Source organism: Pristiophorus japonicus, chromosome 2 (assembly GCF_044704955.1).
Source record: "Pristiophorus japonicus isolate sPriJap1 chromosome 2, sPriJap1.hap1, whole genome shotgun sequence".
NCBI lineage: Eukaryota > Metazoa > Chordata > Chondrichthyes > Pristiophoridae > Pristiophorus > Pristiophorus japonicus.
Genome location: NC_091978.1, coordinates 194,124,773 through 194,268,951, shown reverse-complemented (window position 1 = coordinate 194,268,951; position 144,179 = coordinate 194,124,773).

Genomic DNA, 144,179 nt, shown 5'->3' with positions numbered 1-144,179 from the left:
GTACTGATTTTGCATGCAGCAGTGATTTTTTTCCAAACACAGCACTCCTTCTGGCATGCAGACACAAGTAGCTCTTTAAAAATGTCCGATTGCCAACTCGGAGCGCTACTGCGCATGCGCAGCCATGACTTTTCTCCACCGCGCATGTGCAGAGGTCTCGGCACATTTTCCAGTGCAGAATGCAGGCTCCACCCCCGAGGCGACTGGCTATGTTGTGCGGCTGCAGAGAAGAGGCCAGACAGCGGCGAAAGTGGGAACATTTTTTTCTGGAGCATCTCCGGACGTACTGAAGTGGCGCAACTCGGGTAAATACGCTAAAAAACGGGCTCAGTCAAAATTGAGCCTTATATGTTGAAGGGTGGAAGATGCCTGTGTGTGGATTTTTTTAATATGTGGTGGCTATTACACACCAGCCACCACATGGGTTTGAAAGAACAGGTCTTGATCCAGTAGCAAGGATTAACCAAGACAACTGGAGAACAGCTCTGCTACATGGACCTAGTGTGTGTATATATCGCAGCGTGGACTGCCCCAGGGCCCTTGCCTCAGCTGGACCCCGAACTCAGTGTAAAGGTATATCGGGTGCAGAATTCTCAAATGCATTCAGGAAAATGTTTTTAGCCAGTACGTAGCATGTCCAACAAGAGAGGGCAATTCTGGAATAAGTTTTAGAGAATGAAGGTGAGCAGGTGGAAGGGGTATCATTGGGAGAGCATTTTAATGGTAGTGCACACAATTCAGTCAGATTTAGCGTATTTATGGAAAAGGAGTAAAAGTTCTCAATTGGGGAAAGGCCAATTTTATGAAGCCAAGATGCGATGTCGCAAAAGTGGACTGGAAACAACTACTTGAAGGTCAGTGTCAGAACAGTGGAAGGAATTCAAGGAGGAGATGGTGAGGATTCAGAGCAAATATGTTCCCACAAAGAAAAAGGGAGGGACTCCCAAATCTGGAGCCCCCTGGATGTCAAGGGGCACACAGGATAAGATAAGGCAAAAAAGGGAAGCTTATGTCACATACCAAGAGCTGAATACTGCAGAATGCCGAGAGGAATGTAAAAAGTGCAGGGGTGGATTAAAAAGGAAATTAGGAAAGTAAAGAGAGAACATGAAAAAATATTGGCAAGTAAAATAAAGGAAAATATAATGGGCCCGAAATTCAGTACCGCTAGAAATCTGGTGTTTCCCCCACCTTTTTGTGGCCATTAGCGCTGAATTTTTTCGTGACATGGCCACCCCATATTCAGCTCCAAAAATGAGCAATTGGGTTCCAGTGCTAATGAACCTTTCCAAAGTGGATTTTTCAGTGGTGTGGCTGTCTTAATTTGAGCGTTATCACCACTGAGAAATTCAGCATGCAGGTAAGGGTTTCCAACAAGCCAGCTGCTCCCTGGCCTTTTCAAAAGGCCAGGTTTTGCAGCAAGGCCCTGAGGGGGGAAGGAGTTTGGAAGGATGGCTGGTGTAAGAGGTGCAAGGAGAGCCAACAGATTCACTGATATGGAGCTGGAGACTCTGATGGACAGTGTGGAGGACAGAAGAAGAATACTGTTTCCTGACGTGGGGAGACCTGGCAGACAGGCAGCACATAATGCATGGAGAGAGATTGCAGAGGAGGTATCAGGCACCTCCATATATGTGAGGACGCACCCTCCCAGGAAGGTGCTGGTCAGTCTGCACCCGATCCTTCCAGGGTGGCGATGGGGCGACCGGGATCCTCCTCCTTCTCCTCCTCCTCAGGTCGTACTGCTGGCTCGACCTCCAGCGGCTATCCCCTCATGATGGCCAGGTTGTACAGCATGCAGCAGACCATGACAATTATGGAGAGTACTGCAAGGTGCCACCAGAGAGGGCCAGGCACTGGAATCTCTGCTTAAGGATGCCTATGCACTGCTCGATGATGCACCTGGTGGCACAGTGAGCATCATTGTATGCATGCTCTGGCACTGTCCTGGGGTTCCACAGTGGAGTGAGCAGCCAAGTGGACAGAGGATATCCCTTGTCCCCTAGCAGCAAACCACAATCCTGATTCAGGCCAATGAAGACGGCGGCACACTGTCTGATGCAGAATGAACGCATCATGGCTGCTGCCTCCTTTGCCCGCTGCCTTCTGCACGGTGCTGACAGCGACGCCTTCTCCTGCGTGCCGCCCTGCTTCTGAGTAACCTTCCCATGTGTAACCTTCCCAACACTCCTCCCATCCTCTGGGTGAACCCTGCCAAGCAGGTCTCTGCAGCCCACAGGCCTCCACTAAAGAGTCAGACCTGAACGTTGTACAAAAGTATGTGCAAACCTCTGAGCAGCACTCAGCAGGTTGAATCGAGCCAAAACAATTAATAAAACTATTAAAAGATAAATACAGTGGATACTGTAATCTTAAATAAAAATATCTAAAATTAATAAAACTATTTCCCTACAAAAGGGCCCCAATCGCAGCAACACTCCAGCAGTATCCCATTCGAGCACTGACTCGAATACTTCGCGGGGGCACTGCCTGAAGAACTCCTACCTTTTTGGAGCTGAAAATCCCTATCCTGGCCGCTTTCCAACAGTCCGCACGCTGCAGAGCTCTCTGCTGGAATGTCTCCTTTACAGTGGTTTCACCGCGCCGTTTCCGACGGAAGTGCACACCGCTCAAATCCCCCCCGAACTGAATATGGCTCGGGGAGGGAAAATCATCCGACCCTAGTGGCCGATCGATTTTTTCGTTGACCGCCAAACTCCGGGGACGGTGAATTTCGGCCCCAATGTTTTATAAATAGCTGAACAGCAAGATGGTTACTAAAAAAAGAGGAGGGCTTATTAGAGATCAAAATGGTAATCTGTATTTGGAATTAATACTTTGCATCTGTTTTCAAAAAAGAGAGAGACGATGCAGCCATTGTAGTCAAGGAGGTGTGTGAAATATTAGATGAGGAGGTTAGAGAGGAAATATTAAGTGGTTTAGCATCTTTGAAAGTGGATAAATTGCCTGACCCGAATGAAATGTATCCCAGGAGGTTAAGAGAATCAAGGGAGGAAGTAAAGGAGGCTCTGACAATCATTTTCCAATCCTCTCTGGCTATCGGTATGGTGCTGGACGACTGGAGATTTCTAATGTTGTACCATTGTTTAAAAAGGGATAAAGGGATACACTGAGTAATTATAGGCCAGTCAACCTAACCTCGGTGGTGGGCAAAGTGTTGTGTCTGCAATAACTGAAGAGACTGAATACTGTAAACTCGAACAGGTACAAATCTGGCTCTACTTTATTAGGGCCCAAAGTGATTACATTACAAGGTGGCTGGCCTTTTATACCTGGGCCACACACACATGCGCACAGCCCAATGACCTCGGACAGTGGCGCCACCTGGTGGCTAGTAAACCCAAGCATACATACATGACAATATCCCCCTTTAAGATATAACGGTCTTTTTACAAACTGAGACGGTCTGGAGCTTTCCGCTCCCGAGTTGAACATCTCAGTTCAACTCCAGCCTTGAGCGAGTGTTCTGAGTCTGTTATGCCTGGGGGCTGGGTAGCCGATCTGATGGGAGTGGTAATGACCATGTCAGGGATTGAAAGTTCAGATTCATTGATGACACCGGAGTCCTCTGATGACTGAGGGTAGGTTGGTTGGTTACTGATTGTGTCTTCCTCAGACAGTTCCAGTTCATCCGTGTGCCACAGCTTTATCTGATCGTCATGTTTCCTGCATGATTGTACACTCTATCCACTTGGAATAAGAATTCACCACAACTAAGAACATATTTCGCAGGAAGGGACTTGCAACGTTGATGTGGATCCTGGACCATGATTTAGATGGCCACGACCTCAGACTCAGCGGCGATTCTGCTGGTGCTTTACTTAGCTGCATGCAAGTGTTGCACTGATGCACACATGATTCCAGATCAGAGTCAATTCCAGGCCACCATACATGAGCCCTGGCAATGGCTTTCATCATGACGATACTGGGATGCATTCTATGTAAATCATGCACAAATTTCTCTCTGCCTTTCTTGGGCATAACAGCACGATTACCCCACAGTATACAATCTGATTGAATGGATAGTTCGTCTTTGCGACAGATGTAAGATTTGGTCTCCTCACACATTTGCTTGGGTATGGCAGACCAATCACCACTAAGGATACAACATTTCACAACCGATAATATCGGGTCCTGGCTGATCCAGGTCTTATCTTGTTGGGCCGTGACAGGGGTTCCTTCAATTTCAAAAGCATCCATGACTAACAGTAGGTCTGCCGGTTGTGGCGTTACCACCTCCGGTGTGGGTAACGGCAGAGAGCTCAATGCATCAGCACAATTCTCTGTGCCAGGTCTATGGCGAATGACACAATCATAGGCAGATAATGTCAGGACCCACCTGTGGATGTGGGACGATGCATTGGTGTTGATATCTTTGTTTTCCGAAAAAAATGACATGAGTGGCTTTTGATCTGTTTCCAGTTCAAATCGAAGACCAAACAGGTACTGATGCATCTTTTTAACCCACACAGGCTAGTGCTTCTTTCTCTACCACGCTGTAGGCTCTTTCCAACTTTGACAAACGTTTTGAAGCATTTGCAACAGGTTGTAATATGCACAACTCATTAGCTTTTTGGAGCACGCAACCAACTACATATGACAAAGCATCACAGGCCAATATTAGACACTTACACGGATCATAATGTACCAGAAGCTTGTTAGAGCAAAGCAGATTAGTAGCTTTCTCAAAAGCTCTATCTTGAGATGCACCCCAAACCCAGCTGTCGCCTTTTCTTAACAGCATGCGCGGAGGCTCTAATAAAGTGCTCAATCTAGGTAAGGAATTACCGAGGCAGTTGTGCAGGCAAGGAACGAACGCAGATCCGTCACATTCTGAGGCTTGGGTGCATTTTTGATGGCCTTGGTTTTCAAGTTCGTAGGCCTGATACTGTCAGTAGCAATTTTACTCCCCAGGAAATCGACTTCCGTGCCATGAAGATGCACTTCGAGCATTTCAGTCTCAGTCCCATTTCGTCCAGACGATGTAGAACTTCTTCAGGTTGTTCAGATGTTTGGCAGAGTCACAATCTGTGACCAGTATGTCATTTTGGACCACGACAGTTCTGGGGATGGACTTCAGTAGACTCCCAATGTTCCTCTGAAATATGGCTGCAGCTGAGCGAATTCCGCCTGTTGTAGATAAACAGTCCTTTATGAGTGTTGATGCACGTAAGTTTCTTCGACGTGTCGACAAGCTCCTGTATCATGTAGGCTGATGTCAGATCCAATTTTGTGAACAACTTGCCCCCGGCTAGCGTTGCAAACAGGTCATCAGCCTTTGGTAACAGGTATTGATCCTGTTTCGAAACTCGTTTGACTGTAACCTTGTAATCTCCACAAATCCTGACAGTGTCATCACTTTTCAACATGGGAACAATGGGGCTGGCCCATTTGTTAAATTTGACCGGTGAAATGATCCCTTCATGCTAGTGTCTGTCCAGTTCGATTTAGACCTTCTCCCTCATCATGTACGGAAGTGCCCGAGTTTTCTAATGGACGGGTTTTGCATCCGAGTCCACGTGGATCTGCACCTTGGTTCCCGTGAAATTGTCGATGCCTGGTTCAAACTGTGAGGGGAACTTGCTCAGCATTTGAGACATGGAGTATCCTCCTCTGACGACAACACTTTGATATTGTTCCAATTCCATTTGATTTTTTCCAACCAGGTCATGCCGAACAGCGTTGGACCATTGCCTGGAACAATCCATAAAGGTAAATTGTGAATCGCACCATCGTACGACACCTTGATTACTGCACTGCCAATCACCGTTATGAGTTCTTTAGTGTACGTACGCAACTTGGCATTGACTGGACTCAGCTTAGGCCTCACAGCCTTAGTATCCCACAGCTTGTCGAATGTCCTCTGGCTCATTATTGATTGACTCGCATCCGTGTTCCTTTCCATTGATACTGGCACACCATTAAGTTTTACATTAATCATTATCGGTTGGCTCTTTGTTAGGAACGAATACAGTCCATACACTTCCTCCTCTGGTATCTTAGATTGCATATCCGGATCCGCGCTAGACTGGTCATCATCCACCACATGGTGTGTCGCAGCACGCTTGCACAGTTGCGGGCACATGCACTGGAGATGCCCCAGTCTCGAACAGCCTTTACAAATGTACTGTTTAAACCAACACTGATGAGGCCGATGATTTCCCCCACAATGCCAATACGGTGATATCGGATTCATTCCCGTTGACAGACTTTGAGCAGCCACAGGTTTTGCGTACGCAGTTGAGTAGGCCCTGCCATATGCAGCTCTGCCAAACGACAATACTATCTTGTTTACAGTACTTGCTGAGTTCCGATTTTTCAATGATATCTGCTTTAAACTTTTGTCCATCGTCATGCATGATTGGGCAATCGTGATGGCCTTGCTCAAGTCCAGTGTCTCGGCCACCAGTAAGCTTATGCAGGATCACCTCGTGGTTGATGTCGATTACAAAAAAGAGTCACAGCATGTCTACCAATGCAGTTTCAAAATTACACAATCCAGCTAGATGTCTTAGATCGGCAACAAATTCCGATACATCCTGGCCTTCAGATCGAACATGCGTATAGAATCGATATCTTGAGATGATGATGCCTTCATCTGGTTTGAGATGGTCACGTACCAGAGCACACAATGTTTCATAATCCTTGTCCATTGGACTTAAGGGCGAGAGGAGATTCTTTATAAGTTCATAGATTTTCAGACTGCAAACTGTGAGGAGGACCGCCCGGCGCCGAACTGCGTCTGCCTCGTTCTCCATTTTGTTGGCCACGAAGTACTGGTTCAAATGGGCTACGAAGTCCGCCCAATCTTCTCCCTCCATGAATCGCTCCAGAATTACAATTGTGATCATTTTTGCATGTGATAGTTCTTGTTACTTTGTCGCCAAATGTTGTGTATGCAATTACTCAATAGGATGAATATTGTAAACTCCGAACAGGTACAAACCTGGCTCTACTTTATTAGGGCCCAAAGTGATTACATTACAAGATGGTTGGCCTTTTATACCTGGGCTGCACACATGTGCACACAGCCCAATGACCTCCAAAGTGGCGCCACCTGGTGGCTAGTAAACCCAAGCATCCATACATGATACAAAGTATTGGAAAAAATTCTGAGGGACGGTATTAATCAGCATTCAGAAAGGCATGGATTAATCAAGGATACTCAGCATGGACTTGTTAAGGGAAGGTCGTGTCTGACTTACTTGATTGAATTTTTTGAGGAAATAACAAGGAGGGTCTAAGAGGGTAGCATGTTTGCTGTAGTTTACATGGATTTTAGAAAGGCTTTTGACAAAGTCCCACATGGCAGACTGATCAGAAAAGTAAAAGCCCATTGGATCCAACTGAAGGTGTCAAGTTAGATCCAAAATTGGCTTAGAAACAGGAAGCAAAGGGTAATGGTCGCCAGGTGTTTTTGTGACTGGAAGGCTGTTTTCAGTGGGGTTCCACAGGACTCAGTACGAGGTCCCTTGCTTTTTGTAGTATATATCAATGGTTTAGACTTCAATGCAAGGGGCATGATTAAAAAGTTCACAGATGATACAAAAATTAACCGTGTGGTTGATAGTGAGAAAAAAAGCTGCAGACTACAGGAAGATATCAATGGACTGGTCAGGTGAGCAGAAAGTGGGAAATGGAATTTAATCCAGTGAAGTGCATTTGGGAAGGGCTAATAAGGCAAAGAAATGCACAATAAATGTTGGATCCTGAGAACTGTAGAGGATTAGAGTGACAATGGCGTGCATCTGCACAAATTCCTGAAGGTAGCAAGACAGGTAGATACGATGGTTGAGAAGATGTATGGATACTTTCCTTTATTAGCCGAGGCATAGAGTACAAGAGCACGCAGGTTATGCTTGAACTGTATGAAACACTAGTTATGCCATAGCTAGAGTACTGCTTACAGTTCTGCTCACAACGTTACAGGAAAGATGTGATTGCACTATAGAGGGTACAGATGAGATTTACGAGGATGTTGCCTGGACTAGAGGAATTTAGCTATCGTGAAAGATTGGATAAGCTGGGGTTGCTTTCTTTGGAACAGAGGAGGCTGAGGGGAGACCTAACTGAGATGTATAAAATTATGAGGGGCCTAGATAGAGTGGTCAGGAAATATCTATTTCCCTTAGCAGAGAGGTCAATAAGCAGAGGCCATAGATTTAAAGTAATTGGTTGAAGATTTAGAGGGGAGTTGAGGATAACTTTCTTCACTCAGAGGGTGATGGGTGTTTGAAACTCACTGCCCGAAAGGTGGTAGAGGTAGAAACCATCACATTTAAAAAGTAGTTGGATATGCACTTAAAGTGCCATAATCTGCAAGGCTATGGACCAAGAGCTGGAAATTGAGATTAGGATGCAAAGCTCTTTATCGGCCAGCACAAACACGATGGGCCGAATGGTCTCCTTCTGTGGCGTAAATTTCTATGATTCTATTATTCATCAACCACAAGGGGTTCTACTCCATCAATGTGCAGCTGGTGTGCAACCACAAAAATATATTTATGCAGGTGTGCACAAGATTCCCAGGCAGCTACCATGATGCTTTTGTCCTGTGCAGTCCACCTTCACGATATCTTAGCACCTCGAGCAAACGTACCGGCTTGCTGCTTGGAGACAAGGGATACCCACTTAAATCATGGCTGATGACACCCATGAGGAACCCAAGCAATGAGTGCCAATGAAAGCCATATAACAACCAGATGTGTCATTGAGCAAGCAATCAGCATGCTGGAGAGCCGCTTCAGGTGCCTGGACAGATCTGGAGGTGTCCTTCAATATGCACCAGCCAAGGTCTACAGAGCTGTGCTGCACTCTTTACAGCAATACACAGCAGCAAGGTTTGCACCTACAGTGGAACAAAAGGCTGAGCACAGAGCCTCTTGATGCGGCCAGTGCACCTGCAGCAGCGCACATTGCTGCCCAGGATGCCCGGAATCGCCACGTTATTACGAGATTCTGTTAGGTTCCACTCAGAGAGTTGTTAACCTGTGGAATTCTCGACTGCAGAGAGTTGTTGATGCCAGTTCGTTGAATATATTCAAGAGAGAGTTAGATATGGCCCTTACGGCTAAAGGGATCAAGGGGTATGGAGAGAAACCAGGAAAGGGGTACTGAGGTGAATGATCAGCCATGATCTTATTGAATGATGATGCAGGCTCGAAGGGCCGAATGGCCTACTCCTGCACCTATTTTCTATGTTTCTATGTTTCTAATCCATCCATCTAGCAGCTACATGCAAACAACCACTTCCCTCTCCCCCACTTCCCCCAACACAAAGCAGTCCTGCAAACAACCAAACATCCCTTTTACAGCCCCCCCCACTCCTCGGTGTTAATTCTTGTGTTACCATTCATCAGAAGTGAAAAGGCCACTTGCCTGGCAGCCACCAAAAATGGGCAACACAGGAAAGTGGTGGAAGCAAATAATATTTAAGTGGCTCAAAAATAAAAAACAGAAATTTAATAATCTAACATTGTGTAACACATCTATGTTCATACCCTTATGCAACTACAAATGTTCCTCTTCCTCTTCCTAGCACTTCTACGTACTGCAACTCCTGTGGCTTTAGCAGAGGTAGACCTCCTCTGGATTTTGGAGCCCATGAGGACACCGTCAAAGACTGCGCCTCCTGCACAAGTGCAGTGCAGACTCGGCTATCGGGACATGAGGTAGCATGTGGGGTACTGACTGGTTGAGGGCGGGTTGGGCAATGGCTGAGAACTGGAAATTCTTTGAACTGAGTCCTCACTTCCATGTCCCCTTTCACTACCATCCCGCTCATGACCAACCCGAACTTCCCTGCTAGCAATGAGCTGGAGAGCACTTCAGTGCAGATCAGCTGGGTGATGAATGGCCAAGGCTACAGTTTCATGAATCCTATTTAAGGTGGCATTTATAGTGTGGAAGTCATTGATGAGGGCCTGCATGCACTCGTTTGATTTCCGCGTTTGATGCTCCATGCAGATGGCCACTCTTTCCATGGACGAATACATCATCACAAAGGCCTGCAACATCAATGCCACCACTCATGCTTGAGATGGACTCCTCCAATCTCTCTGCCTGCATGCACAATGTGGCTGCAAAGCATGCCAATACTTCGCACATCTTCGCTGTTGCTCCAGAAGTATCCTATTCGTCGACTGCCCTCAAGGTTTAACATCTGCATCCAGCAGTGCAGAGCTTGGAGTGTTCGACACAGACTCACTACTGCTGTCCCTGTCTCCATCATCTACTCTTGCTCACTTGTAATGTATTCATCACTAGGTGAAAATCCAACTATCTTCTTTACTGGTCCCATCGAAGCATAAGTATCTGATGTGGTGCCTGGTCTGCTTGAGTCCTGTGATGGTGCACTCTAGAGGGAGTGAGCTCCTCTGAGGAGTCACTGTTGTCCTCCTGCACCATCTCCTGCACCAAGGCCTTGTGGAAGATTAAAGACATGAATTAGAACCGTCAAGGTAACAATGTTTTAAGTGATGATTTTGCACATGACCATATTTTACTCACTGTTGACATCAAGTCAACAAAAATGAGTGTTGTATGCCATGTGGCTGTCTGATATTTCATTCTGTCACCAGTTGCTGGGAGGCCCCCATCACCCCACCTCTGATGGCCAGGCACGCTGAGACTCCTCTGATGTCAAACTCCTCCTCCTCTGCAGCTGTCAATTGCGAAATAGTTGGAGGGTCCCCTTCAGTTCTCTGCATATCGCTGGTGTTCTCTGCTCTCTTCTCTTGCAAGGAGGCAAAGAAATGATCTATGAGTGAGAGTAATGGCATGTGATGAGCAGATGGATCAACAACAACAACAACAAAAACTTGTATTTATATAGCGACTTTAACGTAGTGAAACATCCCAAGGCACCTCACAGGAGCATTATGAGATCAAAATTTGTCACCGAGCCGCATAAGTAGAAATTAGCACAGGTGGAGATATGTTTTAAGGAGCATTTTGAAGGAGGAAAGAGAGGTAGAAAGGCGGCGAGGTTTAGGCAGGGAGTTCTGGAGCTTGGGGAGTTTGGGGAGCGATTTACAATATACATTAATGATTTAGATGAAGGAATTGAATGTAATATCTCCAAGTTTGCAGATGACACTAAGCTGGGTGGCAGTGAGCTGTGAGGAGGATGCTAAGAGGCTGCCGGGTGACTTGGACAGGTTAGGTGAGTGGGCAAATGCATGGCAGATGCAGTATAATGTAGATAAATGTGAGGTTATCCACTTTGGTGGCAAAAATAGGAAAGCAGAATAGTATCTGAATGGTGGCAGATTAGGAAAAGGGGAGGTGCAATGAGACCTGGGTGTCATGGTACATCAGTCATTGAATGTTGGCATACAGGTACAGCAGGCAGTGAAGAAGGCAAAGGTCATGTTGGCCTTCATAGCGAGAGGATTTGAGTATAGGAGCAGGGAGGTCTTACTACAGTTCTACAGGGCCTTGGTGAGGCCACACCTTGAATATTGTGTGCAGTTTTGGTCTCCTAATCTGAGGAAGGACATTTTTGCTATTGAGGGAGTGCAGCGAAGGTTCACCAGACTAATTCCCGGGATGCAAGGACTGACATATGAAGAAAGACTGGATCGACTAGGCTTATATTCACTGGAGCTTAGAAGAATGAGAGGGAATCTCATGGAAACATATAAAATTCTGACGGGATTGGACAGGTTAAATGCAGGAAGAATGTTCCCGATGTTGGGGAAGTCCAGAACCAGGGGTCGCAGTCTAAGGGTAAGGGGTAAGCCATTTAGGACTGAGATGAGGAGAAACTTCTTCATTCAGAGAATTGTGAACCTGTGGAATTCTCTACCACAGAAAGTTGTTGAGTTCAGTTCATTAGATATATTCAAAAGGGAGTTAGATGTGGCCCTTACTGCTAAAGGGATCAAGGTGTATGGAGAGAAGGCAGGAATGTGGTACTAAAGTTGCAAAAATGAACAGCCATGATGATATTGAATGGTGGTGCAGGCTCGAAGGGCCGAATGGCCTACTCCTGCACCTATTTTCTATGTTTATTGGCAACAGAAGGCACGGCCACTAAAGGTTGAGCGATTATAATCAGGGATGCTCAAGAGGGCTGAATTTGAGGAGCATAGACATCTCGGGGGGTTGTGGGGCTGGTGGAGATTGCAGAGATAGGGAGGGGTGAGGCCATGGCGGGATTTGAAAAAAAGGATGAGAATTTTGAAATGAGGCATTGCTTAACAGGGAGCCAATGTAGGTGACGGGTGAGAGGGACTTGGTGCAAGTTAGGACATGGGCAGCAGAGTTTTGGTCACCTCTAGTTTATGTGGGGTAGAATGTGGGAGACCAGCCAGGAGTGCATTGGAATAGTCAAGTCTGGAGGAAAAAAAAGCATAGACGAGGGCTTTAGCAGCAGATGTGCTGAGGCAAATGCGGAAACGAGCAATGTTACAGAATGCTATGCTGCGGAAATATGGTCGAGAGCTCAGTTCAGGGTCAAGTATGATATCAGGGTTGCGAACAGTCTGGTTGAGCCTCAGACAGAAGTTGGGGAGAGGGATGGAGTCAATGGCAGGGGAACAGAGTTTGTGGCGGGGACCAAAAACAATGGTTTCAGTCTTCCCGATATTCAATTGGAGAAAATTTCTGCTCATCCAGAACTGGATGTCGGACAAGCAGTCTGACAATTTAGAGACCATGCAGATGTCGAGAGAAATGGTAGTGAGGTAGAGCTGGGTGTCATGAGCGTACATGTGGAAAATTACGCTGTGTTTCCAGATGTTGTCGCCAAGGGGCAACATATAGATGAGAAATAGAAGGGGACCAAGGATAGATCCTAGGGGGACACCAGAGGTAACAATGTGGGGGCGGGAAGACAAGCCATTGCAGGAGATTCTCTGGCTATGGTTAGATTGATAAGAGTGGAAGCAGGTGAGTGTAGTCCCACCAGCTGGACGATGGTGGAGAGGCATTGGAGAAGAATGGGGTGTTCAACCATGTCAAAGGCCACAGACAAGTCAAGAAGGATGAAAATGGATAATTTGCCTTTGTCACATTCACAAAGGGTGTCATTTGTGACTTTGATGAGAGTCGTTTCGGTACTGTGGCAGGCACGGAGTCTGGATCGGAGGGATTCAAACATGGAGTTGCAGGAAAGATGGACAGGTATTTGGGAGATGACAAGACATGAAGAGTCTTTGTTGAGGGTGACATTGAAGGAGGGATATGACATTGCATAAAGATTTCGGTGAGTGTCAGTGGTGGGTGGACAGATGGGAATGTGAGGAAGTGCATAGACAGAGAGGGTTGGGTGCACCTGCAAGATAAGTTGATGTGAGAAGTGATATGCCGGAGTAGGCTTGAGAAGACCGACTGAAGGGGTTCGTGTAATGCACAGAGTTGGATGCAGTTGAATGTGCCACAGTACTCACCTTTCCTGCCCTGCTTAGGTCTTTAAACTGCTTATGGCATTGAATCTAGGAGCGTAACACCACACTCCTGCTGCTAACCTCATGGGCAACCTCCAGCCACACCTTCCTGGTTTCACTGGCAGGCTTCTTCCTCCCTTCAGTAGTGAACAGTTTCTCCCTGTGGGCCCTTAGAGATCCCAGCAGCACATCCAGGGAGGTGTCACTAAAACGTGGCACAAACTTTGAACATTTGGACTCCATTCTGTTAATTCTTTGTGTTATACTACCATCTCCAGAATCCATCAAATGTCATCTTTGCAGTATCCCTTTAAATACTGGAGTTGAAATCAAATCATGTGGGTCATAATCATGCCCACTCAACCTATCCTGGAGTCATATGCCAATGCAGTGGCTGTGTTAAAAAGCCATTGTCTGATGCGCTGCACTGACTTCCTGGTTTCCCACACCATACTCCGCGGAACCCCCTGCTCCCTGGCTCATAGTGCGTCAGCATGTTAAAATTCCCCGAAGTATAGATACAGATACAAAGAAAGAACATTTTATCGTTGAGTTTAAAATACAGATCAGTTAGCTCGCCAATAAACCAGATTGATAGAGGCCACAATCGAAGATTATTCTGGAATAATTAAAAAGTATTTATATCTCTGCTTTCTCTTCAATAACAGAGATAGCAACATTTTATATTAGTGATCATCCTTTCTCATTTATACTTTCAAAGTCTGTTTAGAAGCTCATTCATATCAATTGCAGCCTTTGCATAATTTCACACCATTTTGCACTGTGTAATAAATGCAATCTATGTTGCAAAGCTCACATTGGACATGCTTTTGGAATGAAACAGGAATACTAAATAGATGAGTCAAAGTGCAGCATTGCTTTGGCTTTCAACCGTTTGATTGTGTGCTAGTACCAGTGTACATTGAATTACAAATGTTCGAGTCTCAACGCAAAGAGCATAAAGAGGTCAAGTACAGGCAATGGAAGGAGCGTGCGGCAAACCAGCCCCACCGACCCCTTCCCTTGACGAATGTCTGCCCCATCTCTAACAGGATCAGTGGTTCTCGTATCGGACTGTTCAGCCATCAAAGAATTCACTTTGGGAGTGGAAGCAAGTGCTCCTCGATTCCAAGGGACTGCCTATGATGATGATGATGATGATGAGTACCAGTGTACATTGAATTACAAATGTTCTACAGTGTAATGTTTTCTTAAACATATGCATGAGTAATAGACTTCTGAACTGCAAACAAAACCAAACAATTGCAATCTGCGGAAGAAGTTTCATGATATGATCCTAATGGAATCCGGATTGGATTTCAGTACTCTAATTTACTGACTGAAACAATCATGATGCCCTTTCTATGCTGCATGCTGGGGATAAGTCTGGTATTACTGTTCTGTCTTATGGGAAAGGCAGGATTACTTTTGTGGGAAACTCAAGAGCATTTCTCCAATCAAGTGATTCTCAAACAAAGGAGAACAGATGAGAATGCATGATGATCTTTTTTTGTCAATTACTGCAGTGAGTTGAAGAGGTGGAGTAAGAGGAGATAAGGTTTCCATCTCGTCAACTACTTGGCTGTGGTTAAAAGTTTGTCAAGGCTGCCTATTATAGATATTCAAGAGAGGAAAGTGATAATGTGATAATCCGCTATCATTACCAGATGTAGTCAGACCTTCAGGAAGAACGCATTTAACTTAAAGTAAGCCGACAGTTAAAGGGTTACCAGGCTGTACTGTGCAGACAGTTTTGTAAATTGACCAGCCTCGTATGAACTTGATGACCACGGCCCCACCAAGTCTGGAATGGTTCCCTCACCCTTTTGAAATGCTAATGTCAACCTTGTTGCAGGAGTAAAAAACTCAGAACTCCCCATCAAAAACACTTTGCGTGATAATGGTTGATCATCAAAAAGCTGGAGACCCGGAAGGCCCCATCAAAAACACTTTGTGTGATAGTGGACATCAAAGGGTGGGGGCGGGGGGGGGTGCGGGGGCAGGGGGCTGTTGTGTCATTCATTGTCACAGGTAGGACCTTTTGTATTATAAAAGGGGTGTGTTTCGGGAAGAACTTTGGCAAGTTTCAAGGCAAATGCGACCAACCTTGTTCAGCTGCCCACATGGAAATTTACTTCCCTGACTGACCGCTGGGGTGAGTAGATTTTGAAGGTAAAGAGAGTTACTGTTTGAAGTTAACGGGAACAGTATAGTGATGTTTGTTATCCATAGTGTAATAAGCAGTTAAAAGAATATTGATATGTGAGCCTCGACCATTTTGATCCCACCCAGACGGGTTCAGGTTGGATTCTGGAAATAGAGGAAAGAGAACGGTGCTGGTTCACCTACCTGTCTATACAGGCTTTATGCCTCATAAAACAGCAATTAGAAAGTTTAGTGCAGTGGATTAAAGAATTTAGGACAGAAATATTGGGGGGGAAATTGCTCTCTGCCGCATTTCGGGCAGATAATTCGAATTATTTGAATTATTACTGCAGCTCGTGATTTGGAGGGAAGAGGCGGAAAATTCGGCTCTTTAATTGTGACACCGTCTCCCAGTGCTTTGGGGTTATGAGCAAGGTGGTGATGACATCAGCGCAACACAGATGTGCCACGTCTTTAACATAAGGGGAGGGACACTGCAACGCAGAGTGAGGCCTCTGTGGCACCCACTGGGCTACCAGGGGGAAGGGTCCAGCCAGGCCAATGACCCGGCACCCAAGAGGGGTTGCCGTGCTGCCACCCCGGCCGCCATTGTTGGGCCGACTGCAGAGTCGGCCGACAATTAAAAGAAAATGCCGGCCGTGGCGGTGTGCCCTCTGCTTTAAGGGAAGCCGCACCACTCTGCAATGGACCAAAGATTTTCCATGGTAAATGTCACCGTCAGGGGGATTAGATCAGCGGTGCGCACGGTGCTGACGCGCTTAAGACGGATCGGCAGCAGTGGAGCGGTAAGGGGTGATCGGGGCACCGCCAGGGAAAACACAGGACGGCAATTGGGCTAGCAGTGGCCATTCCACCAAAAGTTGGCTGCCGATTTGCGGTGGTAACAGGCCTTAAGGAAAGGGGCAATTTTGGCCCCAAATTTCCATTCTGACAAACAAAACACTTACCAAAGCTTATGGGTCAGATTGCCTCTCGACTATGATCAAATATAAATCATAACTCAATTTATATTTAGTGTGAATTTGGATCTGATGAAATTTCTGCTGAGATAATTCCTTAGAAACCGTAGGAGCCGAAATTCACCCCCGCCGAAAACGGGTCGCTCATATCGTTTTTGGATGTGGTGGTCCATCCTGCGAAATTTAGATCTTTGTCATTTTTTTTCAAGTGGAGCAGAAGTTGGTCATAATGGGGATGGAAGTGGAGGCGGGACAGAGTCTCATCCGCTGTCAGTCATCAGCGCCGGGCTGGTGACATCATCGCGCTGGCGCGTCACAACGTCTCTCCCCTTCAATTAAAGGGGAGAGCCGCTGAAGCCTCTGAATGTTTTTAAGTTAGGCCCACTGGGCCACCAGGGAGGGTTTCGACCGGCCCAACAGCCTGGCACCCAAGAGGTGCCTGCCTGCCTGCTGGCGGCCCGGACGAACCTGGGGGCATAATTGTCGGTCCGACCTAGCAGTCGGCCGACAAAAAAAATAAAATGGCTTCGCCAGCAGCGCCACCTCCCCTTAATGGCAGCTAAACCGCCGACCAACAAGAAGTGCACCGACAAAAAAATCTGTCGGGGCACCGATCAGTGGCCGGAAGACTTTTGGAGGCGAATTTCCCTCCCGGGGCGGCTCTGTTGCGGTGCGTGCTCTGATGATGTCTTTAATGACGCATCAGCAGGAGCGGGGCAGAAGTAGGGGGAGCAGGGCGGAAGTGGAGCGAGTGGGGTGGATCTCCATACCCAACCAAAATGCCCTGAGCTGAATTTCACTAATGACGGCTATTCCGCTGCAAGTTGGTTGCCATTCTGCACCACCCAGTGCTCACTGCTTTCTGGTGGCCAGAGGCCGTATCGGGATGCCGAATTTCAGCCCCCTAATATCTGATTCATTATCCACATTCATATCTAATAAGATTAACTCATTATTGAGATCAACTCCAAGGCAACACTGAAATCATCAGATTGGACATCGAGGCTTCGGTATCAGATAATCATTTATTTTACAGATGTTTGTACATTTGTTACAATATATGAGCCCAGAACATACTGTTGGCGGTATCCGCAATTGAATACTTGACTGTGATATTACTATGACTTTCTTCTATCTGATACTTTAGCACAGGAATTGACCCATTTAAAATATCTGAGTTAATGCCTATATTAAAATACTAAACTAAGGAATGTCATGGGAACATCACAGGAACGATTCGAACATTGATCTGCTAACATTGTCAACAGTAACTTCTGGGTTGTGTTTAATTTATCTCATTGTAACAATGTACTGACTTGTGTTTTTAATTTTGAATCAAGTTCAAAAATAATGCAGCATTATTTTACATTTGATCAACAATAACTTGCAAATGCATAGGGGACAAAATTCAGTGCCGTTGGAAACCTGGAGCTCCTCCTGACTTTTTGGGGCCATTACCGCCAACATTTATTCACCGGTGGCTCAATCTATATCCAAAAGTGAAAAAATGGGTTCCAGCGCTAAGGAACCCTCACAAAGTGCATTTTTCAGCAATGTGGCTGTCCTAATTGGAGCATAATTACCACGGAGAAATTGAACATGCAGGTAAGGGTTCCTAATGAGCCAGCTACTCCCTGGCCTTTTTAAAGGCCAGGGTTTGCAGCTAGGCCCTGAGGGGGGAAGGAGTTGGATTGAAGGATGGCTGGCGTGAGACGACGAAGGAGGGCAAACAGGTTTACCGATGTGGAGCTCGAGACCCTGATGGAAGATGTGGAGGGAAGAAGGCGAGTCATGTTTCCAGACGTGGAGAGACCAACCAGACAGGTATTAAACAATGCAAGGAATGAGATAGCACAGGAGGTGTCAGGCACCTCCATATATAAGAGGATGCCAGTGCTGTGCAGGAAGAGATTCCATGACGTCATCCGGATTATGAAAGTGAGTAACTCTTCCACCAACTGCTGATCTTCCATCTGTGAGACTCTCCTTCAACATGCTCTTATTTCCCATACTCACTGTTTAGTCACTCAATTAGCATTTCATTGTTCACGCCTCTATACATATATGTATGTGTTCTCGCAATGGAGGCTCCCTTTCGCCTCACACTTACAGCATATCACGGACAAACACTTGTGCGCTCATTTGTCATGTGTCATCACAGTGGTACTCACCAACCATGCTTTCTTTTGCAGGCTAAACTGGCTCACAATAGAGCCCACCTAATGATGACTAGGGGTGGAGACGCAGACACACAGGTGCTGACACCTTTAGAGAAGAGGGCTCATGAGTTGGTTGGTGGCCATGATGCAATCCCTGTGGCCGACAGCAGTGCTGACACTGATGTGGGTAAGTGAAGACCCTTCTTGAATGCACTCTCTCCTTCAATGCACCAGCATCTACTGTTCCTTATCTGCATAGAAGTCTGCTAGTTGCATCCTCCATACCTTCATCTCCCACCTCCCCCTCATGGCAGCCCTTCTCCTATTTATGCTTCCAGGTGACATGCCCCCTGTGGGCAGCGGAACTGGCGACACCGATGAGGGCAGAATTGGTAAGTGAGGCAGTCATTGAATGTGCTCGCTACTTGCATGCGCATATTGTTCTTTTCTGTCCAAAGGTGTGCTACTTGCAGGCTCCATGTGTTAATCCCCCACCTCCCCCTCAGGCAACCCTTGTCCCATTTATGCTTGCAGATGAAGCAGCAGACCACAAACAGAGACACCACCTGTGAGACCAGCTGCAGGCCTGAAGTGCAGGCTTGTAGACATGTCTACAAGACGTGATGGTGACATTGAGCTGTTGAGCAATGAAGGCACTATTGTCAGCACTCCCCGGCTCATCCACATAACTGATGAGGAAGAGAAGGAGGAGGCGGCATGTCACTGCTTCCACCCACATGTGCCAGCTCAGATACTGATGGGGGTGCACAGTGTGATATAGTTGACGTGGTAGGGGCGACACTGGATATTGCACCGGGGCCTAGCAGGCTGCAGCATGGTCACAAGGCTACGGAACCTCAGGTGCCACCTCTCTGGAGGGCGAGTCCGCACCGGAATTCTGCCGACGAGGACTCAGATGATGCCATGCAAGTAGCGGCTTATGAGAAAAGGGTGGAGGCCATGTATTCCCAGATGTTGGGGCCACTGACAAGGGTGCCAGAGAGGCTGTCGGAAGTGGAAAGGAGTGTGGAGGTGTCCATCTCCCGAATACTCGACAGCTCTGCGCACACCATGGAGCCCATCATTGCAAATGTGCAGGCGATGATTGACTCCCAGGTTGTCCTTGCGAATCCACCTCTAATGCAACCTGCAGGTGATGTGGCAGCTGCCATTTTGGCACAGGGGTGAGTGAACGAGCATATCAGTGCTGCACTGAGGAGGATGGCCGCGGCCCTGGAAGCTCAGAATGCTCTCTAGGCAACAGGCAACGGAGCGTCTTAGTGCTGCCATGGAGCATCAAACCGCTGTCATCACTGGTGGATTTGAGACTCTGGCTGCTCTCATGCAGTCTAAACTCGAAGCCAACAGACACCTCAGTGTTGCGTTCGCAGCTGGGTCCAACACGGGCCATGGGGGACCTTCCGGTGTGGCGCCATCGCATCGACCTGACCTCCCTCAGCTTGGTGGTGGTGGTAATGTGCCGCCCCCGGGGAGTAACGCAGGCTCCTCTGACCAGAATCCTGATGATGTGCTCCCTCAGGATCACAACATTCCTGGCCCCAGACCTCCCACTCCACCAGTGCCTCCACGCATGGTTCCACCTGAGCCAAGCCAGACTGCAGCTTCCCAGGAGGGTGATGACCAGACTGCATCCGGCCCTTCCAGGCCCAAAGGTGCTCGAGGGTGTCCTAGAAGGACAGCTGTAGGTACCACAAAACATCCACAGTATCCTTCCCAGACCCATGATTCAGCCACAGGGGACTCACTTAGGCGTAGTGTTAGGGTAGGCACGCGTAAGTGGTGTTCTAAGGAAATGCACAGGGGTAAGAGAGGATTATTTGTGTTAGTTGATGATCATATTGTTGTTTATGTTGTGTTTTTGCACTCAGTTGAATATTTGGATAAATCTTTGTTTTTAGCACTTGTACCTGGCCAGGTGTTTCATTTGGGAGTGTACAATTCTGTGCGAAGGCACTCAGTGTGATGGCCATTAAAAGTGGGAGCTGAAGGGTCATGGGATTATCTGAAGTGAGACGCAGCTGCACCTCCCCTGCAGGGTTGCGATGGGGATGATGTCTCTTAGCTCTGTGGCGACGGGGATCCTCCTCCTCCTCCTCCTCTTCCTGCGCCTCCTCCTCTCCTCATCAGGTGGTGCTGTTGGCTCGACCTCCAGTGGCTGGTCCCTCATGAACGGCAGGTTGTGCAGCATACAGCAGACCACGACAAATATGGAGACCCATTGAGGAGAGTACTGCAAGGCACCAACAGGCCGGTCCAGGCAACGGAACCTCTGCCCGATGCAGTGCTCGATGATTCACCTAGTGTCACAATGAGCATCATTGTACGCATGCTCTGGAGCTGTCCTGGTGTCCACAGTGGAGTGAGCAGCCAAGTGAACAGGGGATATCCCTTGTCCCCAGGCAGCCTGTGAAGCGGGCAGGCACACTGGTCTAGCACAGAATGAAGGAATCATGGCTGCTGCCTGGGTATTTTGCATCAACTGCCAGGATCTGATGCCGGTGGTCACACATAAGCTGCACATTCAGCGAATGGGACCCCTTGCAGTTCACAAAGATCTCGAGGTGATGTTGTGGCGCCCTCAGCCCAATGTGGGTGCAGTCAATGGCACCCTTGCCCGATGCCTGTCTAGACGTTCCTGACGGCGACGCCTTTTCCTGCGTGCCGCCCTGCGTATGCCCAGGTGTACCAGATGTTCCTCTGCCAACACTGATCCCATTCTTTTTCAGGCTGCACCCTGCCAAGCAGGCCTCTGGAGCATAGAATGAGACCCACAGGCCTCCACTAAAAACTGAGAGCAGAAGGTCCTCCAAACTCTCTCAAAACCTCTGAACAGCACTCAGCAGGTTCAATGGAGACAAACAAAAATCCAACCTTTTCTGAATAAATGGAGCCGATCACGGGAATAGTCAAGCGGTGTCACGTTCCATGGCAAAGTGGACTGACACAAAAACATTGCGGGGACACTGCCAAAAAAAAACCTCTCTCTAAAGTGCTGAAAATGGGTGGTGTGGCCGTGTAGCAGCGATGCGTACCCTGATGACGTCACCGCGGCCCGAATCCTTTGACCATGGCTTCACCCCGCCGATTCCGATGGAAATGTGCACCACTGGAACCGCACCCACCCCCCCCCCAACCGAGCTGAACATGCATCGGGGGGGACAATACACCCCAACGCGGCGGCCGATCGATTTTTCCGATCGGCCATTGAAACCCCGCGTTAGCAGTCCCTTCAGAGAAACTGAATTATGGCCCCATAGTGTCTTTAACGTAGAAAAGAAAAAATGAGGACCATTATTTTTATAATGGTGAGAGACTAGGAGCTGTGGAAGAGCAAAGGCATTTGGTTGTCCATGTACACAAATCACTAAAATCACATTTTGGTGTGGAAGCAAGTCATCCTCGATGTGAGGGACCACCTAAGATGAAGAAGAATATGTTGATGATATCCAGCTTTACTACTTAACCATCTCTCTCGATCCCTCCGCTGCCTCTGTGTTGTCAGACTGCTTGACTAACATCCAGCCTTTGATAAGCCATAATTTTGTCGAAGTAAATATTGATAAGCCCAAAGCCATTGTTGTCGGCGCCCATCAGGAGCTCCATACCCTTGACAGCGATTCCAACCCTCTCCCCAGCCATTGCCTCAGGCTAAACCAGACCATTTGTAACCTCAAGGTGGAGAAAGTGCATCTGGGAGGGCGTTGAGCCCTTCGAGTCTCAACGCAAAGAGCATGAAGAGGCCAAGCACAGGCAGTGGAAGGAGCACGCGGCAAACCAGCCCCACCGATCCCTTCCCTCGACGAATGTCTGTCCCAGGGTCTGTGGCTCTCATATCGGACTGTTCAGCCATCAAAGAACTCACTTAGGGAGTGGAAGCAAGTCTTCCTCAGTTCCAAGGGACTGTCTATGATAATGGTGATAACCTCAATGTCCTACTCGACCAAGAGCTGAGCAACCAACCCCCACATCTTCTCTATTATGAAGCCCGCCTACTTGCACCTCGTAACACCGGCTGCTTCCACCCCTACATTAGTCACCTAGTGCTGGAAACCTTCATCAATACCTTTGTCACTTCCAGGCGTGATTATTCCAATGCTCTCCTGGGCAACCTGCCATTCTCCAACTTCCGTAAACTTCAACTCATATAAATGCAAGCTGTTGTTGTTGGTCTGTATGGCTGAGCACCTCGAGTCTCCACCTCGAGTCTTGTCGCCAAGAGTATGTGGAGGACAACACAGGCAGCGGAAGGAGCGTGTGGCAAACCAGACTCCCCACCTACCCTTTCCTTCAACAACAGTTTGTCCCACCTGTGACAGAGACTGTGGTTCCCATATTGGACTGTGCAGTCACCTGAGAACTCAATTTTGGCATGGAAGCAAGTCTTCCTCGATTTCGAGGGACTGCGTATGGTGATGATGATACATGGCTCAGCTTTAATGATCTTGGAGTAAATGCTTTAAAAAATTAAATCCTTCAGCAGCTTTTATTATCCTGTATGCTAATTAATGATGGTTTATGTCTGTTGTGAGCCACTGCTAGGAGCTACTTTTAAATACAGTGTGACTCCGCTGATTTCACTGCTGTTATGCAACTGATAAGGACAATGTCAAATGATAGTGCATTAGATTGAAACCATGTAAAATACCACGAGACAAACAAAACAGGGAGTGATAACAATGATACAGCATTTGCTCACCTAATGTAACATATGACAGCTGATAAATAGGTGCATCGTCGACATACCTCTTCAGTCTGCAACATCCAAATCACAGCAGACAATACTCATGGAGGATTGCTTCACAAGATGTTGTAATACGCAACATCTGTAGCCTCTCATATATCCAGCAGGCAAGACAGGCTGATATCGTCCAAAAAATAAAGTAATTGCTTTTTAAAATTATTTTTAATACAGAAAGCAATAACAAACAGAATGTTTGCTGGGAAGCAATGGATTATATAAAATAAACAACTTGTGGTGTTGCTGACACAGCTCACCCAGGGTGCCTCATTCTTGTACATTGTCACCCGCATCACTTGCTTTATTTTTCATAAGCCATTGCTCCCTAGTGTTTATATTCTATGTAATTCAGTTACATTTTAAAACACCATACTTTTTGAATTACTTAAAAAAAATATAAAATGTAACACCACTTGCATTTTTGTATGAAAATAAATAATTTTGTTTTCAATGAATACTATGAATATTGCTGTACTGTTCTAAATATTTCTCTCATTCTACTATGAAATTATCAGTATTACAAACTTACTCTTCTGTGACTGAAAACTTTTCATATTTTTAATGTCTGACAGAGAATCTATTGCACATAATATTATTTCAGGGAACCCCTTGAATATCTGAACTGGAGAATGTCATCTATCTATCTATCTATCTATCTATCTATCTATCTATCTATCTATCTATCTATCTATCTATCTATCTCCCCAATATTTAGTCAGTTGAGTGAAAATAAAAAGGTGAAATGAAATGTATTCTAGCAAATGTTAGAATTGTTTGAATTTTATTGTATTAATTCTGCAGAACTAAAAACAAGATTGTATAATTTACAATGAGTTGCTTTTGGTTACTGAAATGATGTTTAAAAATGTATTGCTGTATATAGCATCAAATCATTTGTTTTTATTATATAGTGAATCTCTTGAGTGAAAGCCTGTTCATGTATTTATTTTCCATGCATTGTTTTACACCCCTGGTGGTACTACAGCAAGATTTTCGAGAGGCAGTTGGGAATTGGCGATCTGTCAGTGTGACACATGCTCAGGGAGCCCCACGATGGAAAAGTATTTATCAGTGTGTTAAAACAGCACCACAGAAGGAAAGCCAGGGGTCAGTAGCAGTACACCGAAGACCGAAAAATCCACATCCTCAGCAAATCCTTAGCATTTAGCATATTTGCAAGCATTTTTAAATGCAATAAAGCTGAGACATCTTTTTACAGACAAAGACCCATGCAGTGTTCTGAAGTGTTAAAACTAGGGCAGGTAAACCTTTTATTTGCCGCTGTACCATTACTTTAACTTAAATTATTTTTTAAATAGAAAACAAACATTTTTTTGCACTGCAGGTTATATGAACAAGATTGTAAATGTTCATATAACTTGCTTTTTGCAATACCTGTGCATATAGTTCTGAGAATACTGAATAGAATTAATAGATTGTATTGATGAGCACCACTCAGAATTCCACTGTTGTTCATCGGAACATAAAGAAATAAAGTGTAATTTCTGGACTGATAATTGCAAGTTGCTCTTCTGGTTATTATTTTAATGGCTGAATGGTAGAAATATTTAAATCACATTGCGTTGAGTGAGTGCGCTTAATTTTTGTGCAGTTAATCCTACTTCCATTCTTGATAACTGTATTTGCTGTTTCTATACTTGCTTAATCATCATCTGTTCATTATGGTTGATTATTACCAGTACTGTATGCTCCATGTCTATATCTGTATCTGCAAATGAATGCCACACCCTTCAACTGGGCATATTTTTGTGCATAACCACGAATAATGTCCAGCAATATGCATGTTCCCAATATGTTTAGTCTTGATTTCTTTGCAATTGAATTGTCCTTTGCATTGTGACCAAAACAAATTCTTAAAAGAAAATTGGCAGTCCTCTAATCATCAATCCTCTCACTGTCATTTTTCATCACGTGAAGCCCATACTTTAAATGGAAGAACAAAGATTTAAATGAATCTCTTACTCGCTTCAATTCTGGATGTACATTAATGTTAATTTTGTTTGGAAAATGGCATATGAAAGCGTCACTTATTCCATTACTATAGTAACATATTTCATACTTATGCAGATGTTGCTAAAGGAATTGATTTTCTCTCATAGTAAACATGAAGGCTGCTGTGCCATTACTTCTGACAGTGTGTTCTATAGAAGCAAACTGTTTAAATCCTCTGAGTGCTGAGTTCTACATTCTAAGTAATGGCATATATGGAAGAAATAATTGTTAATTTTCCTGACCATTCCATCCTCATAATCCAATACAGATAAAAATGCTGATCGGTTTTAAAATTGTATTTGAGTATTCATAAAATTAAGAATACCCCAGATGGAGTTCTAGGGATATGCAGTTGATTTATTGTCCATCCTTAGTTGCCCTAAGAAGGTGGAGGTGAGCCGTCTTCTTGACCTATTGCTGTCCATATGGTGAAAGTACTCCCACAGTGCTGTTATGTAAGGAGATCCAAGATTTTGACTCAATGACGACGAAGGGATGGTGATATATGTATAGGCCAAAATAGTGTGTGACTTGGAAGGGAAATTGGAGGTGGTGTTCCCATGCACCTGCTGACCTTGTCCTTCTAGGTTGGAGAGATCACAGATTTCGGAGGTGCTGCTGGAGAAGCCATGGTGAGCTGCTGCAGTGCATCTTGTAAATGGCGCACACTGCAGCCACGGTACGTTAGTGGTGGAGAGGGTTGATATTTAAGCTAGTGGATGAAGTACTAATCAAGCGGACTGCTTTGTCCTGGATAGTGTTGAGCCTCTTGAGTGTTGTTGGAGCTGCACCCATCATGCAAGTGGAGAGTATTCCTTCAAATTCCTGATTTGTACCTTGTAGAGGGTGGAAAGGCTTTGGAGAGTTTGGAGGTCAGCTACTTGTGATATTTTCAGTAACTCACAGAAACACACACGCAGCCTTAAGATGGCAGAACATACCGGAACTCACTGGTCAGGTGACCTGGTCCCTTTATTATAAACAGCACTGGCTGCAGTGTCACAGGAGTCCACAGGTGGAGCTATATATATTACACTTCTCCCTCCTTAATGAAGAAGTAATTATGACAAAATAATCATCATACATAACTTGCAGGGTTATACATAACAAAAGATATGGACTTATTTTGCCATATTTACAAATGAAGCTTATCCACTTGTTTTCTGTTTCGAAGAGGATACCTTTGCTCTCGAACAGAACCTTCCAAACATGGTGTTGAATTTAAACGCATTTGAGGCTGATCCTGAGGAAAGTTTTCCTCCAAGGGATGCCCTTGATTTCTATTTGAACTCTCTCTAACTTCAGACTGTTTGTCTGCCTGACTCGGACTCAGACTTAAATTCTGACTTTCTCTTGGATTTGTTTCCAGTACATTGGATGTAGGATATGCTACTGGTGTATCAAAACTATCTGATGAGTCTGAAATAATTGAATCATTCCCATTCTCAACTACTTTCACATCTGTAGGTAAAATATGATCAATGTGAACAAACCTAACCTGTTATTGATCAAACATCTTGACCAAATATGTGCGAGGACCACATAGCGTCACCACTCTTCCTGGTGACCACTTTAACCATTTATGGTGATGGTTCTTCACTCTCACCTTCTGATTTAATTTCACGTCTTTCTTTTACTCTACCTCTATCATGATTCTCTTTCTGTCTTAATTGTGTCTCTTCTGCGGACTGTGCCAAGTTTGGTTTTAACAATGGGAATCTGGTTCGTGGCTGTTGTTTGAGAAACAACTCTGCTGGTTTTCTACCAATTAGTTGTGTGAGGAGTATTACGATACGTAATTAGAAAATTAGCCAATTTGTGGTCCAATGACAACATCGTTTCTTTGGATTTGGATCCAACATCTGTTTGATGAGGGCACGTTTTACAATTTGTACAGTGCGCTCTGCTGCACCATTTGAAGCAGGGTGGTACGGTGGAACCTTGGTATGTTTCACACCATTTTTGCTTGTGAACTGTGCAAATTCTTCTGAACGAAATTGTGGTCCATTATCAGAAACAATTTCTTCTGGGAGGCCAAATGAAGAAAATAATCTTTGTAATATGTCTAACGTTTTACTTGTTATTTTCCCCATTGGAAACACCTCGACCCACTTTGAATTGCTATCAATCACAATGAACAATTGTCCTCGCTCAGCAAAATTGATATGTAGCCTTTGCCACACCCTGGGAGGCCATTTCCATGGCTGATGGTACTGATGGTGGTTGCTTGCTTATCAATTGCCATGTTGTACACTGACTTACAATGTACTCTATATCTTTATCAAGACCTGGCCACCATAAGTAACTGCGTGCAAAACTCTTTGTCAAGCACATTCCCAGGTACTGGTCATGGAGGTCTCCGAATAATTTGGACCTGAATTTATTGGGTATAACCACTCTTGCACCCCACATGATACAATCTTTATCGACTGATAATTAATTCCTACGAATGGAGACTGGATGAATATCTTTGTCTGTTCCCTGGTTTGGCCAGCCATTTGCAAATATAATGATACACCATTGACATAACTGGATCACGTTTGGTTGCTCTACCAATCTCTTCAGCTGTGACTGGCAGTTCATCAATGTATGAAAAATAGAACACTTCTTCCCTATCGGGTGTAACTTGTGATGGGGAAGGCAATCTAGACATAGCATCAGCATTACTGTGATCAGCTGATCGTCTGTATTCAATATCATATGTATATACTGACAAAATCAAAGCCCATGTCTGCATTCGGGCTGCAGCTGATGTTGGAACTGGGAACTTTGAATAGAGTATTGCTGTCAGGGGCTTATGGTCCACAACGATGGTAAACTTATGACCATACAAGTATTTGTGGAACTTCTTGACCCCAAAAATTAATGCCAAAGCTTACCTTTCGATTTGTGCATAATTATGCTCGCTGGCTCCGATAGTGCTTGAAGCAAAAACAATTGGTCTCTCCTCCCCACTACTTGATACATGAGAGATTACTGCCCCAACTCCATATGGTAGCATGCTAGCTTGATCTCTTTAGATACGTCATGGTGAACTAACATGGTGCTCTCGACCAATGTGCTTTTACACTCCTTGAATGCTGTATCGTATTCTTCTGACCACTTCCAAAGGACCTGTTTTTTTAATAGTTCGTTCAGTGGATGTAATACTGTAGCCAAATTTGGTAGGAACTTCCCATAATAGTTCAAAAGACCCAAAAATGATTGAAGTTCAGTGACATTCTTGGGAGTGGGTGCATTTCTGATTGCATCTTGCTTCCCTTTGGATGGATGTAAACCATTTTTGTCTACTCTGTACGCTAAGTACTCCACTGAGTTTTGAAATAACTCGCACTTGCAAGCAGATACTCGTACTCTGTGCTTCTCTAGCCATTTGAGGACTTCGTTCAATATGTTATTATGAATTTGCCGATTTGGTGCTGAAATTAGTACGTCATCAAAATAACATACTATCCCTTCAATACCTTGCAAAATCTGGGTTCATCACCCTTGGAATATGGCAGGGGTGGAAGACACTCCAAATAGTAGCCTATTAAATTGATATATGCCTCGATGAGTATTTATAGTCAAGCATGACTTGGACTCCTCATCTAGTTCAAGCTGTAAATAGGCATTCGTAAAATCCAACTTTGAGAAGATCTGACCACCTGTCAGTGTTGTGAACAAATTTTCTACATTTGGCAATGTATTTAAACATAGAAACATAGAAAATAGGTGCAGGAGTAGGCCATTCAGCCCTTTAAGCCTGCACCACCATTCAATAAGATCATGGCTGATCATTCACCTCAGTAACCCTTTCCCGCTTTCTCTCCATACCCGTTGATCCCTTTGGCCGTATGGCCATATCTAACTCCCTCTTGAATATATCCAATGAACTGACATCAACAACTCTCTGCAGGAGAGAATTCCACAGGTTAACAACTCTCTGAGTGAAGAAGTTTCTCCTCATCTCAGTCCTAAATGGCCTACCCCTTATCCTTTGACTGTGTCCCCTGGTTCTGGACTTCCCCAGCATCGGGAACATTCTTCCTGCATCTAAACTGTCCAGTCCCATCAGAATTTTATATGTTTCCATGAGATCCACTCTCATCCTTCTAAACTCCAGTGAATACAGGCTCAGTCGATCCAATCTCTCCTCATATGTCAGTCCTGCCATCCCGGGAATCAATCTGGTGAACCTTCGCTGCACTCTCTCAATAGCAAGAGCATCCTTCCTCAGATTAGGAGACCAAAATTGAACACAATATTACAGGTGAGGCCTCACCAAGGCCCCTGTACAACTGCAATATGATTTCCCTGCTCCTATACTCAAATCCCCTAGCTATGAAGGCCAACATACCATTTGCCTTCTTCACCGCCTGCTGTACCTGCATGCCAACTTTCAATGACTGATGTACCATGACACCCAGGTCTTGTTGCACCTCCCCTTTTCCTAATCTGCCACCATTCAGATAATATTCTGCCTTTGAGTTTTTGCCACCAAAGTGGATAACCTCACACTTATCCACATTATACTGCATCTGCCATGCATTTGCCCACTCACCTAACCTGTCCAAATCACCCTGCAGCCTCTTATCATTGTCTTCACAGTTCACACCGCCACCCAGCTTAATTTCATCTGCAAACTTGGAGATATTACACTCAATTCCTTCATCTAAATCATTGATGTATATTGTAAATAACTGGGGTCCCAGCACTGAGCCCTGCGGCACTCCACTAGTCACTGCCTGCCATTCTGAAAAGGACCCGTTTATCCCGACTCTCTGCTTCCTGTCTGCCAACCAGTTCTCTATCCACATCAGTACATTACCCTCAATACCATGGGCTTTAATTTTGCACACCAATCTCTTGTGTGGGACCTTGTCAAAAGCCTTTTGAAAGTCCAAATGCACCACATCCACTGGTTCTCCCTTGTCCACTCTACTAGCTACGTTCTCAAAAAATTCTAGAATATTTGTCAAGCATAATTTCCCTTTCATTGGGGACATTACCCTCTCGAACCTGGTTTACGGTTACTTTATAATCACCACACAAACTTACCCTGCCATCGAAGTTAGGTACAACAACAATGAGTATAGCCCAATTACATAGATCTATCTTAAAAATAATGTTCTCAGTCTCTCGACTTTTGAGTTAGAAACATAGAAACATAGAAAATAGGTGCAGGAATAGGCCATTCAGCCCTTCTAGCCTGTACCGCCATTCAATGAGTTCATGGCTGAACATGCAACTTCAGTACCCCATTCCTGCTTTCTCACCATACCCCTTGATTCCCCTAGTAGTAAGGACTTCATCTAACTCCTTTTTGAATATATTTAGTGAATTGGCCTCAACAACTTTCTGTGGTAGAGAATTCCACAGGCTCACCACTCTCTGGGTGAAGAAATTCCTCCTCATCTCAGTCCTAAATGGCTTCCCCCTTATCCTTAGACTGTGTCCCCTGGTTCTGGACTTCCCCAACATTGGGAACATTCTTCCTGCATCTAACCTGTCTAACCCCGTCAGAATTTTAAACGTTTCTATGAGGTCCCCCCTCATTCTTCTGAACTCCAGTGAATACAATCCCAGTTGATCCAGTCTTTCTTGATAGGTCAGTCCCGCCATCCCGGGAATCAGTCTGGTGAACCTTCGCTGCACTCCCTCAATAGCAAGAATGTCCTTCCTCAGGTTAGGAGACCAAAACTGTACACAATACTCCAGGTGTGGCCTCACCAAGGCCCTGTACAATTGTAGCAACACCTCCCTGCCCCTGTACTCAAATCCCCTCGCTATGAAGGCCAACATGCCATTTGCTTTCTTAACCGCCTGCTGTACCTGCATGCCAACCTTCAATGACTGATGTACCATGACACCCAGGTCTCGTTGCACCTCTCCTTTTCCTAATCTGTCACCATTCAGATAATAGTCTGTCTCTCTGTTTTTACCACCAAAGTGGATAACCTCACATTTATCCACATTATACTTCATCTGCCATGCATTTGCCCACTCACCTAACCTATCCAAGTCGCTCTGCAGCCTCATAGAATCCTCCTTGCAGCTCACACTGCCACCCAACTTAGTGTCATCCGCAAATTTGGAGATACTACATTTAATCCCCTCGTCTAAATCATTAATGTACAGTGTAAACAGCTGGGGCCCCAGCACAGAACCTTGCGGTACCCCACTAGTCACTGCCTGCCATTCTGAAAAGTCCCCATTTACTCCTACTCTTTGCTTCCTGTCTGACAACCAGTTCTCAATCCATGTCAGCACACTACCCCCAATCCCATGTGCTTTAACTTTGCACATTAATCTCTTGTGTGGGACCTTGTCGAAAGCCTTCTGAAAGTCCAAATATACCACATCGACTGGTTCTCCCTTGTCCACTCTACTGGAAACATCCTCAAAGAATTCCAGAAGATTTGTCAAGCATGATTTCCCTTTCACAAATCCATGCTGACTTGGACCTATCATATTACCTCTTTCCAAATGCACTGCGATGACATCCTTAATAATTGATTCCATCATTTTACCCACTACCGATGTCAGGCTGACCGGTCTGTAATTCCCTGTTTTCTCTCTCCCTCCTTTTTTAAAAAGTGGGGTTACATTGGCTACCCTCCACTCCATAGGAACTGATCCAGAGTCAATGGAATGTTGGAAAATGACTGTCAATGCATCCACTATTTCCAAGGCCACCTCCTTAAGTACTCTGGGATGCAGTCCATCAGGCCCTGGGGATTTATCGGCCTTCAATCCCATCAATTTCCCCAACACAATTTCCCGACTAATAAGGATTTCCCTCAGTTCCTCCTCCTTACTAGACCCTCCGACCCCTTTTATATTCTTGCTCAACTGTCTCCTTGAGTGCATATGGTACGAAACGTGGCTTGCAGTAAACCGATCTAGCGTCCTTCTGTACCCTGAAACTCGCCTTGAAGCCTTGGATTGGACTGCCTGTCTCGCAGAACACCTTTAGATAATTCTTGATGACATCATCCTTTGATGCAAATCTCGTTTCAACACGAAAAATTTCACTCCAATCCTGCTTCAGTGATCCCAATCAATTTTTTCCTTGTAAGGCAGGCTTGTCTCCTGTCACTACTAATAGAGGCAAGCTCTGAACTTGATCCTTGAATTTCACCAGTACGGTAATACGACCTACCACAGGAATGTTCTCTCCCGAGTAGTCTCGCAGTTCTATCTTGAGTTTCTCCAATGGGAAATCACGCAATTTGTCAAGGTATAGCGACTCTGGTACTATACTCACGGATGCACCAATGTCGATTTCCATGGGTATCTTGGTTCCTGCAACATCTATGTGGATTGTGATAATTTTCGAATCGCTGTTAGTTAACCTCGTGCTCCTGATGATGTTAAGCTCTAAAATCTCCTCATCCTGTTGTCTTTCTTCCATGCTACGTAGTCTCTGGGATTTCTACTCATAGCTTTGAAAGCTGGTTTACCCTTCAGTCGGCATGCCTTCGCAAGATGCCCAGTTTTCCTGTAGAGGAAACACTCTGCCTTCACATATGGACAACTTTGAGCAATGTGTTGTCCCTGGCACCGATAGCAGGGCGTCAATGCTCTGTTCCGATTGCCAGTTTCTGAGACTTTGGGGCCCAATTGCCTTTTACTTTTAACCTGCAGGCGATTCACCTCGGTTGTCTGCCAACTGAAAATAGTATGAAATTCTCGGGAGTATTGGTCGGCCACGTCCATTGACATAGCTGCCTGACACACTAAATCAAAAGTCAAGTTCGGCGTTGTCAATAACTTTCCTCTGATTACATCATTTTTCATCCCACAAACAAAGCGATTACGCAATGCTCGGTCCTGAAAGTTACCGAAATTACAGTAAATAGATAGCTTTTTTAATGCTACAATGTACTCACTGATATTTTCTTCGGTTAACTGATCTCGTATTCCGAAACAATAACTTTCAGCAATTTCCAGGGGCTCAGGGTTGTAATGCTGTTCAACTTAAGAGTTGTGTCCTTTGGCTTGTCAGGCACAAGCAAATTTTTCAAAGGTTTCATACACCTCTGGCTCTGCTTCAGTTAAGAAAATAGCCCTTTGTCGTTCCAACAACACCTGTTTATGGTTTTCATCATTGGGGATTTTGATGACATTATTTGCAGTGAAAAACATTGAAAGCCACTCCCCATATGCTCTGAAACTTTCACGGTCATGTTGAAACTCCCCCAAAGGCCCTATTATTCCCATAGACACAGCCTGGACAATGGCAATTCAAACAAGTGTGCTTGTAATTTACCTTAGATTTGTAGCTGTTAATCAAAACAGAGAAGCTCTCAAAATCTCTCTGTCGGTTGGCTGAATCCTCCAACAACAAAACTTTCAGCTTTTTCGATAAACGCATCTTCATCGCCATTGTGATATTTTCAGTAACTCATAGAAACACACACACAGTCTTAAGATGGCAGAACGTACCGGAACTCACCAGTCAGGTGACCTGTTCCCTTTATTTTAACAGCACTGGCTGCAGTGCCACAGGAGTCCACAGGTGGAGCTATATATACTATACTACTCAGCATAGAATTTCTAGCCGCTGACCTGCTCTCATAGCTACATCATATATGGGGCTGGTCCAGTTGAATTTCTGGTCAATAATCAATGGTGACCCCTAGGACTGCAGACCCCATGGCCTAGAAATTGGGCAAGGCCCAAAAATAGACATGGTGATTGCGATGCTTGATTAACCTGCATCTATTCCTTCTGATGCAGGCTTTATGCAAACTTTGTGCTGCCTGCTAATTTAAATAATAGTAGCATACAGCCCAGCACTGACCGCGCTGCTGTAAGGCTGCATGCCTCAGCAAGGGGCTCAAGTTCCTTGGAGGCTAACACCACTTAAAGCTAGCCTGCACAACATAAAGACAGCCTGCACCTATTAAATGGGAGGCCCATTCTGGCTGCAGCAGGTGTTGGAAGTGGATCGGGAAGACATTCTGAGCAGGAACAACACAGTAATGGTAGCAACAGGGCAGGGAAGGTGCTCCCCGGTTCTCTGATACAGCACAGGAGTTATTGGTCCAAAAGGTGGGCATGAGGAGAGAGGTTCTGCATCCACAGGGGGCCAGGATAAACAAACTCTGAGATGGAAGTGGGAGCAAATAGCTGTTGCAGTCAATGAAGGCACTGTAGCCTCCAGGACCTGGATGCAGTGCCGAAACAAGTTTAATGACCTCATATGAATAGTCAACGTCAGTGAATTCATCTTCAAATGCCATATCTCATCAACTGCACCACTAGCCTCACATACTGCTCTATTCACCAGACCCCCATGATTCACCTACAGACAATCTCTATCAATCAGGACTCATACCTGAGATTCAGAGCTTCACCTCACCCTCACAAACCTAGCACTGCTGCAAATCTCACTCCCACATCTCACAGCTTGCACAGCTTCCCCAGACATTCAACCGTGACAGGCACATCACCCAAACACATTGCACCACACTCACTCACCCATTTCCCTCTCTCTTGCAGGACAAGGTGGTGCCTAACCGGAGGCAGCAGGGGCTACCCGCAGAAAGACAGGTGCGCCTGCATGACAGAACTCCCATGGAAGAGACATAAGAACATAAGAAATAGGAGCAGGAGTACGTCCTTTGTTCCCTCAAGTCTGCTCTGCCATTTAATAAGATCATGGCTGATCTGATCTTGAGCTCTACTTCCCAGCCCACTCCCCATAACCTTCACTCCCTTATCGTTAAAAAATCTGTCTATCTCCACCTTACAATATATTCAATGACCCAACCTCCACAACTCTCTGGGGCAGAGAATTCCACTGATTTATCATCCACTGAGAAGAAATTCCTCCTCATCTCAGTTCTAAATGGGCGACCCCTTATTCTTAAACTATGTCCCCTAATTCTAGATTCCCCCACGAGCGGAAACATCCTCTCTGCATCTACCTTGTCGAGCCCCTTCATTATCTTATATGTTTCAAAAAGATCACCTCTCATTCTTCTAAACTCCAATGAGTAGATGCCCAACCTGTTCAACCTTTCTTCATAAATCAACCCCCGCTTCTCAGGAATCAACTTAGTGAACCTCTTCTGAGTAGCCTCGAATGCAAATATATCCCTCCTTAAATAAGGAGACCAAAACTGTACGCAGTACTCTAAGTGTGGTCTCACCAATACCCCGTACAGTTGTAGCAGGACTTCTCTGCTTTTATACTCTATTACTTGCTGTACCTGCATACTAACTTTTGTGTTTCATGCTGGAAATCAGGGTCTCTAAGCTCTGCGCAAAGCACTGGGCAAAGTTGGGACCAGACTCCTCCATGCTCCTTGACATTGCACTCAGGCTTTCTGGCAGGCCTGCCAAAGAACCCCGAGCCTTCTTCTGTAGACCGCCCCATTGAAGTCCTCATCAGAGTCACATGCAGCAGAACTGATGTATGACCTCACCCTCCCATCCCACTCTCTCTCCACAGCCGATTCCTGCAAAAGCTGTCGGGGCACCGGCTTGTCGAGGGTACTGGTCTGCGGCGGCCACTCCGTAGGGGCAATTTGTGGAGGGCAATTTCACGAGGGGGTCCCCGCCATACAGTAAGGGATTGGTGTGTGTACAGCGCAGCGGGAAAACGGGTGCAGCGGTCCCGGACAGCACTCCGCTCCTGAGGAAAGGCAATTTCTAAAATGGCGGCCCTTCTATGAACAGTAAGCGGCCATTCCGCACTGCCCTATGGCCACCGCTTTCTGGCAGTCATAGGCCTTATTGAAAGGGGCATGTTCGGCCCCAAGATATCTTACTGCAATTAAGTAGAGCCCTGGTGAGACCGCACCTGGAGTATTGTGTAAAGTTTTGGTCTCCTTACCTAAGAAGGGATATACTTGCCATAGAGGCAGTGCAATGAAGGTTCACCAGACTGATTCTTGGGATAGGAGAATTGTCCTATGAGGTGAGATTGAGTAGACGAGGCCTTTACAGTTTAGAAGAATGAGAGGTGATCTCATTGAAACATACAAAATTCTTACAAAGATTGACTGGGTAAATGCAGGGAGGATGTTTCCCCTAGCTGGGGAGTCTAGAACCAGGGGTCACAGTTGCAGAAAAAGGGGTCGGCATTTCGGACTGAGATGAGGAGAAATTTCTTCAGTCGAATGGCGATGCAGACTCAAAGGGCCGAATGCCTACTACTGCTCCTATTTTCTGTTTCTATGTTTCAGAGGATGGTGAATCTTTAGAATTCTCTACCCCAAAGGGCTGTAGATGCTCAGTCATAGAGTATATTCAAAACAGAGATTGATAGCTTTTTGAATATTAAGGGAATCAAGGAATATGGGGACAGCGCAGGAATGTAGAGTTGAGGTAGAAGATCAGCCATGATCTTATTGAATGGCGGAGCAGGCGCGAAGGGCCAAAAAGCCGACTCCTATTCCTAATTCTTCGTTCTTATGTTCTTATGCCTGCAGAGCAAATAAAATCATAACTACCTGAAATAAGCATAGTCTAGGTAGATGAAATAGTGAATAAATACAAAGCAGCCAAAAATCTCTTCCACCTGCAATTTCCACAGGGTTTCTTCTGATCATCCGACGTAAATTCTACCCTCTCTTTACCAATCCACAAGCACTCATCACAAAACCATCCAACCAAATCTTTTTCATGAGTCTGGAACCAGCAACTCCACAAAATAATCAATCAAATTGTTCAAGACATTTTCCACTGTTTTGGCCACCATTTTACTTCTTCATTCAGGATAGTGTACAACTAATAAAAACAATGGCCCAAAAAAATCCATCGACCATGATCCAGGTGGTTTGGGCTAGGATTGTGCCCTCCAGTGCTGAACCGAGACCCCAGTGTGCCCCCCAGCCCGACCACCTGTGTAAGAAGGGCAATTCCATTCCTTTAAACAAAAAATTCACTTCGCTGTCTCGGGGGTCCAGGCTGCATCCCTCACCTGTACCCATCTGGAAGCTGATACATCTCATCTTACTCGGTGTACTGACCTCCAGTGAAACTCTGAGTCCTAAATGAGCTAGAAAATTAGGAGCTCCCAGCTAACTGTCAATCGTGACTCAGTGGTAGCATTCTTGCTTCTGGGTCAGAAGGTTGTGAGTTCAAGCACCATTCCAGAAACTTGAGCACAAAATGTAGGTTGACACTTCAATGCAATGCTGAGAGAGTGCCTCACACACAAATAGATTTGAGTTGCCGTAAAGCAAAATTTGCATTCAGAGAGGCTGTCGTGTTTTTTTGTATCAAATCACTTAGTTTTGTAGCCGTTAGAGACTATGAAGCATTACATGTCAATATACGAGGTACATTAATCAAAAAGCTTTTCCTCACTCAATATGCATCCGACATGTGAGCACAAACTTAAATTTATGCATGTGAATTCCCAATTTCTTGCAAACACTTCCAGATTTATCCATCCTGTGTTAATTTAACATAGCCAAACTGTTTGAAGGTGATGTTGCATTGGAGAGCGGGTTGCTGAATAATATAGGCTGTATTTTTCAACTGTGGTCAGTGCCGATACTAATCTGGAGAATGCCTTGGTGTTCTCCTTAGAAGGTGGTGTGCAGCATGCTCCAGACAGCGGCACTAATGGAACATCAGCAGACATGAGGCTCAGGATTCTGGGAATACCCAGAAAGCAACAATTCCACATCTGCCGTATGAGTTGACACACTGGCATGCTTACCTGACATTGATCACAATGATAACTGACATATCTGCCTTATCTCTGCAGTGCTGATGGTCACATGTATTTTCCTAGAATGTTTAATGGCAGCCATGTGGTATTGCCTTTAGTGAGATCAAAACCAACACAGGGCGACTGAATCGACAAATTAAAGACATGTTATTTTGTTACAAGTTATATAAATTATTTTACACATACTATCTTGTAAATAAACTTACCTCCCTGCAGATATTTTTCTCCCTGCAGTATGAGTGTAACTAGTTTTATGTGTAATAAGATTGAACAGCTGAAACTAGGCGATTGCATGTCATGTATTCACAGTGTTCATGTAGCCTTCTGATTCCTCAACTATGTCTTGCTATTCCCTGTGATGTCCTAACTTTGCGTGCACCCTTCCCTGAGGATATATCAGGGATAATGGCTGCAAAGAACTTATATGCAGCTCTGGGGATGCTTATGCCCTATGATTTCTATATAACAGCAACTCAGATGGAACAGCTATAGTCAAAGGACTTTCTTACTGTTGTGACACCCCTTCATCCACAGTTTCACAGGAGGGTACCACTGACATTCTTTTTTGTGCTTTGTATTAAGCAGGCCTGTTGCCATCATGAGCATCAAATGAACGCAGACTGTGCATTGGCATAGACACCAGTAAAGGAAGCTACGACATAATGGTGAGCACTGTTTGAGTTTGTAACTGAGACACTTCAGTCAGTTTCTGAAGTCCTACTTCAGAGCTCTCTCTACTCTTTCTCCCAAACAGTTGAAGTCAGCCTTCATAGTTTCCTGTAGTTTACATCCTGAAGCATCAAGTTTTGTAGTGTCAGCAGCCATATTAGTTGACTACAGTGTGTCTGTGGCCTCCATAATACATATGATATTGCAGATGTCATTGACATAGCAATCTACTGATCTTCAAATGGTAGGCAAGAAAAACATGTTTGACATTCGCTACTTGGGCTGTGTTGGTAGACATTTGAGCGCTGCACTGCCATTTTTCAACAAAGCACTCTAAGTAGAGCCAATTGATGTTTTTCATCAACCATGTGCTGTGATATCCTCTATTCCAATAAGCTGCATTCAGTTTTGCAACTGTGGTGGTGATGCCAAGGGGCTGCAGACAGGTTGGGACTCTGCACAGCACATCCTTGCTTCTTTGAAGCTTCCCTGGCTATAGCCCACGACCAGTGGTGTTCATGTGGCTGTGGAGAATCACTGAACAGTGACATTGAAGGTGACAAATATAATTCCTGAGATTAAAAACAGAAAATGCTGGAAAAAGTCAACATGTCAGGCAACATTTGTGGACAATTTCAGAGATCCCTGTGATGCTGTTCATTCCTGACCTATGCTCCTTTCACTTGTATAGAGAGCAGATGGCATGTCAGGAGTACTTATTTCTGTATTGTCATGGAAACACATGTTGCTTTTGTGCATGCATCTCCTGTTTGGGATAGAAGTATTGTTCTGATCACATGTCACAGTATTAGGCATGTATATCTACTCCGAACAGAAATACGGGTAAGTTAAGTCCAACTAGGTCATATTTCTGTTGCCATAACATTTTGAGTTTGAGTTGCCATGGGGGTTCTCCTGATTGTCCACCACAACTGTTTACACCATTACTCCGGGGTTTCCGCAGATCTTCCACTGAAGTTTTGATAGATGATCAGGAAAACACTCACAGAAGTTATTTTCCCCATCTGCATGTTCTTGCCTGTCTGTTGACTGTAGGTTTTGAAGAAACTCTACTAATAAAGGGTTTACGCACAATTATAATACATTTCTGCATGTACGAGTGTTTTTCTTTAAAGTTGCATTTTAAGATGGCATTCGTCTTTATATGCTATTTAATTCATTTGCAGAACCATTCATTGAGTATATGAAAATAAAGGCCCTCTGTATGATTTTTTTTCAAATATTTGTTCATGGAATGTGGGCATCGCGGGCAAGGACAGCATTTATTGCCCATCCTTAATTGCCCTTGAGAATGTGATGGTGCGCTGTCTTCTTGAACCGCTGCAATCCATGTGATGAAGGTACTCCTACAGTGCTGTTACAGAGGGAGTCGCAGGATTTTGACCCAGGGACAATGAAGGAACAGCGATATATTTCCAAGTCAGGATAGTCTGTGACTTGGAGAGGAATTTTCAGGTGATGGCATTCCCATGCACCTGCTGCCCTTGTCCTTCTAGGTGGTAGAGGTTTGGGAGGTGCTGCTGAAGAAGACTTGGCGAGTTGCTGCAGTGCATCTTGTAGATTGTACACACTGCAGCCACAGTACGCCGGTAGTGGAAGGAGTGAATGTTTAAGGTGGTGGATGATCCTAAGACTGTTTTGTCCTGGATGGTGCCGAGCCTCTTGAGTGTTGCTGGAGCTGCATTGATCCAGGCAAGTGGAGAGTATTTCATCACACTCCTGACTTGTGCCTTGTGTTTCCAGGCTTTGAGGAGTCAGAAAGTGAGACACTCGCTGCAGAATATCCAGCCTCTGACCTGCTCTTGTTGCCACAGTATTTATGTGGCTGGTCCTGTTAAGTTTCTGGTCAATGGTAACCCCCAGGATGTTGATGGTGGGGGATTCGACGATTGTATTGGCGTTGAATGTCAAGGGGCGGTGGTTAGAGTATCACTTGTTGGAGATGGTCATTGCCTGGCACTTGTGTGGCATGAATGTTACTTGCCACTTATCAGCCCAAGCCTCAATATCGTGCAGATATAGCTGCATAAGGGCATGGACTGCTTCATTAAACTGAGGAGTTGTGAATGGCGCTGAATGTGCAGTCATCAGCAAACTCCCCGACTTCTGACATGATGGAGGGAAGATGATTGATGAAGCAGCAGAAGATGGTTGGGCCTAGGACATTGCCCTGAGGAACTCCTGCAGTGATGTCCTGGGGCTGTGATAATTGACCTCCAACCATCACAATCATGTTGCTTTGTGCTAGGTATGACTCCAGCCAGTGGAGAGTTTTCCCCCTGATTCCCATTGACTTCAGTTTTACTCGGGCTCCTTGATGCCACATTCAGTCAAATGCTGCTTTGATATCAAGGGCCCGTCATTCACACCTCACTTCTGGAATTCAGCTCTGTTGTTGATTTTTGGACCAAGCCTGTAATGAGATCTGAAGCTCAGTGATCCTGGCAGAACTCAAACTGGGCATCGGTGAGCACGTTATTGATGAGTAAGTGCCGCTTGATAGCACTGTCGACGACACCTTCCATCACTTTGCTGATGCTTGAGAGTAGACTGATGGGGCGGTAACTGGTCGGTTTGGATTTGTACTGCTTTTTGTGGACTGGTTATACCTGAGCAGTTTTCCACATTGTCGGATAGATGCCAGTGTTATAGCTGTACTAGAACACTTGGCTAGAGGTGTGGCTAGCTCTGAAGCACAAGTCTTCAACACGGCAGCCGGGATGTTGTCGGGGCCCATAGCCTTTGCTATATCCAGCGCACTCAACCATTTCTTGATAATATGTGGAGTGAATTAAATTGGCGGAAGACTGGCTTCTGTGATAGTGGGGACATCAGGCAGAGGCCAATATGGATCTCCCACTCGGCACCTCTGGCTCAAGATGGTTGCAAATGTTTCAGCCTTGACATTTGCACTCACGTGTTGTGCTCTGCCATCATTGAGGATGGACATAATCATGGAGCCTCCTCCTCCCATTAGTTGTTTAATGGTGACCACCAACATTCATGACTGGACATGGCAGAGTTTTGATCTGATCCGTTGATTGTGGTATCACTTAGCTCTGTCTATAGAATGCTGTTTCCACTGTTTAGCATGCATGCAGTCCTGTGTTGCATCTTCCCCAGGTTGGTACCTCATTTTTAGGTACACCTGATGCTGCTCCTGGCATGTTCTTCTACACTTCTTATTGAAATAGGGTTGATCCCTGGCTTGATGGTAATGGTAGAGTGCGGGATATGCTATGAGGTTACAGATTGCGGTGGAATACAATCCTGCTGCTGCTGATGGCCCACAGTGCCTCATGGATACCCCGTGTTGAACTGCTAGATCTGTTCTGAATCTATACCATTCAGCATGGTGGTTACATAAGAACATAAGAAATAAGAGCAGGAGTAGGCCATTAGGCCACTCGAGCCTGCTCCACCATTCAATAAGATCATGGCTGATCTGATCATGGACTCAGCTCCACTTCCCTGCCTGCTCCCCATGACCCCTTATCCCCTTATCGTTTAAGAAACTGTCTATTTCTATCTTAAATTTATTTAATGTCCCAGCTTCCACAGCTCTCTGAGGCAGCGAATTCCACAACCCTCTGAGAGAAGAAATTTCTCCTCATCTCAGTTCTAACTGGGCGACCCCTTATTCTAAGATCATGCCCTCTCGTTCTAGTCTCCCCCACCAGTGGAAACATCCTCTCTGCATCCACCTTGTCATACCCCCTCATAATCTTATACGTTTCTGTAAGATCACCTCTCATTCTTCTGAATGCCAATGAGTAGAGGCCCAACCTACTCAACCCTTCCTTATAAATCAACCCGCTCATTCCCGGGATCAACCGAGTGAACCTTTTCTGAACTGTCTCCAGAGCAAGTATATCCTTCCGTAAATATGGAAACCAAAACTGCATGAAGTTTTCCAGGTGTGGCCTCACCAATACTCTGTACAGCTGTAACAAGAGATCCCTGCTTTTATACTCCATCCCCTTTGCAATAAAGGATAAGATTCCATTGGCCTTCCTGATCACTTGCTGTACCTGCATACTATCCTTTTCTGTTTTATGCTCAAGTGCCCCCAGGTCCCGCATGTTATGTATGTAAACCTGTAATTACCATATCTAACCACCAGAGGGCTTATCCCCTGAAGTCCCAAGGGATTCCACAATCCCTTGGGAGTACCTGTATATAAGGAGGCCTCAGCGGCTGGAAAGGCACTCTGAGATCTGTAAGAAAGGTCTACAGTCACACTTACTTTGAGCTTGCGGTACCTAGCCTGACTCCTTATCCAAGACATAACAACTGGCGACGAGATATAGATGACGAACCCCAGTGCAACAATGCAGAGAACTGTGGGCATCCTGGAGAAATTTTTGGAGGGAGATGATTGGGAAACCTTTGTGGAGCGACTTAACCAATACTTCGTGGCCAACGAGCTGGAAGGAGAAGGGAACGCTGCCAAACGAAAGGCGATCCTCCTCACCGTTTGCGAGGCACCAACGTGTGGCCTCATCAAAAACCTGCTCGCTCCAGCAAAACCCACAGACAAGTCATACGATGAGTTGTGCACACTGGTCCTGGAGCATCTAAACCCGAAGGAAAGTGTTCTGATGGCGAGGTATCGGTTCTACACATACAAGAGGTCTGAAGGCCAGGAAATGGAGGGCTACGTCGCCGAGCTAAGGCGCATTGCAGGACATTGCGAATTTGAAGGACACTTGGAGCATATGCTCAGGGACTTATTTGTACTTGGCATTGGCCATGAAGTAATACTTCGCAAACTTTCGACTGTAGAGACCCCAACCCTGAGTAAAGCCATAGCGATAGCCCAGGCATTTATCTCCACCAGTGACAATACCAAACAAATTTTCCAGCACACTAGTGCTGCTGCAAGTACTGTGAACAAAATGACGTTGCTTTTGAATTGAAATGTACATGGCAGGACTTACACGCCTGTAGCTGCACGTCCGCCGATGACTCAGAGTCCGCCATCAAGGGTTGTGAATACAAGGCAATTAACACCTTGTTGGCGTTGCAGTGGTGATCATCGATTCCATTCAAGCCGCTTCAAAGAATACATTTGCAAGGGCTGTGGAACAATGGTACACCTCCAATGTATGTGCAGGCGAGCTGCAAACCCTGCTAATCCTGCAAACCACCATGTTGCAGAGGAGGACAGATCCACGGTGGGTCATGACGAACCAAAGCCTCAGACCGAAGAGGCAGAGGTATATGGGGTGCACACATTTACCACAAAGTGTCTCCCGATAAGGTTGAATTAAATGGACTCCAGCTGTCAATGGAGCTGGACACGGGCGCAAGCCAGTCCATAATGAGTAAAAAGACTTTCGATAAGCTGTGGTGCAACAAGGCTTCAAGGCCAGTCCTGATTCCATTCGTACCAAACTTAGAACGTTCACAAAGGAACTGATTTCTGTAGTTGGCAGTGCTACCGTAAAGGTCTCCTATGATGGAGCGGTCTGGGTGGTACCAGATGATGGCCCCACGCTGTTCGGCAGGAGCTGGCTGGGAAAGATATGCTGGAACTGGGACGACGTCCGAGCACTTTCGTCCGTCGATAACACCTCATGTGCCCAGGTCCCAAGCAAGTCCCCCTCGCTGTTCGAACCTGGCATCGGGAACTTCCAAGGAGCAAAAGTGAAGATCCATTTGATTCCAGGAGCGCGACCCATCCATCACAAGGCAAGAACAGTACCGTTCATGATGAGAGAGAGGGTGGACATCGAACTGGACAGGTTGCAACGAGAGGGCATCATTTCGCCGATCGAATCCAATGAGTGGGCCAGTCCAATTGTTCCAGTCCTCAAGGGAGACGGCACCGTCAGAATCTGTGGTGATTACAAAGTAACTATCAATCGTTTCTCACTTCAAGATCAATACCTGCTACCAAAGGCAGACGACCTATTTGTGATGCTTGCGGGAGGGAAAACATTCACGAAGCTGGACTTGACCTCGGCCTACATGACGCAGGAGCTAGAGAAATCTTCGAAAGGGCTCACCTGCATCAACACGCACAAAGGTCTTTTCATTTACAACAGATGCTCATTTGGGATTTGATTGGCCGCGGCGATATTCCAGAGGAACATGGAAAGCTTGCTGAAGTCGGTCCCGCGCACCATGGTCTTCCAGGACAACATCTTGGTTACAGGTCGGGACACCGTCGAGCACCTGCAGAACCTGGAGGAGGTTCTTAGTCGGCCTAATCATGTGGGGCTCAGGCTAAAACGCTCAAAATGCATATTCCTGGCGCCTGAAGTGGAGTTCTTGGGGAGAAGAATCGAGGCGAACGACATCAGGCCCACCGATTCAAAGACGGAGGCAATCAAAAACGCACCAAGACCACACAACATGATGGAGCAGCGGTCGCTTCTAGGACTCCTGAACTATTTTGGTAACTTCTTACCAGGTCTTAGCACACTGTTAGAACCCCTGCACTCTTTACTGCGTAAAGGAGATGAATGGATATGGGGTAAAAGCCAAGAAAATGCCTTTGTAAAAGCTAGAAAACTGTTATGTTCAAACAAATTGTTTGTGTTGTGCGATCCATGTAAAATTTTTGTACTAGCATGTGATGTGTCACTGTACGGGGTCGGGTGTTTATTGCAACAAGCTAATTAATTTGGGAAATTGCAACCAGTTGCTTATGCATCCAAAAGTCTGTCTAAGGTCTAACGTCGAAAAAGAAGCGTTAGCGTGTGTTTACGGGGTAAAGAAAATGCATCAATATCTGTTCAGGCTCAAATTTGAATTGGAAACCGACCATAAGCCGCTTATATCCCTCTTTTCTGAAAATAAGGGGATAAATACGAATGCATCAGCCCGCATCCAGAGATGGGTGCTCACGTTTTCCGCAGACGCCACCTGCCACAGGCCAGGCACGAAAAACTGTGCCGATGCTCTTAGTAGACTACCATTGCCCACCACCGGGGTGGAGATGGCACAGCCTACAGATTTAGTTATGGTAATGGAAGCATTCAAGAGTGACCGCCCGACAGATTAGAACCTGGACGAGCCAGGACCTCTTATTATCCTTAGTAAAAATCTGTATGCTCCACGGGAGTTGGTCTAGTGTCCCATTAGAGATGCAGGAAGAAATAAAGCCATACCAGCGATGCAGCATGAAATTTCTATACAGGCAGAATGTCTCCTATGGGGTAATCGGGTAGTTGTGCCAAAAAAGGGCAGGGACATTTTCATTAGTGATCGCCACAGTACCTACCCAGGCATTGTAATGATGAAAGCATAGCCAGATCCCACGTGTGGTGGCCTGGTATCGATGCAGACTTAGAGTCCTGTGTGCACAAATGTAATGCATGTTCCCAGAAAAGCAATGCACCAAGGGAGGCGCCACCAAGTTTATGGTCTTGGCCCTCCAAACCGTGGTCTAGGGTTCATGTCGACTACGCAGGCCCATTCTTGGGAAAAATGTTTTTAGTGGTTGTAGATGCGTACTCCAAGTGGATTGAATGTGTGATAATATCGGCAAGCATGTCTGCTGCCACCATTGAAAGCCTACGGGCCATGTTTGCCATGCACGGCCTGCCTGATGCCCTTGTAAGTGACAATGGGCTGTGCTTTACCAGTGCTGAATTTAAGGAATTCATGACCAGCAATGGGGTCAAACATGTCACATCTGCCCTGTTTAAGCCAGCAGCCAACGTTCAGGCAGAACGAGCAGTTCAAACAATCAAGCAGAGCTTGAAAAGACTAACTGAAAGCTCACTGTAGACTCGCTTATCCCGAGTCCTGCTTAGTTACCGCACAAGACTCTCTCACCGGGGTCCCTCCCGCTGAACTGCTCATGAAAAGGGCACTTAAGACAAAGCTCTCGTTAGTCCACCCTGATCTACATGAACAGGTAGAGAACAGGTGGCTTCAACAGAATACATATCATGATCGCACAAATGTGTCACGCGAAATTGAAGTAAATGATCCTGTATTTGTGTTGAACAATGGACAAGGTCCCAAGTGGATTGCTGGCACTGTTTTGGCCAAAGAAGGGAGTAGGGTGTTTGTGGTCAAACTCGCAAATGTACTCACGTGCAGAAAACACTTGGACCAAACCAAACTCAGATTTACGGACTATCCAGAACAACCCACAATAGACTCTACCTTTTTCGATCCTCCAACACACATACAAGTGGCAACCGATCCAGCGGTTGACCAGGAAGCAGAATCCATCACCCGCAGCAGCCCAGCAAGGCTCACCACCCGCAGCAGTCCAGCAAGGACAGCTGCGCAGCAGCCCAGCGAAGGCCCAACGAACGACTCACCAACACCAGCATTTGCACCGAGATGATCAACCAAGAAAAGGAAGGCCGCAGATCGATTCACATTGTAAATAGTTACACTATTGATTTTTGGGGGCAGTGTTGTTTTGTATGTAAACCTGTAATTACCATGTCTATCCAGAGGGCTTATCCCCTGGATTCCAAAGGGATCCCACAATCCCTTGGGAGCACCTGTATATAAGGAGGCCTTACCAGCTAGAGAGGCACTCTGAGATCTGTAAGAAAGGACTACGGTCACATTTACTTTGAGCTTGCAGTATCTAGTCTGACTGCCTATCCAAGACATAATACCATTGTACTGCAGCACTTTGCAATCTTTCTCCATTTAAATAATAACTTGCTCTTTGATTTTTTCTGCCAAAGTGCATGACCTCACACTTTGCAACATTATACTCCATCTGCCAAATTTTTGCCCACTCACTTAGCCTGTCTATGTCTTCCTGCAGCCTCTTTATGTCCTCCTCACACATTGCCCTTCCTCCCATCTTTGTATCATCAGCAAACTTGGCTACGTTACACTTAGTCCCCTCTTCCAAGTCGTTAATACAGATTGTATATAGTTGGGGTCCCAGCAATTGTTGTGCCTTACAACATGGTGGAGGGTGTTCTCCCTGTGAAGACGGGAATTTGGCTCCATAATGACTGTGCTTTGGTCACTATTCCCAATGCTGACATGGATAGATGCATCTGTGACAGGTAGATTGGCAAGGACAAGTAAGTTTTTCCCTCGTGTTGGATCTCTAACTATCTGCTGCAGGCCCAGTCAGGCAGCTATGTCTTTCAGGACTCGGCCAGCTTGGTCAGTACTGGTGCTACCGAGCCACTCTTGGTGATGGACATTGAAGTTACCCATCCATAGTATATTCTGTGCCCTTGCTACTCTCAGTGCCTCTTCCAAGTGGTGTTCAACATGGAGGGGAACTGATTCATCAGCTGAGGGAGGGTGGTAAATGGTAATCAGCAGGAGGTTTCCTTGCCCATGCTTGACCTGAAGCCATGAGACTTCATGGGGTCTGGAGTCAATGTTGAGGACTCCCAGAGCCACCCTCTCCTGACTGTATACTGCTGTGCCGCCACCTCGGGTGGATCTGTCCTGCCAGTGGGACAGGGCAGATCCAGGGATGGTGATGGAGGAGTCTGGGAAATTGGCTGAAAAGAATGATTCTGTGAGTATGACTATGTCAGGCTGTTGCTAAACTAGTCTGTGGGACAGCTCTCCCAATTTTGACACAAGTCCCCAGATATTAATGAGGAAAACTTTGCAGGGTCGACTGGGCTGGGTTTGCCATTGTCATGTCCGTAGCTGCTGCCAAGGTCGATGCCAGGTGGTCCCTTCATTTTTATTCTTATTATTGTTTCTTGAAGTGGTTTATTACAACTGAGTGGCTTTGCAGCCCATTTCAGAGGGCAATTAAGGTTCTGGAGTCACATATAAGCCAGACCAGGTAAGGACAGCAGATTTCCTTCACTAAAGGACATTAGTGAACCAGATGGGTTTTTACGACAATCCAATAATTTCATGGTTATCATTACTGATACTAAAGGGCTGAAATTGGCACTTTGCTGAGGGCCCGATAGTGCTGCTGGCCAGTGCTAATGGAGCGCTAATGAGCTAGCGCGTGGGCGCGGTGGTTGCATCGACCCACACGGATTTGCCCCAGGACTCCGCCAGCAATAAGTGGTCTGCGCCATGACCCGCAATTAATGCACCAGTACGGCGCACGGAAATTGCCCCGCGGGGTGCAATGTCAGCGGGGCACGATGCCACCAATGGCTTCTCAGTGTGAGAAGTTGTGGTGGGTGTGGCACTCTGGCCACCCTTAAAGAGGAGGTTGTAGTGTGGCAGCCACCATCTTTTTTCTGTCGGCCCGACAATGCCAGCCGCTGGTGTGGCCGGGCCCCCAACATGCAGCCCGGCAACCCCTCTTGTTTGCCAGGCTGCTGGCCTGGCCGACATCCTTTCTGGTGGCCCAGTGGGCACCATTAAAGAGGTTTGTTTCAGAGTCGCAGAAGTGGAGGGACGTTGTGATGCGTCAGTGTAAAGCGACACGTCAGCGCTGCGCAAACTCTGGGGGAACGGCGGGAGAATGCTCCGCAGGTAACTTTTTTTTAACAAAGTGCGCCATATTCCCACCCAACTAAAACACTTTTTTCAAAATGACCCTCCCAAACCCAGTGTGTGGCAATTTTGGCTCCTAGCTTTTTAAAATTTCAGATTTATTTAATTAATTATCTGAATTTAAATTCTCCAACTGCTGTGGTGGGATTTGAATTTACATCTCTGGATCATTAGTCCAGGCCTCTGGATTACTGGTCCAGTAATATAACCACTTTTTACATATCTGCATGTTTAATATGGAGTATACATAAAACAGAAAGTTCAGATATATTATCAAAGTAGTATTGATTTCTTCGATGCTGGGGATGTTGGCCTGATTGAGAACACTGACGTTGATGTGCCTATCCTGCCAATGGGTTTGCAGGATCTTGTGGAGGCAGAGCTGGTTGTATTTCTCCAGTGCTTTCGTATGCCTCGATGAAGATGCTGATGATGGCTTGGAGTTCGGCCTCTGAATGTGCGCAGACGCAAGATTTGTCCGCGCACTGTAGTTCGATGACAGAGCATGGGACGACCTTGGACCAAGCCTGGAAGAGATGAAGGTTGAACAGGTGCCCATTGGTTCTATAGTTTAGTTCCACTCCAGCGGGGAGCTTGTTGAGCATGAGATGGAGCATTGCAGCGAGGACTATCAGCAAGGACAGACATCGACGATGTGGTCCAACATTGCCTCCAGTGTGCTAGCACAGCCTTCAGTCGCCTGAGTAAGAGAGTTCTCGAAGACCAGGACCTCAAATCTGGCACCAAGCTTATGGTCTACAGGGCTGTAGTGATATCCACCCTCCTATATGGCTCAGAGACGTGGACCGTACACAGTAGACACCTCAAAGCACTGAAGCACTGGAGAAATACCACCAACGCCGCCTCCGCAAGATCCTGCAAATCCACTGGGAGGATGGACGCACCAGCGTCAGTGTTCTCGATCAGTGTTGGGCAGGCCATATCATCCGCATTCCTGACACGAGACTCCCAAAGTAAGCGCTCTATTCAGAACTTCTACATGGCAAGCGAGCCCCAGGTTGGCAGAGGAAACATTTCAAGGACACCCTCAAAGCCTCCTTGATAAAGTGCAACATTCCCACTAGCACCTGGGAATCCCTGGCCCAAAACCGCCAAAGTGGAGGAAGAGCATCCGGGAGGGTGCTGAGCACCTTGAGTCCCATCGTCGAGAACAAGCAGAAACCAAACGTAGATAGCAGAAGGAGCGTGCGGCAAACCAGGCTCCCCGACCACCTTTCCTTCAACCAATGTCTGCCCCACCTATGATAGGGACTGTGGGTCCTGCATTGGACTCCTCAGTCACCTGAGAACTCACTTTTAGATGGAAGCAAGTCATAAGAACATAAGAATTAGGAACAGGATTAGGCCATCTAGCCCCTCGAGCCTGCTCCACCATTCAACAAGATCATGGCTGATCTGGCCGTGGACTCAGCTCCACTTACCCGCCTGCTCCCCGTAACCCTTAATTCCCTTATTGGTAAAAAATCTATCTATCTGTGATTTGAATACATTCAATGAGCTAGCCTCAACTGCTTCCTTGGGCAGAGAATTCCACAGAATCACAACCCTCTGGGAGAAGAAATTCCTTCTCAACTCGGTTTTAAATTGGCTCCCCCGTATTTTGAGGCTGTGCGCCCTAGTTCTAGTCTCCCCGACCAGTGGAAACAACCTCTCTGTCTCTATCTTTTCTATCCCTTTCATTATTTTAAATGTTTCTATAAGTTCACCCCTCATCCTTCTGAACTCCAACGAGTAAAGACCCAGTCTACTCAATCTATCATCATAAGGTAACCCCCTCATCTCTGGAATCAGCCGAGTGAATCGTCTCTGTACCCCCACCAAAGCTAGTATATCCTTCCTTAAGTAAGGTGACCAAAACTGCACGCAGTACTCCAGGTGCGGCCTCACCAATACCCTATACAGTTGCAGCAGGACCTCCCTGCTTTTGTACTCCATCCCTCTCGCAATGAAGGCCAACATTCCATTCGCCTTCCTGATTACCTGCTGCACCTGCAAACTAACTTTTTGGGATTCATGCACAAGGAGTCCTGCAGGAGCCGCTGCTCGGGAATCCGTACCTCCACGGCCGAGGTTTCATGTGGCGGTCGGAAGAGAGGGCTGTGGCTGGTGAGGTGACCAGGGTCAGGGACCTGCTCGATGGCGGAGGAGCGGGCTGGATGGCGCCAGACACGCTGGCGCGGCGCCTAAACTCTGCCAACGTCCGCCACGCGGCCGATGCCATCGAGTCGCTAAAAACAGCTCTGGGCCCTGACTCCGTTAGGTGCATCGAGGAGGCTCAAGCACGTGGGGAGATCCCGTCCGAACTGACCCCCGTCCGGACGGAATTCCTCATCGGCGCCAAACCCCGGAACCTCCCTCGGGGGCCGGCGCCTCACAACTTGAGCCGCCTCGGGGAAATCCCCTCCGTGCCTTTCAGTTCCGCGCAGAGGGGTTTCCTGTACGGGCTGCTCCTGCACACCCTCAACTTTGCCATCCTCGCCGGCCGTCCGGACACGCCATGGCGTACCATCTTGCCGTCCGGAGGAGGCGGGGGTCCCCGATGGAGGGCACTCTACGCAGGGGTCCTCCCACTATTCATCGGGGACTTGGCCTGGAGGGTGGTGCACGGAGCAGTGCCGTGCAACAAATTTTTAAGCCGGTTCACGGACTCCCAGGCCGCCTGCAATTTCTGCGGTCTGGAGGAGTCCGTGTTCCATGTTTTTATTGAGTGCACGAGGTTGCAGCCCCTGTTCCATTATTTGAAGGGGCTGCTCCTGAAATTCTGGCTGCACTTCAGTCCCACTCTCCTGATCTTTGGGCACCCTGTGCGGAGGGGAGCGGGTAGGTCCGAAGGCCTCCTCGTAGGACTGCTCCTGGGCACGGCCAAGGGTGCCATCAGCCGGTCCAGGCAGCGGGCGGTCGAGGGGGTCGTTCAACCTGACTGCCTGCCTCTCTTCCGCTCTTACATCCGGTCCAGGGTGTCCTTGGAGATGGAGCACGCGGTGTCCACCGGTACGCTCGCGGCCTTCCGCGAGAGGTGGGCACCGGAGGGACTGGAGTGCATCATCATGCCCGGCAACCAAATTTTAATTTGATTTTATGTTTTAAAGTTTAATTTGTTTTCATTGCCGGTGCTTTTAGTGTCCCCCTTCCCTTTTATAGGGGGCACTGGGGAAAATTGTGAATTTAGTGCCCAAAAAAAACCCAAAAAAACAAAAAAACAGAAAAAAAAACCAAAAAAAGGGGGAAAAAAAAAAAGGGCCTTGTAAATGTCTGGAGTGTCACCCAGGTCGGGTGGCACAGTTTAATGTTTTATGTTTTGCAGGTGAACTCCAAAAAGAGTTTCATGCACAAGGACCTCCAGGTCCCTCTGCACAGCAGCATGTTGTAATTTCTCCCCATTCAAATAATATTCCCTTTTACTGTTTTTCTTTCCAAGGTGGATGACCTCACATTTTCCGACATTGTATTCCATCTGCCAAACCTTAGCCTATTCGCTTAACCTATCTAAATCTCTTTGCAGCCTCTCTGTGTCCTCTACACAACCCGCTTTCCCACTAATCTTTGTGTCATCTACAAATTTTGTTACGCTACGCTCTGTCCCCTCTTCCAGGTCATCTATGTATATTGTAAACAGTTGTCGTCCCAGCACCGATCCCTGTGGCACGCCACTAACCACCGATTTCCAACCCGAAAAGGACCGATTTATACCGACTCTCTGCTTTCTGTTAGCCAGCCAATTCTCTATCCATGCGAATACATTTCCTCTGACTCCACGTACCTTTATCTTCTGCAGTAACCTTTTGTGCGGCACCTTATCGAATGCCTTTTGCAAATCTAAATACACCACATCCATCGGTACACCTCTATCCACCATGCTTGTTATATCCTCAAAAAATTCCAGTAAATTAGTTAAACATGATTTCCCCTTCATGAATCCATGTTGTGTCTGCTTGATTGTACTATTCCTATCTAGATGTCCCGCTATTTCTTCCTTAATGATAGCTTCAAGCATTTTCCCCACTACAGATGTTAAACTAACTGGCCTATAGTTACCTGCCTTTTGTCTGCCCCCTTTTTTAAACAGAGGCGTTACATTAGCTGCTTTCCAATCCGATGGTACCTCCCCAGAGTCATCCTTGACTCCGAGGGACTGCCAATGATGATGATTTCTTGTAATTTAGAGAGATTTTAGATTGTTCAAACAATTGTCTTCTCTCTTTGTTCACATTGTGTTATCCAAACATTTCCGAACGCAGAGCAAAGCAATTGTCACTATCTATCATTTTATCTGTTGTAAAATCTCAAGAGAAAAATTTTGACCTATATTTTTTTCCAGATTTGGATACTTTTTTGTTTAGTTGGCAACCCTAGTTCGAGTCAAAAAGGTTGTGGTTTCAAGCTCTATTCCAGAGATTTGAGCACATAATTTCAGCTGACATTTCTACTGAGGGAGTGCTGCAATATTGGAGATGCTGGCCAAGATTTTCCTTACATCAGCGGGTCCGGTACAGCCAGGATCAGTGGCGGGTCGCGGCCACGCTGATAGCTCCATCCTGCCCTGGTAAATGAAATTACATTGCTGGGACTTGTTAATCCCATCCAGCGTGTTTCCCGGCCCAATTAGAGGAAGCCAATCTGGTGACATCATTCATGATGTGTGATCAGCCAGTTTCCTTAAAGGGAGCATGGCCAACTTTATTTTGACAGTTGTGCTGTCAGTGTTCTACAGCATTGCGCTGCTGCAAACACTGACAATCACTGCACAGAGGTGCAGGGCTGCATTCAGGCTCTCCCATGACTCCCTCCATAATGCACTTTTTTTCCAAAAATCTGTCAGTGGAAAACTGGCCAAAAGATCTCAAAATTTTAAAATCATGGATTAGTACAGTACAGAAGGTGGCCATTCGGCCTATCGAGTCTTTCATAGGGCAACTCTTTCATAGAGCAATCCAATTAGTCCCACATCCCTGCTCTTTCCCTATATCCCTGCTATTTTTTCTCCTTCAAGTATTTATCCAATTCCCTTTTGAAGGCTACTACTGAATCTGTATCGATCACCCTATCAGGGAGTGCATTCCAAATCCTAACCATTCGTTGAGTAAAAAAGGTTTTCCTAATGTCGCCTCTGGTTCTTTTGCCAATCACCTTAAATCTGTGCCCTCTTGTTATCAACCTTTCAGCCAATGGAAACAATGGGACGGAGTCGAGCAGCCCCCGACTTCTGGTCCAATGGCCGCCGCTAGCAAAATTCAGCTCGGGGATTTTTCTGGTGGTCCTCACTTCCGCCCCACTGCTGCCGTCCATTCTAAGTGTGTCATCAAAGGGCATACCGCCAATCTCCCGCATCTCCAATGCACCTCCCGTGACAGCATTTTCTGTTGGTGCAGCTTGATTTCACTCTTTGAGCCACGGCAGCATGGCGGCCCTTCATGGGGAGGACGCACTGCTGCGGCCGCCATGTTTTTTTTTGTCAGCCGACTGCCAGGTTGACTGCCGACAATGATGTCCCCGGGTTCAGCCGGGCCCCCAACAGGCAGCCCAGCACCCGCTCTTGGATGCGAAACCGCTAGCCCGGCCGAAACCTTCCCTGGTGACCCAGTGGACCAAAGTTTCAAAGTACCGAAGGCTCTCCCCTTTAAGTGAAGGAGAGAGCATGGTGACGCACATGCATCATGACATCATCTCCACTCCGCTGCTAACTGACAGCGGCGGAGACTCCATTCCACCTTCACTTCTGCCCCTCTAGAGTACTTACCGCACCACTTCCGCCCGCATTATGACCAACTTCCAGTCCGCTGCAAAAAAAAGGACAAAGAGCTGAATTTACGGAGAGGCGACATAATCGGGAGTGGCAGAAAAAACACTTCAGGAGCGGAAGGTGCGACCGGTTTCGGGCGAAGGTAAATTTTGGAACCAGTTTCACTTTATTTATTCTATCTAAATCCTTAATGATTTTAAATACCTCTATTAAATTTACTCTTCTCTGCTCCAAGGAGAACAACCCCAGCTTCTGTAGTATATCCACATAACTGTATTCCCTCATCCCTTAAAATATGGTATCCTTCCAGTAATAAGACACACACAATAAGTGCAGATAACTGATGACCATTGCTTGTTCATTTTCATGAGCCTCATTAGCATTGCAGCAGATTAGCCCATTGAGTTTTTGGATTGCAATCTGTCTTCCTTTGACTTATTGGGCCGCAAGTTGCGACTCCTACGGGTACGTACCAGGTGCGTGCCCACCGTAGGGACTGTGCACGTTCCGGCTTTAGGCATGCACTGCGATCTTGCGATCTGTCAAGAATTCTCTTGACTGATCATACAAATCCCCAGTAAAGGGACATTTGCTGATGCAGAGTTGGGCTGTTTCCCAGAAAATGCCCGTGAAATTCTTACGCCTGATAAAAACATAAGTTTTAAAAAACAGACAAATAAAAAGTTATCCATAATTTATACATTTAAAAACCTGGGAAATAAGGCAAGTTTATTTTTAGTCCCTTTAAACATGTACATTTATTTAAAAAAAAACATTTTTGATTTAAATATTTAATTAAATGCCATTTTAATTAATTTTAAATATGTGATTTTTTTTATATATTTATTTGAAGCGCGGAGGTATTTTTGGGGGTATTCCCATTCATACTTAAGGGGATTCGGTATATATGGAATCCCCATAAGTATGAATAGGGATTCCCTTCTCTCATTCGTTGGGCTGGCCCATGTGATCCCAGGGGTGCTCGTAAACTGCATACGCCCCTTGCATACGTGGGCCTCTTCCCGCGCGTACCTGGAGAGACGCAGGCCACAAATCTCCGTACCTTCTTGACCACCAAGTATGTGGCCATTTTATTTTTGGATCGGATCATTTCCCCACGGGATGCCTCCGACCGCAAATTCAGGGCCATAGTTCATCTTCATTCAAGTATCTATCTGAGAAGATTTTGTTGGCCACTTTTCTAAAGCTGAAATTAAAAAAAATACATACAAACTAGCTAGCTGAAGAATCCTAGCTAATTTTGCTGTCTGAATATTTCCATCCACTTATGTTGATGAAGCTTTTGGGGAAGTTATTATGGGCACCATTGATGGGTCAATCAGCTTCAGTCACTGAGGGGATGGCTGCTTAAAACTTCACTGAATGTAGTGACCTTGTGTAACTCGTATAAAAGAATAAATCAGTTATTCAATGCTTATTCTATTCCATAAACTACAGATTTCAGAATGTGTGTAACACTGTCAAAGAAATCTCTTCCTGAGAGCAAATGGCGGCACTCCATGCTTTGGAAAACAGCAGTAAACTTTTTCATTCTTCCACTCAGATTTCTGTGATTTGTTCAGACATTTTCCTTAAGGCGTGACCTCTGAAGTGTGTTGCTGCTGATTTCCTAATAAGGTAAAAGTGTTCAGATGGCTTGTGAACATGTCAATCTTAATAATTCCAAAGAAAATGTGCTTCATGTAGCAAGTGGCTTTGAGAAAATTAAGACATATATCACTAAAGTCTGATGTGACCAAAGGATTCTTGCTGGATATTGCACATTCACTGTAATCTCTTTACTGAAATGGGAATCAAGGGTTTGAAATGTAGAAGTAATATACTACCTGAGGTTTTCTGCACAAAATATACATTATTTTATATAATGGGAAAAATTTAATGAATGTATATGATTAATTTTAATACACAGCACTGAAAGTGCTTTTTCTTCAGACCCATTCTGCCCCATTTTCTGCAGATCAGAACAACAGAAAAAAGATGCCCACCACAAATTGGAGAAAGACACTGACATTACTGGTGAGATGGAGGGAAACAGAAAGCCAAATGAAGAAAAGTAGATAAAATCTGATAAGATCACAGCTTGATTGTTTGATGTCACCTGTATGCTGTTAACCTACAAATGGTCTTTGCCTAAGGACTATAGAGGACCAAGTTACATAACATTATAAAATGAACTCAACCAGATCCTCAAATAGCTCAACCTAAATTTACATATAAAACTATGGGAGCAATTTACAGCGTCACCGCCTGGGTGTTCTTCTGGGGGAATGAATCGTCCGCCCATTGTAGCTTGATTTTCATCTTCTAGGTGGTGAAGATGAAAATGATCCTCAAGTGTCTACTTACACGATCTTCCTGCATTTAATAATCTTAAATATCTGAGTAAGCACCCCACTAATGCTCCCATCTCTCCAGTAAGTACAAAGCCAAGGCACCATGGGGAAGAAATTCGGCTGCTTAGCATCTCCCGTTAGTGCCTGGGAGGGCGCTAATAGGGTGCTCAGGCAGTAGCACTGCGGCAGGGTGAATTCCACGGCACACATCACATTCGCTGGCTCTGTAGCGTTGGCAATAACAGTTAGTGTCTCGGCACCGTTTGCTATGCAGAGCATGACATCATGCTCGCTGGGCGCCCGATTTGCAAATGTCAGCACCGCCCCCCCCCCCCCACCCCCCGCCTTAACACCTCGCGCTGACAGCGCCAGGGAGCAGAGGCGTGAACAAGCCAGCTGGCAGCTGGCGGTGCGCTACTTAAAGGGATGCGCCCCAGTACTTCTGTTCCAAAGGTTATTTATGCATGCCAGAGAGCGCATGATGTATCTGCAGCCAGATAAATGCTGCTTAGTCCCCGGAGTGTTGCAGGCGGTCAAAGGCCTTTGCATTTCATCCCACAGCATATCGCTGTTCTGCACTCCTGGAATCATTGGGGGCTGGTGTGCCGACTCAGTAACCCTCCCCGTTAATGGCTGGAAGGTGCCTTCGCCAAAGCTCATTCCCGATTACACAACACTTCATATTCATTACTGCTTGGAGTCTAACACCGCCCACCTAAGCCATTAGTGCCTGATTTAGCGCTCTCCTACATTCTTTCAGCACAGAGACTACATTTTGTGGGCATGGAGATTGATTAGCGCTTGGTACTAAACTTACAATTTCTCAAAAATTAACGCCTCACCTGGGACGATACGGAATTTCTAGCTCCAAGTCTACCTTCATAGTTTAATGACCTCTGCCCAAGAATTATCCTTTTTGTCCTTTTCACTACCTTTTCCAGAATTACAGTGTACTTTCTAAGGTGGATCAACCAAATCCAGACACATTACTCCCAATGAGATTATATCAAATAGAATTCTATTATTGTGGTTCTAGTTTAGTAATGATTCATGTAGGGAATACATTTCAGGACTTTGGAAGTTTAAAATATCAAGGCAGCTGGCAAGTTGCAAGCTGCACATCCTATTTAAGCCCTTCCACTATGCTGAAGACAGACATCTTCTCTACAGCTGATGAAAAAACTGAGACCTATTCTACTCTGTGTTGCTCGTTGCCTGAGTGACTGATTCTCAATTTTTGTCCTGTCTCTTTTCATCTACCTGCCTGCTCTGCCTCACTGTATATAGACAAATGTGGGGCAGTAAAGTCTCATATTGGCAAACGCGATGAATGACCAGTTATCTGTTTTGGACGGTGTTAATTGAGGGATGAATATTGACTAGGACATAAGGAGAACTCCCTAGTCTTCTTCAAATAGTGCCATGGAATCATGACCATCTGAACAGCCTGATAGGCCTTAGTTTAATGTCTCATCTGGAAAACTGAAAGAGGTAAACCACAGTACAATACAAAATATGTCTCAATTCACAGCACAGCAGGGAACCTAGAAAATTGTCTGAGGAGATTATAACCCAATTGTTTAAGTTTCAACAACTTAACATCAGAGTCTAGTGCTGAATCAAGTAATTCATATAAGTAATGTCTGCTTTAATTGAAAATGCAAAAAAAATAGCATTGTGATGTCCATAAAATCTTCTCAAACATTACTTGAAATAATATCAAGCAAGGTGTTTAAATCCTCAGGAATAATGTTCTTTGTCCATATTTATTTGTTGTGTCTAAAGTCAATTAATGAATCACTCTCTCTCTCTGTGTCTTCTTTTACAGTTCTATTGTAAAAAGACATGCACTTCATGCATAGTCTAAAATCTAACATAGCGAACTCTCTCATGTCTTTGCAGTTGAATCTAACTATGTTGTTGCTCTGAGAGCCCATTTTGAGAAGGAGGATCCATCTGATGAAGAAGGTGATAAACACAATCAAAAGAACGCATCACAGCTTCTCACTATGCTATTAAATAGCAGAAATATAAACAGCAGGGGCCATCTTTGGTTTTGACCTTATAAGCTGGAGAATTCACAATGGAAGGCACAAGAATACAACTGTCATATTTGACAATGCTAAACCTCTTCTTGACACTCACACAGCACATCGTACAGGAGGTCATTTGCTTGTTTAATGAGGTAGTGCAAGGTGTGCAGTCCAGATACACCATGATGCACAATGATGCAGCCATTTTGCATTCTATCATGCAATTAAGCTGTGTACAGTTGGTGTAGCAGATGATTTCCTAGTTAATCAGACCTCTACCCTGCAGCATCAGTAAATCATTTTTCAATTTTCATTGAGTACCACGACGTCGTAGGGGGCCAGTTTGCTGACTGCAAACATAATTATTTTGCAATTATTTCGAGAGCTATTTATTTTAATTAATACTCCTAAAACAAGAAGAAAATAGATATACCATGCAGCTTTAAAGATTCAAGTTTCTCATATTTAACTTACTGCATTCTGAAGGAGAAGGAAAGAACATTAGTTAGCATGGTAAAAGCATATAGTGAGGTCTGTTGTGATTTGAAAGTATATAAAACACACTTTGAAGGGTTGCAAGCTTCAATTGTTTTGCTCTTACCATATGCACTGAAAAGCTTCCCTCTTATTATTAATAAGCACTTTCAAAGGTCAGTAAGGCGCTCCAAAAATAGCTGCACATTTTAATGGAATGCACTCACATTTATACAGAGGTATTAACATTAGTCTATTAAAATTGCGGAGTTGTTTGCATTAATTAACTTCCATACTAGCTTAAAGATCATAAAAGGTTACATTATAAAAATAAAAGTGTAATTTCTCCAGAATCTGTACAGAATTCTAACATGTGGCTGAAGTGCTGCATATATTCACATTTTGATCACCCTGTTAGCAGATGGAAGGCTGACCAGCTTGGCCACAAAGCTGCAATTGAAAATGCCAAAGAGAAAATCTTGCAAGACCAATCTCAACTAGAAAAATTTTCAGAAAACAGTAATAAAGTTATATTCTGTGAGACGAATACTGAACTCTTCAAAGCCATCAGACAATAGGGAGATCAATTCTTTAATGTAACTAGTTGAATTTTATATTTAACATTTGTAATGTTCGATCTGTTTGCATTGCAGCTGTAGAATATGTACTACCATAGCTTGCACATTGGGTAAAAAATGTCAATAACTAATAAAAACAAATTACTTATGTGATTTTCTTCATCTTGTTTATTACTGTTCGCATTATTGCAATTCAATAAGCATAGATATATTTAAATTAATTAAGGTGAGTGTTTGTATATCCAACCAGAAATAATTGATGGTATGAAATGTGCTATTTATTTAATACAGTAAATAATTTAGCAAGGCATTTTGGCATGAAAAGAAAATAACACAAGAAAGACATTACAAATGAGTATATTAAATTGTTTGATTGATGGGATTATTGCAACAAACTTGTGGTTTTGTCCAAAGTTCAAGATGATCTTCTTTGGAACACAATTAAATATTGATGAAAAGTCTCACAAATAAATCCTCGCAATGTGTGGGGCTAACATAAAGTACACCAATACTCCAATTTTGAAGAATTGATACTAGATGCAGGGATCTACCATGAGGTACTCTGTTCATATACTTGAGAAGAATGATGTGCCTCAGGCATGCCCTTCCAGATTGCTAACCTTAAGAAAGATAAAGATAACAGTTTAGCATCAGGTTTAACGAATCCAACCATGTGTCTAAATACAGATTTTTGACAGTGATTCAACATCAAAAACAAAATTCTGATTGGCAGATAAGACTTTGCGGTCGAGAAATTCGGTATTGCCCGCTTTGAGACGGTGACGCAGCCGGGGCACTACCTTGAGTGCCGGGTGGTGCCTACCGCCTCAAAGTGGGATATTCAGTTGTGTCGGCCCAAGAGAAGAGTGGAGCACTAAAAGAAGCATTCTGCACTCCTCTTTGGGCACTAATGGAGCGATAGCACAGAAGGCCGACTCAATTGTTGGTGCTCGGATGCCGGCATCCTCGCAGCTAAAGATCTAAAAAAGAATCCTGTTGAATAATTCTATAAACCTAACCCACACAGCCCCACTACTACAACAGTAAATAAAAGTTGAAAAAGAGAAATTTCAGCACTTACCTTGCACTCCGGACGATATTGCCCCGGGATTGGTGTTGGACCAACTGCTTTCCCCTGCCGATCTCAGCGCCAGGTGCTATGGCAGACGAAAGACTGAATTTTGCAAACAGGGCACTCTGGGAGCATTGCACACTTGGTGACGTCACATAAGAACATAAGAATTAGGAGCAAGAGTCGGCCATTCAGCCCCTGAAGCCTGCTCTGCTATTTAATAAGATCAAATTCCTGGGGCATTGGAACTGGCTCTGGGGGAGGTGGGACCAGTACAAACCGGATGGTCTACACCTGGGCAGGACCGGAACCAATGCCCTAGGGGGAGTGTTTGCTAGTGCTGTTGGGAAGAGTTACACTAATATGGCAGGGGGATGGGAATCTATGCAGGGAGGCAGAGGGAAATAAAAGGGAGACAGAGGAAAAAGATAGAAAGGAGAATAGTAAAAGTGGAGCGCAGAGAATCCCAAGGCAAAAAACAAAAAGGGCCACATTACAGCAAAATTCTAAAGGGGCAAGGTGTGTTAAAAAGACAAGTCTGAAGACTCTGTGCCTCAATGCGAGGAGTATTCAGAATAAGGTGGACGAATTAACTGCGCAGATAGCAGTTAATGGATACGATGTAATTGGCATCACAGAGACATGCCTCCAGGGTGACCAAGGCTGCGAACTCAACATCCAGGGATATTCAGCATTTAGGAAGGATAGACAGAGAGGAAAAGGAGGCGGGGTGGCGTTGCTGGTTAAAGAGGAAATTAATGCAATAGTAAGGAGGGTCATTAGCCTGGATGATGTGGAATCAGTATGGGTGGAGCTGCGGAATGCCAAAGGGCAGAAAACGCTGGTGGGAGTTGTGTACAGGCCACCAAACAGTAGTAGTGAGGTTGGGGAAAGCATAAAACAAGAAATAAGGGATGTGTGCAATAAAGGTACAGCAGTTAACCAAATGTGTAGCAATGCGATAGAGGAGGATTTCCTGGAGTGTATTAGGGATGGTTTTCTTGACCAATATGTGGAGGAACCGACTAGGGAGTTGGCCATCCTAGACTGGGTGATGTGTAATGAGAAGGGACTAATTAGCAATCTTGTTGTGCGAGGCCCCTCGGGGAAGAGTGACCATAATATGGTAGAATTCTTTATTAAGATTGTGAGTGACACAGTTAATTCAGAAACTAGGGTCTGAAACTTAAGGAAAGCTAACTTCGATGGCATGAGGCGTGAATTGGCTAGAATAGACTGGCAAATGATACTTAAAGGATTGATGGTGGATAGGCAATGGCAAACATTTATGGATCACATAGATGAACTTCAACAGTTGTACATCCCTGTATGGAGTAAAAATAAAACAGGGAAGGTGGCTCAACCTTGGCTAACAAGGGAAATTAAGGATAGTGTTAGATCTAAGGAAGAGACATATAAATTGGTCAGAAAAGGCAGCAAACCTGAGGACTGGGAGAAATTTAGAATTCAGCAGAGGAGGACAAAGGGTTTAATTAGGAGGGGGAAAATAGAGCATAAAAACTGACTGCAAAAGCTTCTACAGATATGTGAAGAGAAAAAGATTGGTAAAAACAAACATAGGTCCCTTGCAGTCGGACTCAGGTGAATTAATAATGGGGAACAAAGAAATGGCAGACCAATTGAAGAAATATTTTGGTTCTGTCTTCACGAAGGAAAACACAAATGACTTTCCGGTTGTACTAGGTGATTCTAGTGAGAAGGAGGAACTGAAGGATATCCTTATTAGACGGGAAATTGTGTTGGGGAAATTGATGGGATTTAAGGCCAATAAATCCCCAGGGCCTGATTGTCTGAATCCCAGAGTACTTAAGGAGGTGGCCCTAGAAATAGTGGATGCATTGGTAAACATTTTCTAACCGTCTATCGACTCTGGATCAGTTCCTATGGACTGGAGGGTTGCTAATGTAACACCACTTTTTTAAAAAGGAAGGAGAGAGAAAACGGGTCATTATAGACAAGTTAGCCTGACATCAGTCGTGAGGAAAATGTTGGAATCTATTATTAAGGATGAAATAGCAGCGCATTTGGAAAGTGGTGACAGGATCGGTCCAAGTCAGCATGGATTTATGAAAGGGAAATCATGCTTCACCAATCTTCTGGAATTTTTGGAGGATGTAACTAGTAGAGTGGACAAGAGAGAACCAGTGGATGTTGTTAAGTCCTGACTCCAATGTACTGACTTACACGAGACATCTGTTGAAGTCAAGGTCACTCAGGACCTGCACCTTTAATTCCAGCTCTCCAGTGCTGCACTTGCCTGAGACCTCCCTTTATATACCACAGTGGGACAGGTATGGAGTGTCTCCTGCAAGTGCACCCCTGGTGGTAAGGTATGCTTATTGTTACAGGTCATATCCAGTTACAGTCATGTATAGCATGGTAAGATACAGTTATATACAGTAATGTGAGGTACATAACATCACCCTCCGCCAAGGTCGTATTGCCTTTATAGATTCAGTCTCTCAGGTGGTCTCCGCTCTCGCGTGGAGCGTCTTAGTTGTGGTTCAGTTGTTTGCCTTGGTACCTGTTTTACGTTCGATGTGATTGCTGGTATCTCGCCTGGGCTGTCTGTTTCGTTCGGTGTGATTGCTGGTGTCTAGCCTGGGCTGTCTGTTGAGCCTGCCCTTTCCTCAGGTTGTTCCACCTGTCTGTCCACCAGGTGTGATGTGAGTTCCACATTGTTGTCTGCCCCTGGTTCTTCAGTGTTATCAGTGAATCTACTTTTTACTTGGTCTACATGCCTCCGGCAGGTTTGGCCATTGTCCATTTGTACAACCAATAGCCTGTTTCCCTCTTTGTCTGTTACTGTCCCTGCAAGCCATTTGGGACCCGGCCATAGTTTAACACAAACACTTTGTCCCCTATCTCATTCCACCTCCCCCTCGAATTTCGGTCATGTTAGCTTTTGACGCTTAGCCTCAACAATTTCATGCATGTCTGGGAGGATTAACGAGAGCCTGGTCTTTAAGGTTCGTTTCATCAATAGTTGTGCGACAGGTGGCTCTGCAGCGTGAGACCTTGGATTCTGAGCATGCCTTGTTTAATGATCTGCATTGCTCGCCCCGCCTGGCCATTGGAGGCCGGCTTGAAAGGTGCAGTCTTAACGTGATTTATACCGTGGTCAACTATAAAATCGTGAAATTCTGCGCTGGTGAAGCATGGACCATTATCGCTGTCCAATATGTCAGGAATGCCGTGCGTTGCAAACATGGTTCTAAGGCTCTCCACAGTGGTGGAGGTGGTGCTCGAGTTTAAAATGGTGCATTCGATACATTTTGAAAATGCATCAACGACTACGAGGAACATTTTGCCCATGAATGCGCCCGCAAAGTCTACATGCCATGGTTTGGTAGCCAGGGCCAGGGGCTTAGGGGGCCTCTCTGGAGGCATTACTGAGTTGGGCACAAATGGTGCACCGACGGAGGCAGAGCTCCAAGTCCATGTCAATGCCAGGCCACCAGAAATGAGATCTGGCTATGGCCTTCATAAGGACGATCCCCGGGTGCTCGCGATGGAGCTCCCAGACAAATGCCTCCCTGCCTCGTAAGGGCATAACTACTCGGCTGCCCCACATCAGGCAGTCTGCCTGTAGTGAGAGTTCATGCATGCGCCTATGGAAGGGTTTGACCTCCTCGGGACAGGCATCGCGAGCCTCTGCCCAGTCACCGGTTAAAACGCATCTTTTAACTAGAGATAACGTGGGGTCGTTGGTCGTCTAGGCTCTGATCTGGCGAGCCGTCATGGGCGAACCTGTGGATTCAAAGGCATTGATTGCCATGACCATCTCAGAGTCCTGTTCATCGGACCCTTCTGTGGTCGCCAGGGATAGAAACATAGAAACATAGAAAATAGGTGCAGGACTAGGCCATTCGGCCCTTCTAGCCTGCACCGCCATTCAATGAGTTCATGGCTGAACATGCAACTTCAGTACCACATTCCTGCTTTCTCGCCATACCCCTTGATCCCCCTAGTAGTAAGGACTTCATCTAACTCCTTTTTGAATATATTTAGTGAATTGGCCTCAACAACTTTCTGTGGTAGAGAATTCCACAGGTTCACCACTCTCTGGGTGAAGAAGTTTCTCCTCATCTCGGTTATCCTTAGACTGTGACCCCTGTTTCTGGACTTCCTCAACATTGGGAATATTCTTCCTGCATCTAACCTGTCTAAACCCATCAGAATTTTAAGCGTTTCTATGAGGTCCCCTCTCATTCTTCTGAACTCCAATGAATACAAGCCCAGTTGATCCAGTCTTTCTTGATAGGTCAGTCCCGCCATCCCGGGAATCAGTCTGGTGAACTTTCGCTGCACTCCCTCAATAGCAAGAATGTCCTTCCTCAGGTTAGGAGACCAAAACTGTACACAATACTCCAGGTGTGGCCTCACCAAGGCCCTGTACAACTGTAGCAACACCTCCCTGCCCCTGTACTCAAATCCCCTCGCTATGAAGGCCAACATGCCATTTGCTTTCTTAACCGCCTGCTGTACCTGCATGCCAACCTTCAATGACTGATGTACCATGACACCCAGGTCTTGTTGCACCTCCCCTTTTCCTAATCTGTCACCATTCAGATAATAGTCTGTCTCTCTGTTTTTACCACCAAAGTGGATAACCTCACATTTATCCACATTATACTTCATCTGCCATGCATTTGCCCATTCACCTAACCTATCCAAGTCGCTCTGCAGCCTCATACATCCTCCTCGCAGCCTGCTAAGTGCGTCGGCACACTTGTATGTGCCTGGTCTGTGCCTTATCGTGTAGTCGTAAGTCGCCAGCATGAGTGCCCACCGCTGAATGCGCGCCGAGGCGTTGGCGTTGATTGCCTTTCACTCAGATAGTAGGGACGTGAGGGGTTTGTGGTCAGTTTCTAATGCAAACTTGGCCCCGAAATGGTATTGGTGCATCTTTTTGACACCGTTCAAGCACGCGAGCGCCTCCTTCTCTACCATACTGTACCCGTGCTCCGCCCGCGAAAGTGACCTGGAGGCATAAGCAATGGGCTGCAAATTACTCGCATCATTGGCATGATATAAAACGCACCCGACCCCGTACGCTGACGCATCACACGTAAGGACTAACTTTTTACCTGGGTCAAAAAAGGCTAAAACACTGTTGGAACATAGAAGATTGCGTGCCTTATTGAAGGCGCGTTCTTGGGCGTTCCCCCAAAACCAATCGCACCCCTTTCTGAATAGCACATGGAGAGGGACCAGCAGCATGCTCAAGTTCTGCATAAAGTTCCCAAAGTAATTGAGTAGCCCGAGAAAGGCGCGCAGTTCCGAGACATTCCGGGGCGAATCGCTTCGGTTTTGGATTCGGTTGGGCGGATTCCATCAGCGGCAATCCTTCTGCCCAAAACTTCAACCTCAGGCGCAAGAAACAGACACTTGAATTTCTTAACTCTTAGGCCTACCCGATCCAATCGACTTAGTACTTCCTCAAGATTGAGGAGATGAGAGTCGGTGTCCCTGCCCGTGATGAGTATGTTATCTTGAAACACAACTGTCCCCGGGATGGACTTGAGCAGACTCTCCATGTTGCGCTGGAATATCGGAGCTGCCGACCTAATGCCGAATGGGCATCGATTGTACTCAAAAAGACCTCGATGTGTGTTGTTGGTGGTGAGTAGCTTAGACTCTTCGGTCAGTTCTTGCTTCATATACGCAGATGTGAGGTCAAGTTTTGAGAAAAGTTTTCTTCCAGCCAACGAGGCAAATAGGTCCACCGCTCTGGGCAGCGGGTATTGGTCCTGTAGGGAGACTCTGTTTATGATAGACTTGTAATCCCCACAGATTCGCACAGATCCATCAGGCTTCATGACGGGGACGATGGGGCTTGCCCAGTCGCTGAATTCCACGGGTGAGATAATGCCTTCCCGCAGAAGCCGGTCCAGTTCATTTTCAATCTTTTCCCTCATCACATAAGGCACAGCTCTAGCCTTGTGATGGACCAGTCTGGCATTCTGTGTGATGTAGATTCTAACTTTAGCCCCTTTGAAGGTGCCGACACCTGGCTGAAAGAGATGTTCAAAACGGCTTAAAACTGTTGAGCTGGAGGTCCGTTCCTCTGACGACATGGCGTGAACATCATCCCATTTCCAATTAAGTTCTGCTAGCCAGCTTCTCCCCAACAGGGCTGGGAGATCCCAGGGACAATCCACAGGGAAAGTCGGTGCACCATCCCTTTGTGTGTGACTGAGAGCATGGCGCTGCCAAGGACTGGGACGATTTCTTTAGTATCGGTCCTTAGTTTGGTGTCGATCTTTGTGAGTTTTGGTCTGTTGCTTTTGTGCGGCCACAGCTGTTCAAATTGTTGAATGCTCATGATGGATTGACTGGCCCCCGTGTCGAGTTCCATGTTGACAGGTATCCCGTTGAGTAGAACCCTCATAATAATTGGAGGCGTCTTGGTGTAAGAACAGTGGACATTGATCGTGTTAACCCGTTGTACCTCGGCGTCCCGTGCACGGTTCCAACCGTCTTCTGGTCTGCTTTCTGACCCTTCCGATTCGTATACCAGCCGAGCTGTTGTTTTTCTGCACATGCGGGCCAGATGCCCTGTTTTGTTGCAGTTTCTGCAAACGGTATGCTGAAATCGACACACCCTGGTTGAGTGCCTTCCCTCACATCTCCAACACAGACCGTTTCCATTGTTTCCGAAGGATGAGCTCCCTTGAGTTTCTCTCAATCTGTTGTTAATTGCTCGCATTGTGGGTTGATGAGGTGTGATCGGCCGTTCATATGGCCCTTGATTTTGATGGCTTCAGGCGCTACTGTCTGCTGTTGAAGGCCTGCTCTCCTGCCTTTGTCTGTGTGTGGGTGTAGCGGTTTGTTTCACAATGTGAACCCCTTGTTCCGATGCCTCGTTGGTTGTCGTAACGGAAGTATAGATCAGCCTCGTTTCTTCTTCGCCTGCCAAGAACGTCTGTGCGACCAGTGCTGCTGCCTCTAGAGTCAAGTGCTTAGTCTCTATAAGCTTTCGGAATATGCCTGCGTATTCCTTCAATAAAAAAGTCTCTCAGTACTTCTCTCCTTAGTTCATCGGGGAACTCACATGAACTAGCCAGCCTCTGAAGTTCCGCCACGAATTCGGGTATGCTTTGGCCCACATGGCGGCTGCAGTTGTAGAACCTGTGTCTGGCCATGTGTAGGCTGCTCGCTGGCTTCAAGTGGTCTCTCACCAGTGTGCTCAACTCCTCAAACGACTTACTTGCTGGTTTCTCGGGTGCCAGCAGGTCTTCCATTAAAGCGTATGTTTTCGAGCCACAGCTGGTCAAGAGATGGGCTCTTCTCTTATCTGCCTTATCATCGCCCAGCCAGTCTTTGGTCACAAAGCTTTGCTGGAGCCTTTCGAAAAAGTCATCCCAATTGTCTCCAGCATTGTATTTCTCATCTGAGCTGTTGGTAGCCATTCTGTGGATTTTGTGATCCCATCCTCGTCGCCACTGTTAAGTCCTGACACTAATGTACTGACTTACACGAGACATATGCTGAAGTCAAGGTCACTCATGACCTGCACCTTTAATTCCAGCTCTCCAGTGCTGCACTTGCCTGAGACCTTCACAGTGGGACAGGTATGGAGTGTCTCCTGCAAGTGTACCCCTGGTGGTAAGGTATGCTTATTGTTACAGGTCATAGCCATATACAGTAATGTGAGATACATGACAGATGTGGTGTATTTGGACTTTCAAAAGGTCTTTGACAAGGTACCACATAAGAGATTGGTGTACAAGATCAAGGCACATGGTATTGGGGGTAATGTACTGGCATGGATAGAGAATTGGTTGGCAGGCAGGAAGCAGAGAGTTGGGATAAACGGGTCCTTTTCGGAATGGGAGGCAGTAACTAGTGGCATACCGCAGGGCTCAGTGCTGGGATCCCAGCTCTTCACAATATACATTAATGATTTGGATGAAGGAATTGAGGGTAATATCTCCAAGTTTGCAGATGACACGAAACTGGGTGGCGGTGTGAGCTGTGAGGAGGATGCTAGGAGGCTGCAGGGTGATTTGGACAGGTTAGGAGAGTGGGCAAATGTATGGCAGATGCAGTATAATGTGGATAAATGTGAGGTTATCAACTTTGGTGGCAAAAACAGGAAGGCAGAATATTATCTGAATGGCGGCAGATTAGGAAAAGAGAAGGTACAGCGAGACTTGGGTGTCATGGTTCATCAGTCATTGAAAGTTGGCATGCAGGTACAGCAGGCGGTGAAGAAGGCAAATGGCATGTTGGCCTTCATAGCTAGGGGATTTGAGTATAGGAGCAGGGAGGTCTTACTGCAGTTATACAGGGCCTTGGTGAGGCCTCACCTGGAATATTGTGTTCAGTTTTAGTCTCCTAATTTGAGGAAGGACGTTCTTGCTATTGAGGGAGTGCAGCGAAGGTTCACCAGACTGATTCCAGGGATGGCAGGACTGACATATGAGGAGAGACTGGATCAACTGGGCCTTTATACACTGGAGTTTAGAAGGATGAGAGTGGATCTCATTGAAACGTATAAGATTCTGACGGGACGGGACAGGTTAGATGCGGAAAAATGTTCCCGATGTTCGGGAAGTCCAGAACCAGGGGACACAGTCTTAGGATATGGGGTAGACCATTTAGGATTGAGATGAGGAGAAACTTCTTCACTCAGAGAGTTGTTAACCTGTGGAATTTCCTGCCGCAGAGAGTCGCTGATGCCAGTTCATTGGATATATTCAAGAGGGAGTTAGATGTGGCCCTTATGGCTAAAGGGATCAAGGGGTATGGAGAGAAAGCGGGAAAGGGGTACTGAGGTGAATGATCAGCCATGATCTTAATGAATGGTGGTGCAGGCTCGAAGGGCCGAATGGTCTACTCCTGCACTTATTTTCTATGTTTCTATGTTTCTATCGTTCTTCAATCTCAACTCCACTTTCCTGCACTGTCCCCATATCCGTTGATTCCCTTAATATTAAAAATCTATTGATTTCTGTCTTGAATATACTCAAAGTCAGAGCCTTCTCAGCCCTCTGGGGTAGAGAATTTAAAAGATTCACCAATCTCTGTGAAGAAATTTCTCCTAATCTCAGCCCAAAATGGCTGACCCCTTATTCTGAGACTGTGATCCCTGGTTCTAGATTCTGCAGCCAGAGGATGCATCCTCCCTGCATCTACCCTGTCAAGCCCTATAAGAATTTTGTATGTTTCAATGAGATCACCTCTCATTCTTCTAAACTCTAGAGAATGTAAGCCTAGTCTACTCAATCTCACAGCAGAGCCTTATATAATTGCAATAAGATGTCTTTATCTTATACTCAAATCCTCTTGTAATAAAGGCCGATATACCATTTGCTTTCTTAATTGCTATCTGTCCCTGCATGTTAACGTTCAGTGATTCGTATACAAGGACACCCAGGTCCCTCTGAACACCAATATTTCCCAATCTCTCACCATTTAAAAAATACTCTGCTTTGCTATTTTTCCTACCAAAAGAGGATGGGGCCAAAATTGCCCACTGCCCGAAATGGGGTGCACCCTCCATTTTTTTAAAGCATTGGTTGCAGCGGAGATGCCGTCGATATTCGGTACTTTTAATTTTTTTGCTTAGGGCGGATGTTGTGGCAGCTGAGTGTAGGAAGTGCCCTTGCAGTGGCTCGGCTGCCCCAACCAATCATTATGCTGACGCGTAACAACATCCCTCCCCTTCACTTAAAGGGGAGAGCCACTGCGAACTCTGCATATTTTTCGCATAGGTTCACTGGCCAACCAGAGAGGGTTTTGGCTGGGCCAGCGGCCTGGCACCCAAGAGGGGGTGCCAGTCTGCCTGTTGGCGGCCTGGCCGAACCTTGGGACATAATTGTCAGGCCGACCTAGCAGTTAGCCGACAAAATAAAAAACATGGCGGTAGTGGCAGTGCGTCCTCCCCTTTAAGGGAAGTGCACCACCATTGCAAAAGGCCTCAGCCTCACTGGACCACTGGGAAAAAACAGGTTTTGGCACTGCCGGGCCAAAGATTTTCAGTTTGTCGGTTAAGTGGTTTGACAACAAACACTCTATTCCTCTTCTTGGCTAAAACAGTGCCAGTGACCCATTTGGGGCCATGACTGAGATTCAGCACAAACACCGGGTCACTTACAGTGATGTCGCGTGATACAGCTGCGCGATCATGGTGCATGTTTTGCCGATAACGCCTGGTTTCCACCTGATCGTTGAGGTCACGGTAGACTAAGGAGAGCCTGGTTTTGAGTGCACGTTTCATTAGTAACTCCACAGGGGGGACCCCGGTAAGCGAGTGGGGTTGTGTCCTGTAATCGATCAGCACCCAGGACAGGCGGGTTTGTAAAGAGCCTTCCGTGACGTGTTTCAAGCTCTGCTTTATGGTTTGGACTGCCCGCTCTGCTTGGCCGTTGGATGCGGGCTTGAATGAGGCAGATCTGACATGCTTGATGCCATTGCAGGTCATGAATTCATTGAATTCCGAGCTGGTGATACACGGCCCATTGTTGCTGACCAGAATGTCGGGCAAGCCATGGGTGGCGAACATGGCCCTGAGGCTTTCAATAGTGGCGGTGGACGTGCTGGATGCCATTATTACACATTCGATCCACTTAGAGTAGGCGTCCACTACAACAAAGAACATTTTTCCTAGAAAGGGGCAAGCATAATCTACGTGGATCCTGGACCATGGTTTTGAGGGCCAGGACCGCAGACTAAGTGGAGCCTCCCTGGGGGCATTGCTCAATTGTGAGCAAGTGTTACACTGGCGCACGCACGACTCCAAGTCCGAGTCAATGCCGGGCCACCAGACGTGGGACCTGTGATACGCTTCATCATGACAATGCCTGGGTGGGCACAGTGTAGGTCGCGTGTGAAGGTTGCCCTGCCTTTTTTTGGCAGGGCGACGCAGTTGCCCCATAAGAGGCAATCCGATTGGATGGACGTTTTGTCTTTACGACGGTGAAACGACTTTATCTCGTCTTACATTTCTCTTGGGACCGCTGACCAGCCCGCATTGAGGACGCAACTTTTTACAAAAGATAACACAGGGTCCTGGTTGGTCCAGGTCTTGATCTGCGGGCCGTTACGGGTGACTTTTCACTTTCAAAGACATCCATGACCAGGCACTGGTCTGTGGGCTGTGCCATTTCCACCCCAGTGGGCAACGGTAGCCGGCTGAGGGCATCGGCACAGTTCTCAGTGCCTGGCCTGCGGTGGATCGTATAATCGTAGGCAGACAGTGTTCGTGCCCATCTTTGGATTCGCGATGAAGCATTGGTGTTTATGCCTTTGCTTTCCGAAAACAGTGAGATTAGGTGCTTGTGGTCCGTTTATAACTCGAACCTGAGTCCGAACAAATACTGGTGCATTTTTTTACCCCATAGACACAGGCCAAAGCCTCCTTCTCCACCATACTGTCAGCTCTTTCAGCCTTGGATAGACTTCTAGATGCATATGCAACCGGTTGGAGTTTGCCCGCTACATTTGCTTGTTGCAAAACACACCCGACACCGTACAATGACGCGTCACATGCTAAAACTAGACGTTTACCCGGGTCATACAATACAAGCAACTTGTTTAAACACAGCAAGTTTCTGGCCTTTTTGAAGGTGGTCTCTTGATTTTGACCCCAAACCCAGTCGTCTCCCTCGTGTAGCAACTTGAGCAACGGTTCGAGCAAGGTGCTCAACCCTGGAAGAAAGTTACCAAAATAGTTGAGGAGTCCCAGGAACAAGCGCAGTTCCGTTACATTTCGTGGTCTGGGTGCATTCTTGATGGCCTCTGTTTTTGAGTCCGTGGGCCTGATGTCCTCAGCCACAATCTTCCTCCCCAGGAATTCGACCTCTGGCGCCAGGAAGACACACTTGGATCGTTTCAGCCGGAGTCTGACTCTGTTTAGTCGACTTAAAACCTTTTGCAGGTTGTGTAGGTGTTCGGTGGTGTCACGACCAATTATTAGGATGCCTTCCTGAAATACAACAGTGCATGGAACCGATTTCAACAGACTCTCCATGTTCCTTTGGAAGATGGCTGCAGCCGAGTGGATCCCGAACGTGCACTTGTGATACAAAAACAGTCCCTTGTATGTGTTAATGCACGTAAATTTTTTCGACGACTCAGCCACTACCTGGGTCTTGTAAGCGGAGGTTAGATCCAGCTTGGTGAACGCCCTTCCCCCTGCTAATGTTGCAAAGAGATCATCCGCTTTGGGTGGCGGGTACTGGTCCTATAATGAAACTCGGTTGATCGTTACCTTGTAGTCGCCGCAGATTCTGACTGTGCCATCGCTCTTTAGTACCGGAACAATCGGGCTCGCCCATTCGTTGAATTCAACTGGTGATATGATTCCCTCACGTTGAAGTCTGTCCAATTGGATCTTCACTTTCTCCCTCATCATGTAAGGGACCGCTCGAGCCTTGTGATGAACAGGCCATGCCTCGGGGGCCAAGTGGATCTGCACTTTGGCGCCTGTGAAGTTGCCGATGCCTGGTTCAAATAAGGATGGGAACTTGCTCAGCACTTGAGCACAGGAAGCATCATCCACTGAAGATAGTGCTTTGACGTCTTCCAAGTTCCACCAAATCTTCGCCATCCAGCTTCTGCCAAGCAGCGTTGGCCCGTCGCCTGGTACAACCCACAGTGGCAATTCGTGTATCTCTCCATCATAGGATACTTTTACGTTCACACTGCTGATAACTGGGATCAGTTCCTTGGTGTAAGTGTGAATTGGGTTCAGTTTGGGTCTTTATTCTTTGTTGCCCCACAGCCTCTCAAATGCCTTCTGGCTCATAAGTTTTGATTCTGGGAGAATCTCAACATTGAGGTCGTGAATGCCTGGCTTACGGTGATTGTCCACTTCACGTCGCCTGCCGTCGCGAAAACATCCCGCAACACATTGTTGAGGAATTCGCCAAATTCATTTGCTTCCACAAGTCTTCATAGGTCTGCGACATATTCTTCTAAATCCTGGCCCTCGGTGCAGTGGTGTGTGTAGAAGTGATACCTGGCCAGCGAAACCCGAGTAAAGGCTTCACCCTCTGTAAACTTTTCTAAACTACCAGCGGCAGCCATCTCTGTGTGTAAGTCCGTGATCTCTACTCGTCACCAGTTAATATGTCTCTACTTGTCTGTGGAATAACTCCACGAAGCCTAGTGCTGCGCTTGAACTGCTGTGACCTTAGTCTCTTTATTGCCCGCAGAGTGCGTTCACCGCGTGGTGACCAGCCTTTTATGCAGCTCCTGCCTGGGCCTCCCACATTTGCACCCTCTAGTGGTACCAGCATAGTGTATACATAGAGTATACATATATGACAAATTCTTTAAATGCGAGTCATTGCTTGTATACCGTCATACGTTTTAATATGGCTTCCCAATCTACCTTAACCAACTCTACTATCATACCTACGTAATCAGCGAGTGAGCAGTGTGAGCGAGAGTAGCGCAAACTGTCTGTACCGCTACTAAACCTTCATTGAGGTTCACAGCAGTCACTGACAGCACGATGCTCGGGCGGGAGTTGTTTTGTGCCCCATTGGCATGCTAACAGGTGGTGCTAAGCAACCAAATTTCTGGCCCGCAGCCTTTCTAAAAACTTCGGGGAAAAATTTATTAGCCATCATTTTCAGTCGGTAACATCGCATGGGCGCTAATTTTTACCGCCGGCAATCTGGAAATTGATTTTTAACGCTCTAAGAGGGGATAGCAGCGCTAAATCAGTCGCTATACACTTCTCTTAGGGCGATAGTATCGCCAAGTGCAACACTACCCTTAGCGCTAATCAATTTCAGCTGTGCTCATGTCCAGACTCATTAGACATGCTGGCTCCAACTGGATCTTTAAGGGGAGGGGCTATGATGTCACACAACCTCAAACTCACCATTCTATCTCTGCTGTTGATGTTGAAGGAGCAACATCACTGCTCAGGAACAAAGACTGTGCACCATGCACTTTAGCACCAACGCCCTACTCTTATAGAGGCGGTGGAGAGACGACAAGCCTCAATGTTTCTTGAGACTGGCAGGAGGGCAATGCCAGCCACCTGCAGGCGCCTATGGAGGGAGGTACTGCAATATGTGTCTGGTCGGAGCGTGGTGGACAGGACAGCAACGCAATGTCGCAAGAAGTTCAATTACCTCACTCGGGTGGTCAGTGTGAGTACATTCTTCCACAACCTCTGCATGCCACAATGTCAAGACAATTATTTGTAGACACTAGAAACTGCCACATCCCAGCACTCGCACACAATGTGTTCACCTACTAAAAGTTACATCCATATCTCAGCACTTGCATACATTAGCAGCTATTCAACTACGGTATGCACATGACAACTACATGTGCTGCAAAGTCAATTTAAAGCTTTTTTTTCTCTTTCAGGCTAAGCTGGCGCACAATAGATGCAAGCAAGAAAGGACAGGAGTTGGTGAGGCAGACCTGAGGCCCCTCACTGACCTGGAACAATGAGTCCAGGAGATCATTGGCCCACAAGTTGTAGGAGCTGCAACATGCAGCCATGGCGACCCCCATGGGGACAGTAATGGTATGTTCCTCTCCCCTTTCCCTCGTGCCACTTACCCCTCAAACTGCAAGCCTTTCCCATTTTGCATTAAAGTATAGTTTCTCCATCCTTTGCTCCCTTAATGCCCCCCTTCCCCGAACTTAACCACACTCTTGTGCCTTCATGCTTTCAGATGATGAGCCAGCACAGCAGCAGCCTGTCCTCAAGTGCCCAGTGAGAGTGATGAGGGAGACGAGGACCGAAGGACAGGAGACCCCAGCTCAGTCACCTCAGCAAGCTACCTCCGACTTCATGGAGAGTGATGCTTCAGGACCCATGCAGCAAAGCCACGGGGCAGGGGAATCTCGAGTGCCTGCACCCTAGAGGGTGAGTTCGCACGCCAATTCTGCTTATCAGGACTCAGATGAGGACCTCAACATGGAGGCTATGGCCAGGTGGTCAGCCGGCATGCTCAGCCAGCTTATGGGTGCTAGGGCAAGGGTGCCAGAGAGCATGGAGGCACTTTCTAGGAGTTTGGAGGAATCTGCCTCCAGCAGTGCACGTGTCTCCCAGAACACCTTTGAGCCCAACCATGGCAGCTTGCAAAGCATGCTGGACTTGCAGATAGACGATGGGAACCTGGACCTCAAGGTACGTGTCATGGGTGAGATGGCAGCAGCTATTTCAGCACAGGCCGAAGCCACGCAATGGCTTACTGCTATAATGGAGTCAGTGGTTGGTGGCATACAATCTCAGTCCGCTCTCATGCTGACTCAGTCTGCTCTGATGCAGATTCAGATTGATGCTACACAAGTACTGACTGCTCCATCATTTCTGGGTGCCCCGCAGTCCAATGGGGATCTCACGGTGCTGCAGAAGGCCAGCAATCTGTTCTCCAGCAGATTGCTCAGGGTGCTGAGGTGCTGCCTCGGGGGAGTGGCAATGTGTTGGTTGAAATGAAAGGTGCTGTTCTCTCTCAGAATGATCGCATTCCGGCTCCCACCACTGAAACTTCGCCATTGCACTTGGCGCTGTCTGCACCCCAACCATACGAGACTGTTCCCATCCAACCTGAGGTGCTGCAGTCTGCAGCCATGCCTTCCCAGCCCAGAGCTGGTCGAGGGCATCCTGCAAGGGAGCAGCCTGCTACCAGCCTTGCTGCAGGCACATAATATAGAGTTCTACCTAGATGCTACTGCCCCACCTAATGGACTAGTGTGTTTGGAAAGTGGAAGTAACCTACTTTTAGTAACATAGCCAGATGATTACTTTGTAAATATATTCTTGATGCTGCTTCTGCTTTGTTATTTTTGATTAGCAAACAAATTTTTAGACAAATTTATTGTTGTTGTTGGTTGTGGGTACTAATGGGCGATGTTGGGGGTGGTAATAAATGGGTCATTTTAAAGTTCATATTTCATCCTGTTTTTCATTTTCCATGTGCAGGGTGACAGGCTTTGTGCTGTGCACATAACCTTTTGTTGGTGCAATCCAATCACCATGTGCTATGTGCTTTAGTAGAAACACTGCTTAATGAGGCATTGACGAACCATCCTTGCAGAAGCAATATCGGCACACTCCCTCCTCCGTTGCTGCTGCTCCTCTTCCTCCTCCTTCTCTTCCTCCTCACCCTCCTCCTGAGGTGGACCTGCATTCTCTGGTCGCAATGGCTGGGCCCTCTCAATGGCCAGGTTGTGCTGCATTGATAGAGAATTCAAGCAGTCTGCAAATTTGAGAAAACACAGACCCCAGTCACAGACCCCTGCCTACATGAGAGTCAGCACATTGTATTGAGCTATAACTCACGCTTGACATTTCAGGACTTTGGGCAGGGAGCCAATTAGGGGTTAAAAACATATCAATTGAGCCAATAAGGTCAAAGGGGGCGAGCCAGGTATAAGAACAGCCCTTTTTTGCCATGTGTTTCAGAAGGACAAAGGGTTGGCAATCAGCCAGCAGTGTGTTACAGCTGCCAGAATAAAGATAAATTAAACTACAACCGTAATTCGCATCTCATTGAGAATTAAGAGATCTAACAATTTTAGCGTCACGAATAGGATCGCTGAGGGAAGAAACTGAATTTTGGACATCGGACCTACATACTGAGGTAAGGACACCTCTTTATAAAAGTCCTCGGTCAATTGTCTAAATTCACCTCCCCTTCTACGCGATTCCGAAAGCCTCCGGTTTGCGAACCCTCCAGTTGGTAATCGGCTCGAGGTCTCATAGACGTCTAAACTTCGGTGGTGTGTTAGTTAATTCATCACCGACCCACTGATCAGCTGGAAAGCCTATGACTTGTGACCCCAGTAAAGAAATTAGTACTATGGCAGCAGAAGATAAGAGCAAAGAATTGCCTACAACTGTTAAAGGCAGGCGGGCACCACCTGAGGTTTTAATAGACAAAATCCTCGAACAGTTGAAAGAATACATAGAGCAACAATTCGACTTATCTAAAAGCTGTATTAAGATCGAACGAAAGTACGGTTCCTCCAAAGGACAATGGTCTTTGGACAAGATTAAAAGGGTCTGGGGAAAAACGACCCGTATGAAAAATAAAGAACCCACCAGATGGTCCCTAGCTGTTATGAGACAGATCCGACAGCGGAATGAGATTATGACGCTATCCCAACATGATAGGGATATGACCAGTACAAAGGGCCAATTGCAAGTGGTTTGTGAACAACTGAGACAGAAAAAACTTGAACTTGAAAAGTTGGAAGTGGAAGTTAAAGATCTTAAAGGTGAAATTAAAGAAGGGAAAAAAATCATTAGGTCAAGAGACAGTAATAGGAAAAGGGAAATGTATCGCTCAATTCCAGGATACCCATGTTTGGATAAATTAAAAGTGCAAACCCGAAGACATGACCAAGGAATAGAAACAGATTCTGAGTCCTCCGATGATACAGGGTCGGAGGATGAAGAATTAGGGGTGCGTTTTGCCCCGTTTGAAAAAAAAGGAGTTGTAGTCAAATCAGAAAGGACTGCGGATGAGGACGGAATCAAAAAAACGAAGAAAAGGCTGTATGAAAAATACTTAGTTCATGATCCGGCAGACCCAGAGAAAATTGATAAATGGTCCAAGGAGTTGCCGAATCCAAAGAAAGGGGGAGTGAAAACGTGGAACCAATTGGACCGCTTAAGAAATATATATCAACTTCATCCCTCGGACGGAGTGCAAATTTTGACCATAATGGTGCCAAAAACACAGGGAAGAAAATTGTACGACAAGGTAAAAGAAGTTTTGGGACGGGATGAGCAAGAATTAGATGCAGGATGGGAAGCGATTAAACACTGGCTGCAAGCCTTCAGTCCAGCTAAGACAGACTGGGGAAAAATTGCAGCCTGCCAACAGAAAGGAACAGAGGAGGTCCTGGAGTATGACGAGCGGTTTAGATGCACGTGGCTAGAACATTCGGGTATGAATCATACGGATGAGGAAATGGATGGACAAGAGTTTGGACCCCTGAAAGCAGCTTTCGTGGCAGGTCTAAAACCAGAACTGTCCAAAATGCTTAAGGTAGTGTTACCAGACTGGGAAGGTCGAGGAACTACCTTTGCAGCGTTAGTGGATCAATGTAACCAATTAGATCGGGATATGGGAGCTAAAGGCCGAGCTGTGCAGGCTATGGGATGGAAATCCCAGGATTCCGATAAACATTCATTCGGAAAATGAACTGGAAAATATCATTATTGTGGGAAAGAAGGTCACTGGGCCAAGACGTGCAGGGCAAAACAGCAAGGTCATGGCCAGGGAAGAGGACACAGCCAGGGATACAATTCAGCCAACAAACCAGGCTCATCACAAGATAACGACCTCATAGAAGCATTTAAGCAACTGACAATGCAACAACAGAAAGAGTTACTTGGGATAGCAAAAAACGATTAGAGCCCACCCTGGCCCCCCTCCTCGCACTAATACAACAGAGGGGAGATGGGCTATATATAAGTATGAGGGTGGCCGAAAAGGATGTGGACTGTCTCTTAGAGACAGGGGCAGAATTAACATGCTTACCCCTACAATATGGAGACTCTTTGCCGTTGGATGGTAGGGCACGTACAGCCTATGGAGTTGGGGGCCATAAAATGGAAATTAAAAGGACAACACCGGTACTTATAGGACTGGGTTCACATGAACTAACCATGCCGGTCTGGATAGGCCCAGTAGATCAACCCCTTTTGGGATTGTCGTTCTAATCCAAGTAGATTCATCGTTGCATTTCGAGAATGGTCAGGTGACATGGTCAATTAGAACTTTGAAGAAAGAAGAATTGACGGAACACCCGATATGGACTAAAGATGAGAACGATTGTGGCCTACTCCAGATGGAGCCTGTGTCATTTACCAGGACCAAGCCTCCATGCACTAAACAGTATTCCATCAGTCCAACTGCCATTGCGGAAATCATTGCGGTTATTCAGCAATTGGAGAAACAAGGGGTGCTTATCAAAACGCATAACTCCTCCAATAGCCCCGTGTGGCCGGTACAGAAATCTAATGAGACTTGGCGTTTGATTATAGGAAAGCTAACCAGTGTATTGATCAAAAAACTCCTTTAGTCACAGATCCCTCCACCATTTTTAATGCCCTCAAACCGGAACATAAATATTTCTCGGTTATAGATATGGACAATGGATTTTGGCACCGGAGGTTCAACAGTGGTTTGCTTTCACGGTCCAAGGACAACAGTATACTTGGACCCAGTTACCGCAGGGTTTCCACAATAGCCCTACGGTATTCCACATGGCTTTACAAAGCCATTTGCGAGAATTACCTCCCCTGTCATCCACAGTCATCCAATATGTAGACGATATCCTGCTAGCTTCAAACACGGAAGAACAGCATGAACAAGATCTACGAGCTCTGCTGGACCACCTTTGGCTGAAAGGACATAAAGCCAGCATCGACAAAGCACAAATATCCCAAGAAGAGGTTGTATACCTGGGACAAAAGATTTCACAAGGAAAGAGAGAACTTACCCAGGATAGAACTGCAGCCATTTGGGCTGCTAAAAAAAACACCACTATTCAGAAACTAAGGTCCTTTTTGGGATTGTGTAACTTTAACAGAAATTGAATTGACTCCTTCACACAACTTGCTCAGCCATTGAATGATATCTTAAAGGGGAAACTTGCCTCTAAAGAAGCCATCACCCTCACTAAGGAACAGCAAGAGGCCTTCCTGAGTTTGAAAAAGGCCTTGTGTTCGGCACCGGCTCTGGGAATCCCCGACAGTGGTAAGCCATTTACCCTGTTTGTCCATGAGAAAGAAGGATACATGACAGCTATACTGACACAAGAACATGGGGATCGGCAAAGACTGATTGGCTATTATTCAGCAAAACTGGATGCGGTAGCCCTCGGATGGGCCCTGGAAGCTACATGTCGAGCAGTAATGACCACTGCGGATCTAGTCCTCGACCAGAAGCTGATGGTCAAGTGCCCCCACACTGTACACGCTTTGTTGTCTATGAATAGAATGTCTCAGGTGACGGCCGCTAGATGGACCCGCTGGACAGCAGTTTTGGAAGCTCCTAATCTCCATATCGTCCGGGCCAGCCCGGTTAATCAGTAAACTATGCTCCCGATGTCAGAATTGAGGAAGCAAGAGGGGGGAGAATGTGAAGAATATGACTGCGTGGAGATTTAAAAAAAAACAGAAGAAGCAGCCTTAGCAGCAGACGAGCCTCTAGACAACCCAGACCTCATCCTGTTTACAGATGGTTCCTCCTTTGTGGCCAATGGTACCAGAAAAGCAGGATGGGCAGTTACAACCTTATATGAGGTAGTGGCAAAAGGATGTTTACCCTCAGGAACATCAGCACAACAGGCCGAGTTATGGGCCCTGTCAGAGGCGTGTCAAATAGCAGAAGGACAGACAGCTAATGTCTACACAGATTCGCGTTACGCTTTTGGAGTTGCTCACGACTTTGGTCTGTTATGGCGGAAAAGGGGATTCCTCACTGCTGCTGGTACACTTATCCGAAATGGAAAAGAAATCCGAGACTTACTAGAGGCCATCCAATTACCTCAGGAAGTGTCCATCCTGAAGTGTAAGGCCCATACCAAGGAAAATACCATAGAAGCACAGGGAAATGCTCTAGCCGACCAAGCAGCTAAAGATGCCGCCTCACAGGGCGCTCCCCCAGAAGAACCAACACAGATGTGCCGATTGAAAACACTCATGACTGACACGAGACCTTCAAACAATGCAAGGCGAGTATTCCCGAGAGGAAAAATGGACAGAGATTGAGGGAGGAATTAAGCTATGCGAAGACGGTGTCTGGAGACAAAGAGTTACTGACAAGCCAGTCGTGCCACAAGCGCTTATGCCTTTTTTAGCCCAACAGATCCACTCATGGGGACACTTGGCCTCCCAACAGATGACGGCACAGTTCTCGAAAAGCTGGTGGGGTCGGGGATTTAAAAAACACGCCGTTGTGTGGTCTGCCAGAAAAATAATTCTGGACCCATCACGGTAATGCCCCAACTGAGGCCCCCTGCCCCTGTCGGACCATTCCAGCATCTGCAGGTTGATTATATATCTCTCCCTCCATGCCAAGGATATACTAACATTCTTGTCATGGTCGACAGATTCTCTCGATGGGTAGAAGCTGTCCCAACTAAAAGAACCAAAACCAATCACACTGCAAAGGTCTTGTGTAAGGATTACATTCCCCGATGGGGAGTCCCGAGTAGCATTGACTCAGATATGGGAACACACTTCACAGGTGCTGTCTGCCAAGAAGTCTGTAGGTTTCTGAACACTATGTGGGATTTACACTGTCCTTATCACCCACAATCATTGGGACAAGTAGAGCGAGTGAATCGAACTCTGAAACAACGGCTTGCCAAATATCACCAAGAAGGAACACCATGGTCCCAGGCACTACCAATAATGCTATGTAGCATTCGGGCAACCCCAAACAGAACTACAGGTCTAAGCCCGTTTGAAATTATAACAGGAAGATCCATGTCGCTGCCAGGAACTATTGATTTACGGACAGGTGATGTTCACTTAATGAGTGACACTTTGTTATCATACTGTCAAAACCTAACCAATGCTATTAGTTCTGTTTCCCGACAGCTATCAGCAGCTTGGGGTAATCCGCCCGAAGAAGGACACGACATCATCCCGGGAGTCTGGGTGTATGTGAAAAAGTTGCATAAAGAACCTTTGGGTGCCAAGTGGGAGGGACCTTACCAAGTGTTATTGACCACCCAGGCAGCTGTTAAAGTCCAAGGAAAGAAAGCCTGGATCCACGCCTCACACGTTAAACGAGCACCCATAACTGAAGCTGAAATCTGATAAGGACAATTACTTTTTGCCAAAATGTATAAATTTACTGTATTACTGACTGTAGGTATTCTAGGCATAGGCCTACTACTTACTAGCCGACCCTCTGCACCAAAGGGAAATAGTAGAGTACCCAGGGAATTACATGTAAATACCTTTTTATATATGTCATACAAGGTAACATTTCCAGTTGTTGGGTGTGTGCGCATATTCTTATTCACTCAAAGGGAGGGATTCCCTTGAGGCCAGTTCCCTTGAATATCTCGGAAATGGCTGAGTGGATAATTAATCAAACCAAAACAGGCAATGTGTTTCAGGATACGGAAAACTGGGCACGTAAATGGAAGTCAGCAGGTTACAATCTGACTACCTTTGAAGGGGAGTACGAACCGTGGTACAATAATTCCAAACGGCCCCCATTTTTTGTTATCGCTAATACAACGGGGATAGGAAGAGCGGGGGAATCGGTCTGTCTGATTAGAAACATCAAAGGAGGCCAAAATATGGGGTATAGTAACTGCTCCCGAAATTATAATATAATCAAGCCACGGAACTGTCCAAACTGGGCCGATGTGGGAGTTCTTAACGTAACGGGGATTCTGAATAAAACAGATGGAGAAACCTGGACAGGCCCCAGAGTGTTGCTGACAAAGAAACAGCTAACATTCATTGCCTATAATGGCACCTATTGGGTGTGTGGCCACAAGGCCTACCCTTGGCTGCCCCAGAATTGGACGGGATCCTGCTATTTAGCCTACATTGTGCCTTATATGTATCATATAAAGTCACTGTCGGAACATTTACACCGTCCTAAGAGAGCTATCACAGAAACAGAGAGGTTCTTTGCCATTCTGATCCGCAGGTATGGGACCGCCAGACTGGCAAGGGAATCCATTAACATGGCATCCGTTGTGGAACGGGTAGCCAATGATACCTCAGAGGCCCTAGTTAAAATCAATGCAGAAATGGTAGCAATCCGCATAGTAGCCCTACAGAATAGACTGGTCCTTGACAATATCCTGGCTGAAAAGGGATGTACTTGCGCCCTACTCGGAACTGAGTGTTGCACATATATCCCAGATAGCTCCTAAGAAATTACTCACTTAGCAGAGCATATCTAAAAGGAGGTAGAAAAACTTAAGCAACCCCCACCATTCACTTTGTGGAGCGGGGCCACTGAATGGTTAGGTTCAATAGGAACTTCACTGGTGGAAGGTTTAATTTTATTCATTGTAATTATTTTATTTTTATATTATTTGTTTATGTTGATTAAATGTTGTTGCAACCAGGCGGCTGTAGCTGCTGTCCTGCAGGTGAGACACCTTGCAGGTCCCAGCAGACTGTCTGTACGTGGCACAGGGGTATGTTATGCTTAAGGGAAGGTTATTTACTGGTTGAATTAAGATATTGATTTGGATTAATTTGGAATGAGGTTAATTAACCTAGTAAAACCAGACTTCCATTGTGGCCATGATGGAATTCGGGTTGGTGTAAATTTGTGTGGAAGCTACTAGTCCGGACATGTGGTGAAACACATCAACAAATTTTCGAAGGAAACTCTATTAACATGTATGAAATTATTTTGTAGAATATTTAACCAGTGTTACCTGATGTTTTATGATTCAGTTTGTGATAGATTCAAAGGGGGGATTAATAGAGAATTCAAGCAGACTGCAAAGTTGAGAAAACACAGACCCCAGTCACAGACTCCTGCCTACGTGAGAGCCAGCTATAACTCACGCTTGACATTTCAGGACTTTGGGCAGGGAGCCAATTAGGGGTGAACAACATATCAATTGAGCCAATAAGGTCAAAGGAGGCGAGCCAGGTATAAGAACAGTCATTTTTTGCCATGTGTTTCAGAAGGACAAAGGGTTGGCAATCAGCAGTTTGTTGCAGCTCCCAGAATAAAGTTAATTTAAACTATAACCGGAATTCACATCTCATTGAGAATTAAGAGATCTAACAAGCATGCAGCACACAACAACAAAATGGGAGACTCAATCAAGGGCTCCACCAGAGCGGGCAAGACATTGGAACTGTTGTTTGAGCACCCCAATAGTCTGTTGGATGAGGTTCCTGGTGGCAGCATGGCTGTCATTACATCAGTGCTCAGCACGAGTGTTGGGGTTGCAGAAGAGGTGTCATCAACCAGGTGGCGAGTGCATAACCCTCATCCCAGAGCACGTGGGTTCTGCCAGGATAGCGGGCATTGACGGTGAGGATGAGCTGCCTGTGGTCGCACAACAACTGAACATTCAGAGAATGGTAGCCTTTGTGGTTATGAAACACCTCTGCGTTGTGATAAGGTGCTCGCAATGCCACATGGGTGCAATCAATGGCACCCTGAACCATGGGGAAGCATGCTATCCTTGCAAATCCACATGTGCATTCCTGCTGCTTCTCCCTGGACATGCTCCATGAGATGTAGTCCCTTCTCCTGCTGTACAGAGCATCAGTTACATCCCGACTACAGCAATGCACTGCGAACTGTGAAATTTTGCTTTATCCCCTGCTGTAGCTTGGAAGGAGCTGCCAGTGTAGAAATTGAGAGCTACTGTGACCTTAACTGCCAATGAGAGTGATGTGGTCCTCCTCCTGATATGAGGCTGGAGGTCTTGCTGCAGCAGGTGGCACAGCTCTGTGACCATCTCCTTGCTGAAGCGTAGTCTTCTAAGGCACTGCTTTTCTGACAGGTGAATGTATGAGAACTGCTCCTGGAAAACCCTGGGAGGGTAAGGCCTCCTGTTGTGACGTCAGTTGTGTATGGAGAAAGAGTCAGACTGAACACTGTGAGCTCAAAGTAAAGTGTGACCTTAGTCTTTTATTGCAGGTCTCCAGAGTGCCTCTCCAACCTGTGAAGCACTGATAAATACCTGTGCTCCCAAGGGATTATGAGATCTATTGGGACACCGGGGAATGAGCCCTCTGGTGGCTGTACAGAGTATATACAAGTCCAGATACATAACAACATCTGTGGACCCTCCCCTGCATGTGGCATGATGTGTCTCTGGAGCCGCCGCCTTTCAGGTAGATGCCGGATGCCAGGGCAGCTTCCATGACTGAGTGAAAGCAGCAGGTCCAAAAGTTGAGAGAAATGTAATGAACAAACTAACACCAGAAATAAAACAACTCTGTTCACAATCTAAAAGCATTCAAAACGATCTCTGGGAAGGTAGCAATCAATCTGACATCCCAATGACCCGGTGACTCATTGCCTTATATATCGCCACGGTAGCACCAATATCATTTGTGAGCACTTGGTTTTGCTGGCGTGATTAGCGCCAAGCGATAAATGCAGTGAAAACAATTAATATTGTGATTGGGGTGCTAGCGGGGTGTTACACACTCATTGACATCAAGGTCTTATTGGCGCAACATTCCCTGGTGCTAAGTCTTTGGGCCACCGCTAAAACACTATTCAAGTTGGCGAGTGGTGCTAATATCACTGTGCCCGAGTGGTAAGCCTTTAGCGTCCTTTGTCACGCTAACAGGTGGCGCTAATCTATTAAATCTTTTGCCCATAGTTCTTTGTGTCTGGAGCCCTGACACAAGGCAATGGGCTCAGAAACCTCAAATTAGTATCACATAGATCAAGGGTAATATTTTGCAACAGGAGATCAGATCCAATGTGCCACAACTATTGAATGAACTGCCTTTGATTGAGGGTGTATTTAACTATAACTATTTAACAATAACTATCGGGTTGGTGTTAATTGCTTTAGCTTTGCAGTGACGTTGCAGTTATAATGTAAATGCAACCTCATTCTAATGTGAGGGCCTATTTTGATACTGAAATGAAGCAGATTGTAATTCCCTGGAGAAGAGCGACTCATCTGCTTTGCTTGGGAGTTAATTCTGGCCATTACACTCAATTGACAGTCCTGGGGGGAAATTTTGACTTTGCCCAATAGTGTAAAAGGATAATAGCGCATCGGCAGCCCATTTTACATCTCTCCTGACTTTCATTTGCATTGAAGTCAACATCATGTGTACTATTCCACATTGAGCATCTGCTTCAATTTTTCTCCCCGTGGAAGCCACAAGCTGTTTATCTGGTACACACTGCACCTAACACTGCAGTGAGCCAAGGAAGGGGCAGAATGAATTGAACAAGATTCTGGTCTTTGGGGACCGCAAGCTGTTCTTCAGGCTTCACACTTTAAGGCTAGAATGGGCTGGATGAAACAAGACACACTTGGGCCACAGCCCACTGAGTTGGGTAACAAGTACCCTTACTGCTGTCATCTAGAGAAGATTGTCACCTTATAAATCCAGGCGAGGTTCAAATGAAAGTGCACTAATCTATTGGCCCAAACAAATCAAAATTTGTTTATCCAGAATTATATTGCAATTTGGAAAAATAAAAATGCTTTACAAACAAAAGATACATGGAAATTAGAACAGTGTTTCTGTGGAATAGATCTGTTCATTCCTTGAAAATAAAATCATATCCTTTCTGTTATATATGTACTCTTGTATTGTTGTGTGATGTCTGTAACACTGAATGTACCCTTACATGGCACACACCTTACCTGTACACCAGAGGATGCTGCTGCTGGAGACATAAGGGTTACCTGCACACTGCAGGTAACCTAGTATAAAAGGAAGCTCAAAGCTTGGTGTCCTCACTCGAGGAGCTGCAAATAAAGGACTACAATCTACACAGTTTAAGTACCATACCCTGCCTCGCGGAGTCATTGCAAAAGGTGCCTACATACACTACAACTGGCGATGAGGATACGAGGTCACGAACTATACGCTCAGCATGTCGAATCTCAGCAACTTTCAGCAATTTACCGATGGGGAAGATTGGGACACTTTTGTAGAAAGATTGGAACATTTCTTCATAGCCAACGACCTCGATGGGGACACACCGGCTACATGACCGAGCAAGCGCAGGGCCATCCTACTTAGCAGTTGTGGGCCCACCATCCATTGTCTCATCAAGGACTTGCTAACCCCAGTGAAGGCAACCACCAAAAGCTATGAGGAACTTGTAACGTTTATACAGGAACAAGTAAAACAAAAAGAAAGCATCCTCACAGCCAGGCACCGGTTCTACACTTACCGGCGACCCGAAGGCCAAGAAATTACTAAGTGTGCTGCACATTTAAGAAGACTAGCTGCACCGTGTAATTTTGGAGACCACCTTAATGGAGCACTCAGGGACATATTTGTCATTGGAATTGGCCACGAGGGCCTCTTGCACAAGTTGCTCTCTGCCAACATCACAGTCACCCTGCAGAAAGCAATTCAAGTGAGCCAGGCCTACATGGTTTCGATGTAGCAACTCCAGGCGAATACTGACCTAGGACTCTAAACCGGCGAACGCAGTGCACCGCATGGATACTTCTAAAGGCAGAAATGCTGACCCGAGTCCAGCAACGCTGAGTCCGCCACATGGGGCAAACTGGAGGGCACTGTGCTGGAGCTGTGGAGGAAACCACAGGGCCCACCAGTGCCGCTACAAAGACTATGCATGCAAAGACTGCAAAGAGAAAGGGCACCTTCAAAGAATGTGCAGAAAAAGCTGTACTCATCGCGTCTCTGATGAGTTGGCTGATCACCGGGGCTCCCACACAGATGAAGGTGAAGCTGCTCAACCCCTGGAAGAAGAGTATGGAATTTATACGTACTCCACCGAAAGTTCTCCATGGACGATGGAAGTAGACATCGATGGGGTCCCAGTTTCTATGGCGATCGACACAGGGGCGAGCCAGTCTGTGATGAGCCAAACGACCTTTGAAAAACGTTGGATAAATCCTGCCAATCGACCAAACCTACATCCTGTCCAAGCGAAGCTGCTCACCTACACCAAAGGTAAAATTCTGGTCGTTGGCAGTGTGGACGTCCAGGTCTCCCAGAGCAGCGTGTTGAACAAACTTCCCCTGTGGATCGTAGCCAGCGACGATCCCACGCTGCTGGGAAGGAGTTGGATGAACCCGGTCCAAGTCGGTCGAAGTGGCGACGGCCTCAAAGCTCCAGCAATCGACATCAAACATGGATCCACCGATCCCACCGTCCAGCTCGACTGCGCGGTGATGACTCCACAACATCGCGGCGAAATCTCCAGGACCGAAAACTCCACCTTCTGGGCCGTGACAGGACTCCAAGGGCTGAACATCGTTGAAAGAAGTGGATTCCCGACGCCCATGGCTGAACCTGAGGAAGAAAAGACCACCACAGCCTACCTAGAGGAGAGCCAGAGGATGACGGCCGCACCACGAGGAAAAGAACCTGCAAACAAAATGGTCACGGCCAGACCACGAGGGACAGCGTTGGAGGAGAGACACGTGGCACCGAACGGAAAATTGGATTGGAAGGCTCCCTTAAAGGAGACCGGTAAGCAAAAAAATTTAAAGAAACAGTTTCAACTAAATGAGGACAAGGACATTAAAGCTAAAGATGCAACAAAAGAGTGCAAGTATGATAATGTAACCATGAATTGTGATGCTGGTGTAACTAATGTGACAAATGAGATGAATGCTTGTATAAGTAAGGTTAAGAACAAGCTTGTTACGTTTGATGATTATGACAGAGAGTTTGAAATGCCTAATGTAACCATGTCTGGTGAGACCATGACCCCAAAGAGTGATGCAAATGCTGTAATTTATAATGTAGGCTCGACTATGTGTGACCAGAGCCAAGGTGTCATGTATACAGGTCATTGTCATCGTAGGCAGTCCCTCGAAGCAAGGATGACTTGCTTCCATGCCAAAAAGGGATCAGTTCAGAGGTGTTTCAATGAAGGACCTAATAGTCCAGATCCCGAACTACATCTTGGAGGGTGGAAGATGCCTTGCGTGGATTTTTTTAACGTGTGGTGGCCATTGCACACCAGCCACCACACGGGCTTGACAGAGCTAGGTCTTGGTCCAGTGGCAAGGATTACCCCAGACGACTGGAGACCAGCTCTGCTGCACAGACCGAGCGTGCACACATATAGCAGTGTGGGCTGGTCCATGCTCATACTGGGCCCTTTCCCCTTCTGGGCCCCAGACTCATGCCTCTCCTGGGCCCCAGTCACTTGCTTCTACAAACTCTTGCCGCTCCTTCACCCCTCCTGCTGTGCCTGCCTGCACTGCAATCAGCGACTTGACTTCGCAGCCGTCGCCCTCTTGCAGTGGTATGCTGCCGCACGCTGCTCCCTCTGATGGTCCCGACCTGCTGATGGTCTTGCAGGCCGGGACCGTGCCGATTTCCGGGCCGGGCCATCGCACGCTGCTCCCTCTGATAGAAAATAGATGCAGGAGTAGGCCATTCGGCCCTTCGAGCCTGCACCACCATTCAATAAGATCATGGCTGATCATTCAACTCAGTAACCCTTTCCTGCTTTCTCTCCATACCCCTTGATCCCTTTAGCCGTAAGGGCCATATCTAACTCCCTCTCGAATATATCCAATAAACTGGCATCAACAACTCTCTGCGATAGGGAACTCCACAGGTTAACAACTCTCTGAGTGAAGAAGTTTCTCCTCATCTCAATCCTAAATGGCTTACCTCTTAACCTTAGACTATGTCCTCTAGTGCTGGACTTCCCCAACATCGGGAACATTCTTCCAGCATCTAACCTGTCCAGTCCCGTCAGAATTTTATATGTTTCTATGAGATCCCCTCTCATCCTTCTAAGCTCCAGTGAATACAGGCCCAGTCGATCCAGTCTCTCCTCATATGTCAGTCCTGCCATCCCAGGAATCAATCTGGTGAACCTTCACTGCACTCCCTCAATAGCAAGAACGTCCTTCCTCAGATTAGGAGATCAAAACTGAACACAATATTCCAGGAGAGGCCTCACCAAGGTCCTGTACAACTGCAGTAAGATCTCCCTGCTCCTATACTCAAATCCCCTAATTATGAAGGCCAACATGCCATTTGCCTTCTTCACCGCCTGCTGCACCTGCATGCCAACCTTCAATGACTGATGTACCATGAAACAGAGGCCTCGTTGCACCTCCCCTTTTCCTAATCTGCCGCCATTCAGATAATATTCTGCCTTCGTATTTTCGCCACCAAAGTGGATAACCTCACATTTATCCATATTATACTGCATTTGCCATGCATTTGCCCACTAACCAACCTGTCCAAGTCACCCTGCAGCCTCTTCGCGTCCTCCTCACAGCTCACACTGCCACCCAGCTTAGTGTTATCCACAAACTTAGAGATATTACACTCAATTCCTTCATCTAAATCATTCATGTATATTATAAGTAGCTGGGGTCCCAGCACTGAGCCCTGCAGCATCCCACTAGTCACTACCAGCCATTCTGACAAGGACCCGTTTATCCTGACTCTCTGCTTCCTGTCTGCCAACCGATTCTCTATCCACGTCAGTACATTATCCTCAATACCATGTGCTTTAATTTTTCACACCAATCTCTTGTGTGGGACGTTGTCAAAAGCCTTTTGAATGTCCAAATACACCACATCCACTGGTTCTCCCTTGTCCACTCTCCTAGTTACATCCTCAAAAAATTCTAGAAGATTTGTCAAGCATGATTTCCCTTTCATAAATCCATGCTGACTTGTACCGATTCTGTCACTGCTTTCCAAATGTGCTGCTATTTCATCTTTAATAATTGATTCCAACATTTCCCCACTACTGATGTCAGGCTAACCAGTCTATACTTGCCCGTTTTCTCTCTCCCTCCTTTTTAAAAAAGTGGTGTTACATTAGCTACCCTCCAGTCCATAGGAACTGATGCAGATTCGATAGACTGTTGGAAAATGATCACCAATGCATCCACTATTTCTAGGGCCACTTCCTTAAGTACTCTGGGTTGCAGACTATCAGACCCCGGGGATTTATCGGCCTTCAATCCCATCAATTTCCCTAACACAATTTCACGCCCAATAAGGATTTCTTTTAGTTCCCCCTTCTCACTAGATCCTCAGTCACCTAGTATTTCCGGAAGGTTATTTGTGTCTTCCTTCATTGCAGAGAGCAAAATTCACCAGTACCTCCTCACCCTGTGTTTGGGCTCATTCGAAAGAAAATTTAATTTGGGACTATCTACCGAAAAGTTTGGAACTCTAAAATGCTTATGGAAGAAACTACGAACTTTAATAAAATTATGAACTTTTACAAGACAAATTCAAGCCTGTGGGCGGACCTAGGGAACAAAGGAAGCCCACTTGATTATTGGAACTGTCTGGGTGTGAGGACTGAGGTAACCTGTCGGGAAGAATGAGTATTTAGAAATCTTCCTCCACAAGAGACATTACCATCACAAATCACCCAGAGGTGGCTTCCCATCAACATGGGTCTGGACAAACCATTTTCAGCATATACCTCACAAAATGGCCCAATCCAACCTGTATGCAAAAGACTAAGCACAAAAGGACATTGGAATTACCAAACTAATTTTTCCGTCAGGAAACAGTTTTTCGAAGATCAACCCACCCAAGACATATCAACTTTAACGAGTCCAACAAAATATTACAAAGAAGAACCAAGCCCGCCAAAATTATACAAAGGATTGTGAAGAGATTTGGTAGCAAGATTAGAACACTGAAATCATATAATTGGCCACTGTTTGCAACAGAGGTTAGACAAAGTGAGAGAGAGAGAGAGAAAGGAGTGGGGGAGAGATGTGGTCGCTACTACCTCATCAAGACAAGGAGAGAAAGCAACATGACAGTTGTAAAACTAACTTCTCCAGCCTCGAAGTCTTGAAGTCCTGAAGGAAGGAAGAACATCACCATCTACCATTAACTATCAAAAGGATTGGTAAGTATAAGTCCCTGCCCTGGAGTCTAATCGAGCTAGAATTAGGTATTGGGAGGTGGGAGGTATAATTTTACTGCAACCCCCTTTGAATGTGTAGTGTATGGTACTTTATTAGAGTGGTTATAAGTTTAACCTTGTACCTTTCCTTGTCTTGTTCTTTATTAGAGTGATTGTAAGTTTGACCGTGTATTTTCTTACTAGAGTAATAAGCCTGTATTACGTTGACTGTAATAAAACCAAAGTTCTTTGCATCAAACCAGCATCCTCTGCACTTTTCTCACCCCCCCAAATAAATCCAGAGTACAGAACCCAAGGGAGGGGGAGCGATTCGAAACCGCTCAAGTTGGTCAGAAGGGAACCTGACCCCCTCGTAGAGACTACAACAAACTCCACAACCCCCTCTTACATTGTGAAGACAGAACCAAAGTATTTGTTCAACTGGTCTGCCATTTCTTTGTTCTCTATTATAAATTCACCTGAATCTGACTGCAAGGGACCTATGTTTGTCTTCGCTGATCTTTTTCTCTTCACATAACTATAAAAGCTTTTGCAGTATGTTTTTATGTTCCCAGCAAGCTTCCTCTCATACTCTATTTTCCCCCTCCTATTTGTCCTCCTCTGTTGAATTATAAATTTCTCCCAGTCCTCAGGTTTGCTGCTTTTTCTGGCCAATTTATATGCCTCTTCCTTGATTCTAACACTATCCTTAATTTCCCTCATTAGCCTCGGTTGAGCCACCTTCCGCATTTTATTTTTACTCCAGGCAGGGATGTTCAATTATTGAAGTTCATCCATGTGATCTTTAGATGTTTGCCATTGCCTATCTGCCGGCAACCCTTTAACTATCATTTGCCAGTTTATTCTAGCCAATTCACGTCTCATACCATCGAAGTTACCTTTCCTTAAGTTCGGGACCCTAGTCTCTGAATTAACTGTGTCACTCGCCATCTTAATAAAGAATTCTACCATATTATGGCCACTCTTCCCCAAGGGGCCTAGCACAACAAGATTGCTAATTAGTCCTTTCTCATTACACATCATCTATGATACGTCCTTACTATACAGTATAAATGCACACGAGGCCCATGCTTGAGAGGTCAGTCTGTGACCTGTCCTTTATTCCTTCGCACTCAAGTGCAGGAAGTGGGTGGAGCTTCCCCTTTTATATCTGAAGGTCTAGGTTAGGAGTGTCTCCCACAAGTTGACCACCTAGTGGTCAGTGTTCTCATGGTGTACAACTTAAGTCAGTTTATACATGGGTTACAATGCTGGTTGAATACATGACAATCTAGGAAGGCCAGCCCTCTCGTTGGTTCCTCGACATATTGGTCTAGAAAACCATCTCTAATACACTCCAGGCAATCCTCCTCCACCGTATTGCTACCAGTTTGGTTAGTCCATCAATATGTAGATTAAAGTCGGCAATGATAACTGCTGTATCATGGCCCGGCCTGCTGATGGTCTTGCAGGCGGAGATCGCGCCGGGCCGTCGCACGCTGCTCCCTCTAATGCAGCCTTTCAATCACCTGTATACAGGTAGAACACTGTTAAAGGACATTGGGTTCTACAGGGACCACGCAAATGCTAGAGGAATCCCCCTGTGGGAGACCTCCAGGTCCAGCTGGCTACCAGACCATGTAGCCTGGAGCTTTGGAACAAATGTGATGTCCCTGGAAGGCCACACATACACCCAGTGGGAGCAGACCCACTACAGGGATAGTGGTCAATGGGCAGCACAGCATCACCACTGGCAACCTGCCCCAGACCAGCCCTACACCCTCTGGCCATCACGGCCAACACCAGGAGTAAGAGGCCACTACCCTCCAGCTTCCCTGGCAAATTGGAGGACAAGGAGCCCACCAAGTCCTGTGGCCCTGCCCACCAGCACACAATTACCACATCACGGAGTATGCACCCTACCCACTGCTGCTGTGGCTACCCCCCTGAGGGATCCCACAGCAGTGACACCCACATGGTCTGTGTGTGAGGGGGGCGGGGCGGGGGGGGGGAATGTATGAGGCCAGCCTCAAGTACAGGGATCACACCTAGCACCCACACCACCCTCACCATAACCTCTCATAGCCCACTACTGATCTCCTCCCAGGTCATGATAATAAGGATATTTAAAATGCTTAGGAGGGAGTGTTGTTATATATGCATGCTTGTATTGTTGTGTGATGTCCGTAACACTGAATGTACCCTTACATGGCACACACCTTACCTAGATACCAGAGGGTGCTGCTGCTGGAGACCTAAGGGTTACCTGCACCAGTATAAAAGGAAGCTCACAGCTTGGTGTCCTCACTCGAAGAGCTGCAAACAAAGGACTACAGTCTACACAGTTTAAGTACCATACGCTGCCTCATGGAGTCATTGCAAAAGGTGCTGACATACACTACACTTTCTCAATCACCTTCGGAGATAAAAGATAGGAGTGGGATTCTGTTGTTGCAAAACAGAACAACTGAGAAATAATGACAAACTAAGATTTAGAAAATGAGCATTGCTATGGCAACAGGCTACCTCTCTCTTTTCTCTGATTGTAATGAATAGAGTGGCCAGCAGTTTTGGAGGAGTACTTAGTTCATGTGGGTTGTGTATGCCAGAGGGACAGTTCTTAGGAATGAGATGACACGTTTCAATTGTAGCCTTGCCTTGACATTGAAATTCCTTTGTTCTCATTGGATGAGTTTCACTAGTTGTCAGCCAGGTTACCAGATGGAGCAATGGATGGCAGTAAAGCACTCCCTCTCGTGAGGAAGTAAACTGGCAAGACCACGTTTCAAACACTCCTCCTGCTAAGAGAATAGCCTGTTGGCTGAATTAAAGTGCAGTTTTGGAACATCAACGTGAACATTTCCAAGAACTGATTCTGGAAGTTAGGAGGAGGTAACGGCTGATTTTATTCAGAATTAAAGCTAGATTCGATACATTTTGGTTCTACAGCATATAGCTTCAACAGTTTTTGGCATAACTTTCTTTTCAAAATTTTTGAAGAGTTTTTCTTGAGCTGACAAGGACAGACTGAAAGGTGAGCCACATTTAGTCTCCATAACTCTCCTCAACAACTGATCTGTTAGCTTCTCTTCCTCATGTTGTGAAGTTGCATCTTAATCCTCCAGTAATCTCTCCCCAAATACTGTCACTGCCTTTGAATCCCCTTTATCATTGCCTCTTATGTTTTATCTCTTTTCAATTCCTTTGTCGGGTCAAAAATATTATAATTTCTTTCTAAAAAAACAGCATGAAAAGAATGCCATATGGAAGAGGCTTCTTCACTCCCGCTGAACAGCTGATCAATGCACTCCCATTTCTCACTGCTTTCTACAATGTGGCCTGCTGTTCTCTTGAATGATGGGCACATTTCTCATAGAGGAGCAGAATGTAGATAATAAGAGTGATGGTAATTAAGGGCTCAATTTTCCCCAGCAATTTGCGGTGTTTTTTTGGCGCGCGCTGCTTTTTTTGGCCTAAATTTAAAAATTCAAGTTTTCCCAAAGATTATGCGCTAGCGTAACTCAGTAAGTTATGATTTTTTTAGATTCTTTTTTATTGCATCATCAGTGGCGTAACCTGATGTCTGCGCCAGTTTATCACATTTAAGCAAATTTGGCCAACTTACATTTCTCTGAAGACGGTGTATGTGACCACTCTCAAAATACTTTCTGGGTATTTAAGAAAAACCAGCGCACATCAAAAAATCGGCACAGAAAGACGCCATTGTTTTTATGCGAAGTTTTCGAGGAAGTCAAGAACACATTAAATATGCATCATCAAGCTTAATTTTTTCCAACTGAAAACGCAGAAAATGGAATTTCATGCAATTCTTTAATTTTGGATTAAAAAAAAATTGCCTTGCCACCACTGAACGTCTCCTCATTGGGCTCAAGGGTCGGAACGTCGGCCGGCAGAATCGGTCCCTTGCCCGGACACAGGGGCTCGGACTTGGCTTCAAATGAAGCCTGGGGAAGTGGGGGGGTTGGTTGGGGGATATGGGTGCCCAACTGAAGGGATGAGGGGCTAGATTTTAAACTTTTGTACAGATTGCCCAAAAATGGGCAGTATTTCCGTTGTGGGCGGTAAAAATGCGTTTTCAGATCGCCGGCTTGTCGCCCATTCTCAAAGCCCCTAGTCTCCATTTTTTAAATTGGGCGTTACCGCAAGCAATATGAAATGGGCATTAAATCTCTCTGACCTCCTTAGCAACAACATAGTAATGCTCGATTCCCGCGATTCAAGGGTCATCATGACATGTGCAGAAGAGGAGACAGAGAGAGAGGGAGCTGAGAGGGACTGAAAGTGTGTGTGGCTGTGGAATGTGTTTTTTTGGCTGTTGTGGGAGGCACGAGGGAGATTCACCAGCAGCAAGAAGCCTACTAAGCACCAAGAACATAGTTGACATCGAGTTTTTCTCCACGAAACATGGTGGCAGAAGGATCCCAGTGGTCCCGGAGTACGGCACCAATAAAGCATCACCTGAGGAGCTCCTCGGCTAGGCGGCTTGGAGCAGGAGGGGAAGGGGAAGGGGTAGAGATGGGGAGGAGAAGCGGGCGGGGTGGGGGAATGAGTGGGGGAAGGGTTGGTTTTTATAGAAGTGCTTATGATTTCAGACAAATGTTCAGTTTAGATGTTTTTTATTTAACAAAACCTTGTTGTGCATTGACTCAGATAGCTGCACCGTTACACGCTGGTGATTCCTTAACATCAAAGGATATAATTACACTGAACTTCAATCAACTTAAACTTTAACTGTAACCAAGGTGATGCCCACCATTGATGTATAACCTGCACACCCAGCAGTGTGTCAACCTTGTAAATACCACCAACGTTCTTTCAGGCAAAGCGATCATTGATGAGCTCCCGACATAAGGCTCTTGCAGCTATCATGCCACCATGGGCCCTTTCATGCAGTCTACAGGGGGGCGGGTGCATGGCTTAAGCATCAGCCTGATTGTCTGGCCCAATGTCAGCATCAACTGCCTCGTCCTCCTCTTCCTCTCTCTGCTGAGGTGAGCTGTCAGACTCTTCTGGCAACTCTTGTACCCTCCTGATAGCCAAGCTGTGCAGCATGGAGCACACCACCACGAATTGAGCTACCTGCTCAGGGTGGTATTGGAGCTCGCCTTCTGAGTGGACCAGGCATCTAAAGCGCTGCTTAAGCACTCCAATGATTTTCTCCACGATATTGCGAGTGGCTCTATGGCTCTTGTTGTATCGCTTCTCGGCTTTGGTGTGGGTGTGGAATCCCTTGCGGTTCCTGAAAACCTCTGCATCCTGAAAAGATGCCCGAATCATGATGTGCATACAGTCTATTGCTCCCTGCACCTTGGTGAAGTTAGCAATTCGGTAGAATCCTAAAGCCCTCTCAGTCTGAGCCTCCTTGGTCATAGGGATGCTGATAAGGTCCATCCTGCATGCGTACAGTGCTTCAGTGACCTGTCTAATGCAGCAATGTGTGGCATGCTGGGACAGGCTGCAAATGTCGCCAGCTGAGGCCTGAAAAGTACCTGAAGTGTAGAACGACAGTGCCATGGTGACTTTGACCTCGACGGACAATGCAGTACTGATGGTGCTGGAAGGCTGCAGATCTCCCCTTATCAGCTGGCATACCTCAGTGATAACCTCTTTGTGGAAGCGCAGTCTCCGAAGGCAGGTGGTGTCGGGCAAGTTGAGGTAAGACTGCTTCTCCTTGTACTTGCGGGGGGGTGCAACATCTGGTCCTCCTCATCAGTCTGGTACATCTTACATTGGGCACATGATGCTGTGGAGCATACCTTCGGCCATCTTGAGTCTGCAGCATGTAAGTGGTCATCAAGAGAGGGTGAGAAAGGACAGGCCCCATTCCAATAGCTATCTGTTTTCCACCGATTGGTCACAAAGAATGAATGTCCCGACGAAGACACCTATTAAATTCTAATCATTTAGAGTATGATAAAGATGTTTGTTCAGATGTTCACATCACCTCCAAAGACCTCCAGAGTACATCCAAACTCCCCAGAGGTTGAAGCAGAGCAGCCTTTTAAATGATGCGACATGTGATTTAGAACTTGGCTTTCATAGAGCTGTGAGTAGTTCCGGTTTGTTCCACTTTTTCCCAGCAGCTTTTTGGGCAAGCGATATTGTTGGCGAGATGTGTGCGAGGTGGTGAAAGTGAAGCTGGGCGATCTCCTGGGGCGTTAGTTTCGGCAAATGTGATCTTTACGACAAAATAAAGTGGCCAGTCGGTATTATTGAATCTCGGTGTTAATTACATGCGGAAAGTAACGCTGAGCGATATTATGGGCGTTGGTTTCACCCATTCTGATGATTCCGCCCCAAAAAAGTGGGTGGGCGGTATTATTTTTTCCTGAGAAAGTAATGCTCGGCGATAAGTGTTCGAAAAATGGGCGTCAGTTTCCATTTTGTGGCTAAATAGGCGATATCTTGGCGTTATACGACATTTCAGCGTTAAAATTGACATTATGCATACAAAAAAAATGGAAAATCTAGCCAGAGAACCCTTACACTATGCAGCAAGCAGTATCAAATGAAGCTCGGGGGGAGTGGTTGCAGGGGGGTTTCCCGATCTAAGCAAACCTATTGCACATGCTCTGACCTGGGTGTGGTCCACACCAAGGCGTCAAACTTGTGGGGAGAGACAACAAAGAAGCTTGTCCAGCTTGCTGTTTTGAGCTTCTTGCAAACGTGCAATTTAATCATGGGGGCATTACTGACAATGCCAAACCTCATGCAAGCCTTCTGCATGATGGTGCTGTGGAGGAGACAATTAATTAAACATCATTGCATGAGGAACCTCAGAACACGTAGGATGATGGGCAGGGGGCCTTACCCATTTTTGTTATATTGAGACAGGTGTTCATACCTGCACCTGAGTGATGCAGACTGTCTGGAAAAGAAGTTGTAGCCGAGATCTGTGAGTTAGTAAAAGCAGACCTGCAACCTAGAAGCGTCAGGAGGACTGCTTTGTCAGTTGAAGTGAAGGTTACAGCTGCACTTTCATTCTATGCATTTGGATTGTTCCAGGCCACAACTGGGGATGTGTGCGCCATTTCTCAACATGCAACACATGTCTGCATTCAGCAGGAGATGTCTGCACTATATGCCCAGAGGAATGACAACATAAAGTTCCCCATGACCGCCCAGGCAATGCATGATAAGGCTGTGGGTTTTTGCAGGATTGCTGGCTTCACAAAGGTACAGGGCTGCATCGATTGTACCCACATCGCTGTGCGAGCACCTTTGGAGGATTCCGAGATGTACATGAACAAAAAAGGCTTCCACTCCGTTAATGTGCAACTCGTGTGTGACGACATGCATCGCATCATGACAGTTGATGCAAGATACCCTGGGAGCACCCATGATGCATTCATCCTGCACGAGAGCGCTATATCTGCCATGTTTCAGCAGCAGCCAGAAGGGCAGAGCTGGCTACTGGGAGACAAAGGGTACGGCCTCATCATCTGACTCATGAAGCCCCTATGCGAAACCCAGATGGAAACTGACCGGGAATACAACATGTCTCACATTTGTATTTTGATAAGGTCCCGCACAAGAGAATGGTGTGCAAAATCAAAGCGCATGGTATTGGGGGTAATGTACTGACGTGGATAGAGAACTGGTTGGCAGACAGGAAGCAGAGAGTCGGGATAAATGGGTCCTTTTCAGAATGGCAGGCAGTGACTAGTGGAGTGCCGCAGGGCTCAGTGCTGGTACCCCAGCTCTTTACACTATACATTAACGATTTAGATGAAGGAATTGAGTGTAATATCTCCAAGTTTGCGGATGACACTAAACTGGGTGGCCGTGTGAGTTGTGAGGAGGACGCTAAGAGGCTGCAGGATGACTTGGACACGTTAGGTGAGTGGGCAAATGCATGGCAGATGCAGTATAATGTGGATAAATGTGAGGTTATCCATTTTGGGGGCAAAAACACAAAGGCAGAATATTATCTGGATGGCAGCAGATCAGGAAAAGGGGGAGGTGCAACGAGACCTGAGTGTCATGGTTCATCAGTTACTGAAAGTGGGCATGCAGGCACAGCAGGCGGTGAAGAAAGCAAATGGAATGTTGGCCTTCATAGCTAGGGGATTTGAGTATAGGAGCAGGGAGGTCTTACTGCAGTTGTACAGGGTCTTAGTGAGGCCTCACCTGGAATATTGTGTACAGTTTTGGTCTCCTAATCTGAGGAAGGACGCTCTTGCTGTTGAGGGAGTGCAGTGAAGGTTCACCAGACTGATTCCAGGGATGGCTGGACTGTCTTATGAGGAAAGACTGGATCAACTGGGCCTTTATTCGCTGGAGTTTAGAAGGATGAGAGGTAATCTCATAGAAATGTATAAGATTCTGACGGGACTGGATAGGTTAGATGTGGGAAGAATGTTCCCGATGTTGGGAAAGTCCAGAACCAGGGGACATAGTCTGAGGATAAGGGGTAGGCCATTTAGGACTGAGATGAGGAGAAACTTCTTTACTCGGAGAATCGTTAACCTGTGAAATTCCCTACCGCAGAGAGTTGTTGATGCCAGTTCATTGGATATATTCAAGAGGGAGTTCGATAAGGCCCTTACGACTAAAGGGATCAGGGGGTATGGAGAGAAAGCAGGAAAGGGGTACTGAGGGAATGATCAGCCATGATCTTATTGAATGGCGGTGCAGGCTCGAAGGGTCGAATGGCCTACTCCTGCACCTATTTTCTATGTTTCTATGTTTCTATTGCGACACGCAGCTTAATAGAGAAGACCATTGGCATCTTGAAACAGTATTTTCGATAACTGAACCATTCCGGAGGCTATTTACAATACTCCCCTAAGATTGTCGGTCAGTTCACTGTTGTGTGCTGCATGCTGCTTAACTTAGCCATCATGACGCAGTAGCCGCTGATAGTAGAAGACCCAACTGAGGTGAGAATGGCTGATAGAAACATAGAAACATAGAAATGTACAGCGCAGAAGGAGGCCATTCTGGCCCATCGTGTCCGCGCCGGCCGACAAAGAGCCATGTGGCCCTTGGTCAGCAGCCCCAAAGGTCACATATCAACCTATGAACAATGGCAGAAAGGCAAAGAGCACCCAGCCCAACCAGTCCGCCTCACCACAATTGCGACATCCCTTATACTGAAACATTCTACACTCCACCCCAACCGGAGCCATGTGATCACCTGGGAGAGGCAAAAACCAGATAAAAACTCAGGCCAATTTCGGGAGAAAAAAATCTGGAAAAATTCGTCTCCGACCCATCCAGTCAATCGAAACTAGTCCAGGAGATCACCCTAGCCATATTCTATTCCCTGTAGTACTTACCATTATATCTGCTCCGTCCAACAAAAGGTCATCCAGTCTAATCTCAATTACCAGCTCTAGGTCGATAACCCTGCAGGTTACTGCACTTTAAGTGCCCATCCAACCATCTCGTAAAAGTGGTGAGGGTTTCTGCATCCACCACTCTTCCAGGCAACGCGTTCCAGATCCCTACAACCCTCTGTGTAAAGAAGCCCCCCTTCAAATCCCCTCTAAACCTTCCACAAACCACCTTAAAACGAAGCCCCCTCATTATAGACCCCTTGACCAATGGAAATAGACCCTTACTATCCACTATGTCCAGGCCCCTCAATATTTTGTACACCACAACTCCTCTCAACCTCCTCTGTTCCAATGAGAACAAACCCAGCCTATCCAATCTATCCTCATAACTAAGATTCTCCATTCCAGGCAGCATCCGAGTAAATCTCCTCTGCACCCTCTCTAGTGCAATCACGTCCTTCCTATAATACGGCGACAAGAACTGCACGCAGTACTCAAACTGTGGCCTAACCAAAGTATGATACAATTTAAGCATAACCTCCCTGCTCTTATATTCTATGCCTCAGCCAATAAAGACAAGCATTCCGTATGCCTTCTTAACCACCTTATCCACCTGGCCTGCTACTTTCAGGGATCTGTGGACAAGCACTCCAAGGTCCCTTTGTTCATCTACACAATTAAGTGGCCTACCGCTTAATGTTTATACCCTTTCCTTATTAGCCATCCCAAAGTGCAACACCGCACATTGCTCTGGATTAAATTCCATTTGCCACTGCTCTGCCCACCTGACCAGTAGATTGATATCCTCCTGCAGCCCATGACTTTTCTCTTCATTATCAACCACACAGCCAATTTTAGTGTCATCTGCAAACTTCTTAATCATAATCCCTATATTCAAATCTAAATCGTTGATATATACCACAAAAAGCAACGGTCCCAGTACTGAGCCCTGCGGAACCCCACTGGAAACATCCTTCCAGTCACAAAAACATCCATCAATCATTACACTTTGCTTCCATCCTCCAAGCCAATTTTGTCCAACTTGACACTTTGCCCTGCATCCCATGGGCTTTAACCTTCATGACCAGTCTACCATGTGGGACTTTATCAAAAGCTTTGCTAAAGTCCATATGTACTACATCGTATGCACTACCCTCATCTACCCTCTTGGTTACCTCCTCAAAAAATTATATCAGGTTAGTCAGACACGATCTTCCCTTAACAAATCCGTGCTGACTGTCCCTAATTAATCCTTGCCTTTCCAATTGCAAATTTATCCTGCCTTTCAGGATTTTTTCCAATAATTTTGCCACCATTGAGTTTAGGCTGAAAGGCCTGTAATTACTTGGCCTGTCCCTTTCTCCCTTCTTAAACAAGGGTACTACATTAGTAGTACTCCAATCCTCCGGCACCATGCCCAGATCCAAACAGGATTGGAAAATAATGGTCAAGGCTTCTGCTTTTTCCACTTTTACTTCGCTCAACAGTCTGGGATGCATTTCATCTGGGCCTGGGGACTTATCTACTTTCAAAGCTGCTAAACCCCTTCATTCTTCCTCTCTCACTATATTTATTTCATCCAGAATATCACACTCTTCCTTGATAGCAGTATCTGCATTGCCCCTTTCCTTTGTGAAAACGGATGCAAAGTATTCGTTAAGAACCCTCCCAACATCTTCCGCCTCCACACAAAGATTACCCTCATGGTCTCTAATAGGCCCTACCCTTTCTTTAGTAACCATCTTATTCTTAATATCTTTATAGAACATCTTAGGGTTTTCCTTAATTTTACTGGCCAAGAATTTCTCATGCTCTCACTTCGCATTTCGAATATCCTTTTTAATTTTGCCTCTTAACTTTCTATATTACTCTAAAGATTCTATAGTATTTAGCCGTTGGTATATGACATAAGCTCTCTTTTGTTCTTAATCCTCCCCTGTAAGTCCCTAGACATCCAGGGGACTCTAGATTTATTTTTCCCAACCTTTTTCTTTAAGGGCACATGTTTGGCCTGAGCCTTCCGGATCTCCTCCTTGAATGCCTCCCACTGTTCCGACACTGATTTAACCACAAGTAGCTGTTTCCAGTCGACCATGGCCAAATCACTCCTTAACTTAGCAAAATTAGCTTTTCCCCAATTCGGAACTTTTATTCCAGGTCTATTCTTGTCCTTATCCATAACCAACTGGAATCTGACTGAATTATGGTCACTGGCACCCAAGTGCTCTCCCATTAATATCCCTTCAAGCTGCCCAGCTTCATTCCCCAAAACTAAATCCAAGACCGCCCCCTCTTATGTTGAGATTGCTACATACTGACTAAAAAAGTTCATTTGAATGCATTTCAAGAATTCCGCACCCTCTGTACCCTTCACACTAAATTTGTACCAATCAATATTTGGATAGTTAAAATCCGCTACTATTACTACCCTATGGTTTTTGGTCCCGATATGGACCATGACCTCTAGCTGTTTAACCCCCCACCCGCCCAGGGTGCGTCCGCTCTGTGACATCCTTGACCCTGGCACCAGGGAGGCACAAAACAATTCAGGAGTCACATGTATGGCAGCAAAAACGCCTGTCTTTTCCCCTAACTATAGAATCCCCTATCACTCGGGCTCTTTTGTTCTTCATCCCTCCCCACTGTGCAGCTGTGCCACCCGTGGTGCCTTGGAATTGGCTCTGGCTGCACTCCCCAGAGGCACCATCGTCCTTACCGATACTCAGAAATGAATATTGGTTTGAAAGCGAGATGGACTCAAGGGGGGACTCCTGTGATACCTGCCTAGCACACTTACTACATCTGGTGGTCACCCACTTTTCCTGCACCTGCACGCCTTTAAGTTGCGGGGTGACCACCTCGTGAAACGTGCTATCCATGTAGTTCTCAGCCTTGCGGATGCACCTTATTGACTCCACCCGCTGATGATGTGGAGGAAGATGCAGAGGACGAGGAGGAGGAGGAGGATAAGGATGAGGTACCCATGGAACTACCTGAGCTACCAAGGCGGCGGAGGAGGCCGGGCCGTCGTGCCCCTTTAACGATTGCTAGAGCCTTCCGCCAGCAGCTCATCCGTGAATGCTTTGCTGCCTGAAGTCTCAGCGGCAACTATTCAAAATGGACCATGGTTTCTGTTTGGACCTGTTCCGTAATGTTGTGTTGTGTTAATGGATCAAATAATGGAAATGATTCTTGTTTACTTCAAAAAGTTGTGTTAATAATGGAACAAATAATGGAAATGATTCATTTATAATTTAAAATATATTTTATTCAAAGTTTAAAAAACACATGTTTGCACTTAACTTAACTTTAATAAAATATATTCTTGTATCAAACATTAAAGTGTTCAGTTAAGATCACTTACAATGGGACATTGGAACCGGTGCTGGGGGAGGTGGGACCAGTACAAACCTGCATCCCACTGGAACCCGCATTCTCGTATGGTGGGGCCCTGGTTGTGTCTCGCTGAATCCCACTGGGACCCGCAGCTTTGGATGGTGGGGCCCTGGTTGTGCCTCGCTGCACCCAACTGGAGACCCAGCCTCCGACTGTGGGAATGCATGGAATGTCCCAACATTCGTACCACGTACCACTCAGTAAAGTGGCTGGCACCTCAATGGGCGGCACCAGCACCTCCTCCAGAGTGAGTTCAACAGTGGGGGCTTCATCCATTACTTCCCCCTTCCCTTTCACCTCACCCCCATGCTCTTGGTATGGAAGGTGAGATTAGAAGATGTTCTCCTCTTCAGGCTTGTCTGCGTCTGAACCTTCTACTGCATCGTCAGGGTTGGCCTCAAGTTCTGAAAAATATAACAGAACACAGACAAATGGTTAGCAGCAGAGAAGGGGGGTGCAGGGTGGGTGACATGAGTAGGTTCACACAACGCAGGTCAGCAGGCTAATTTGAAGGGCAAAGAAACAGAGAAACATAGAAACATCGAAAATAGGTGCAGGAGTAGGCCATTCGGCTCTTCGAGCCTTCACCACCATTCAATAAGATCATGGCTGATCATTCCCTCAGTACTCCTTTCCTGTTTTCCCTCCATACCCCTTGATCCCTTTAGCCGTAAGGGCCATATCTAACTCCCTCTTGAATATATCCAATGAACTGGCATCAACAACTCTCTGTGGTGGGGAATTCCACAGGTTAAGAACTCTCTGAGTGAAGAAGTTTCTCCTCATCACAGTCCTAAATGGCTTACCCCTTATCCTTAGACTATGTCCCCTGGTTCTGGACTTTCCCAACATTGGGAACATTCTTCCTGCATCTAACCTGTCCAGTCCCGTCAGAATTGTATATGTTTCTATGATGATCCCCTCTCACCCTTCTAAACTCCAGTGAATACAGGCCCAGTTGTTCCAATCTCTCCTCATATGTCAGTCCTGCCATCCCGGGAATCAGTCTGGTGAACCTTCGACACTCCCTCAAAAGCAAGAACATCCTTCCTCAGATTAGGAGACCAAAACTTAACACAATATTCCAGGTGAGGCCTCACTAAGGCCGTGTACAACTGCAGTAAGACCTCCCTGCTCCGATACTCAAATCCCCTAGCTATAAAGGCCAACACACCATTTGCCTTCTACACTGCCTGCTGTATCTGCATGCCAACTTTCAATGACTGATGTACCATGACACCCAAGTCTCGTTGCACCTCCCCTTTTCCTAATCTGCCACTATTCAGATAATATTCTGCCTTTGTGTTTTTGCCACCAAAGTGGATAACCTCACATTTATCCACATTTTACTGCATCTGTCATGCGTTTGCCCACTCACCTAACCTGTGCAAATCACCCTGCAGCTCACACCGCCACCCAGCTTAATGTCATCTTCAAACTTGTAGATATTACACTCAATTCCTTCATCTAAATCTGTAATGTATATTATAAATAGCTGGGGTCCCAGCACTGAGCCCTGCGGCACCCCACCAGTCACTGCCTGCCAATCTGAAAAGGACCCATTTATCCCGACTCTCTGCTTTCTGTCTGCCAACTAATTCTCTATTCACATCAGTATTTTACCCTAATACCATGTGCTTTAATTTTGCACACCAATCTCTTGTGTGGGACCTTGTCAAAAGCCTTTTGAAAATACAAATACACCACATCCACTGGTTATCCCTTGTCCACTCTATGAGTTACATCCTCAAAAAATTCTAGAAGATTTGTCAAGCATGATTTCCCTTTCATAAATCCATGCTGACTCGGTCTGATCCTGTCACTGCTTTCCAAATGCTATTTCATCTTTAATAATTGATTCCAACATTTTTCCCACTACTGATGTCAGGCCAACTGGTCGATAATTACCCGTATTCTCTCTCCCTCCTTTTTAAAAATGTGATGTTACATTAGCTACTCTCTGGTCCATTGGAACAGATCCAGAGTCGATAGACTGTTGGAGAATGATCACCAATGCATCCACTATTTCTAGGGCCACTTCCTCAAGTATTCTGGGATGCAGAGTATCAGGCCCCAGGGATTTATCGGCCTTCAATCCCATCATTTTCCCTAACAATTTCCCGCCTAATAAGGATTTCCTTCAGTTCCTCCTTCTCAATAGACCCTCGGTCCCCGAGTATTTCCGGAAGGTTATTTGTGACTTCCTTCGTGAAGACAGAACCAAAGACAGAACCAAGACAGACCATGATGAATGATAGCATATTGCATCAACCGAAGCGTAGCTGACGATGACATCCCCATGAACCAAATCATGGCTAGCCCGAGCCATACGTAACATTTAGCAAAGCCAGACTGTGGACTTTGCAGGATTAACCCTCTCCCTTGAGTGTGGGCCCAGCTTGTGCAGTGGTGATTGCTTTTCTCCAGGCAGGCCCCAGAAAAGCAGCGACCCTTTCTTCCAAGGGTGTTAGTGGGTGCAGATTAGCCGAGACTCTTCCTGCTTGAGTTCTATCCCATTTATTATAAGAACATAAGAACATAAGAATTAGGAATAGGAGTAGGCCATCTAGCCCCTCGAGCCTGCTCCGCCATTCAACAAGATCATGGCTGATCTGGCCGTGGACTCAGCTCCCCTTAGCCGCCCGCTCCCCATAACCCTTAATTCCCTTATTGGTTAAAAATCTATCTATCTGTGATTTGATTGCATTCAATGAGCTAGCCTCAACTGTTTCCTTGGGCAGAGAATTACACAGATTCACAACCATCTGGGAGAAGAAATTCCTTCTCAACTCAGTTTTAAATTGGCTCCCCCGTATTTTGAGGCTGCGTCCCCTTGTTCTAGTCTCCCCGACCAGTGGAAACAACCTCTCTGCCTCTATCTTGTCTATCTCTTTCAGTATTTTAAATGTTTCTATGAGATCACCCCTCATCCTTCTGAACTCCAACGAGTAAAGACCCAGTCTACTCAATCTATCATCATAAGGTAACCCCCTCATCTCCAGAATCAGCCTAGTGAATCGTCTCTGTACCCCCTCCAAAGCTAGTATATCCTTCCTTAAGTAAGGTGACCAAAACTGCACACAGTACTCCAGGTGCGGCCTCACCAATACCCTGTACAGTTGCAGCAGGACCTCCCTGCTTTTGTACTCCATCCCTCTCACAATGAAGGCCAACATTCCATTCGCCTTCCTGATTACCTGTTGCACCTGCAAACTAACTTTTTGGGATTCATGCACAAGGACCCCCAGGTCCCTCTGCACTGCAGCATGTTGTAATTTCTCCCCATTCAAATAATATCCCCTTTTACTGGTTTTTTTTCCAAGGTGGATGACCTCACATTTTCCGACATTGTATTCCATCTGCCAAATCTTAACCCATTCACTTAACCTATCTAAATCTCTTTGCAGCCTCTCTGTGTCCTCTACACAACCCGCTTTCCCACTAATCTTTGTGTCATCTGCAAATTTTGTTACGCTACACTCTGTCCCCTCTTCCAGATCAGCTATGTATATTGTAAACAGTTGTGGTCCCAGCTCCGATCCCTGTGGCACACCACTAACCACCGTATTCCAACCCGAAAAGGACCCATTTATCCCGACTCTCTGCTTTCTGTTAGCCAACCAATTCTCGAATCCTGCTAATACATTTCCTCTGACTCCGTGTACCTTGATCTTCTGCAGTAACCTTTTGTGTGGCACCTTATCGAATGCCTTTTGGAAATCTAAATACACCACATCCATCGGTACACCTCTAGCCACCATGCTCATTATATCCTCAAAGAATTCCAGTAAATTAATTAAACATGATTTCCCCTTCATGAATCCATGTTGCGTCTGCTTGATTGCACTATTTCTATCCAGATGTCCCGCTATTTCTTCCTTAATGATTGCTTCAAGATTTTCTCCACTACAGATGTTAAACTAACCGGCCTATAGTTACTTGCCTTTTGCCTGCCCCCTTTTTTAAACAGAGGCGTGACATTAGCTGCTTTCCAATCCGCTGATAGCTCCCCAGAGTGCCATCTTCCTCTGCAAAGATAAAAATATAACTTTTTAGAGAAGGTGTCTTTCTGCTAGGTGGGACATATACAGTGGTCACATTTACAATTACAATTCCAGTGAATAAATGAAAATATTACTTACATTAACTACTTGACCAAGCTCCTGCCGCTTCTTTTTGCACTGGCCTCCAGACCTCAGGGTGGTCACCATTGCACAGTAATCTTCTGCAAGTTGGTTCCAGCATTTCTTTATTTCTTTTGGTGAAACTTTTATGTGACCTCTGCTGGTGTCCAGCTCATGCCATCTTGCCTCACTTACAGTAACTAGTGCCTCCACTTCATCCTGTAAGAAATTCTTGGTCCTTGAGCCGCGTTGCACCTTGTAATGCAGCTCCGATTTTTCCAATGAGAATTAAAGTTCTCACACACAACTGGCTCTTTAAAGATGACCGAATGCAGACCGGGAACACTACTGCGCATTCGTGCCCATAGCAATCATGTCAAAAACATCCTTTTTTTTGCGCATTTTCAGCACAGACATTAGGCTCCACCTCCCCAAAGCTAAAGGACAGGCTGCCCTACGCCAATTTCAACAAATAGTTTGGGGAAACTTGGCACTTATTTTTTTTGAGCAGTCAGGGCCAAAAGAAAACAGGCTTACGCTGGCAATACACCAAAAAATATCATTGGGGAAAATTAAGCCCAATGACTCCACTTTATTTGTATATCTTTTCCCCTGCACTTAAGAATTTAAATATACCAAGAGACATGGAGGAATTGAGCTGTTTAAAATAAATGAGTTAATGACCTTGCTAAAATAGTGGAGGAAGAAATTTGTTACATTGAGTTCCAGACCCCCACCACCCTCTGGGTGAAGACATTTTTGCTCAAATCCTCTCTAAACCTCCAAATCAATCACTTTAAATTAATGTCCCCTGGTTATTGACCACTCTGATATCCTATCCACTCTATTTAGTTCCCTCATAATTTTATACACCACAATAAGGTCTCCCCTCTGCCTCCCCTGTTCCAAAGAAAACAACCCCAACCTATCCAATCTTTCCTCATAGCTAAAATTCTCCAGTCCAGGCAATATCCTCCTAAAGCTCCTCTGTACCCTCTCTAGTGCAATTACATCTTTCCTGTAATGTGGCGACCAGGACTGTGCACAGTACTTCAGCTGTGGCCTAATTAGTGTTTTGTACAGTTCAAGCATAACCGCCCTGCTTTTGTATTCTATGCCTTGGCTAATAAAGGCAAGTATGCCTTGTTAACCACCTCATCTACTTGACTTTTTACCTTCAGGGATCTGTGGACCTGTACTCCAAGGTCCCTTTCTTCTTCTACACTCCTCCCATTTAATGTGTATTCCCTTGCCTTGTTAGCCCTTCCCAAATGCATTACCTCACACTTCTCCGGATTGAAATCCATTTGCCACTGTTCTGCCCACCTGACCAGTTCATTGATATTGTCCTGCAGTCTACAGCTTTCTTCTTCATTATCTACCACATGGCTGATTTTAGTATCATCTGCAAACTTCTTAAACATACCCCCTACATTCAAGTCTAAATCATTGATATATACCACAAAAAGCAAGGGACCTATTACTAAGCCCTGCAGAACCCCATTGCAAACATCCTTCCAGTCACATAAACACTTACCCTTCAACAATTACCGTTTGCTTCCTGCCTCCGAGCCAATTTTGGATCCAACTTGCCACTTTTCCCTGGATCCAATAGGCTTTTACTTTCATGACACGTCTGCCATGTGGGACCTTATCAAAAGCCTTTTTAAAATCCATATACACTACATCAAACGCACTACCCTCATCAACCCTCCTTGTTAACTCCTCAAAAAATTCAATAAAATTAGCTAGTATCCCTGCTGGTTCCCATAGCAACATCTTTTATTTGGAGGAAGTGAGAGGCATCAAAGTCGCATTGAACAACTTCTCCTTTGACATTATAAGCTCAGAGGATCGGTGATAATTTCACTGTGTTCAGTTTCATTTGCCATTCTTCAGATAATGAAGCAGTCCATGCCTGCATGCGGCAGGACCTGGACAACCTGGACAATTCCCAGGCTGTGACAATCTCCAACCAGAGCGAGTCTAACCACCTCCCCATGAGATTCAACGGCATTACCATCATCAAATTCCCCACCATCAACATCCTAGGGGTCACCATTGACCAGAAACTTAACTGGACCAGCCACATAAATACTGTGGCTACAAGAGCAGGTTGGGTATTCTGCAATGAATGACTCAACTCCTGACTCTTCAAAGCTTTTCCAACATCTACAAGGCACAAGTCAAGAGTGTGATGGAATACTCTCCACTTGCCTGGATGCATGCAGTTCCAACAACACTCAAGAAGCTTGATACCATCCAGGACAAAGCAGGCTGCTTGATCTGCACCCCATGCACCATCTTAATCAACCAATCCTTCCACCACTGGTGCAAAGTGGCTGCAGTGTGTACCATCTACAAGATGCACTGCCTTCTTCAACAACACATCCAACCCACAACCTCTACCACCTAGAAGGATGAGAGCAGCGATGCATGGGAACACCACCAAGATCCCCTCCAAGTGTAACACCATCCTGACTTGGAAATATGTTGTTGCTCTTTTATTGTCACTAAGTCCAAATTTAGGAACTCCCTCCCTAGAGCACTGTGGGAGTACCTTCATCACACAGACTGCAGCGGTTCAAGAAGGTAGCTCAAGGGCAATTAGGGATGGGCAATAAATGCTGGCCTTGCCAGCAAAGCCCAATCCGGTGAATTAATAATTTGAAAAATATATATTAGCAAACAGTCTATGAATACTTTTTCAAATAATTTTTTTAAATTGAATATAATAGTTTTAATCATGATCTGCTCATGGAGCTCTGCCCTGCTTTTCTGTAACTGGTGTCTAATGTGCCCAGGGGCAACCTAGGATGATTTTCTCTTCCTTCTTCATGGGAAGTACATGAACTGCAGTTTACCATGTGAGGAACAATGGGTAAGAGCAGGTGCTGGTAATGTAGGATGGGGGCACCAATGAGGAAGATTGTGGACTGGTGCATGCAATGGGATTCCTCTATCAGTACATGGCTGGCTGCGTAGCATTGAAGCACTGACCACACTTGATCAGCTCCGCTGGGCAGGCCACATCATTCACATGCCAGACACGAGACTCCCAAAGCAATCGCTCTACACGGAACTCCTTCGCGGCAAACAAGCCAAAGGTAGGCAGAGGAAACGTTACAAGGACACCCTCAAAGCCTCCCTGATAAAGTGCAACATCCCCACTGACACCTGGGAGGCCCTGGCCAAAGACCGCCCTAAGTGGCGGAAGTGCATCCGGGAGGGCGCTGAACACCTCGAGTCTCATCGTCGATAGCATGCAGAAATCAAGCGCAGGCAGCGGAAAGAGCATGCGACAAACCTGTCCCACCCACCCATTCCCGAAATGACTATCTGTCCCACCTGTGACAGGGACTGTGGTTCTCGTATTGGACTGTTCAGCCACCTAAGGACTCATTTTTAGAGTGGAAGCAAATCTTCCTCGATTCTGAGGGGCTGCCTATGATGATGATGGCCGGGCAGTCTGCACCCTGCCATCTACCTGTTTCTTTCTTCCATCACCTTAAAAGGCCACTGGAACTCGGTCCATTTTGCCAGATTTTCCAAGCTTCCTGCTTCTTCTTCTAATCTGTTGTAACCATTGATGCATCCTTTGCTTCTCTGATGTATCTTTTGTTTCTCTAATTTCTCCCATTATTGTCTCCTTTTGTCTTACACCATATAATTTCTATCATTTAATCATCACCTATCTTCCATCTAATCACAGACCATTCTTTTGGCTCCCCACCCACATTTCCATGGGTCTGTTCTTCCTTATAATTTATTAATATGCAACATCCTCCTTTTTTGATGAATAAAACATGAACCATTAACCGTACCTACCTCTCTCTCCTTGATTAGGAGCAAGATTGCTCGATGACAGTCGAGGATGCTAATAGTCGCATCCTATGCTGCAACCTCCCCACACCCGAGGTACCTAACACAACAGAGACTGAGGATTGAAACTTGCACTGTGCTGGATTGGGTTCAGCTCTCACTGGGCAGGGCATTTACCAACTCAGCTAGATTGTTAACCAAAAGATTTGTGCTATTAAAGCCACAGAGAGATACATTTGGCAATCAACAAGCTTTCTCTGTAATCCTGTATAAATTTGTACACTAGTGGAATGATTCGTCTGAGAAAACATAATTCAAACTGGAAAAACAAAACTTTCCAAATCACTGAAAAATTTCAAACTTGAAAATTACACCTTTAAAGGTTCTATCTGATATACCGTTACCACTGTGATTATTTCTATGGTTTTCTGGTCTCTGTGTGCTTGCGCTCACTGTTAGTACTGTGCATGCGCATTCGATCTGGTCACACATGCGCAGTACCAAATGCTGCGGTGGCTGTGGCCTCCATCGTCATGCTTTCCTCAGCTCCATGCGGAGAAGGTCAGGTGATCCAATGGGGTGGATGGAGGATTCGGGATCGAAGGCAGGAGAGGGGATCAAAGTGGGGGGGAGGAGAGGGGATTGAAGGGGTGTAGAGGAGAGAGGATCGAAAGGGGAGAGAGGAGAGGGGAACAAACTGGGGAGAGAGGAGAGGGGATCGAAGGGGGGGGAGGGAAAAGGATCGAAGGGGTGTAGTGGAGAGAGGATCAAAGGGGGAGAGAGGAGAAGGAAACAAAGGGGGGACAGAGGACAGGGGATTGAAGGGGGCAGAGAGGAGAGGCAATCAAAGGGGGAGGAGAGAAGAACAAAAGGGCATCAGAGAAAATTGAAGCTCAGAGAGAGAGAAGCTCAGAGACCAGAGAGAGAAGCTCAGACAGGGGGAGGTCAGGAACTCGGGGGGAGGTGGGGGGGGAAGGTCAGGAACTCCCTGGGGGGGGGGGGGTGGAGGTCAGGAACTCGGGGGGAAGATCAGGAGCTCAAGGGGTAAAGATTAGGAACTCGGGGAGCGAGAAGCTCAGGAACTCAGGGGAGGGGGGAGGTCAGGATCTCAGGGGAGAGAAGGTCAAGAACTCTGGGGGAGAGAAGATCAGGAACGCGGGGAGAGAGAAGGTCAGGAACTCATGGGGAGAGAAGGTCAGGAACACGGGGTGGGGGGGACGCATGGGTGGGAGCATGGTGAGAACAGTGGGGAGGGGGGAGGAACATGATCCAGATCTAAAGGAGGGGGGACGGGGGATGAGAGCAAGATCGTGATCCAGCTAGGAAGATAGATCACGTTCTCCGGCCCTCTGTTAAGCCTGGATCATGTTCGTCAACCCATCTACTTTACACCTGCACCACATTCTCCCTCTCCTCAGCCCCAGAACGCATTGTCCGTCATTTGTATGTGTAAAGGGCCTAACACATGTTTCAGGTACAGACCACCTAATAGTGGAAGGGAGATGGAGGAAGAAAATGCAGACAAATTAGGGAAATTATTAAAAAACATAGAATAATAATCATGGGGGATTTCAACTACCCTGATATTAATTGGACAGAAGAGATAGGTAAAGTGGATAAGGGAATGGAGTTCCTACAATGTGTACAGGACTCCTTTCTAAACCAACATATAAAAAACCCAATAAGGGAGGATTTGCTATCAGATCTTGTAATGGGGAATAAACCAGAGCAGATAAAAAAGTAAAAGGTATGGAACATCTTGGTGATAGTGACCATAATATAATACACTTTAAGATGAAAATTACGAAGGACAAAAGTATGACAAAATCCCAGGGTAATAGATTGGAGAAAATCGGATTTTGAGGAGCTGAGAATAAAATGAGCAACAATATTGGCAAAAAACGTTGTAGAACAGCAATGGAAACATTTACAACGGTGTTCACCAGAGTGCAGGAGCAATATAATCTGCTAAAAGGAAAGAACAAACTTAACACTAATGAGAATTCATGGATGAATAAAGCCATAAGGGAATAATTGAGGGTACATTAAGTACATAAACAGCGGGGGAGTGCATGATAATGGAGAATACGAAAAGATTAGGAGAAAAGTCAAAAAACCAAATAGGATGGCAAAGAGGACTATCAAATTAAATTATCAAGGAATATAAAACAAAATAGTAAAATATTTTACAGGCACATCAATAAAAAAGGATGTTTGGGATAGGAATAGGGCCATTAATGGATAAACAGGATAATACCACAGGTAACGATAGAGAGAGGGCAGAAATATTAAATCATTATTTTGCTTCTGAATTTACCAGGGACATAGAACAGGTGGATATAGAAATCATAGAAATCATAGAATCATAGAAATTTACGGCATGGAAGGAGGCCATTCTGGCCCATCATGTCCGAGCTGGATGACCAAGAGCTATCCAGCCAAATTCCACTTTCCTGCTCTTGGTCCGAAGCCTTGCAGGTCACAGCATTTGAAATGCATATCCAGGTAATATTTCAATGTGTTGAGGGTTTCTGCCTCTACCACCCTTTCAGGCAGTGAGTTCCATACCCCCACCATTTCTGGGTGAAAACATTTCCCCTCAAATCCCCTCTAAACCTCCAATCACCCACTTTAAATCTATGCGCCCTGTTTATTGACCACACTGCTAAGGGAAATAGGTCCTTTCTATCCACCCTATCTCAGTCCCTCATCATTTTATACACCTCAATAAGATCTGCGTTCAGCCTCCAAAGTAAACAATCCCAGCCTATCCAATATTTCCTCACAGCTAAAATTCTCCAGTCCAGGAAAAATCCTTGTGAATCTCCTCTGTACCCTCCCTAATGCAATCACATCTTTCCTGTAATGTGGAGATCAGAACTGCATGCAGTACTCTAACTGTGGCTGAACTAATGTTTTACATAGTTCAAGCATAACCTCCCTGCTCTTGTATTCTATGCCTCGGCTAACAAAGGCAAGTATTCCGTATGGCTTCTTAGCCACCATTTCTATCTGTCCTGCGACCTTTAAGGATCTGTGGGCATGCACTCCAAGGTCCCTTTGTTCCTCTACACTTCTCAATGTCCTACCATTTATTGTGTACTCCCTTACCTTATTAGCCCTCCCCAAATGCATTACCTCACACTTCTCAGGATTGAAATCCATTTGCCACTGTTCTGCCCATGTGACCAGTTCATTGATATCTTCCTGCCGTCTACAGCTTTCTGCTTCATTATCAACCACATGACCAACTTTTGTATCATCTGCAAATGTTTTAACCATACCCGCTACATGCAAGTCTAAGGGCTAGAACCTCCACTTTTGAGCTTATCGGCCAAAAATGGACGTTATTTCCGGCATGGGCAGTAAAAAGGGATTTTCAGATCACCGGCTTCTCGCCCATTCTCAAAACATCTTGTTTACATTTTTGAAAATGGCCATTACCGTGGGCGATATCAAATGGGTAGTAGCGTTAAATTTTTATGACCTTCTGCTGTAAAGTGTGGCCGTCCTTAGCAACAGCATGGTTCGATTACCATGATTCAGGAGGTCGAGGGTCACCATGACATACGCAGAAGAGAAGACAGAGAGAGGGAGCTCAGAGGGACTGAAGTGTGGTGTGGCTGCTTTGGGAGGAAGGAAGGAGACTTTAGAGCTTCACAGCAAGTAGGCAAACAAAAAGTAGCTGTTAGCAGCCACGTATTTGACCGAATTTGCCCTATAATGGAGGGAGAGGAGGAGGCATCACAGCACGCTGTGGAGACTGACGCTGGAGAGAGCAGTGAAGTGGAAGAGGAGCATATTGGAGGCCGCAAAAGAGCCAGGAGGTTCTCGGATGAGGCAAATTCCTCCCTCCTGCAGGAGGTCGAATCACGCTGGGGTAATTTGACACAGGGAGGGTGTGGGAACCCCACCCCAAAGGCTCAAAGGCTTACCAGAGGATATGGATGGAGATAACAGAGGTGGTCTTGTCGCGACCAATGAGGTTGCTGAGGGCAACCCATGCCGCAAACAATGGAACGACCTTGTGGGATCCGCAAGAGTAAGTATTACATTGATTTACATGTATTTATGTATTTATATAATTTGATTTGTAACAGTCATGAGTGACTATCAGCAGATGTGAGGTCTTTTAATTTTACCGGGAATGTTTTACTCAAAGCCTGTGGTCACGGTGCACACTTTTAGGTAAAGAATGATAATAATCATAATAATCATGATTACATTTGTCAGTTATGTGTTGTATCAGTGTCTGTGACAATAGCTAGCAATGATATCACGCAATGATCTCATGCCATGTCGTCCTGTCACCTTTTACAGAAGAAGCTATCGATGATGAGGTCTATGCAGAGGCGAATGGGTGGGGGGCCACCAGTCCCCAGCAACATCACTGACATGGAGGAACGAGTGCCAGCACTCGTGGGGAAGCACCCCATGACAGCCACAGACGCATCTGTAGACCCTGAAGTGATGCCATGTGAGTAAAACTTACACCATTGCGTGATGTAAAGTCAATAGATACCACAACAACTTATATCCGACCAATCGTATATGATAGATGATTTCTAAAAGTGTCAAAGAAATAATGCTGGCCTAATGAAAATCATTGCAATCCACAATGTGTTGAAGGTCATGAAATGTGATGTCTGTGATGATTTTGAGAGTGGTGGTGCTTTTGTCATGCATATGCTGTGTATTGCACTGGACTCACCATGTCACCTCACACTCACTTCTCCTCTAACAATCTCATTTGTGTCTTGCAGCTCAGCCAGCAGCGCGGCCCCAAGCAAGGCCACAGAGGCCAGAAGGTGGGAGCGCGGGGCAGGAGTCGGTGGACGATCCTACTACATCTGGTGCTGAGGAGCTCCAATTGTCGCCCGTCAATCCGCTGGGTCTTGTTATGTATTTAACCCTTGGCAACCTCACACCACCACCAGAGGGCCTATCTGTTGGAGTCCCAAGGTATCCCAGCATCCCTTGGGAGCACTGTATATAAGCAGGTCACCCATGCGGTACCTGCACTCTGGTGTCTAATTAAAGGAACTAAGGTCACACTTACTCATTGCTTACAGTAATCAGTTTCATCCTTTATTATGAGCATAACAATTGGTGACAAGATATTGAACAACCGCGCGAAAATGCAAAGAACAGTTGGTATCCTGGAGAAGTTCTCAGAAGGGGATGATTGGGAGGCCTTCGTGGAGAGACACAATCAATACTTTGTGGCCAACGAGCTGGAAGGGGACGAGAACGCTGCCAAACTGTGGGGCAACAACCTATGGCCTCATGAAGAATCTTCTAGCTCCGGTAAAACCAAGAACCAAATCCTATGAAGAATTGTGTACACTGGACCGGGAGCACCTAAATCCTAAGAAAAGCATTTTGATGGCGAGGTATCGGTTCTACACGTGTCAACGGTCGGAGGGCCAGGTAGTGGCGAGCTACGTCGCCGAACTAAGGCGCCTCGCAAGACATTGTGAATTTGATGGATTCCTAGAACAAGTGCTGAGAGACTTTTTTGTGCTTGGCACTGGCTATGAGGTAATCCTTTGCAAACTATTGACTGTTGAAACAGCGAATCTGAGCAAAGCCATAAAAATAGCCCAGACATTTATGTCCACCAGCGATATCACCAAACAAATTTCGCAGCATAAAGAGGATTCGGCCAGTACTGTACACAAAGCAACGTCGTTTTCGAGCAGGAATATACATGGCAGAATGTACACGCCAGCTGCTGCACGACCTCAGATGACCCAGAGTCTGCCATCAATCGTTAATGCGAGGCAGTTAACACCCTGTTGGCATTGTGGAGGTGATCATTGGTCCCATCAGTGCCGCTTCAAGCACTATGTGAACAACGGCTGCAGAACAATGGGACACCTCCAGCGAATGTGCAGGCGAGCTGCAAACCCTGCAAACCCTGCAAACCACCACGTTGCTGAGGAAGATCGATCCATGGTGGATCAGGCTGAACAAGAGACTCGAACCGAGGAGGCAAAAGTGTACGGGGTACACACCTTCACCACAAAATGCCCACCAATAATGCTAAAAGTTGAATTGAATGGAATTCCAGTATCCATGGAACTGGACACGGGTGCGAGTCCATAATGAGCCAAAAGGCCTTCGACAGGCTGTGGTGCAACAAGGTACACAGGCCCAATTCAGCCCCATTCACACCAAGCTAAGAACTTACACAAAGAACTGATCCCTGTAATTGGCAGTGCAGAATTCAAAGTCTCTTATGATGGAGCAATGCACGAACTCCCACTATGATTCGTGCCAGAGGATGGCCCCACATTGTTCGGCAGAAGCTGGCTGGGAAAAATCTGCTGGAACTGGGACGACATCCAGCGCTTTCGTCCGTCGACGACGCCTCATGTGCCCTGGTTCTGAGCAGATTTCCATTGTTGTTTGAGCCAGCCATTGGAAGTTTCTCGGGGGTGAAAGTGCAGATCCATTTGGTTCCCGGTACACGACCCATCCATCACAAGGCATGGGCGGTACCGTACATGATGCGAGAGAAAGTGGAAATTGAGCTGGACAGGCTGCAGCGAGAAGGCATCATCGCGCCAGTGGAATTCAATGAGCGGGCCAGTCCGATTGTCCTGGTACTTAAAGGTGACAGCACGGTCAGAATTTATGGGGACTATAAAGTAACGATTAAATGTTTTTCGTTACAGGACCAGTACGCGCAACCCAAGGCAGACGACCTATTTTGCGACGATGGCTGGTATAAAGACGTTCACCAAGTTGGACCAAACCTCGGCCTACATGACGCAGGAACTAGAGGAACCTTCGAAAGGCCTCACCTGCATCAACACGCACAAAGGTCTGTTCATCTGTAACAGATGCCCTTTCGGGATTCGATTGGCCACGGCAATTTTCCAACGGAACATGGAGAGCCTGCTAAAGTCGATTTCTCGCACCATGGTTTTCCAGGACGAAATACTGGTTATAGGTCGGGACATTATCGAACACTTGAAGAATCTGGAAGAGGTTCTAAGTCGGCTAGATCATGTGGGACTCAGGTTGAAATGCTCAAAGTGTGTTTTCCTGGTGCCGGAGTTTGAGTTCTTGGGAAGAAGAATCACAGCAGACTTCATCAGGCCCAATGCCGCCAAGACAGAGGCCATCAAGAACGCGCCGAGACGACAAAACGTGACGGAGCTGCGGTCATTCCTGGGACTTCTCAATTATTTCGGTAATTTCCGACCTGGGTTAAGCACCTTGTTAAAACCCCTACATGTGCTACTGCGCAAGGGAGATGACTGGATATGGGGGAATTCACAAGAGGCTGCCTTTGAGAAAGCCAGAAATCTGTTATGTTAAAACAAACTGCTTGTTCTGTATAACCCATGTAAACGATTAGTGCTAGCTTGCGATGCGTCGTCATACAGGGTCGGGTGTGTGTTACATCAGGCTAACGAATTGAGGATTTTGCAACCGGTCGCTTATGCGTCCAGGAGTCTGTCCAAGGTCGAAAGGGCCTTCAGCATGATTGAAAAAGGAGTGCTGGCGTGCATTTATGGGGTGAAAAAATGCACCAGTATTTGTTTGGCCTCAAGTTTGAGCTGCTCATATCGTTATTCTCAGAGAGCAAAGGGATTATCACCAATGCCTCTGCCCACATCCAAAGATGGGTGCTCACGCTGTTGACATAAACTATGTAATCCACCACAGACTGAGCACAGAGATCTGCGCTGATGCTCTCAGTAGGCTACCATTGCCCACCACCGGGGTGGAAATGGCACAGCCTGCAGACTTTTTCATGGTGATGGATGCATTCGAAAACCAAAATTCACTGGTTACGGCCCGCCAGATCAGGACCTGGAACAGCCAGGATCTTTACTGTCCCTAATAAAAAACTGTATCCTCCATGGGAGCTGGTCCAGCATGTCAGCAGAGATGCAGGAGGCGATTAAGCCGTTCCACAGGCACAAAGACGAAATGTCCTTGCAGGCTGATTGTCTGTTGTGGGGTAATCGCGTGGTCTTGCCCAAGAAAGGCAGAGAAACATTAATTCGTGACCTACACAGCACCACCTTCACAGCACCCACCCAGGCACTGTAATGATGAAAGCCATAGCCAGATCCCATGTGTGGTGGCCCAGCATCGATTCAGATTTAGATCATGCATGCGCCAGTGCAACACTTACTCTCAACTAAGCAATGCACCCATCGAGGCATCGCTAAGTTTGTGGTCGTGGCCCTCCAAACCGTGGTCTACGATCCACATTGACTATGCGGGCCCATTTCTAGGCAAAATGTTCTTGGTAGTCGTGGATGTTTATTCAAAATGGATTGAATGTGTAATAATGTCGGTAAGCATGTCCACCACCACAATTGAAAGTCTACGAGCCATGTTTGCCACACACGGCCTGCCTAATGTCCTAGTCAGCGACAATGGGCCGTGTTTCACCTGTGCTGAATTCAAGGAATTCATGACCCGCAATGGGATCAAGCACGTCACATCTGCCCAATTCAAGCCTGCATCCAACGGCCAGGCAGAACGGACAGTTCAGACCATCAAGTAAAGCTTGAAACGTGTGTCGGAAGGCTCCCTGCAGACCCGACTGTCTCGAGATCTGCTCAGCCACCACACCAGACTCCACTCGCTCACCGGGGTTCCCCCAGCAGAGCTGCTCATGAAAAGGGCGCTCAAAACAAGGCTCTCTCTTGTCCACCCTGATCTCCATGATCACGTAGAGAGCAGGCGGCATCAACTAACTATGTACCATGATCGAGCAAATTTGTCATGCGATATTGAGGTCAATGATCCTGTGTTTGCACTCAATTATGGACATGGTCCCAAATGGATTGCTGGCATGGTCATTATCATCAAAGGCAGTCCCTCGGAATCGAGGAAGACTTGCTTCCACTCCAAAAGTGAGTTTTTTGATGGCTGAACAGTCCAATACGAGAGACACAGACCCTGCTACAGGTGGGACAGACATTCGTCGAGGGAAGGGGTTGGTGGGGCTGGTTTGCCACGTGTTCCTTCCGCTGCCTGTGCTTGGCCTCTTCATGCTCTTTGCGTTGAGACTCGAAGAGCTCAACGCCCTCCCGGATGCACTTTCTCCACCTCGGGCGGCCTTCGGCCAGGGTCTCCCAGGTGTCAGTGATGATGTTGCACTTTACCAGGGAGGCTTTGAGGGGTCCTTATAATGTTTCCGCTGTTCTCCTTTGGCTCATTTACCATGAAGGAGCTCCGCATAAAGCATTTGCTTAGGGAGTCTCGTATCTGGTATGCGAACTATGTGGCCTGCCCAGCGAAGCTGATCGAGTGTGGTCAGTGCTTCAGTACTGGGGATGTTAGTCTGGACAAGGACACTGACGTTGGTGCACCTGTCCTCCCAGGGGATTTGCAGGATCTTGCGGAGACATCGTTGGTGATATATCTCCTGCGATTTGAGGTGCCTTCTGTCGAAATCTCGACCTCCGAAAAGAATGACTCTGACACTTACAGCTCCGGTAGAAGTTTCTTTAATTTACTTGCTAGCAAGGGGTAGATTACAGTCAGTCAAGGGCTAAGTGAACACCTCCGAAATGGTTCAGTTTAACAAGATATTTATACAGTAAAACCAAAGTTATGGCCTCTCCCTGTGTATTGCTCTGTCTCACAGTCAGTGAATACAGATAAAGAGTTAATTACTATATCCTGGTCCTGACATGGTATCCAGATATTTCCTTTTGTCAGGGTTATCAGTTGGCCAGCCGGCCATTACTCCATGAGTCATAGGTAATGGGCTATCATCTGTCTTGTATTGTGTCAGGATTAATCCAATTTCCTGGTCAGTTTATCTGTTTGCATCAAATGGATGAGGTCTCGGAAAGAAGATAATGGCTAGAAGATAAGGGTGGGGTGACATGGAACTCCTGTAGTGTAGACAATAGGAGAGCACCATGGGGGGGGTTACTTGTCTCAGCATGACTTGTCTCCTAGCTGTCTGATGGCCATCAGCCATCTCAAACCAGGTTTAGCTGTTTATGCAAGCTGACTGCTAAAATGCAGAAAGTTCTGGAAGGGCCAGGACTCCATTTTGATCAAAAGGCACACAAATACCGTATGGTATCAGCTTAGATAAAAATACATTTCCACATTCCCCCATTTTGTCCTTCACAAGGACAACTTAATCCATTCTGATCTTGTACAGTCTCTCCATTTCCATTTCCACACAAGAGCCTTCAGCAGTTGTTGCTACCATAACTCTAGCCGTGGTCTCGGTCGGTCACATAGTTTCTCCCACCCTGGCACAGCAACACTTAACGATGACAAATAATAGATACAGGGCGAAGACTATCAGCAGGAATATGATCAAACCCTGTCCCACAGATTTCCCCAGGGCTCCCAACCATCCTGATGTTTTCAGCTAGACTGCCGATATCTTCTGATTTATCTGGGATATACGTACAGCATTCTTCACCTATTAATGCGCATATTCCTCCCTCCTAGGCTAGGAGATAATCTAAGGCCATACGATTTTGGAGCGCCACTGTTCGAATAGCTACCATTTCGTCATTTATCCCTTCAAAGGCTTGGGAAGTTGCGTTGGCTACTGATTCGACTAAGTTAGCCAGTTCCCGTAACTGCCATTCGGTCGATGCTATTCCATAGGGTGGCACCATTACCTTGAATATTCCGTTTAGCCACGTTAAATCCCGTTTAAATCTATGACTTCCATAGGCCTCCCTTAGAGTCCTTACTGATCTGATAAGGGGTACCACATATCCTAAGTAACAGGACCCTGTCCAGTTGGCTGGTAACCATGGGTAGGCTTTATGGCCACAAATAAAGTAGGTGCAATTATAGGACGTCAGCTCCTGGTCCTTTTGCACTATCCCTACTCGAGTGGTCTCACCTTCCCATCCTTCACCTGGGGCTTTGTTATGGACTGTTGTCCAGCCAACGGTTGCTATCTTTCTCTCAGTGGGATTAGTTGTGGCTTGCCATTTAATCATTTGGGAACACTTGCTGCGTCCCATTTCTGGTCCTTTAGTCTCATTACTCACTAGGCATATTATACCTTCAGGATTTCCTATTCTGGGAGTAATGCTTAGGAAGGGAGGCTGATGGTTATTATCATAATTGGGCTGGTACCATCCCTGGAAGGCTGTAAATTTATACCCTGCCGACCTCCATTCTGTTTGCTCCTTCGTTTCTGGCTCCTTAGTTAGTTTTGTCCTATTTTGCACTGTCAACCATTCTACCATTTCTGATTCGTTAAAGGGGACAGATCTCAGGGGAATACCCCCTTCGGAATGGACAGGTACATGGGAACATATCCAACAACTCGACAAGTTTCTTTCTTGAGCATACCTATGACTCAGTGCCATAAATACGTTTACGTGCAATTCCCTTCGGTGGCGGGTCTGTACCCCTGGTGTAATCAATAATGTGAAGTAAAACCCTGTCAAGCCCAGCACCATCAGTCCCCATAGTCCATACAGTTCCTTATTCAGTCTTCCTTTTTCTGTTCCTCTGATTCCTTCGTCCCTTCCTCCTGGTCGGGTGCCCGTTTGCAATGGGATGCGTGGATCCATGTTGGTCTTTCCTTTACCTTGATTGCAGTATTGGTCGCCAGCAAGACCTGGTATGGTCCTTCGAATCTTGGCTGTAGACTGGTTTTTCTTTTAAAAATCTTGATGTAAACGAATTCCCCTGGCTCCAGGTTATGACACTTCCCTTCCGCTGGCTTGACTTGGGCTTCCTTTACCTGTGAATGAAAGCTGGAAATACATTTGGTTAGTGCAATACAATAATTCAACATATTTTCCTCCATTTTGTGGATGTCCATCTGTTTCGCAGTAAATGGTGCTGTAAAAGGTAGTCGTTGGGGACGTCCCATAACTATCTCATGCGGTGACAGGCCTGTTGTTCTGTTGGTTGCAGATCGCATTACCATCAAAGCTAAGGGCAGCAGTTCTGTCCATTTCAGTCCAGTGTCATTGCATAGTTTTGCCAGCTTATTTTTAAGCATTCCATTATATCTTTCAACAAGTCCAGCTGATTGTGGATGATAACTGCAATGAAAACGTTGATTAATCTGCAAAGCTTTACACATTTCTCTTATAACAGTTCCCGTGAAATGTGACCCGTTATCACTGGAAAGCTTAGCAGGGATCCCGAAGCGCGGTACAATTTCTTTTAACAAACATTTAGCAACAGTAGTGGCATCGGCCTTTTTACATGGAAAAGCTTCAATCCATCTAGAGAACATATCTACAATAACTAATACACACTTGAATCCCATACACATCGGTAATTCAATAAAATCCATTTGTAGATGTACAAAAGGCCCGACTGGATTTGGGTGGGAGGCAGATTCTACTTTTTCCGTCTTACCCGGATTCATTGTCTGACAGGTAACACCATTTTCACAGATTTGTTTTGCAATTGCCGAAATACCTGGTGCATACCAAGTTGCCAAAATATAATCTGCCAATCCCCCTTTGCCTGCATGTGTGAATGTATGAACACATCGGGCAATCCATGGAAGTAAGGATCTGGGCACCACCACACGGCCGTCGTGGTGAACCCATACTCCTTCTGGATTTTTATACATAGGTCCTTCGTCCAGGTCACCACCTCCTCCGTACTGGCCTGTGTCTGAAAGGCCAGCACGTCATTAATAGTGGGTGGCGGGTCTGAGCAATTATTGTTCCTTAGTGGGAACAATGACACCTGCATCCCCCCTTTTGACAGAGCTGCTGACTTAGCTGCATTATCAGCTCTGGCATTCCCAAGTGCCACCTCATTCGACTGGCCTGTATGTGCCTGGCATTTGATAATGGCAAGTTTTAAGGGGCATTGAATGGCTCGCAGAAGATTTTCCACTTGTTCTGCATTTTTGATAGGGGTTCCTGAAGAAGTCAGGTACCCGCGAATCTTCCAAATTTGTCCATAGTCATGTGATACCCCAAAAGCATACCTGGAGTCAGTGTAGATATTAACTGTGTGTCCTTCAGCCAGAATACAGACTCGAGTTAATGCAAACAATTCGGCTTGTTGGGCTGAAAAGGAGTCTGGAAGAGAGGCTGTTTCGACAACATTAAACTGAGTTACAATTGCGTAAGCCGCTCTAGGTTGGCCCCTATCATTTCGTAGGGCTGATCCATTAACATAGTACATTAGATCAGGGTTACACATTGGTACATCTGTTAGATTGATACGTGGTTTAGTCACTAATTCGGTTACCATTTCACATGACTGGGGTTCGCCGTCATCTTCCGTGGCTGGATTTAAGGTAGTGCATCTTTTGATGATAAGGTTCGGATTTGATAACAGCTCGACCTCATATTTAGTGGTTCTTGCGGAGGTTAGGTGGCACACATAGTAAGTAAAATCTCAACAGAGTGTGGGATATATAAAATGGTCTGATGATTTAGAGTTATTGTCTGAGCCTGTTGCATAGCATAATAAGATGCTGCCAATGAAGGAAGACATCCTGTAGTCCGCCTGCCACTGGGTCTAGTTGGGTACTGAAATATGCTACCGGTCGCTGCCTGTCCCCATGTAACTGAGTCAAAACAGATTGTGCAAAACCCAACTTGTGATGCACAAATAAGTTGAATAGCTTAGTGTAATCTGGTAATCCCAAGGCGGGTGCTGAAGTGAGGGACTGTTTAAGGTTCTGAAAAGCATTCCGGGATACCTCATTCCAAATCAACTTCTCTGGTAGTGCAGGCATGGACATGTCTAACAGTGGTCTAACAATCTCAGAATAACTCATAACCCATTGCCGGCAGTATCCTGTCATGCCAAGGAGGTGTTTCATTTCTCTCTTGGTTACTGGTAGTGGGGCAGAGCAGATTGCTTATAGTGATTCACAGATCACAGAATGTAAAGTACTTGTTTTCTAATTTTATTAAAAGGCTTCCAAACCCAAGATTTTTCCAATGCATTCAAAATGTTGATCACGGAGATCACCTGAAATATCTCAAAATCCCAATTCAAATATTGTACTGCCACTCTTTATAAAAAACAAATCCTCTTACTGAGCTAGAAGCTTTTGTACCAAGATTTTACACCAAGGACAATGAGAGTGTACTCCCCCAGCCTGTACCTCGAGAGACCCACAAAGGCTTTTTTTAAAAAAAAGGCATCACAACTTTTAACCACCGGGACCATGTCTCAACAAACCTATCCTTTGTGCATTTCCTAGCTCCGTAACCTCTCATCCGAATAAATCCACACCTGCGCTTCTAACTTAAAATGTCTTAAACTTCCCATATACAGGACAACACTATGAAGGGTTAAAAAACTTCACTTTGTTTGAAAAAGTGGGTAGAGCTAAAACAAACAAGCAGCTCCACAACCTTTCCAAACAGGTTTCCAGACACAAGGAAAAAAGACAGAAGCACTCTCATTCAAAGACAAGACATTCACGCACTCTCATTCAAAGACAAGACATTCACAAGTCTCTCTCCATTCAATAAAGCTTTTTCTTTTGCTAGCTTCATTTTTTTTTTAATCCATAAGTCACTATCAGGTTCTCTTTTTTTTTTACATTTGATTTACTTTCTCTGTTAATTTTACATGGGCTTGAAGAATCGGAACCCAGGCCTTTTCTATTACTTTCCTTTTTTTTTACCTGGATCTGTTTATAAGACATTCCTCTAGACATGTTGTTCTCTCTAAATTAAATGAACCATCGGGTGGAAATGGCCTGTTTTCACCCTTAGTCGACTTTACCGGTTTTTGTTTCTTTGGTTAATTGAAGACTGACCACAATTCTGGAGCATGACATAGGCTGGTGTGCCTTTTGTGGTGTTTTAACTTGCTCCGGCACCTATTCTGGATGATTTAAGATTTTCCACAGTTTCTGATCTCACAATCCTTTCGGCCAACCGAGTTCTCTACGCCCACTTCTCCTGGCCGTTACGTGGCCTGAAAAGGCTCTTAATTCGGGCTCAGTCTGGGTGTGTGAGATATGTTGGCACGAACCAACCGTAGTTGATCAATCAGTTACTGTTTCTTTTCTTAATCAATCCTTGTGTTTTTTTTTTCCGAATCACAACTTTCCCTAGTGACTCTTCCCGTTTCTCTAATGGCAATGACTCACAAAGGTATTGCACACGACAGTATAACAAGGACAACAAACAATATTCCCGCGAGTACACAAATCATGACCTTACACCTTATCTAAACAAATTCTCAGTCTGCGTTGTACGCCACTACAGACCGAGTCCTTAACTTATCCGAATAAAAACTGATAAAACTTAAGGTTCCGTACCCAAACTCTTTGATCGATTGCGCTTTCCTTTTTTTTTATAGTCTTATCACATAAGAACCCCTTCCGAATTAAAAACAATAAAAATCTTATCACATAAGAACCTGGAACCCTTTTCGATCGACTAGCGCTCCCATACCTACTGAAACCTTCCCCGGGCTGTCTCGAGATTTTTTTTCCAGAACCTGTTCTCTTCTGCTGGCGAGCTGAGAAAGAAATGGTTATAAAAAAAAATACCTTTAGCTTTTAAATGCCGAGTCTTGTAGATTGCAGTACCTCCGCTGTGGACAACAGATTACATATGCGATTCAACAGTGAAGAAACCTCTTGTGAGCAAAAGGCTCACCTTGTTTGGCCACTGAAGCCTTTCACTGGAGAGGCACTATGCCTGTATCCATTTTACTCACAGGACAGAGAGTATGCATCTCGGTGGAACCTCCAATAACTGTCGAAATCTCGACCTCCGAAAAGAATGACTCCGACACTTACAGCTCCGGTAGAAGTTTATTTAATTTACTTGCTAGCAAGGGGTAGATTACACTCAGTCAAGGGCTAAGTGAACACCTCCGAAATGGTTCAGTTTGACAAGATATTTATATAGTAAAACCAAAGTTATGGCCTCTCCCTGTGTATTGCTCTGTCTCACAGTCAGTGAATACAGATAAAGAGTTAATTACTATATCCTGGTCCTGACATGGTATCCAGATATTTCCTTTTGTCAGGGTTATCAGTTGGCCAGCCGGTCATTACTCCATGAGTCATAGGTAATGGGCTATCACCTGTCTTGTATTGTGTCAGGATTAATCCAATTTCCTGGTCAGTTTATCTGTTTGCATCAAATGGATGAGGTCTCGGAAAGAAGATAATGGCTAGAAGATAAGGGTGGGGTGACTTGGAACTCCTGTAGTGTAGACAATAGGAGAGCACCATGGGGGGGGGTTACTTGTCTCAGCATGACTTGTCTCCTAGCTGTCTGATGGCCATCAGCCATCTCAAACCAGGTTTAGCTGTTTATGCAAGCTGACTGCTAAAATGCAGAAAGTTCTGGAAGGGCCAGGACTCCATTTTGATCAAAAGGCACACAAATACCGTATGGTATCAGCTTAGATAAAAATACATTTCCACACTTCTATACATCGTCCATGCCTCAGATCCATACAGGAGGGCGGCTATTACGACAGCCCTGTAGACCATGAGCTTGGTGGTAGATTTGAGGACCTGGTCTTCAAACACTCTTTTCCTCAGACGGCCAAAGGCTGCACTGGCACACTGGAGGCGATGTTGAATCTCCGCATCAATGTCTGCCTTTGTTGATAAGAGGCTCCCGAGATATGGGAAATGGTCCACATTATCCAGGGCCGTGCCGTGCATCTTGATGATTCGAGGGCAATGCTTTGCAGCGATGATAGGCTGGTGGAGGACCTTTGTCTTACTGATAATAAGCGTAAGGCCTATGCTTTCATATGCCTCAATGAATACATTGACTATATCCTGGAGTTCAGCCTCTGAATGTGCGCAGCTCAACGACAGAGGTTGGGGTGACCTTGGACCTGGCCTGGAGGCAGCGTAGGTTAAACAGCTTCCCACTGGTTCTGTAGTTTAGTTCCACTCCAGCGGGGAGCTTGTTGATTGTGAGGTGGAGCATGGCGACGAGGAAGATTGAGAAGAGGGTTGGAGCGATGACGCAGCCCTTTTTGACCCCGGTCCGGACATGGATTGTGTCTGTAATGGATCCGTTGGTAAGGATCACGGCCTGCAAGTCATTGTGAAGCAGGTGAAGGATGTTGACAAACTTTTGGGGGCATCCGAAATGGAGGAGGACGCTACACAGACCCTCACAGTTGACAGTGTCAAAGTCCTTTGTAAGATCGAAAAAGGCCATGTATAAGGGCTGGCGCTGCTTCCTGCATCTTTCCTGCAACTGTCACACTGCAAAGATCATGTCTGTTGTGCCCCATAGGGGACAAAATCCTCATTGTGATTCTGGGAGGAGCTCTTCGGCCACAGCGAGAAGACGATTGAGGAGAACTCTAGCGACAACTTTCCCAGTGGCTGATAGCAGGGAGATTCCCCTGTAGTTGCCGCAGTCGGACTTGTCCCCTTTTTAAAAAATGGTCACAATCACTGCATCTCTAAGATCTCCCGGCCTTCTCTCCTCCCTCCAGATGAGAGAGATGAGGTCATGTATCCGTGCCAACACTGCCTCTCCACCATACTTTAGCGCCTCAGCAGGGATTCCATCCACACCTGTAGCCTTGTTATTCATGAGCTGTTTTATGGCTTTGCCTACCTTGTGCAACGTTGGAGTTTCACTGATTTGGTGGCGGGTCGCATGCTGCGGGATGGAGTTGAGAACACTCGAGTCAAAGGCAGTCTCGATTGAGGAGATCTTCAAAGTGCTCCTTCCATCGGGCCCTGACAGCCTCGGTGTCCTTGATGAGTGTTTCCCCGTTCTTGGCCAGGAGTAGGGTGGAGCCTTGGGAGTTTGGACCGTAGGTGGCCTTGACTGCAGCGAAGAATCCTCGCATATCGTGGCTGTCGGCCAGTTGTTGTATCTCCTGTGCTTTCTCCATCCACCACCTGTTCTTTAGGTCCCGGGTTTTTTGTTGGATCTGAACCTTGAGCCGTCTGTAATGTTGTTTTGCTGCTCCCGAGTTGGGTTGTTGCTTGAGGCTCAGAAATGCTTTGCACTTGCGATCTCTTAGTTCTTCGATCTCCTGATCATTTTCATCAAACCAGTCCTGATGTTTTCTGGTTGAGTGACCAAGTGTCTCTTCACAGGCACTGGTTATAGAGGCCTGGAGGGCAGACCAAGCACTATGGGCATTCAGCATCTCAGGGTCATCAAGACATGCCAGATTAGCTGTGAGGCGCTGGCTGTATAGGGTTCTCTTAGCTGGGTCTCTAAATGTCCCGGCATTAACTTTTTTGCAGAACTGCTTCTGCTGTCCCCTCTGCTTTGGGGCAATGTTAATGGTGATGATAGATCGGATTAGGCGATGGTCCGTCCAGCAATCGTCAGCTCCTGTCATGGCGCGGGTGATGCGCACATCCTTGCAATCCCTGGCTCGGACGATGACATAGTCAAGCAGGTGCCAGTGTTTGGAGCGAGGGTGTTGTCACGATGCCTTGTATTTGTTCCTCTGGTGGAACAAGGTGTTGGTGATTAGGAGTTCATGTTCTAGACATTTTGTCAGGAGTAGGGTACCGCTGGAATTGGCTTTCCCTACCCCCTCTCTGCCAATCACACCTCCCCAAAGGGCTGTGTCTTTGCCGACCCTGGCATTAAAATCACCTCGGAGGATCAATTTGTTGCCTGTGGGGATGTGGGACAAGGATGTCTCGAGGTTGGAATAAAAACCCTCTTTAGCCTCATCCATTGCATCGAGTGTGGGGGTGTACACACTGATGACTGTGGCGCATTGGTTCCGAGATAGGGTAATACGAAGAGTCATGAGGCATTCGTTAACCCCACATGGGGAGTCTTTGAGACTAGCTCATTCTTGACGGCAAAGCCGACTCCATGAAGGCGGCATTCTGCCTCTGGTTTCCCTTTCAAGAAGAATGTGTAACCTCTACCATGTTCCTTCAACTGGCCTTCCCCTGCCCGCCGAGTCTCGCTTAGGGCGGCGATGTCAATGTCAAAACGTCTGAGTTCCCGGGCAACTATGGTGGTGCAGCGTTCCAGCCTGTTGCTGTTGGGATTGTCCATGAGGGTCCTGACGTTCCAAGTCCCGAACTTCATACTGACGAAGTGGAAGATGCCTGTGTGTGAGTTCTTTTAACGTGGGGTGGCCGCTGCACACCGGCAACCACATAGGCTTAGCTGAACAAGGTCTTGGTCCAGTGGCAAGGGGGTCCAAGACAACTGGAGAACAGGCACTGCTCTATAAGCCTAATTGCCTACAGCGAAGTGTTGGCCGCAAGCTCGACGCCAGGTAGCGCCATTGATGGTGGATGGCCCGAGGTTAGGTTGCGGGGCAGACATTAGGAAGGTGACTTCCAAAGTTATTTTAAAAGTTAAAAGTTGATAAAGATTCTAAATTTATTTTAAAAGTTTCTAAAGGTTGTTAAAAAGTCAAAGATGTAGATCAATACTAGATGTTTAAAGGTATTTTGATTAACAGTCTGAAATGTAAGTTTTAAAAGTTCTCCCAAATTGTATAAAAAGTTTAAAAGTTGATTAAAAGTTTAAAAATTAATTAAAAGCTGGTTATGAGTTTAAGACTTTGGGTTGAACGCCGCCACTGTGGTCCCTTCTGCCGGGTCAGCGCCGGCCCGGAGTTCCTTCGGCCGGTTCCACATCCCCCCGAATCTGTCAGCACAATGAACACCTGGTGTGCGACCACAGGGACAGGCATGGGCAGGTGTGGAGTCCTTTCGGCTGGCGCGGGGTCCCTTTGGCCCAGGACCGAAGCGGCCATCGCGGGGTCCCTTCGGCAACTGCAAGGTAAGGTTTATTTGTTATCCCGCTGGGGTTGCTCAGGGCTCGCTGTTTGTTATCCCACTGGGGCTGCTCAGGGCCTGCTGTATGTTATCCCGCTCGGGTTGCTCAGGGCCCGCTGTTTGTTATCCCACTGGGGCTGCTCAGGGCCCGCTGTGTGTTGTCCCGCTAGGGTTGCTCAGGGCCTGCTGTATGTTATCCCGCTAAGGTTGCTCAGGGCTCGCTGTTTGTTGTCCCGCTAGGGCTGCTCAGGGCCCGCTGTGTGTTGTCCCGCTAGGGTTGCTCAGGGCTCGCTGTTTGTTGTCCTGCTGGGGTTGCTCAGGGCCCGCTGTGTGTTATCCCGCTAAGGTTGCTCAGGGCCCGCTGTGTGTTGTCCCACTGGGGCCCGGGACCGGTGTGGAGTCCTTTCGGCCTGGGATAGAAGCGGGCTGGTGCGGGTCCCTTCGGCCCGGGACAGAAACGACCAGCGTGGGGTCAGTCATAGCCAAAGAAGGGAGTAGGTTGTTTCAGGTCAAATTGGCCAATGGACTAACGTGCAGAAAGCATTTGGACCAAGTCAAATTGCGGTTCATTAACAGCTACAAACAACCCGAAGAGAACACCACCAACTTCGACCATTCAACACACACATAAGTGGCAATCGACATCATGGTTGACCATGAAGCTGAACCCACCATCCCCAGCAGTACGGCAAGGCCGGCTGCCCAGCAGCCCGGTGAAGAACTAACCAACTCACCCACACCTGCATTTTTACCGAGACGATAGACAAGAGAGCGAAAAGCCCAAGATCGCCTCACCCTGTAAATAAGTGTACTATTGACTTTACGAGGGAGTGATGTTACGTATTTAACCCTTGGCAACCTGTATCACACCATCACCAGAGGGTCTACCTGTTGGAGTCCCAAGGGATCCCAGCATCCCTTGGGAGCACTGTATATAAGCAGGCCACCCACGCAGTACCTGCACTCTGGAGTCTAATTAAAGGAGCTAAGGTCACACTTACTCATTGCTTACAGTACTCAGTTTCATACTTTATTATGAGCATTACAGGTCTGTTCTCGACAGATGAGAGCATGGACTTCAAAGAACCTGCATCGCCACGCTCCAGAACCCATTCCACCTCAAGGTCATCTAGTGGCCCTCTGGTCATTCCCGTCTCCACTCCGGAGGTGTCGGCCCCAAGCACCTCTCCACAGGGCACCCCATTTGTCCCCAGGACGACGCCAACCCTGCCGAGGCCTCTTGAACGCGGCAGGTCTGTTCCACGAGCGCGACATGACAGCGGAGAGATGGTTCAGTTGTCCAGGAGGACTGCAAACTTTGGTGACCAGCTCATCGAAGCTTTGGGGGGCATATCGCGACACCTGGCAACCATGTCAGAGTACATTCCATGCATGGCGGAGGCCCTGGATGCGATAGCCAGGAACACTGCTGCCACAGGCCTCCCAGTGGTCCCCGAGCATGGCACTCCACCCCTAGGTTCCGTACCACCACTGCGAATGACAGATGCAAGCAAGGACCAAGATTCTGTTAAATACAACTTAACATCAATCAACATAAACTTTAACTGGCACCAAGATAATGGGCACCATTGATGTCTGAGCTGCACACACACAGCAGTGTGTCAGCGTTGTCACTCACATCAGCGCTCTTTCAGGCAAATCTTTCCGATATCAGCTCCTCATGTAAGAGTGGGATTTAACAAATGCCAGCCACAACGCTGGCGTCCGTCCGGTTAGTTCCACTTTTTGTGGGCGGTTTTTTTGAGCGGACGATATTGTGGCCGATTATATGTGCGAGGTGGTGAAATTGATGGTGGGCAATCTCCGTGGCTGCTAGTTTGGGTAAATATGCTCTTTACGACAAAAAACAGTCGCCGGGCATTATTATTGAATCTTGCCATTAAGTCCGTGAGGAAAGTAACGCTGGGTGATAATATGGGTGTTGAAATTGCCCATTCTGCTGATTCCGCCTCAAAAAAGTGGGCAGCCGGTAATATTTTTTCTTGGCGTTAAGCACATGGGAAACGCTCGCCGATAAGTCTCCTAAAAAAAGCCCGTCAGTTTCCATTTTGTGCCAAAATGGGCGCAATCTCGGCGTTATACATCATTTCAGCAGTTAAATGGCCGTTAATTGGTTGTTAAGCAGGCAAAAAAAGCAGAGGTTCTAGCCCAATATCATTGATATAAACCACAAAAAGCAAGGGACATAGTACTGAGCCTTCCACTCATGAAAACATCTATTGACCATACCCTTTGCTTCCTGCCTCTGAGACAATTTTGGATCCAGCTTGCCACTTTGCCTTGGATCCAATGGGCTTTTACTTTCATGCCCAGTCTGCCATATGGGACCTTATCAAAAACCTTGCTAAAATCCAGATACACTTCATCAAACACACTATCCTCATCGACCTTCTTCATTCCCTCCTCAAAAACTTCAAAGTCAGGCACGATCTTCCCTTAACAAATCCATGCTGACTGTCCTTGATTAATCCAAGTCTGTCTAAATGAAGATTTATCCTGATCCTCAGAATTTTTCCAATAATTTTCCCACCATCATCATCGTAGGCAGGTCCTCTAAAATGAGGAAGACTTGCTTCCACTGTAAAAGTGAGTTCTTTGGTGACTGTATAGTCCAATAAAGGAATTACAGTCTCTGTCACAAGTGGGACAGACCGTCGTTGAAGGAAAGGGTGGGTGGGGAGTCTGGTTTGCTGCACGCTCCTTCCGCTGCCTGCGCTTGCTTTCTGCATGCTCTCGGCGACGACACTCGAGGTACTCAGCACCCTCCCGGATGCTGTTCCTCCACTTAGGGTGGTCTTTGGCCAGGGACTCCCAGGCATTGGTGGGGATGTTGCATTTTATCAAGAAGGCTTTGAGGGGGTCCTTGAAACATTTCCTCTGCCCACCTGGGACTCGCCTACCATGTAGGAGTTCCGAGTAGAGCACGTGCTTTGGGAGTCTTGTGTCAAGCATGCGAACAATGTGGCCCGCCCAACGGAGCTGGTCGAGTGTGGTCAGTGTTTCGATGCTGGGGATGTTGGCCTGATCGAGGACACGAATGTTGGTGCGTTTGTCCTCCCAGGAGACTTGCAGGATCTTGCGGAGACATTGTTGGTGGTATTTCTCTAGCGGTTTGAGGTGTCTACTGTATACGGTCCACGTCTCTGAACCATACAGGAGGGCGGGTATCACTACAGCCCTGTAGACCATAAGCTTGGTGCCAGATTTGAGGGCCTGATCTTCGAACATTCTCTTACTCAGGCGGCCGAAGACAGCACTGGCGCACTGGAGGCGATGTTGAACCTCATCGTTGATGTCTGCCCTTGCTGACAATAGGCTCCCGCGGTATGGAAAGTGTTCCACCTTGTCCAGAGCCATGCCATGGATCTTGATGACTGGGGGGCAGTGCTGTGTGGTGGGGTCATATTGGTTGGATGGCGTGACAACTGCAAGAAAAATTCAGGGAACAACACCAACCCTTGTACATGGACTTCTTTGACCTTACAAAAGCCTTTGACATTGTTAACAGTGAGGGACTATGGAGTGTCCTCCTCCGTTTCGGCTGCCCCCAAAAGTTTGTCGCCATCCTCCGCCTGCTCCATGACGACATGCAAGCCGTGCTCCTGACTAACGGATCCACCACAGACCCAATCACGTCCAGACTGGGGTCAAGCAGGGCTGCATCATTGCGCCAACACTCTTCTTGATCTTCCTCACTGCAATGCTCCACCTCACACTCAACAAGCTCCCTGCTGAAGTGGAACTAAACTACAGAACCAGTGGGAACCTATTCAACCTTCGTCGCTTCCAGGACAGATCCAAGACCATCCCATTCTTTGTCGTCGAGCTACAGTACGCGGACGACTCTTGCCTCTGCGCATTGTCAGAGGCTGAACTCCAAGTCAGATTCAACATCTTCACCGAGGCGTACAAAAGCATGGGCCTTACACTAAACATTTGTAAGACAAAGGTCCTCCACCAACCGGATCCTGCCACACAGCACTGACCCCAATCATCAAGATTTCTCACCACTGAGGAAAGGGTGACTGGCCTGTAATTACTCGGTCTATCACTTTCACCCTTTTTAAACAACAGTTCACCATTAGCAGTCCTCCAGTCCTCTGGCACCACACCTGTAGACAGAGAGGTTTGGAAAATGATGACAAGAGCCTCTGCTATTTCCTCTCTTGCTTCCCTTAACAGCCTGTGACACATTTCATCCGGGCCTGGGGATTTATTCACTTTCAACGATGCTAAACCCCTTAATACTTCCTCTCTCACTATGTTTATAACAGCTAATATTTCATACAATGCCTCCATGATTGCAACATCAGCATCACCCCTCTCTCTTGTGAAAATAGAGGCAAAGTATTCATTTACAACCATACCCACATCTCCTGCCTCCACATACAGATTACCCTTATGGTTTCTAATAGGCCCTACTTTTTCTTTCATTATCCTCTTGCTCTTAATGTATTTATAAAACACCTTTGGGTTTTCCTTGATTTTATTTGCCAAAATGTTTTCATGCTCGCTCTTTGCTTTCCTAATTTCCTTTTTAATTTCACCCCTGCACTATCTATATTCCTCGAGGGTTTCTGCAGTGTTGAGTCTGTCATAAGCCTCCCCTTTTTTCTTTATTCTACCCTGTATGTTCCTTGACATCCAGGGGGCTCTAGATTTGTTAGTCCCACCCTTTTTCTTTAAGGGAACATACTTGGTCTGAAACTACACCACCTCCTCCTTAATCAGTAACTAGTGAGGTGCCGCAGGGATCAGTGCTGGGACTCCAACTATTTACAATCTATATTAACGACTTGGAAGAAGGAACCGAGTGTAACGTAGCCAAGTCTGTGGATGTTACAAAGATGGGAGGAAAAGCAACGTGTGAGGAGGAAACAAAAAATCTACAAAAGGACATAGATAGGCTAAGTTAGCAGATGGAGGATAATGTTGGAAAGTGTGAAGTCATGCACTTTGGCAGAAAAAACCAAAGAGCAAGTTATTATTTAAATCGGGAAAGATTGCAAAGTGTTGCAGTACAGGGGGACCTGAGGGTACTTATGCATGAAACACAAAAGGATAGTATGCAGGTACAGCAAGTGGTCCAGAAGGCCAATGGAATCTTGGCCTTTATTGCAAAGGGGATGGAGTATAAAAGCAGGGAAGTCTTGCTACAGTTATACAGGGTATTGGTGAGGACACACCTGGAATACTGCGTGCAGTTTTATTTTCCATATTTATGAAAGGATATACTTGCGTTGAAGGCAGTTCAGAGAAGGTTCATTAGGTTGATTCCGGAGATGAGCAGATTGACTTATGAGGAACGGTTGAGGAGGTTGGGCCTCTACTCATTGGAATTCAGAAGAATGAAAGAAGAATAATCTTATCGTAACGTATAAGATTATGAGGGGGCTTGACAAGGTGGATGCAAAGAGGATGTTTCCACTGAGAGGGGAGACTAGAACTAGAGGGCATAATCTTAGAATAAGGGGCCGCCCATTTAAAACTGAGATGAGGAGAAATTTCTTCTCTCAGAGGGTTGTAAATCTGTGGAATTTGCTGCCTCAGAGAGCTGTGGAAGCTGGGACAGTGAATAAATTTAAGACAGAAATCGACAGTTTCTTAACCAATAAGGGAATAAGGGGTTATGGGGAGCGGCCAGGGAAGTGGACCTGAGTCCATGATCGGATCAGCCATGATCGTATTAAAATGCAGAGCAGAATCGAGGGGCCGTATAGCCTACTACTGCTCCTATTTCTTATGTTCTTTTGTTATTCTGAATGCCTTCCACTGCTCTGACACTCATTTACCTTAAAGCAGCTGTTTCCAGTCCACTTTGGCTATATCACATCTCAACTTAGTAAAATAGTTTTTTCCCCAGTTCAGAACTTTTATTCCAGGTCTATCTTTGTCCTTTTCCATAACTCCCCTAGATCTAACTGAATTATGATCACTAGTACCAAAATGCTCTCCCATTGATACCCCTTACACCTGACCAGCTTCATTCCCTAAAACTAAGTCCAGAACCCTTCTATCATACAAACATAGAAACATAGAAAATAGATGCAGGAGTAGGCCATTCAGCCCTTTGAGCTTGCACCACCATTCAATATGATCATGGCTGATCATGCAACTTTAGTACGCCATTCCTGCTTTCTATCCATACCCCTTGATCCCTTTAGCCGTAAGGGCCACATCTAACTCCCTTTTGAATATATCTAACGAATTGGCCTCAAAAGCTTTCTGTGATAGAGAATTCCACAGGTTCACAATTCTCTGAGTGAAGAAGTTTCTCATCTCGGTCCTAAATGGCTTACTCCTTATCCTGTGACTCCTGGTTCTGGACTTCGCCAACATTGGAAACATTCTTCCTGCATCTAACCTGTTCAATCCCGTCAGAACTTTATACATTTCTATGAGATCCCCTCTCATTTTTCTAAATTCCAGTGAATATAAACCTAGTCGATCCAGTCTTTCTTCATATGTCAGTGCTGCCATCCCGGGAATCAGTCTGGTGAACCTTCGGTGCAGTCCCTCAATAGCAAGAATGTCCTTCCTCAGATTAGGAGACCAAAACTCTACACAATATTCAAGGTGTGACCTCACCAAGGCCCTGTACAACTGTAGTTAGACCTCCCTGCTCCTATACTCAAATCCTCTCGTTATGAAGGCCATCATGCCATTTGCCTTCTTCACCGCCTGCTGTACCTGCATGCCAACTTTCAATGACTGATATACCATGGCGCCCAGGTCTCATTGCACCTCCCCTTTTCCCAATCAGTCACAGTTCAGATAATATTCTGCCTTCTTGTTTTTGCCACCAAAGTGGATAACCTCACATTTATCTACATTATACTGCATCTGCCATGCATTTGCCCACTCACCTAACCTGTCCAAGTCACCCTGCAGCCTCTTAGCATCCTCCTCACAGCTCACACTGCCACCCAGCTTAGCGTCATCAGCAAACTTGAAGATATTACATTAAATTCATTTGTTTAAATCGTTAATGTATATTGTAAATAGCTTGGGTCCCAGTCACTGCCTGCTATTCTGAAAATAACCCGTTTATTCCTAATCTTTGCTTCATGTCTGCCAACCTGTTCTCTATCCAAGTCAGACTGCATTGCGGCACTGGAGCTGTGCATGGATTCACTCTGGAGCAGCCGCGATGCTGAGGATGTCGTGAATAGCACGTTTAGGGAGTTGGTCACACTGCAGGTAAAGGTTACACAGGCTAATAAGGAATGGGTGACCATCAGGAAGAGCACTGGAAGGAAGATAGTGCAGGGGCCCCTGCGGTCATCTCCCTCCAAAACAGATACACCGTTTTGGGTAATGTTGGAGGAGATGACTCATCAGGGGAAGGCAGCAGCCGCCAAGTTCATGGCACCATGGGTGGCTCTGCTGCACAGGAGGGCAGGAAAAAGAGTGGGAGAGCTATAGTGGTAGGGGATTCTATTGTAAGGGGAATAGATAGGCATTTCTGCGAATGCAATCGAGACTCCAGGAAGGTATGTTAGCTCCCTGGTGCAAGGGTCAAGGATGTCTCGGAGCAGCTGCACGGCATTCTGGAGGGGGAGGGTGAACAGCCAGTTGTCGTGGTGCATATAGGTACCAACGATATAGGTAAAAAACAGGATGAGGTCCTACAAGCTGAATTTAGGGAGCAAGGAGTTAAACTACAATGCAGGAACTCAAAGTTAGTAATCTCAGCAATGCTACCAGTGCCACGTGCTCGTCAGAGTAGGAAAGCAGGATAGTTAAGATGAATACGTGGCTTGAGGAGTGGTGCAAGAGGGAGGGATTCAAATTCCTGGGACATTGGAAATGGTTGTGGGGGAGGTGGCACCAGTACAAACCGGACGGTCTGCACCTGGGCAGGACCGTAACCAATGTCCTAGGGGGAGTGTTTGCTAGTGCTGTTGGGGAGGGTTTAAACTAATATGGCAGGGGGATGGGAATCTATGCAGGAAGACAGAGGGAAGTAAAATGGGGGCAGAAGCAAAAAGTAAAAAGGAGATGAGGAAAAGTGGAGGCCAGAGAAAGCAAAAGGCAACAATCAAAAAGGGCCGCATTACAGCATAATTCGAAAAGGACAAAGAGTGTGAAAAAAACAAGCCTGAAGACTCGGTGTCTCAATGCGAGGAGCAGTCGTAATAAGGTGGATGAATTAACTGTGCAGATAGCTGTTAACGGAAAAGATGTCATTGGGATTACCGTGACATGGCTCCAGAGTGACCAAGGCTTGGAACTCAACATCCAGGGGTATTCAATATTCAGGAAGGATAGACAGAAAGGAAAAGGAGGTGGGGTAGCATTGCTCATTAAAGAGGAGATTAACGCAATAGTAAGGAAGGACATTAGTTTGGATCATATGGAATCTGTATGGGTAGAGGTGCGGAACAGCAAAGGGCAGAAAACGCTAGTGGGAGTTGTGTACAGACAACCAAACAGTACTAGTGAGGTTGGGGATGGCATCAAACAGGAAATTAGGGATGCGTGCAATAAAGGTACAGCAGTTATCATGGGTGATTTTAACCTACATATAGATTGGGCTAACCAAACTGGTAGCAATACGGTGGAGGAGGATTTCCTGGAGTGTATAAGCAATGGTTTTCTAGACCAATATGTCGAGTAACCAACTCGAGAACTGGCCACCCGAGACTGGCTGTTGTGTAATGAGAGAGGATTAATGAGTAATCTTGTTGTGCAAGGCCCCTTGAGAAAGAGGGACCAGAATATGATAGAATTCTTTATTAAGATGCAGAGTGAAACAGTTAATTCAGAGACTAAGATCCTGAACTTAAAGAAAGGAAACTTTGATGGCATGAATCGTGAATAAGGCTAGGATAGACTGGTGAATGATACCTAAAAGGTTGATGGTGGATAGGCAATGGCAGACATTTAAAGATCACATGGATGAACTTCATAAGAACATATGAACATAAGAATTAGGAACAGGAGTAGGCCATCTAGCCCCTCGAGCCTGCTCCGCCATTCAACAAGATCATGGCTGATCTGGCCGTGGACTCAGCTCCACTTACCCGCCCGCTCCCCATAACCCTTAATTCCCTTATTGGTTAAAAATCTATCCATCTGTGATTTGAATACATTCAATGAGCTAGCCTCAACTGCTTCCACAGATTCACAACCCTCTGGGAGAAGAAATTCATTCTCAACTCGGTTTTAAATTGGCTCCCCCGTATTTTGAGGCTGTGCCCCCTAGTTCTAGTCTCCCTGACCAGTGGAAACAACCTCTCTGCCTCTATCTTGTCTATCCCTTTCATTATTTTAAATGTTTCTATAAGATCACCCCTCATCCTTCTGAACTCCAACGAGTAAAAATCCAGTCTACTGAATCTATCATCATATGGTAACCCCCTCATCTCCGGAATCAGCCTAGTGAATCGTCTCTGTACCCCCTCCAAAGCTAGTATATCCTTCCTTAAGTCAGGTGACCAAAACTGCATGCAGTACTCCAGGTGCGGCCTCACCAATACCCTGTACAGTTGCAGCAGGACCTCACTGCTTTTGTACTCCATCCCTCTCGCAATGAAGGCCAACATTCCATTCACCTTCCTGATTATCTGCTGCACCTGCAAACTAACTTTTTGGGATTCCTGCACAAGGACCCCCAGGTCCCTCTGCACCGCAGCATGTTGTAATTTCTCCCCATTCAAATAATATTCCCTTTTATTGTTTTTTTTTCCCAAGGTGGATAACCTCACATTTTCCGACATTGTATTCCATCTGCCAAATCTTAGCCCATTCGCTTAACCTATCTAAATCTCTTTGCAGCCTCTCTGTGTCCTCTATGCAACCCGCTTTCCCAATAATCTTTATGTCATCTGCAAATTTTGTTACAGTACACTCTGTCCCCTCTTCCAGGTCATCTATGTATATTGTAAACAGTTGTGGTCCCAGCACCGATCCCTGTGGCACACCTCTAACCACCGATTTCCAACCCGAAAAGGACCCATTTATCCCGACTCTCTGCTTTCTGTTCGCCAGCCAATTCTCGATCCATGTTAATACATTTCCTCTGACTCCGCATACCTTTATCTTCTGCAGCAACCTTTTGTGTGGCACCTTATCGAATGTATTTTAGAAATCTAAATACACAACATCCATCGGCACACTTCTATCCACCATGCTCGTTATATCCTCAAAGAATTCCAGTAAATTCGTTAAGCATGATTTCCCCTTCATGAATCCATGTTGCGTCTGATTGATTGCACTATTCCTATCCAAATGTCCTGCTATTTCTTCCTTAATGATAGTTTCAAGCATTTTCCCCACGACAAATGTTAAACTAACCAGCCAATAGTTACCAGCCTTTTGTCTGCCTCCTTTTTTAAACAGAGGCATTACATTAGCTGCTTTCCAATCCGCTGGTACCTCCCCAGAGTCCAGGGAATTTTGGTAGATTGTAACGAATGCATCTGCTATAACTTCCGCCATCTCTTTTAATACCCTGGGATGCATTTCATCTGGACCAGGTGACTTGTCTACCTTGAGTCCCATTAGCCTGTCTAGCACTACCCCCCAAGTGATAGTGATTGTCTCAAGGTCCTCCCTTCCCACATTCCTGTGACCAGCAATTTTTGGCATGGTTTTTGTGTCTTCCACTGTGAAGACCGAAGCAAAATAATTGTTTAAGGTCTCAGCCATTTCCACATTTCCCATTATTAAATCCCCCTTCTCATCTTCTAAGGGACCAACATTTACTTTCGACACTCTCTTCCGTTTTATATATCGGTAAAAGCTTTTACGATCTGTTTTTATGTTTTGCGCAAGTTTACTTTCATATTCTATCTTTCCTTT